The sequence below is a fragment of the Hemicordylus capensis genome, chromosome 3 (assembly GCF_027244095.1).
Source record: "Hemicordylus capensis ecotype Gifberg chromosome 3, rHemCap1.1.pri, whole genome shotgun sequence".
Lineage (NCBI taxonomy): Eukaryota > Metazoa > Chordata > Lepidosauria > Squamata > Cordylidae > Hemicordylus > Hemicordylus capensis.
The window spans coordinates 94,855,090-94,976,985 of NC_069659.1; the positions used below are offsets into that span (position 1 = coordinate 94,855,090).

Genomic DNA, 121,896 nt, shown 5'->3' on the forward strand with positions numbered 1-121,896 from the left:
AGAGAGCGAGAGCGGGGGGGGTAGAGAGAGAGGGAGAGAGAGGGAGAATCAGGATTGCAGTTGGAGGCGGGGTAAGGTTAAAGCTATTCTCCGCCTACTGTAGTCCCAATCCATGGGGAGCTAATCCAGCAACTATTTAACATTTTTTCCAAAATGCACATGCTTGCAAAGCACGCAGTTAGAATAACATGCAGTCCAACAACCCGGCAAGGCAATTCAATCTATGGTCCAAAACTACCAGCCACGGCTATGCCAGGGCTATCATTAGCATAATGATGTTGTGATTTTGTGCTCAGCCAGCAGCAATCAACAGCACAACAATAAGTGTAGAAGCAACAGCTAATGTAACAATAGCAACAGCCACGCCCACAGCATCCCTGATAATTCTGCTGCTACCCACCAATCACAATTTCACTCGGTGAGGACACACCCACACTACTCATGCAGGGAAGGTGCCAATCAACACACACTGATGGTAGGAAACTCCAGTGACATCTTTCTACTCTGAATATGAACATAAGAACATACCTGCTGTGCTGGATCATACTCAAGGCCTATTTAGTCCAGCATCCTCTTTCACACCAAATGCCTCTGGGAAGCCTGGAGGCAACAGCTGCAGCTTTCTCTCAACAGCTTTCTCTCTATCCACTCTCTTCATACCATGCATAATTTTATACACCTCTATCATGTCTCCACTCAGTCTTTTTTCCTAAACTAAAAAGCCCCAGGTGTTATAGCCTTGCTTCGTAAGGAAAGTGCTCTAAGCCCCTGATCATCTTTGTTGCCCTCTTCTGCACCTTCTCCAGATCTATAATGTCCTTTTTGAGATATGGTGACCAGAACTATGCAGAGTACTCCAAATGTGATCACACCATAGATTTGTATAAGGTCATTATGATGATATTAGAAGTTTTATTTTCAAACCCTTCCTAACGATCTCTAGCATGGTATTGGCCTTTTTCACAGCTGCCGCACATTGAGTCAACACTTTCAATGAGCTGTCCACCACGACCTCAAGATACCTGTCCTGGTCGGTCACCAACAGCTCAGACCCCATCAGTGTATATGTGAAGTTGGGGCTTTTTGCCCCAATATGCATCACTTTAAACTTGCTAACATTGAACTGCATTTGCCATTTTGTTTCCACTCCCCCAGTTTGGAAAGATCCTTTTGGAGCTCCTCCCAATCTGTTTTGGATTTCACTACCCTAAATAGTTTGGTGTCATCTGCAAATTTGGCCACCTTGCTGCTTAACCCTACTTCTAGATCATGTATGGATAAATTAAAAATCACTTGTCCCATTATAGATCCCTGGGGGGACCCCACTTCTTACTTACTTCCATTTAGAGAACTGTCCATTTATACCTACCCTGTTTCCTCTCCTTCAACCAGTTACCAATCCACACATAAACCTGTCCCCTTATCCCATGACTGCTAACTTTTCTCAAGAAAATTTGATGAGGAATTTTGTCAAAAGCTTTTTGAAAGTTGAAGTATATTCGTAGGGATAAGTTACATATTTTTGCAAGGAGTTCAGCAATTTCACATTTCCTCTCGGGTAGATGCCATCCGGCCCTAGCCAGACTGTCCCTCTCTCTTGTCCTCTCGCCACTCAGTGGGGGTTCCCCTGATGATGCCCAACCAGTCGTGGTGAAGTCCAGTTCTGGGTCCTCCAGGGCTGAGTCTGACTCCAAGGAAGGGTCTACTGCTGTGGAGAAGGAACACCCCTCAGCCTCAGCTGGGCCCTTCTGGCACGCAGGGTGGAAGTGGAAGGATGACAGTGGTGGGCAGCCAGTGGCCCCCATAGGTCTGCCGTCACCAAAACGGCCCATGCCAGAGCATCCAGGACATCAGAAGCCGCCCAGAGCAGCAATGTTTGGCAGCATTATGAAATCCCTCAAAATGCCCCAACTGCTGATTTCTGTATTCACTGTAAGGCACAGGTCAGTGAGGGAGGGACGGTAAGCATCTAGGGATGACCTTCATGTGGTGATACATGTGGTGACATCACCCAGATCTCTTTGCCTCCGCGTGAGCATGGCCTTCCTCACCATCTCATCCCCATGGATGTAGATACCCGGTGGAACTCCACCTTCCTCTTGTTCCAGTGCCTGTTGGAGCAGGAGGTGGCCCTCAATGACCTGGCAAAGAATGAGGCCTTGGGCATGTGCGACCTATCCAACTCAGAGTGGAAGCTCATGTCCAAGATGGTGTCAACACTCAAGCCATTTCTGTTTGCCACAAAGATAGAGTGTGCTGATACAACTCCTCTGAGCCAGGCCCTGCCCATGGCTATTCTCCTGGAAAAGCTGGTGGGTGAACGCTGGACCTCTCTGACCATACCAGAAGGGCATTCACTGGCTGGACGGCTGAGGGCCAGAGTAGTTGACAGGCTGGTTGGTGTGTTGGGTAACAGAGAGGAGTATGTCCTTGCTTGTCTCTGCGACCTGACCATCAAGGGCAATGATGTTTGTGTGGATGACTTGCTCAGGTGGAGGGACCTCCTGGTCGATAGGGTTAGAGAGGAGGAGTTCAGGAGGACCAGGAGGGTGGTGATGGTGTGCCCCCTGAGCATGCATGATCTACACCCAACAGCAGTGCAGGCAACCCTTCCTCTCCCCAGTCTAGAAGCATGGCATCCCAGGCAGCAGCGCCAATGCAGTAGGCAGTTCCTCCCACTAAATCAGCCCAGTGGTTCAAGCGGGTGTGTCTTGGAGCCTTGTCTGGTTTGCAGGAGGCTCGGCCTACCAGGCCCTCAGGTGCTGCGCAATGCGTTGCCCAGCACTTGGAGAAGCCTGTGGAGGAAGACCCAGAGATGGACCACACGCAGTTCTGGGCAATGCTCTGCCAAGTCTGGGCAGACCTGGCAGTGGCTGCTCTGTGTCTTCTCCTTCCCCCACCCCACCAGCATCCAGAGCGAGCGGGTGTTTTCACATGCTGGCAATGTGGTAACACCCGCTCAGTCCTGGTTGGACCCTGGCTTGGTGGAGCAGTTGGTGTTCAAGGTTAACCTCCCTCTGCTGGGCTACCTCAAGCTGGAAGTTGAGCTGGGCGAATGATTAGCCCATGGTTGACCCATGGTGTTGGTCACCTGCCTGGCAACAGCTTCTGCTCATCCTAACCTTCCCCCCTTCTTTCTTCAGCCATGTCATGTTGAGTGTTGTGACATGGCATCACAACACACCCACCCACTGGCATAACCCATGATGCTTGAACATCCCACTGATTCCACCTGGCCAGCAGTACAGGGTGTGTGTGTGTGTCATGGGCGCACACACAAACACTAGGCAGCTGTGCCAGTGCGGCACTGTGTATATTTGTAAATGTGTAGATTTGTAAATATGTAAATTTGTAAATCTGTAGATTTTTGAATGTGTACATAGGTGACTTGTCTTGGAGGAGAGGCAACAGGGGTCGGGAACTGTAAAAATGTGGATTTAAAAGAATGTAAATCTGCAAATGTGTAAAATTGTAAATATTTGAATACATAAAACTAGCTGCTGTTGTGTAGAAGTGTTGTGCAAATGTGTGTGCGTGTGTGTGCACGTGCATGTGTAGAGGTTTTTGTTCTGGGGGGGTGGAGACTAGAGGTTTCTTTCTTTTGTGTAGATAGTGTTTTGGAAGCTTTGGTTTGGGTAGATAGTTGATGTGTGTATAGGTGTTCTGTATAGATGGATGTGTGTATATACTTGTATATAATGTATTTGTGCAATGTGTATATAGGACCCGTTTTTATTTTCCCTCTTCAGTTTAGTTCTAGCACACACACACACCAAACATGTATGCACCACCAATGATGAGTCAGTGGTCTGGTGCCAACACATGCCAACACATGTCTGGGGTCTGTGTGGCCTCCAGCGTGGACCTGCCAGTATGAGGCAGATCTTCCTTGTAGGCACACCACATGCACGAATAGAGGAGCAGGAAAAAAATCTCAGGGTGTGTTATTTTAATTTCTCATTCAATGTGATGTGTTGTTGCCTAGCCCTCTTTCTTTGCAATGTGTGTGCCGGGTTGGTTTTGCTGCTTTGTGCCATAGTGTGTCTTGCTAGGTGTTTGTTTATATGTTAAGTATTTGTTTATATACAGGTGTTTGTTTGTGGCAGACAGTAGCAGTAGTAGTTGATGTTTGGTTTGGTTTATTTGGTTTTGCAGTTGTGTCTCTGTGCTTGTTTTTTGGTTTACAGCTTGGTGAATTTTTATTTGTGTCACTGCCTGTTGGATTGTGGCCTGCTAGGGTGGGTGGTAGGCACCCATGGGTGCCAACTACCACAGGAACCACATGGCAATTGGAGCCATTACTAAAAAGTTCTACATAGGGTATAATGGGGACTTGAACTGGCCTATTATTCCCTATGCAGAGCACCTAGGGGAACAAAATTGGGGTGTGTGGTAGGCACCCATGGGTGCCAACAACCACCAGAAGCCCAAAGCAATCTGACACTCCTGCGGTTTTAAATTATTTTTTGAAGATTTTTAATTTTTTTGCATTTTCCCCATAGGGAACAATGAGGATTTCCCATCTGCCCCTTGGGGGGGGGGGGTGCCTGGGCACCCCAAAGTGGGTATGGGGGCAAGGCACATTGTGCCACAACTATAGCCCCAAGCCTGTGGGGTTCATGGTTCTTTTAAAATAAAATTTTACAGAGTTTAGACTGCATTGAATGTCAATGCAATGAATAGGAATCCCTTCCCCATTCAGTAAAAAGAACAGTGTGTGAACTTAACTGCTGTGAACTCTGAGTTCACAGCAATTAAGGTCACACACTATTCTTTTTCTGAATGAGGAGAGGGATTCCTATTCATTGCATTGAAATTATGTCAAACAGGCTAAGATCATACACACACACACACACACACACACACACAAACCATGCACCCCCACCAGCTTGTGAGCTTTAGCGGAGAGTTGTGACACAATGTGGATTATGCCCAGTGCAATCAGGATCAGCATATAACTTGGAAATAAAATCCATTGAAGTCAATGGGCCCTATTGAAGATAAATGGGGGGGGAGGCAGTGTACATACAAATATACTAGTTAAAGAAGTTTATGGATCACACAGTGTTCTGCATGCCAGTTGCTTTAATGCCACCCAGCACCAGAATTCTGCATTATATTGCTGCATGTTCTTCACCAGTGAGGAAGTTATGCTTGCTTCCCCCCCTTACCCTGCCCTATAAATGAATTGAACTTGATACTGTTGGAAAAGACTTCCAAAAATTCACCACATGGGTGTTGCCAGTCAAGGATGTCTTGCTGATATGAAGGACTGACTTTAAGGAAATGGAAATATGCTGTCAACTGATGTGAGTGAGAGAAGTTGAGGGTGCTTTCATTCAGATAATGAGTGTGATCCAAAAATTCCACAAAACTATGTTCACATAGAAACTTTCCACTCCATTCTTGCCTATCAGAAGAGATACCTTAGAAATGCAACCATACTCACCTCGAACTACACCTATTGAGATCAGAGACTCTTACATTCATGCATGAACACCAATCACTTGGTCAATGTAGCAGAGGTGTTCCATCCAGGTAGGGCAGGGGAAGCAGAATATAAGCTGCAGGTGTGATTCATTTCCACTCTTCTTGCCCCAACCCACCCGCCTTGCTCTCCTTTTCATCGCCCCAAGGACACGGGCTGGCCATTCACCTGGTTCCTCATCCCAGTGAATGACCAGCTGATGTGCCTGGGGTTAACTCAGTAGCAGGATGAGAAGAATGGGGATGAAACACACCTGGAGCTCATTTTCTGTCCCAGCCCAACCTCACCCAGATGAGCTGCCATATTTGCATATGTTAATATGCCATCACAGATTTTATTTATTTAACACATTTGTATACCACCCAAACTGCAAGATCAAACACCATGGACAGCAGTTTCATACCACCTCAAACCAAAGAACTCAACTAAACCCAGGAGCAATCCTTTCATGAGGCAAGGTGAGATGTTTGCCTCAGGCAGCAGACTGTTGGAGTGCCAACCGGACAGCAAGACGCTCCCCACTGCCGCTGCCAGAGCAGCTCTTTGATCTGGCCCTTGTAAGCTTTGCAAGGAGGGAGAGGCTCACCTCCTGTCCTCACACTTCCTGAAGAGCGTGCAAGAAGCATGAGGAGAGAAGAAGAGGTTGCTGGCAACTTTTCCTCCTCCCTGTGCCACTTTCACCTCTTGCAAAAGCTGGTTTGGAAAGTGGGCTGGCTCCCACCGGGGCATGGACAAGGCAGCCTTTGGCACCTTGCCTCTGTGCGACAGTACTTTGAGCCACCTTGGTCTTCACCCAAATGCAGACACCAGCTCAGAGAGGGTTTTTCAGTTAATTAGAACGGAATTTGGAGCTAATATCTCTTTGTTGCCTTGAATCTGAACCAAAAAGGTGGTTCAGTCATGTCACTCAGCTTCAATTTATGTTTCTTTCCCTGTTTTATCTGGCTGTATACATTTTGTTTACTTACAAACCTTTAAATTAAAACAAAACAGCTACAAATTAATACTTCCCCCCTCAAGTTAAATAGTTATAATTGTATCCATATTATAGTTACACTGAAAACAGCATTGCTTGGTGTCATCCTGCAAGAAGTGCACTTAAACCCATTCAAAACATCTAAATCTAAACATCTAAAGTTGCTAAACCACTTTCAAACCTTAGAGTCTGAATCAGAAATGAACCAGAGAGTTTTAAAAATACCAATGAACCTGAAGGAGAACTGAACCGACATTTGTAATGGCTCAACTCCCTGCAGCCTCACACACAACACATTTCAGCCAAGTCTGCCAACATATTAATCTGGCTAGATGGACCAATAATTCGGTCTAAAGCAAGATCATATGTTCATAGGACAGTCAAGCAGGCACCCAAGAATAGCCCAAGTGGCTAGTGTCTGATAGACAAGAACCAATTGCTTCATTTATTGTCTATACAGCAAACTGATAAATGATATCAGTGTTCTTGTTTATGAATTCACATTTTCTATAGTATTCAATGAGCCCATTCTCACGACTGAGTGGGAGGGCTACTGGGCAGGCGGCGGGGAAGGCTGCTTAAACTTACCTTTCCCGCAGATGACCCCTCTTTGGTTGCACACACATCACATGCCCAGATGATACTCCACTGTCCAGGCAGTGCAGAGGGATGGAGGCCGGGACGCATTGTCCTGGCCCCTGGAAATCCCATAATGCACTGCATGAGGAAACAGGGCTAAGGGGATGCTTAACCTCATTTAAGAGGGGGGCTCCAGAGGTAGGTTTGCCACTGAGGCACCGCTGAGAGCCCTGGGGCTACTGGCAGTTCTTACGAGCAGCTAAGACCAGGCTTGGCTTTCTTAGCCTGGTCTTGGCTGTGCATGAGAACAGCCTCAGTGTCTTCACAGTACCTTAATTCGAAGGCTGGCCTATCCATGAGGTAGTTTGAAGAGGTCACCTCAGGTAGTGGACTGGAGGAAGCCCTCACCATCCACCTCAGCTGTCTGCCACTGGCACTGCTCCTTCTCTTTCCAAACTCTCTGGATTTAAAAGAGAAAAGGATAAGCAGCAGAAGACAAAGTATGGAAGAGAGGTGAGTAGTGGGCTAGAGTCTCCCAGGACAGAAAACCAATGTTCCAGCCCACCACATCCCTCCTCCACACTTCCGCTTCTGCTCCATTCCCCTCTTCCTTCTTAAATCCAAAGAGCATAAGAAGAGGGAAAGTAATGGTGGCAGCAGCTAATTACTCCTTGGGGTTATGACAGATATGGGGGTGGCATTTGGCAGGGAAGGGGAGGAGGTGGCAGCATTTGGTGTCCCTTTCCAGGCAGATCTTGGACTGGCCATGCTCAGTAACATGCCCTTGAAATCACACTTGTGATGCGGTTTTAATTAGGGTGTGTGCTTTTTAATTGTGAGGAAGCCACCTTGCTGGCAGGTCAAAATATGGGGTATACATATTTAAACTAAATAAATAGCCAGTGGTCCATGCATGCATGTGTGAGTGCACACAGACACACACACACCACTCACAACCCTAGCATTCCCTGGGCACTGTAACTGCCTTCAGTTCAGCTCTCCAAGCACATTTTTAAGGCACAGCAATAATCTCCTATTAAAAATAGAATATTAAATAACTTTGAAAGAGAGAAAATGTGCTTGCTACCATTTTATCAATATGTGACAGAGGCCAATGCAAATGAAATACCCAGACAACTCTCTTTTTAAAAAACCAATGTGTAATACAGATGGAGCCAGATTCTTGTCATTAGTCAGCTGTTTTTCAGACAGAATTCCCATTGACTTTAACAGAAGTCACTTCTTGTGTAAAAACTGACGAAAGTTTTCCAAGATATGACACAATCGCATTATTTTATTGAGCTTTGCGTTTGATGATTGTTTGTGACTGTAAATGTGAGACAGGCTCAGTTCTTTGCTGAGTAATGGTAATATCATATGTGAACCTTTCTCACAGAGTTCCAATATAATTATACCTAATGGAATATGTTTTGAATAATTCTCCTCTTAAATATTGAAACCAGCATGCTGCATTACAGTGACTGTTGAGCTGGTTATGAATGTTATGCTAAAATCTCTGCTCAGCCATGAATCCCCTGGACCGCCTTAGGCAAGTCTCTGCCTCTCAGTCGAAGTGCTTTATTTGCAAAACAGTTTTATTAGTGATGATCCTCAGAATTATTCTAAAGGTGAGCAAGATAAGGAGGACTGCAAATAACTTTTTCCAATGAGTGTCCAACCGCAGCTCTTGGGTGGTCAGGAATGTTGCCAACTTTCATACTTTTAGGCACTGTGGGCTAAACAGGGAGGTGCTAACCTATGCTAAATCCTATACTCCACCAGACTCTGGCTATGCCCCCAATAATGGTGTGATGTTATGCCAGCTCAGAGGTGGTATAAGTCAAAATGCACCTGCTGGAACAAGTTGAATCAAAAAATAAATCCACTGACACCCCCTTACATGCACACACAGCCTCCTGCTTGCTTGACCCACTTTACACTCAGTTACAGCACACCTTCCTAGTACATAGAAAGGCAAAATCTCAGATGAAAGAGCATGCAGTATGAGACTGTATCCTTCTGACCTCCTGCTGTACATTCAGAGTAACTTTGATGCTGGGAACTAATTCTTGTGCCTGCACTTGTCTTTTTTCTCAGTATGTTTGCAAGGGGATTATGGGAGGAGAGCAGGTCTTGTGGTCGCAAGCATGAATTGTCCCCTTTGCTAAGCAGGGTCCACCCTGGTTTGCATTTGAATGGGAGACTACATGTGCAAGTACTGTAATATATTTCCCTTCATGAATGGGCCCGCTCAGGGAAGAGCATCTGCATCCTTGCATGCAGAGGTTTTCCAGTTCCCTCCCTGGTATCTCCTGATAGGGATGAGAGAGATGCCTACCTCTCATTCAGAGAACTTGCATTTTGGACGGTATAGAAATGTAAATAAATAAATAAATAAATAAATAAATAAATAAATAAATAAAGCTAACCTTGGAGATGCTGCTGCCAGTCTGTGTAGACCAGGGCTGCTCAACTTCGGCCCTCCTGCAGATGTTAGCCTACAACTCCCATAATCCCTTGCTATCGGCCATTGTGGCTGGGCATTATGGAAGTTGTAGTCCAGAAACAGCTGGGGGGCCTAAATTGAGCAGGCCTGGGAGCTAGATGGACCAATGGTCTGACTTGGTAGAAGGCAGCTTCCAGTGTTCCTAATACAATAGTGTTAACAGCTGCTAAACCACTCTACATTATCACAAACATTTTTTACCTTCTAGAATGGACGTATCACTTCCTCCTCACAACAGTGCCTATGCCTTTCATTACTAGATTCTCCTGCTCACTCAGTTCTTTCAGTAATTGCCTTGGCCAATTACTCTTTACTTTTGCAGTCCTGAACCCAATTACATTCACTTAGCCCACTGAGTAAACATGGTTTGGCTGAATGGTAAGGGCACAGTTCTTTTGTTCAACTCAAACTCCCACTGCTTTGAACAGACCTGAGTACATCTTACATTAGGGAAGGCCATGACACAATTTGGATCAGCCACCACGATGACTATCTTTCCTTACCAAGCTCAGAGCGGATGGGAGAATGGTGTAAGAATGGTGTAAGGACAGAAGAACCCCTCTTTCCTTTTCCACACAACTTTAGCAAGGGTAAAAACAACCCTTGCTAAGGGTTCTTTCTATTGTACTAAGTGCCCACAGCAGATACTAGGTTCAGAAAAGAGAGGAGGATGGTATATTAGGAAGAGGCCTCTGACAGCTCTTCTTCAACTGGGGAAGACTCCTGCCTGAAACCTTGGAGAGCCACTGCCAGATAGTGTAAAAATACTGAGTTATAGTATTGTTGTTCAGGGAGAACTTTGATTCTTCGTCAACAAGGATGAAATTACTGTCAGAGGCCTCTTCTTAATAGACCAGCCTCCTCTCTTGTCTATCCCCAGTTTTGAAACTTATTTTGCTATAAAAGTTGAGAAGGTCTTTCCTTCCCCCACCCCAAGATCCCAGTCTATCAGTGCTTGGGGAAATTGATCCTCTCTTTCTTTTGGGCAGAAACTGATATAATATGGAAGATCCATGATTCTCCTGACTTTTCCTCCAATAAAAGCAGCCATGGGAGGCAGCTTCATTCTCGCTCAGAGCAATGGTACCATGGGAAGATTTCTCCAATCTATTTTCCAGATCTATTTAATAGGAAGCTGCCTTTTACTGGGTCAGACCATTAGTGTCCATCTAGCTCAGTATTGTTACACTGTCTGGCAGTGGCTCTCCAAGATTTCAGACAGGAGTCTCTCCCAGCCCTACCTGGAGATGCCAGGGATTGAAGCTGGGACCTTCTGCATGCAAAGCAGATGCTCTACTACTGGGCTACAGGTCCATCTGCAAAGTTGCTATGAGCCCTTCAACAGGAAACCTATAGGTAGGATACTGTTACCTGCATCAGCTGCTCTTTGGGAGCTCAAAACAGTTTCAAGGGGACAATTTAGATCAGGAAAATGGCATGGCGGAAAGGATTGAACTGCTGCTCTGATCAAAACTGGAGTTCCTTGCAGCTGCTTTAAAGTATTTTAAAAGTCTGATTCGATCACATATGTTCCTGCCCACATGGTCATCTACATTGTAAGTAGCTAACTCGGTTTATGGTTAAGAAGGTGATTAAAGGAAGCAATCATACCATATAAAGCATGAATAGTCACTTATATATATTGAGTTAAAACTATTTTGCACCACTGTAAAAAAACTGGAGAACACGACACCTAAAAAGCAGTTGTTCCTTTATCATGAATCACTTCTGTCCCTGGACAAAGGGGTGAGACACACCGATCAATAGGAAGAGGAGGAGGAATGATCACAGGCACATGAATGTGTTGAGAATCAGGACATGTAACCCATTTCCTGTTGAATGTCACTGGATGTGAGGTACCTTTTGATAATCTTCCCTTTAAACTCCTCATTTCTATTGCTGCTATGTTGCCAGTTTTGCCAGTCTATAACTTAACCAACTGAGTTATTTGCTAGCTTTTCGGAATAACAAAAAGTCTCCAGTAGTATTTGCATGGTTATTCTAGGCTCTTGTTGGGAAATATTGCTCTAGGAAAAGTTGCCTCTGAGTGGAAATGCCATGATTAAAAAGGTATACACGAAGAGGTCTCGACACTCCACCCAGCTTGGCATCTGATATCTTTCTGAAGAATGCATCACATTAATATAACACCAAGAATTACAAAACCACAATTACATCACTACATCTTCATTCAAAATGCACTCTATTGAGCTCATGATAAACTGCTACTTATTGTCATCTCAGTGTTTGCTGTGAAGAAGATGGAGAGATACGATAACATTTACAATGATACACCAATATTAAAAACCTACAAGGTTGTGATCTAATTAGCTACAATTTAGCCTTGGCTGGTTGAACCACAGTTCACTAGAGAGATAATGTAACAAATGCATAGTGGGCTTTTCTTTCTTTTTTAAACCTCTGAGAAGTAGAATTGTACTGATGTAGAGGAAAAAGCTTTATGTGCCTTAACATTCCACCTAATCAGGGCTCTCTTTAAGGGAGAACAAGGAGTGCTGGCTCTCCTGGCCCATGTTTAAGCGGACCCCATACTTAATGTCCCACGCAGGACATCAGGCATGTGCAGTCTGCACTATTTAAAGCCAAAAGAGCTGTGGTCAAGGAGGAAGACGCCAAGGGCAAGCTGGTTGGGTGAAGCATGACCCCAGGAGAGTGGAGAAGGCCAAAGGGGTCATAAAGGGGAGGGGAGGAGACAGCCAACAGGGATCTTATTTGATAGAGAGATACTACAAACTTGTTTAATGGGGAGCCCATGCAAAATATTGTCACCCCAGCCACATGAAAGCTAGAGATGATCCTGCACCTAATTTTTCCATGCTTCATGCTCACTACTTTATCCATCCTCTCCTCTCTGTCCATATTTCTGCTGTTTTCTAACTTTGGTCTTAAATCTTCTGATCAGGAGCTTTTAGAATAGTGGCCCACATGCAGTTGGTATTGCACAAATGTTAACAGTAACTATGGTAATAGTAGCTGTATTATTAGCAATAGAAGCAGCAGCAGCAGTAGCATATACCTAAAATGCTCTCATGCTTCCATTGGGTGATTACCCTAGAGCTAGATACATAAAAGTAACCAGACCTTTTTTATTTAGTGCTTGTACCCTCGACCTTTTGAGATTAATTGATCTAAACTCAATGAATGAGGAACATGTGAGTTACCAACTGCTTGCCAATTGTGCAGTTTTTGACATAAACCTAGTTTAAAAAATCATGGTCATTTTCTATGATGCATGCCAAAATAGTTTTATCCTTATGTACAGGACACCAATAGTTCATCTGGATGAAAAAGGAAATTAATTGAATCTGAATTATTACTATGGATTTACTGTTGATTATATTATATCAGTAACATCTTTGGTTGGCACATGCTTAATGCCTCTCATGTGCCTTGGATTAGTGTAGCTCATCAAACTGCACCTGTAACATTTGTAATTCACTTAAGCACCTTTCATGGCAAGCCATAAACAACCTCTCTTCACTTCCCCATCTTCTTTTTATATGTCACAAGAGATTTTGAAATATCAGCTAATAGAGCTGAAGAGAACTGCCAATATTACAACAGGGCAGCTACAACTGTAAAACACAGGGTTTATCATTTAAGAGGACAGGTCTATCAATGGCTACTAATGTTGATGGTTATAAACCGCTTCTAGGCTCAGAGGCAGGATGCCTCTGAATCCCCATTGCAGGGAAGCAACAACAGGAAAGGGGGCATGCCTTCATTTCTTGGCTGTGGGCTTCTCAGAGGCATCTGGTGGGCCACTGTGGGAAACATAATGCTAGACTAGATAGGCCTTGGGCCTGATCCAGCAAGGCTGTTCTTTCATTGTGCTGGGCATATCTATAATACAAATATCTGTATCAGTTTTATACCCTTTAATTGTCATAACTTTCCCGCAAAAATTCTGGAAATTGTAGTTTGTCGTAGTGCTGGAAATTTTCCATTAGAAATCCTATTCTTCCCAAAGACACACATCTATATTTCCAAGGGAATAAGAAATTACTGCTAAACAAGTTTTGGTTCATAATGCAGATGTGCCACTAGCATCCTAGGGTGATATTAATCAGGACACAAACCTTTAGCAAAGACTTTATCCCCCATTCCCCAACCCAGGAACGACAAGGATCCACACGCATATCCATTCCATTCCCCCCTGGAATTTAAGGTAGCCCCTGGATTTTGGCTCCTCCATCTGACTGCTAAATTCCACCTGGATTTACCTGGATTTCAAATGTGCCACCCAGTTTGTCCGGATTTTACTCTGGATCTGATCACATGGAAGGGAAGAGAACAGGGGCGTAACAAGGCTGGAGTGGGCCCAGAGACAAAATTTTAAAATGGGCCCCTCGCTGATACACACACACTTCACAATATATAGTCATGTGACTTGCCTCTGGGGGGCCCCTTGAGGCGTGGGGGCCCCCAGGCAGCCGCCTCCCCTTGCCTAATAGTAGTTACACCCCTAGAAGAGAAGGAGGGGAAAGAAAGGAAGGCTCTACTGCTTTGCCTCCTGCCATTGGCTCCACAGTTTCTCTGCAGTCATTCATTTGTTTTATTGTTCTAAACCACTTAGAGACTTGGGTAATGGCAGGCAGTATACAAATCTATCAAATAAATAAATAAATGCAAATTAGTTGCTGCATAATTTGCCGATTAGGCCACCTGGGTTTGAGAAGCTTGAATATAGCAATCCTATGCATAGCAGACTTGCTTGCAGTTGTCCAAGGGTCTTCCCACATCCTCTGATTTGCTCAAAGACCTGATCAGCTCTTCTGTTACCAATATCAAACATGGGAGAGGGGCAGTGACGCCAACCCTTTCCTCACATCTCAAATCAAGATACACTCTCTCCACAGCATTCCCATGCTCTCCTAAACTAGTAACACTATCAAAAACAGAGACTATATTAATATGGCATGACATCCTGGGTAAATTCATGCTGGCTCCTGTTAATCACCACTTTGTTTTCTAGGTGCTCACAGACAGACGGCCTAATAATCTGTTCTAGGTCTGGCCACAATCAGTGGGTTTTTAAAAAACAATTAGCTTATAATTATTTTATTATTGCTATAAGTGTAAATATTTATAATTTTACAATTACTTGTAAGGAATTGCAAAACAGGCAGACATGTTTAAAAAACAACAACAGAAAATGCTGATAGTAGGCTTATTTATGGACCAAAAAATGTCAGTTTGTCTAGGAATAAATTGTTTGGCCAGATGATGGTGGCTAAGGGTAGGGATGCCATTGCATTGCATCACCATTGGAGGATTCTCAGAAAAGTTTAAGGATTCCATCTAGAAATAAACATAAAAACCGTATGTCGGGATTATTAGTATTACTCCAATTACTCCCCCCCCGCCACCCCGCCACAATAACTATAGCAATGTTATTAACACAAATGCAACAGAAGAGCTTTGTGCCTTTGATATATTTACGTAGTCCATACACCCAGTTAATTGTTTATATCAATAGTCACTCAGTATAGAACCATGAGCTTTCCAGAGGTGCAACACACACTCTTCTCTGGATCACCATCCTTTGTTCACTTACTTTTAACAGTGCATCCAGACGACACCGTTGTCACATCACATGATTGCAGTCTAGTGTTTCCTGATTTCTCCTCTTCTGTTTTTTCAAATCCGATTTGGAGTGGTTTGAGTGTTTTCTGTTTTATTGGATTTTTTGGGTAACTAAATATATTACTTTGGTCCAGGGCATGGTCTGAGCACATGATAAAGCTACCTTGCTGTAGCTAAGTACTTCTATGTCTGGTCAGTGCCTGGATGCGTGACTATCTGGGAACCCTATGTATGTTGCCTGGAGTTCCATGAAGGAAGAAAAGTGAGAAATAGAGGTAATAAACCAACAAAGGCTGCAATGGTAAACACTTACTATTGAGTAAGCTCCACTGAACATAGTGGGATTTACTTCCAAGTATAGGACTGCACAGTAAAAGATAGTTTGAAAACTTGTTAGTATTTTTTCTCCTACTATGCCCCATATTTTCAAAACATAATACCACTAAAGTTTCTGTGGTGCAGAGGCTTCTTATAAAAGTCTGTGTGTGTGCTGTGTGTGTGTGTGTGAGAGAGAGAGAGAGGGGGGGAGGGGGCAAACTCCTAGCTTCCTTGGTATCTTTAAAACTTTCCTTTGATCACCATGGCTTTCCCTTTCCTGTACATTTTACAACCCATTAACTCTGCTATAGGACTTTCTTGCTTCCAAGCCTCACTTTCCACATTTGCCCTAAGCCTGCATATATATATAACAGTAGCTTTCAGTAGTGACTGAAATAGGCCAGTAGCTACTGGGTGTACTAGGACTGGCCCATCATACCACAGGAATGCTTTGACATCACAGCATTTTTAAAAGTGACATGGCATCCTGCAACACCGTCCAAGCCTGAATGGCTTGAGTAAAAATATGTATGTGCTACTTTCCATGGCCTTCACATTCCTCCTTAAAACCCACCTTTTATCTATGAGGCCTGCTTTAATTCCCACTCCAAGCTATAATATAACCCTATCCGGGCTATATTATACCATACCAGATGTTTTGTATGTTTTGTTTATTAAAACATTTCTCTTCTGCCTTTCCATCAGAGACCTTCAAGGGAGCTTAAGGGTACAAAAGTTAAAAACAATCACTTTAACAATATAACACATTTATATGGAAGTTTAAGTGTGTCACATTCTCCCACAGATACTAGCAGGCAGAAGTAATCTACACAACTAACCTTTTTCCAGGGCATGCCTGGGTGGAGCAGGAGTTGGCTGGTCAGTGGCTGGAAATCAGGGTCAGCAGTAGTCAGGTCTGGGAGTCCAGCAATCCCAGCAGCCTGGCAGATGACACAGTTGGTCTAGGTTTTAGGAGGGTGTGTGTGGCAAAACTAGGTTTCCTGGAGCCGGGAACAACAGCAATAATCACTGTGGAACCTGTAGCTTTACTATGCTGCAGTGTTGCTTAAGCGGAGGCCCACAGGTCTCCCTGAAGCCCCCCTGTCTGCAGCACCTCACCCCAGTCTTAGTTCCTCCTCCTTTAGGAGAGCCTTCCTCACAAGTGGCCCCTTTTTTCATGAGTTGTCTTTTCCCCTGGCCAAACCACTGAACTGCCAGTCTTGCGCTCCTCTGCTATTGCAACTCAAGCTGGACCTGACATTTATGCCTCTCTTGGGGCTCTGGGGGAGACAAAGAGGGTTCCCCTTGAGGGAGGTCATTGGCTGAACTCCCACTCCCTGTTTTCCTGGCCTCCTTGATCAAGGCCACCAGAGTGGAACTGGGTCCCTAGGGCCTGACAAGCATGAGGTTCTTAGGACCTGTTTTGGTCTCCTCTACTCCTTCCTGCCCTTGGTCACTAGTGAAGGACTCTTCAGGGGTGACCCTCTGAGTTGCCCAGGTCTCTGGAGCAGTGGTCTCGGGAATAACCTCTAGGGTTTGGCTACTTTAGGACCTAATCTCCAGGGCCTCCTCATCAGAGGCAATTCTGACCAAGTGCCTGGAACTACATTTGCACACTTTGATATCTTGGTACCTAGGTTTCTCGTTCCCATCCCTCTGTTGATTCCCCCATTGTCAATTTTGGATTGCAAGCTATTTGGAAGCAGGGACCTGTCTTTTGTTTGTTTATGTAGTTCTGTGAATCATCATGTACACACACAAGTTCAATATAAATAAATATCACTATATCTGGCTCGGAAAGTACATTCAAACCCTATTAATCTTGATTGTGCGGGAAGGGTCTCTCCAGCCTAGGAACAGAGCTCACCACCATGTTCTGTTATCTGGTACTGCTAGGTCCTTTGGGGATACCAGTGCAAATATGCAGTGCATCGATCAGTTCCTGCTCAAAGAGCTGTTTATTTGCAGGACATCCTGCTTTTTCTGTTTTGAAGAACTGTCAATTGAATGCACTGCAACACTTGAGTCTGGCAGTCAGCCCACATCCACCTACATAGGTTTTCTTAATAGCAAAAAAAAAGTAATTAAATGTGTTTGCATCACAAGAGATATTCCTTTCTTTCAGCTGGCTACTCGTTTTTTGCTTTAACAAACAAGAGATGAGCTGAGATACTGATGAGCTGAACTAGGATATTTTCTGAGAGGTTATGATGATAAGACAGGGAGTGGAGGAGACTGACTGGCTTCCAAAAGGCTTTGCTTCATTTCATATTTTAAAACAAATTAGTTTTGCATAATCTGTTGAAATAGCCCGTATTATTTAATGGTGAATAAAAGAGGCACTGCCTTCCTGTGCAACTAGCCTTGAGATAAACGTGAACCCGAAATATAAGACGAAGCCACTGATGGGTGATCTCTGTAAGTAGGGGCAACTATTTGGACAGCTGAGAAAGCAACATTGGATGTACATAGATTGGCTGACATGGTGAGGAACATTACTCAAGACAGAAGTCCCATTGACATTAAAAGGATGAATTAGGCAACAGATTACTCTGAGTACTTCTCCTCATCATGTAAGCTTTTGTTATTAAAGGTTAAAAGCACACTTTTAATCTGCAAAATGCTTCACTATCTGCTTCTCACTCATCACAACAACCTTCCTGAGTAAAGTTCTATTATTTCTATTTTACAACTGGGGCACTGAGGCGATGTGACAGAGACTTGTTCAAACCCATCTACAGAGTCCATGGGTGAGGTAGAATTTGAGCTGGAAGATCTTTTTACCCATGCAACTTAAATCACCTTCAAGCCTCTCTTTGCTCCTGGCTGCACCCATGAGCTGCAGGTTTAATATTACATTGCTCCATGTGAATGCATGCCAGGGGACAGTCAGGACAGCTCATGCATAAAAAAACAAGCACTGTGCAAACTGACCCTGACTCCAAGGATCTCCCAGTTCTTCAGAAGGACAACACCCACCACATCTAGCACAAAGATCTGAAGTTCTTTGTACAATGCAACTTCATTGTACAATTTCATTGTTCACAGAAGCTGGATGTCCCTTATGACAAGATGCTTTGTTACAGAACCTCTGTCCCTCCAGGGCTGGGGAGCGAGACTTAAAGGTGGAACGATTCAGAGGCTCACATTTAGCATCTTAATCCAATTAAACTGTATGCTACATTATATTCGAGAATAGATCCACATTTGTAATTTTATCTTTAGATGAAGTGCAGGTGAGGCCTGAGAAACAGAATACAGCATGGACAGCATCCAATACATTGCGCAACCAGATCATGCACCTAAGGGAAGCTCTGTATCTCTCGGACAGCAGTTCTAAGGCACATGGCAAACTACTTTAGAAACAAAAGAGGGTTTTCAAAAGCAGTTTGTGATATAGCACAGTGAGTCCACAAAATAAAAAAGGCAAAAATCCTACTCTGAACACCATAGCCCTTGGATACATCTGAGGTAACACCCTCTGGATCTCAGCCTTTACTTCCATCTTATTTCACACCCAGTGTAATTCCTTCTTAGCACACCTGGTTGCAATGGTCTACCAAAAACTGAGCATATCAGGACATTTCATATTCTCTTATTCTGCTCTAACTTTGAGCAAATCGTGGTGGTGGTGGTGGTGGTTCTTCTTCTTCTTCCTCTTCCTCTTCTTCAATATAGCAAAGCAAAGATCTCATTAAACTAACAAAGGCCATACTAAGGTATTACTTTAATCACATCACTGACCCTGGAGTGATTTGGTTTGGTTTTTGTATTGGGGAACACAATCTTGATCAATACCATGGTGGAGATAGGAAGGCTTTAACACTATTATACCCCTCGCCATGGACCTGACCCAGATTGTCCCTCTACACACACTGTTTCTTTTTGTGGGGAGCAAACAAACCAGAGCCAATTACGTGACTAAATCATACTGAGTTTGGCAAAAAGATAATAATAACTTTCAGAGTGGTAGCCGTGCTTATCTGCTAAGGTGTCACAAAACTCTAGACCAGGCCTGCTCAACTTCGGCCCTCCTGCAGATGTTGGCCTACAACTCCCATAATCTCTGGCTATTGGCCACTGTGGCTGGGAATTATGGGAGTTGTAGTCCAAAAACAGCTGGGGGGCCTAAGTTGAGCAGGCCTGCTCTAGACTGACTGAATAAGGGTCTGGATGTTCTGTTAAACTACACAAGTATTCCCAATGAGGGAGAAGAGGTGGAAACATTCCTAGGGGTAGGTACCATTTGTCTGCAGGGGTTGTTTTCATTTTGTTTGTGATCCTGAATAGGATGGCACACAATTGCACAAAATTCAGAAGCACAAGACTGTACAAAATTCAGGAGGACTTTGGAGTTTAAAAAGGGCCAGTCTGAGCACATCTCCAGACACTGGTTTTTCTATGCATGAACATGATTTTCTTCCCTTATCCAGACAGGTGCCTGTCTAATAGTGTCATCATTACATTTATGTTAATCTTCAGTGAGCAGTCATGGTCTCCAGCTTTAATACAGCATGGAAATAAGCCTGCTTATAGATACTAAAGGCTCCAGAAATCGTAAACGATAAGAACAAAGACTGCACTGTCACTGTAACTAGTTGTGACTAAGGCTACAATCCTATGCACATTTCCCTAAGAGCAAGAGAGGAAGTCTCATGGAATACATGGGATTTACTTCTCCGTGTGTGTGTGTGTGTGTGTGTGTGTGTGTGTGTGTGTATGTACAGAGAGAGAGAGAGAAAGAGAGAGAGAAACCAGCCAAACCAGTGACTAACAACTGAAGCCAGCCTAACCAGTGACTAAAAAGTTCCATTTCTTGCAGTGAGACTTGCATCCCAACCATGGGCATCCCTGGGACAAACAAATCCCACACCCCAGATCATAGCCAGATTAATGTGGAGCAGCAGATGCTTTTATTTATTTATTTATTTGATTTATATACTGCCCTTCCAAAATGGCTCAGGGTGGTTTACAACAGAATAAAAACTATTAAAACCAGCTAACAATTAAAATCAAAACTATAAAAACAGAATAAAACCAATTAAACGTTCAAACAGCTAAAAACCCTGGAAAACCAGGGCAAACATTTAAAACAGTTTACAGCTGTTTGAAAACCCTGGAAGGCCAGGCCAAACAGGCTTTCAGGCTCTCCTGAAAGACAGTAATGAACTCAAATTACGGATTTCTGCCAAGAGTGCATTCCATAGCCCAGGAGCAGCTACAGAGATGGCCAGCCCCTGAGTCGCCACCAGACGTGCTGGCTGTAACTGGAGATGGACCTCCTCAGATTACCTTAACGTGCAGTGGGGATCATGCAGAAGAAGGTGCACTCTAAGATAAGATATATGAATTTAATTTGCCCCTCCCTTGGAAAAATTCTCACAAACACCCATGATCCTAACACTACTCCGCAGTAAGTGAGTAGCTGAATTAATAAGACTTAGTCCTAATAAAGCATGTACATCTGCAAACTGACCTGGAAGTAAGTCCTATTTATTCAACGGGACTTGCTTCTGAAACATTCGTAGGATTGTGCTGCATGTCATTGCCAACATCAGCTGGATGAGAACCTCAGTTTTTAGTCTGCATACAATATTATCTATTTCATAATTTGTTGAATGCGCCATTTGTTTATTTTTACAATCCAGAATTAATCATTAAAATATAAGAATACCATAGAATAAGAACAAGCCTTTCAGCTATGGCTTCACAATGTTCACATGAACATTAGATGAACAAATGCCATGCAAATTCAACCCATAACCTACAAGAGCTTATCAAAGAGGCTGTGCCAGTTATGAAGACTTCATTGTGAAACAACAGAGTGTAGAACCCCTACTTTTCAAAGTAAAGCTGATCAAAAAATTCTGATGCTATTAAAAATCTTCATATTTTATTTATGTTTAAATTGTGAACATTTTTGTGAAATTAGTTACTGATCTCAGTGCAGCACTTAATGAACCTAAAGCAAGTTTCATGATAGTATATGGGTGGTTTTGTGGGTGAATGTATGAAGAAAGGATTTTTACAGAATGTGATTAATATCATAATCAGTATATCTCTATTGAATCATCAAGAGATGGGGGTTGGGGAGGATAAGAACATAGACAATACTAACAGCTCTGCTGGGTCAGGCCCAAGGCCCATGCAGTCCATCATCTTGTTTCACACACTGGCCCACCAGATGCTTCTGAGAAGCCCACAGGCAAGAGGTGAGGGCATGCCCTCTCTCTTGCTGTGGCTTCCCTGCAACTGGTATTTAGAGGCATTTTGCCTCTGAGGCTGGAGGTGGCCTATAGCCATCCAACTCATAGTCATTGATAAACCTGTCCTGCATGAATTTGTCTAAGCCCCCTTTTAAGCCAACCAAGCTAGTAGTCGTCACCATATCCCATGGCAGAGAATCCCATAGATCCATTATGTGCTGTGTGAAAAAGTATTTCCTTTTGTTGATCCTAAATTTCTTGGCCTTCAGTTTCATGAGATGACCCCTGGCTCTAGTGTTCTGAGAGAGGGAGAAAAATCTGTCTCTGTCTCTACTTTCTCTACTCCGTGCATAATTTTGTACACCTCATTCATGTCTCCCCATAGTCACCTCTTTTCCATACTAAATAGCCCCAGATGCTGTAGCCTTGCCTCATAAGGAAGGTGCTCCTGGGGGATAGGAGATCTCTAGCAAACATCTATCCCACAGGGATAGGACACAATGTAGAGATCTGGTGCCTTATTTCTCTCCTTATCCTCTGATGTCTATTGCCCACCCCAGGACATCAGGAGAAATGCTAAGTGGGTGGATAGCCTCTGCAGGAGATTGGAGGCTGTAAGATCAGTTACACCATTTTCAGGGGATCAGTGAGGGAGTCAACATCAGTGGTGGCCCAAGACAGTTTAGTGCCTGAAGGATGGTACCAAATACCACCCACCTCATTACTCATCCCTCATCCTCTCTGCCCTCACCTAGCTGCACAGTGATGGGAAAGTGTAGCATCCAGGCAGCTGGCAGGCCAATAACCACACCTCCTCCTCCTCCTCTGGTTAATTTCAAAAGGAAAAAAGGGCAGGGTACAGAGGAAAAGTGGAGGAGAAGAGAATGCTGCCCATCAAGCTGGGCTAAAGTCTCTCCTCTCCCCTGCTCCCCTCCCCTCCCCCTTTTTAGTAGGAACAAGAGTGGTTGCAACAGCAGAAGCACCAAGTGAGTGGTGAGGGAGGCCACAGCAGGAGAGAGGGCAATGCCTCAGCTCTTGCCTGTGGGCTTCCCAAGGGCATCTGGTGGGCCACTGTGGGAAACAAAATGTGGGGCTAGTCTGGCCTTGGGCCCCAGTTCCAGCAGGGCTGTTCTTATGTTCTTATGACACAGTGTACCTGCAACTAATCATGACTACCCAGCACACGTGCATGGCACAAACAATCTATGCAAAACAGTCTGTCGTGTGAATCAGTCTACATGCAGGTTTTAACAATAATTCCTAAAAGAAAGTGCAGCTCATGCAGGAATTTTGTAGTGCGTGAAGCAGATCTCAGTTACACCTGTGTTATCTGGTCATGGATATGGATATCCTGAGTACCTAATAGCAGTACGTGTCATGTCAAACATGTCCATTGCTCAGCTCTGGCATTAGGTTGTTGTGCACCCTGGACACTTATTGTGAGGTCACTGTGGCCACACCCTCCAAGCCTGGCCACAGGGAAGCTAAAGCTTAGGCTCCTCCTATATTAGGCTCCTATATTAGGCAACACCTTGAGTTCTCCCTCCAGATCAGCTTTGGGAGGTGGGGAGACCATTGGCAGCAATTCTGAATCCTCTCCCTCTCAGCAGCCAATAGCTTTCTCTCAAAGGCCCATGCATTATTGCAGGAATCTGGGAGAAAGCCCATTGTCTGGTAGAACAAGGAGGTGCTGCACAAGTTAGTATAGAGGGAGAGTTACAAGTTAATTTCTTATCACTAGACATGTGAATTGCACGGCAGCTCCTCCGCCATGCAGGTGTAGGCTAGATTCCAGGTGGACCCATGCCCAACTTGGCCCACCTGTGCCACCAGCATTGACAGTGCACACAGTGACCCATATGCACATAAGAACAGCCCTGCTGGATCAGGCCCAAGGCCCATCTAGTCCAGCATCCTGTTTCACACAGTGGCCCACCAGATGCCGCTGGAAGCCACAGACAGGAGTTGAGGGCATGCCCTCTCTCCTGCCATTACTCCCCTGCAACTGGTACTCAGAGGCATCCTGCCTTTGAGGCTGGAGGTGGCCCACAGCCCTCCGACTAGTAGCCATTGATAGACCTCTCCTCCATGAAGTCATCCAAACATTGCACAAGACAATGTGGTTGTATACCAGTGGCACAGCTGTATTTATATCTGATGCGCATATGCACATGGCCACATGGTCTGCAACTCTCTCTTGCTAGTCTGAGGTGAACATATTTAGCAAGCTACCTTGGGACAAAAGAGGCAACTCTAGAAAGCAAGTCACAACATAGGGCACCTCTTCATTATGCAGATGGCTTGTGGCAGCACTAGCACTGTGGTTAGCATTGTTCCCCTGTGCAGCAAAATATACAATAGTTCCTCCCTTAGCACACAAAAGAAAGGGGTGATATGGAGAGTGGAAGAAAAGAGCAACAGCAGCTGGCTTTGTGCAAGAGATCACCTCCTCCCAAGCATGTGGCATGTCCTGGCTTGCTTCATAAAGCCTGCTGAGTAGCTTGGCCATACGCTGCTCATATTCATCAAAGGGCACAGCACACCCAAAGGGAGTCAGGACACTAGGCTCTGTGTAAAAAGCCCAGCGATCATGCCAGCCCCCAGTTTCTTCCCTGCTGTGCCACCCCATGGTGGCAATAAAGGGGAGCAACTCTGGGGACATGTGAAGAAGCCATTGTTCCTTGGCACATGCACAGGCACATGCCAAGGCTTGCACAGTGTGCTGGACTGGGAGTGGAGACAGCTTGTCAGTACCACTCCCTGTGCCAAGGCTTGCCTCCTACACCCAGCACGTGGCACAGACACGGAGCTGCACCCAGCGCGGCCTGTAGCTGGTCTTTAGGGAATTGCCGGCGCTCTTATGCCATCGGTAGAGTGAAGTGATTTCAGATCGGCATATTACACAGGCATCTGGTGTGAAAGAATATTAGCAGGCCAAGTCACTTCTGAGGTATTCTGTGAGCACATGCATCATGAGGTTGTGCAAGATGTGGGCTGCGTGCACTTCTGATGCCCCACAATACCATGAACTGTGTGGTTTATATTCCACTCATCCTCTGCCTTTCTTCCACAGCCCACATTTGAGACTGAGGTAATTGTGAGCTCTAGGAACACAGAACATACATAAGAACAGCCCTGCTGGATCAGGCCCAAGGCCCATCGAATCCAACATCCTGTTTCACACAGTTGCCCACTAGATGCCGCTGGAAGTTGAGGGCATGCCCTCCCTCCTGCTGTTATTCCCCTGCCACTGGTCTTTTGGAGCTCCTCACAATCTGTTTTGGATTTCACTACCCCAAAGAGTTTGGTATCATCTGCAAATCTGGCCACCTCGCTGCTTACCCCTACTTCTAGATCATTTATGAATAAATTAAAAAGCAGTACAGTCCCAGTACATATCCCTGGGGAACCCCACTTCTTACTTCCCTCCATTGTGAAAATTCTCCATTTATACCCACCCTCTGTTTCTTGTCCTTCAACCAGTGGAAGCTGCCTTATACTGAATCAGACCATTGGTCCATCTAGCTCAGTATTGTCTACCCAGACCGGCAGCAGCTTCTCCAAGGTTGCAGGCAGGAGTCTTTCTCAGCCCTATCTTGGAGATGCCAGGGAAGGAACTTGGAACCTTCTGCATGCAAGCAGGCAGGTGCTCTTCCCAAAGCAGTCCTATCCCTTAAAGGGGTATATTTTACAGTGTTCACATGTAGTCTCCCATTCAAATGCAAACCAGGGCAGACCCTGCTTAGCAAAGGGGACAGTCCATGTGGCTTGCTACCACCACAATACCAGCTCTCTTGCTCTGCTGGTAGTATGGACATGAGCCATACAGTCTGCCCACAGGAGCAAATGTGCCATGCTGGCTCAGTAATTCTCCAGAAAAGAAAGGTTCCCCTTGGTTTTTCAAGAGAAACTTCCTGTACTTCCAACTTAGTGCTGCAGTGCCAAAAGGCAAGTGCAGGATTGCTCATGTACATAACGCGCCTGAAAAGCTTTGCCCAAAGTTGCCAGAACTTGCCCGGAAAAGGTCAATGGCTTCAGTGAGCCCTCTACCAACTGACTTCACACACTAGTTCTGTCTGTGGTACTTTGATACCTGGCATTTTGTAGCAAAGCTGAGCAGATGCCCACTTGCTAATGTGAGCATCCTCTCTTGTATTCCAGATGTATACCACAGTATGGCAGGAGGGAGATATTCTGTGTTATACTGGCTTTGCTGAGGAATCTCCTTCTCTTGGGGATGCTCCAAAGTCTGCAGAGTTGGCGCATCTTCCAGAAGCAATGGAAAATCTTCTTACCATTTTTATTTAGACTGGCTTTTAGCAACCTGGGTTACACTGGTATAAGGACAGAATTTCAATTTATGAGTATTTTTGTTTTGTTTAGATTTTAACTAGTTAAGTTTTATATATAGCTTTAATATGTGTGCCCCAACCCAGCAAAGAAGGTACACGTGCTGAAGCAGCTTCCACACAATTATCACATTACATTATTACATTTAGAAGCATGTGTACAAACTAGATGTGCATGTGCCTTGCAATATACAGTTGAAAATCAGGCTGCCTCTGAGCCATTATTTCCATTACCTGGCTGTAGAATCCAGAGGAAAGAGTTGTAGTGCACAAGGACAAGGCAGTGGAGTAGAATCGGGAATATATACAGTTTAATGAGACAGATATTCTTTACAGAGAGGCAAGTGCAGCCTGCCTTCTGTGCTCATGCTGCTGGCTGGGTTTGTTAGCCCCGCCTCTACTTCAAGACTGGAATACAAGTGACTAAAACACCATTCAAAAGCTGGCCTGGATCAAGGAATGGATTAACTAAGAACACCACATTGGCATGTTTGTCCATCCCGATTATTATGCAACATGGAAATGGCCATCTCCAACAGCAGGTTGGGGCTGCATAAGCATTCACGTAAAGGACCACATCTAGATCAGGGTCATGGATCCTTTCTTTCACTGAGCCTTTCTCTGCAATTGTGCACCCAAAGTAAATTTTAGAGAGAGTCCAAACTATATATTCCAGCAACTAGGAAAACTGACCAATAGTTCAATCCTAGACACTAGGATCCAATAGGTGCTGTGAGTTTAGTGTGACTTACACGCAAGTAAATAAACATATGATTGCAGCCTTGGCATTACAAGGTTAATAATAAGCTTAGTAAGAGTCCTACAAAGGCCTATTAACACATTATGTATGATACGTGTACAATCTGTAGCATGTGTATGTACAGATTCATATGCAAGTACAGTTCACACATTACGTTCAATGCATGTACAGTACATGCACAATTCAGTAGTACGATTCCTACCATACATTTGCACCATGCATTTCAGGGGACCTATACCCAGGTTCGCTTTTTAAAAGTATGCATGTACAGTCATTTACAGACAAACATGTACGTGTGCACACACTTACACATGTACAGTGTAATATCTGAGCCACTTTAGGAAGGGTGGTATAAACATCGAATAATTAAATAAAATGCCTGAATAATGCTTTACAATGGCTTATATTCTAACAGGAGAGTTTCAGACACTGATCTTCTTGTTGTTGTAAGTTAAATAATTGCATGTATTCATTTATTTTAAATGCTTAAAATCTTTACCAAAAAAAAAGCCTCTTTAAAATGCATAGGTTTACAATAATAAGCTGCAAGTATCTTAGAATAATCGCAGATGAGGATAAAGACCAAGGCAATGACTCTTTTATGGCATATTCTAGGGTGGAAGCAGACCCAAGACTGATCTAGGGAACACCACAGATTTAGTTTTAGATGCATGAATGTTATATTACTGTAGGAGTGCCATTCATGTCTTATATTAAATCAATTGGGTCATCTATCAAAGACTATTTCTCAGAGGGTGCCATAAGAGATCTTGAAGGAGGTTCATGCACAGAGAGGTTCATGTGGAAGCTTGCCATGGCACACAAAATCAAATTGCTGAACAAAGAGGGTGAAGCAAGAAGGCTTTTGTAACATGTTCAGGGAAAGTGTGCCAGCCCAGCAATCTGACTTAAAGCTGGAGTCTGTCTCAGAGATGATGCTAATCCATACCTACCCTTGCCTAGACCTATAGTCATGAGGTAGTCACAGCAAGGAGATGAATAAGAAACAAACAAATAAATCAGAGAGTTTATTCAACCAATTCTATTCACCGAAACATATTTTGATTTATTTATTAAAATGCTCCTTTAAAACTCTCAAAAGAAAGTTTCTTGTTCTATCATAGATATGTCCTTGAGCAAATCACGGGGTTAAACCCTATTCTTAATCTATGTTGAAGATCCATTTAAATCAGATGAACGTATATATGTGTCCAGGTCTGTGCTTTTAATGTTTCTATGGCTCTTTTTTTAGAATAGGGATTATAGAATTTATTTCCACTTTAGTTGTTCATTGAATGCTTAGAATTTAGGTCACTATATATTCCAGAAAAGTTGTTTTGTCATTCTGCACCAGCAAGAGAACACATCATAGCATCCTGACACTTGGAAAACTCACAGTGCAATGCTATGCATTCTTACTTGGAAGTAACTCCCACTGGGCAACATGATGCACAGCCCTTAGTCACTGGAAGGAGGGCTGCAGGTCATATAGCTTCCAGAAACATATTTATACAAGTAGAAAAGGCTTTTGGAGGGAGGGGAGGGATGCAAAAATCACTCCCCCCCACCCCTCCATATCTGTTCCACTGTGAAAGGAAGCCTTCAGCACAAGAACGTCAAAGAGCCAGCGTGGTGTAGTGGTTAGAGTGCTGGACTAGGACCGGGGAGACCCGAGTTCAAATCCCCATTCAGCCATGATACTTGCTGAGTGACTTCTCTCTTGGCCTAACCTACTTCACAGGGTTGTTGTGAGGATAAACTTAAGTATGTAGTACACCGCTTTGGGCTCCTTGGAGGTAGAGCGGGATATAAAATGTAAAATTAAAAATAATAATATAATAAAATAAATAAATAAAGACTCCTTGTGGAACCAAGAAGAGATAGAGGTCAGTGCATCATGTAGCCCACTATATTCAATGGGACTTACTCCTGAGTAAATGTGTTTAGCATTACAGCCAAGCCTTTATTGTGATGGGAGCTTTAGCAACAGCCTATTTCATCAGATACCAGAAGTGCTGGCTGGTTCCGCCAACGGGTTCTGGAAGTCGATACCGTAGAAACAAATTGGAGTATCTTTTACTGAAAACCTACTGTTTGTTAGTGCTGGAATATTATTCATTCATGCATTAATTCATTCATTCATCCGATTATTTATTTATTTATTCAAATATGTAAGGCATTGAGTTATACTGAATGCTTTTGAAGATTTCTGCACAGCTCAAAAGCTTGCATAGTTTTATATCCCCCATAGCTGGCAAAATCCATTGTAACCTATTTTACTTTTCTTAGAACGGTGTGTGAGTAGGATGTGCCTCTTGCCCACTTGGCTGCTCACAGTCCTGATCCACCTCAAATACAGCCAGATGTGCTTAAGGCCTAACTTAAACATACCTAACTCTATGCTGGGTTGTGTCCAGCCACACCTTATGGCACAAATGGAATTCTGAGCACGTTCATGTCTCATTTATCATTAGCCAAGGGTTGCAAGTCTTTTTGATGTTTTAATTGTCATCATGGACACAACTTGTGCTTTTAATGGTTGCACTGCAAACAGCATTCCCCACCCCCGTCCCAAAAGGTAGGTGGTGTGATGCATTTGCGTGTGCATCTCCCACTCTTCTCACTCCTTTACTGAAGCAGTCTTGCTTAATGGCAGCAAACAGTTTAGCAGAGATTATTGATCAAGCACTGCGGTGTTTCTTTAAAATAGCTGATGACAGGATGCAGCAGAGACATGAAACAAAATTAACCTCCCCATGTCAAGTCAAAATGCCACAAGAACAGAAGACGACCCAAAATGCTGACCAGACTCTTTTGAAAAGGGAGGATTGTTTTCTGTTACTCAGAATCATGTCAGTACAGGCTGGTGAATTACCAGCATTAGTTTGCCACCCAAGTCAAAGAGTTTGTGAGAGGAGAGACAAGGTGAGTCACTGTCTTTCATTCATGAAGGGAAGAGTGGCTTTGTGGTGAATGCTAAGGATCTGTGCGGCTCTGATCCTGCCTCAGCTACTGCTCCTTTGCCTGTGTAATCTTGGGCATGTTGCTTCCAGTACAATCACAGCTGCATGTGGTCATGAGGTTGGCTTGGAATACTGGAAAAGAATACATGGGCCATTGTTTTGCTTAAAAAACAAACTTTTCCATTTTGACGATTAATGAGTAAATCAAGTAATGATAAGGGCATCGGAATTCTCTCGCTGGATCACACAACAAATCCATTTACTCAGATGCCTCACTAGTAGGGTATGATGTGGGGAAAAGCAATCATCTGTTAGTTGCCTAGTCTCTGAGACTCAGCCTCCAGCTAGGGAAGCTCCATTTTTTATTATAATGGCTAACAGCCACAATCATGATTTATATGCAGAGTCTTGGCTGGTCTGCATTGTCAACTCCCTGCTGTTTCAGAGAGTTTTGTATGACCTTCAGAAAGTCATAAAAGGGCACGTGCACTCCTTCACTAGACCAGGTACTGCATGATATGCACAGAGGTGCATCTGCACTATGTTGAGCCTTGCTAAGTGAGGCTGCTAAGTGTGCACTACAAGCGCACATCAGCATCTGCTTTGCAATGCAGGCCTGCACCTTCATCCCCAACCATTGTTCCAGGCTGTGAACACATTGTTTTGCACATAAAGAATAATTGTATTCATCAATACAATTAAGCATAGTGCCTGTGGACGTTTGCAGGAAATAAATGCTATGATGATTGGAGAAGCAAATTAACGTGAGAGTGCCCAGGGGTTGAAGATCTTCTATATATCCAAGAGAGCCAAACACAGTTTTCCATTCATATGACAATTCTGACCAAAAGCATTATTTCAAGTGTTGGGATTTCAGGGGTTCCATCAGTTCTTAATTTTAAAAAGGCCCCATGTCCCTAAGGCAAAATATATTCAGAGAGTAACATGTGCTAGGCTGACTTTGGATTAAGGTGCAGCTGTTGGTCAGATATAGTTAAGAACAGTTTTATTTCATTTCTCTCTCCCTCGCAGAGGACAATATGCCAAACTGTACTCTCAAGGATCATATGCATTCCATAGTGCCGGCAGCCGTACCACAAGGTAAACATGTCTGTAGAGCACCTTTCAATATTTGTATTTTACAAATACAATTTACAGTTTCTTCCCTTAGCAACCATTATAATAATGTATGATGGAGTTTACCACACTTGCTATGAAGGACTGCTACACTTCTCAACCTTTTGGCCCTTTTGAAAATTATCAGGAAGAAGTGGATAGGCCTCCCAAAGCATTTAGCTATTTATTGACTCATCTCTGGGGCTCTGGTGAGAACAGGTGAGCTTCTATGAGCCAATCATATCATTACCTCATATCTCTGACCAGTGGGTGAGAAGTTACAGGGGTACAGTGCAATTTGGATTCTGGCTGCCTTTGGAATAGAGAGCACTCAAGGCTTATACTGTCTTTGTAATCGTTGGTTTATTTACAAATATGCAAAATGTGCATTCAGTGGAACTGGAATAGTGGAGCACTCCCAGAAGCCAGTAACAGCTTGCCTCAGTTCCCAAGAGCAAACCCTGCATGCCAGGGTGCTGCAGCTTTTCTGGTAGGCCCTTCCTCAAACACCCCATCTGTCTCTCTCTATGTCTCAACTAGCTTGCAAATGACGTTTCTTTATGAAGACTGCAAACCTGTTTTAATATCCTAGACAGGCGATGGCAAAAGAGACAGGCGACTGCAAACCTGTTGCAATATCCTATGTTAATGCAATATTACACCATAATATACAATGTGATATTACCACCACCATAAAAATGCTATATGAACATATGAAGCTGCCTTCTACTGAGTAAGACCATTGATCCATCCAGGTCACCATTGCCTACACACTGACTGACAGTGGCTTTCCAAGGGTTCAGATGTGGTCTCTCTACCTGGAGATGCCAGGAGATTGAACTTGGGGCCTTATGCATTCAGTGCTGGTGCTCTATGACCCTTCCCCAAAGGGAACTTTACTCAGTTCTCTCTTGGCTGGGGAAAGTTCCTGTTCTAAGGCTATACTTACTCGTGGACAAGGTCCACTAAATTAAGTAAACAGTCACAGGACTGGACTGCACAATTAATATATATTGCTTATTGTGGAATAGAACAGTACATAAACGCCATCAAGGCTGATATACGACTCAAATCTTTTGACAGTTCACTTCATTTGGCTGACTCTGAGTTAGACAGTGGCAGGAAATTCTAGAGTGCGATCGAAATGGTGCATGAGACTTTGTACAGGGATGTATTTCCATCAATGGACACAGCATATAAAAAAACAACCTATAGCTCGTTCTCGTGAGCCAACACCGGCTAAGAGTGAGCAAGCAGTATTGAAGGGATCTATGCCATGGAATGACAGGACTGTGGCCCTAATTGACACAAACACCACCCCAAACCAGCAATGATAATAATTCAAAGGGGTTGTCATCTAAATGATGTCTGGCCATTAGGAGTGGCTCTCATGTGGGAAGGCCGTCTGGGTAGAACACCAAATTAACTCCCTGCCACTGAAGAAACCTTTTGGGCTGGTGCACTTTGGCTGCTCCTGGACTATACCTGTTTTATGCTATAATTGAGGGTTGACTACAGTGCAGGGGGGGAGTTTCCCCCCATTCTTGGCATTCAGACCCTGCCTTTCTGTGAAAATATAATAACTTACAATAAAAACAAAAACTATACACAGTAGTAAGATTAAAGCTTGCTCTTTTTATCAAAAATGTCCATGTTGCTTGATGTGATGCAGTAAACCTCGTGGTGCACTATTTGTATTGCCTATCTACCTCACTTTCAAAGCCACTGCAGAGCTTGTATGCGTTCAGCCATGAGTAGAAAAACCACAATGCCCAAGCTTTGTTTACTATTGCTGCTGCTGATTTAGTGACTACAGTGGTTATGCAAGGCACTGTGCAGAACACAAAAGACAATGGCTGACATCCTAATGAGCCATTGGTGCCACACCAGTGCTTCTGAAGAGTTCCAGACTAATACTGCATAAGGGCTTGCATGGGGGATGGAAACGATGATGACCTCCCCTTCCCCAAGAAGCACACTGTGCAACCTGAAAATATGCCTCTGAAGGATGCATAATCCTCGGGGGCATATTTTTGGATGACACAGAGCACTTCTGGAGGGAGATTCCTGAACCTCCCCTCCCGCTGCATGAGCAGTGAAGCTGAGTTAGTTGAACTCTTCAGAAGCACAGGTGCTTTGTTGGTCTTCATGTCAGCCAACATACATTAGACAGCCAGCACGAGAAGAGACAGCCATGGACTAGCAGTAAGGACTGAGAGTGACATATCAAAAGGCAAGAGGGTAAGCCAAGCCAAGGTACCACAAGGCTAGAGTGATTTCCGAGTAGCTACATCAAAGGAATGGGCTTTGAGAAGACTTGTGTTGTGTACTGCCTTTTTAAAGGGCATAGGCAAGCCCAGGAGGTCTCAAGATGAGGCCTCCCATGGAGGAAACTAAGGAAAGTCCATGGAGAAGATGAAGGAAAGCATTTCAGTTTTGTAGCAGAAGTTTGTGTGAGCAGCTGGGTCTGTGTGATCTCTTCAGGGGCTTGAGCAATTGTAGGCCCAGACTAGAGAGAGTCAGTAAGTTGTGCTTGTTTCCCCCCGCCCCCATATCTAAATGTTACACACACATTGAGTTTTTCTAGTGAATTGTTAGCAATAAAAAGTGAAGTTGTTATAACAGGTCTGATGTGTACTAGTGTTCTTATATACCCAATAATTCAAAGGAGGAGGAGGTGGCAGCCTGAGAAAGAGAGGGAGCTCAAATCCCTGTTCAACCATGAAACTCACTGGATGACGCATTTATCTCTCAGCCTAACCTACCTCACAGGGTGTGGGGATAAACAGCAATGTACCCTTTGGAGGCTCCTTGGAGGAAGAATGGAACAGAAATATAAACATTAAAAAATTAGATTATATGAAATTAAAAAAATCTAGAGAGAAAGCAGGAAAACTAATCAGGAAGAATGGGTATGAATTGCCTGTTTCAATGAGTTGGAGAAGAGCTAGATTATTTTAGCTTGTACTAAAAATACCATTTATTATGGATAGATTTACATGGCAAACCCAGATAATCTTGGAAAGACAAGGAATTAAAGTGAACTAGCTGACCTGGCACAGAACATCTGTGCCCCTCGTTCTCACTGTCACTCTAGGAGAGGAGAGCTGGTCTTGTGGGAGCAAGCATGACTTGTCCCCTTAGCTAAGCAGGGTCTGCCCTAGTTGCATATGAATGGGAGACTTGATGTGTGAGCACTGTAAGATATTCCCCTTAAGGGATGGAGCCGCTCTGGTAAGAGCAGAAGTTTCCAAGTTCTCTCCCTGGCATCTCCAAGATAGGGCTGAGAGAGATTCCTAAATGCAACCTTGGAGAAGCCACTGCCAGTCTGTGTAGACAATACTGAGCTAAATGGACCTATGGTCTGATTCAGTATATGGCAGATTCCTATGTTCCCCCTCGCTTCAGCCCCAGTTTGCTGCCACCACCCCCTTCAGCCCCGGCCGCCACTTCCTCTCGGTAGCCAGCTGACCGGCCAGGCTGCCACTTCCTCTCACCGGGCGGCACTTCTTCTTGTCGTTTGGTGGCTGGCCTGGATGCTGCTTCGTTTCCTCTCAACAGCCAGCGGCTGGCACTGCCACTTCCTTTCACTGACCTCTCACATTCCTCTGCCCCTCCCCTCGCTCATGAAATCTCACGAGAGCTGCCACGCATGGGATTAACCACGGGTATGTCTTAGTGAAGTATATATATAGATGTGGTTTTCACAGCACCAATAACACTAAAACAACAATTAGTTAACTCCAGATTGTATGATAGGATATGTGATGCACTAGATTGTGAAATTTGTGAACAGGGGGAAGGAAATTGTGGAAAGAAGGGTGCAATATATAAAATTCAATGTTTAGGTTGCACTTCATTTTATATAGGAGAATCTGGTAGACCACTGAAAGTTATATATAGAGAATATCTAGCAGATATGAGATATAGTGCACAGAGAACAAAGCCCTGGTCAATGCATATAAGAAAAAAGCACAAAGGCAAAGTAGTGCCTACTAAAATTCCTATTTTGGGATCGAAAGGAATTTTGTAAAAAGGAAAATAACAGAAGCATTCTTAATAGAAAAGTTAAAATTCAGCAGTTAATGCTCGAGAAGCATTAGCAGATGCTATAAGATTCATTAGCCTGTGAGAAAAATCAGGCGTCTCCCCTCCCCACTTCCCTCATTATCTCTCCACCAGTCACAGAACAAAGTGTTATCTGGTTAAAGAATTTAACAACTGGGGAACAGAAGAGATCTTTTTCTGTGCTTGATTTTAAACTGATAATGGTGTGTACACTGAAACCTTTGTTAATTTATTTGTACCAACTTTTATAAAACGTTTGTGCAATAAAGGGTCTTTGTGAAGAGAACTGCCTTCTCTCAGCCTAACCTACTTCACAGGGTTGTTGTGAGGAGAAACTTAAGTATGTAGTACACCGCTCTGGTCTCCTTGGAGGAAGAGCAGGATATAAAATGTAAATAAATAAATAAATAAATAAATAAATCTGAAGTGATAATATCCATGCCCAGCACAGTACCTCCAGTGACTGTTGATGGTGTCTATCTTATGTTTTTGGTGGGGGCGGTTTAGATTGTGAGACCTTTGGGGACAGGGATCCATCTTATTTATTTATTATTTCTCTGGGTAAACTGCCCTGAGCCATTTTTGGAAGGGTGGTATAGAAATTGAACAAACAAACAAACAAACAAACAAACAAATAAATATGCACGTTGCATTGCCGACGTATCAACATACAAAATAAATAAATAAATAAATAAAATGCTGTTCTAAGCATTTGTTCCAGGGAACTATATGACAGAAAGCAAGGAAATATGGAAATGAAAGGGAAGACAAAAGGAACAGATAGTAAGGGTTGGGAGAGCTTTAGGAGTAAGTTGTAGTCCTTTAAATGTAACACACTAGACGGTGTGATGTCATGACTAGAATGTTTGGCAATGTGGTAAACACAGTTTCAAATCCATTCTTGGTTATAGGTTTGCCAAGTGACCAGGAAAAAAAAAAGAAACCAGAACAGCCTATGCCTTTAATTGTATCTTGATGTGCAGACATTGGCAAGCAACGCTTCCCACACATGGAGAAAACACGATATTTGCACATCAAACTGATGTTAATAATTACAGTGATGAATTAAAAAGTTAGTAAGCCCTACTCAGGCTCACTTGGTTACCTCGAGACTCTGTATCTCAGCTTTGCCCTCTTCACAGGATGGGTAGTGGGAGCCTAAATGCCACTTGTACACTCCTTGGAGAAAGGGCAGGACACCAGTAAATAACCACAACTATGAAATCTACCAAGAAACCATTGTTAAAGCAGTGTAAGCGGGTGTATTGGAGAAGCATTTCGCATTGACTGGAGAAGGACAGATATGACAGGAAGGACCATCAGTGATGGGGCACAGCAATGTTGGAGTAGGTCCTGCAATGGAAAGTGAAGATGGGCTCCTGCCCCCACCCCCTTCTCCAAAGAGACTAGGGAGAAAGCAAAGAGCAAGCTGTCACTCAGCTGATGTCTCCCTTCCCTTGGGGGCCCAGGAACATGTATGTCCCCCCCCCCCCATTCAATTGTGGCTATGCCCCTGATCAGTAAAGAGAAAATTGAAATCTACATAAGAGTGAGATTTTTAGAAACTGATGGATCTTGGAGATGTTGAAAAAGGAAGTATTAACAGGACTGGGTAACCCCAGCATAAAACAAGAGAAGATTGTGGAGGAATCAAATTCAGCTTTGAAGTTGCATAGCCTTCCTCATTAAGCTTAATTTAGTTCTTCCTCTAACTTTTCTTTATCCTCTTTCTTTATGTGTCAGGTCTCTTTTCTCTTGTGCAGAACCTAGTAATATTAAGCACCTTATCAATAAGGAAAACATATCTCCAATAGTAACAGAGAAGTGCTGAAGAGGAGAAAGAGAAACAAATCATGGCATTTTAATTCTCCCATGTGTTGGCAAGAAGGAAAGGATCACTTGCCTACTAGCTCATATCTTTTTTCACTTTTACAGAGAAATGTGCACCTTCCAAACAGGTCACAGGGATATGCCTGTGGATGTGTAGAGGGCGTAGCCAAGCAACCTGGGAAGTGTGGCATACAGTACAATTCTGGTTGCAAGCATGCCATAGATGGAAAGCAGGTAATAAAGTGCATGCAGAGCACATTATTCTCGATTAGCAAAGTAGATGAGCCAAGCCCATGCCCTCCAACATTTTGCAGATGAAAAGAGGGATAGTTCTGTGACAGCCATAAGGCTCTAGTGAACCTATACAGATCTTTCCAATAGAGCCTGAATGTCAGCTGCTATTTAAAGCAGTTTCAGATCAGATCAGCTTATGGTAAAAAATATTTGGTTATACCAAAACTTACTTATGGTAAACTCTGCTTGGCAAATTACTTATGTTTCCTAGCTTGACTATTTGAGATTAAGATAGCTAATGAACTGAAACTGCAGATGTCCCTAATTAACATCTCATGGCCTCCCATGACTTCACCTTGGTAGTCTCAGTTTAGCTAAGCTACTCACACTCTCTCAGCCACCCAATCCCACCCCCTCCACAATTTGCAATATGTGGAATAAAATGCTGACTTGCATTGTAGGGTTGTTGTAAAGATTGCAACTAGATAGAGCTCTGAACACGCTAAAAGCACTAAATAAGTGTTATGTATTATTTAAAACTGAGCTTCCTTAGATTAAAAGTGGTAATATGGAACATCTAGCTAGTCCTTGGTAACTGTTTCAAATGAATTTGTAACATATAATGAGATTTCGTTCCACTAATGTTCATTGGACTGCCATTGTATTTCAAAATCATTCCCACTGACTGTGTATCATCTCAAACATTTTAATCCCCATGACAGTCTAGATGTCTAGGCCCTTTGGAAGTAGTGGAATCTTCAAACAAAGAGTTTGATTGACTCAAGATCTGTCAACCCACCATTTCTATCAAGCACTTAAATCAAAGACAGATGTGCAACTCAGGGGGACGTGCCATCCATTTTAAAAACAGAAGCAAATGGAAAGATAACCTTTCCACAACAAAAGACTCCCTTAACAGATGAAGGAAGTGATGGTCAGGTTATGTCAACCTTTTAGAAGCTTAGGTTCCTGTGATAGTGACCAATTGCTTTGTTGATAAGATTTGTTTAAGAAGTTGAAGATTGAAATACAATAAAGATTTCTGAAAACACAGCTGTCTTTGAATCTTTGAATCAAATCACTCAGAGGAAACCAAATTATGGCACCTATCAATAGGTACTTTTAGTACCTATCTTGAGTACTGTTTGATCACTTGGCTAAACGTTTATTGTTATGTTTGGCATGTGCCCATTTCATAGCCTGGCCAATTTGATATATGCCACAAAATGGCACCAAAAATATGCAAAAGGCGGCACGGGGATAAAATATTGAAAAGGAAACTGTCTTATTTAAGGATACAATATAATGCCATGTAGTATGTATGCTTACTTGGAAGCAAGCCCCACTAAACTCAGTATAACTTACATTTCAAGTACACATACATTGGACTGTGCTGTAAACATTGCCATACGCCACAGACATCCTTAAAAATGTGGCTGCTCAGGGATGGGGGTGGGGGTATAAGTAACTGCTGCTTTCTGATCCTAGAGACCATGTACCCAATACATGAAAATCCAATCCATCCCCTCACAGAGTACTATCAAAAGCTAAATTCTAATACCTGTATACACTATCTAAATGTGTAGATATTTTATGATTTTAGATTGCGAGCCCTTTGGGGACAGGGAGCCATCTTATTTATTTATTATTTCTCTGTGTAAACTGCCCTGAACCATTTTTTTGAAGGGCAGTATAGAACTCTCTCTCTCTCTCTCCTCCTCAGCTTCTAAGATATCATAAAGCATGCTTCATGCACTTTAGAGTTTATTTTTATTTCCTTCAAAAGCAAAGAACTTTTTAAAGAAGTTCTTAGCTTGCTGTACTTTAAGCACTTCAGATGCAGAATTCTGTAGCTGGGCACCAAATTCCACATCCAATACTGTTTTTCATGCTTCTGCAGGGTAACTATGGAATGGCAATGGAGTTTTCTCTCCACCATCCTTATTGCTGCCCAGCAACATGCCTGTTATTTCAAGCTTCAGCTTCTCAGATGCAACAAATTATACCACATAGTTGAACTGCTGCCATGGAACAGCAAGTTTGGATCTGCTGTGTGTGCCATTATCTGCCCAAGCAGCTCTCTGTGTTATTATAGGCTTATTATTAGGTGTGTTTTTCCCTTCTCCGTTCTGCATAGTTACATTATAGCATAAATCCACAAACCTAGTACAGTTGATGACTGAACAAGGCTTTGTGTCCCCAAAACAATGGAATAGTTAACTATCAGCTATATGTTGCAACCAATTTTATCCCCTCAAAATTGGGGATACAAAGATTGCTATGCTTACATAAACCACTGACATGGTCCTTATTACACAAACTGAAATAGGACTCTGACATCTGCTTTGGAAGTTCTCTTCTTTGTTCTCAAGATCATATTAAAATGAAATTGACCAGTTTACTAAAATAATGCTTTGCACACACAAATGGAGGATGAAGATGGAGTCTATATATAAAAGTTTACTGAACCTTTTCTGAAGCTGTGGTCAAAGAAGCCCTTTCCAAATCAACAAACTGCAAATGATTACTTGTGTGGTAGGATATTTCAGTATGGAGGATTTGGAGACAATGTGTGAGTGTATGTACACATACCTACTTTATCACATTTGCAGCTCCTGTTACTGAACAAAGAGCTGTTGCACCACAGTCCATGTCCAGAATGAGTGCTCCATTTCCTGGTTATTAATTTTAATTTTTAATGAAAGCTAGTGGCTTACTGCATACCCCCCACCATACCCCACCAATGAATCAATAGTGTCTAGAAGAGTCTGTATTGCAGCTCAAAGCGGTAAACCATTTAACCATCTGGCAAACTTGATCCGAATTGCTGCCCCTTACTCCAACCATTGTCCCGCCCTCCTTCAGTAGCAAAGCTCTCTTGAAATTCTTCTGTTTATGTTCACAGAGGAGAGAAGAGTACGGACATGGAGGCACTTGTTTCCCAGCTTTGCATAACTCCAGTTACTTTATAACCCTATGAAGATACTTCAAGGTGCCACCTCATTTTCACACCACGAGAGGTGCACTGTTAGAATCGTACATAGGCAAAGAGGTGTATCTTTAAGACATAGCTAGAGATTATATGAATGGTAAATCCATATGAAGAGAATTTCCCTTTGCATACAAAATGATAGGTGGTCCTGAGATCACCAATGGTCAGCAGTCCTGTCTACAGGAAGAGATGCAATCCCTTTTACTGTGCCTTCTACAGTTGACACTGCAGAAACACTGAGACAGACCATTTTATTTGGACCAAATTCAGAGGTTTGTGAATAGATTCATCCAGATGCAGAGGGTCAGGTCGATGCAGATCCAATTTGACTCCAGAAGCATTGCACACCCCTAACACTGATTCTCATTTTCAGTTAATTGTCCTCCTTGATATACCATCAGCCTTTGTAACCCTGTTCACAGCTGATAGTTTTTAAAAAAACTGTGCTAATGGACAGCTATTAAAGTCTGTTCCTACAGGTTCCAGAACAAATGAACAGGCCTACCGTCTGAACATGCTCAAGTTTTTCTGTGGCAACAGAAAAGAATGTTGATTTACTGCTTACAGTGCCGAAGGCAAATCTCAACCCTTTCATTCATAACCCTTCTGCTGTTGCACAATCTTGACTCTGCATGACAGCTTTACCAGAAAAACAAGAATACCCACACCGAGTGGTCCGTGGAGATTAGGGGGTGCCTGAAGGAGCAAGTCAGGAACCAGTGCTAAGGCAAATTAGTGGGGGAAGCCTGTGGGAGATACGTGTTTCTGGTTTTAAGGTTCTCTTCTCCCATTATCAGAAAGACAAGTGGCCTATTGCTTCATGGCACAACATCCTCTCTTTTAAAGAAGTTTAGCCCTTCAAAATTTGACACCCCCCCACTATGTTTTTTCTACCATGGAACTTTATAAAATTAGGAACACACCCATTCATTAACCCTCCCACAGTCATTCCTTCATCAGCCTACAGAATGATGCCTCCTACCCTTGTGAATGCATTAGATATATTTCCATATAGGCAACCCTTTCCTCTTTGCTGAATGTCATTGGTGTTTTTCCCCCCACTACACAAACTGTTTGCATTGCCTCTCATATCTTTAAATCTGCTGAGTATACCCCATTCTTTCACCCAATTAGTAGGAAAACATGCTAATCACCTGGGCTCCAAGACAGTTCCACTTGGGAACCTCCCTTCCCAGATAGTCACTGGTCTCTTAACAATACCAGTGTTAGCCAATATATTTGCTAACAAGGCATGCCAGCATGAACTGAATTCACATCCTCAATATAACCTGTTTAGGCAGCTAATGACACAGCACCAGCCAGATGGATAGGGCAGGGTGCTTAGGGATGTCACCTGTCTTGGGATTTCAATATGAGAAGAGAACTAGGTCTGGGTGCCAGTTGGCAATAGCTGTTCTTTTATGAAGCCTTTTTATTGGCTGCTAGTATCTTTCCTTTGGCAGCCAGCAACACACAGAACAGTTGTGGAGTTATAAAATGCTTACTGAGGTTATGAGACTGTTGTATGGAAGTGCTGAGTTATGTGTAACACATGGCTGTTATTGTGAAAGATTGCCTAGAACAAAATATGTATAGGAAATTTAATCCTCCAGGATTGGCAGAATCTTAAAACTTAATTTCAATTTCAAAACAAGTGCTACAGCAGGCAAAAGATAAGGCAAGCAGTCATGTTTTGGGAAATACCAATTCCCCTTTCTTTTTAGTGTGTGTTGAAAGTTGCCTTTTAAAACAAGCAGCCTCAGCACAGATGGCCGCTTTCCACAGCCAATATTCTTGATTTGTCAGTAAGAAATACTGTTGCCATCTATTTGCCTACTGGCTGTCTTATCAACTTGGCATAAAATAGGCTTTCACAGAAGTGTTCTACCATTTCTAAGCCACACACACACAAAAACTTGAGAGCTGAGAAAGAGTTGAGAGGCAGTATTGTCCAATAAACATAACTGGATTTTGAACAAGATTCAAATGTGTTTCTTGGAGTCCAATGGGTGACTTTGAACCACACCTGTAAAGTGGGAATTGGACGCAGATAGGGGCTGTTGGTGGATGGGTGCATGCACATGTACATATATGTTGTAACCAAACAAGATCAAGATTGCAAAGTGCATTTGCCCATGGAATACAATAATGTCCTCCATTTGTAAAAAAAAAAAAAAATCCACGTTACAAGTAAAGCAGAACTATTTTATTGATAAAACAGGTCACACTTGAAAATAATGAACATTTAGAAAGGTGTATTAAAACATACCCAGATCTAAAGAGTTCAGTTTTCTGAAGTAGAAAAGGACATACAAATGGACTGAATACTATATACACAGTATATCTTTATATTAGTTAGCCAACACAGTTAGTTCAATTAGAAGGCACTGTACATGTGGTTCAATAATCTACACCATTTAAGACTGCTCTTCAGAAATTTCCAAACTGTTACATAGGAAATTTCCAGACTTGCATACACAGTTTACAAAAATCAGTCGTCCAGCTTTAACATACACACACACCTTGCACTTCAGTTCTCCCTCTCTCTCTCTCACACACACACACACACACACACACACACACACACACCTCTCTCTATCAACATCACACATATCCACAAGCAGTTGTATAACAGAAATGAATTTTTATGCAACACTCCCTTCAATTAACATTCAGATACTTGCAGATCTTATGGCAAGCACTAGCTCATCACAACCATGGAAAACTGATTGAGAAGAAGAAATGTGTGGCTCTGAAATCAGGATTTCTACGTTCTTTTTAAAGAATCTCTTGTGCATTCATGAAACAGATTTTGATAGTCATCCATACAATGACAACTACTCCAAGAATACATATTTCCCCCCAACAATTGCTAATTTTTGTATTGACTTGTGCACCATGGAAGCACACCGGGGAAAATAAAGTTTAAAAAATATTCTAGTGTGACATTCTAAGAAGTGTCTGAATGCACAAATGATTGAAATATTTGATATTGGACTCTAAATTGAAAGAGACAAGCATCCATTTAGCCTTTAACGAAGTTATTCCTCACACCATCTATCTCTAGGGCGAATGAAGTCCCTTTGTACCAAAGGAGAAGGGGAAGGATCTGTCCATCATCTTTACATATGGCTTGCTCAACACCACCTTATAGGAAAGTGTCCGACTGTGCTCAGGATCTTCTGGCTCCACACTCACTCGGCTCATTAGACTGCATGGCTTCGTCAACAAGTAGCTTCTGCTTGGATAGAATTTCATATTTGCCTGCAAATTTAAGCAGAGGCATATGCCACAGTAGCAGTCAGAGGAAACTCCCTTAAAGTTAAGCCCCCACAGCCTCAGTGGAAAGACGACAGACAAACAAGCAATATCTGTTCACCTATGTCTCACCAAGTAATGTGACGACAGCACTGTTTCCCATCTGCTTAGCCAGTTGCAGTGGGGTCTGAAAGGCAAAGCTCTTCATATCAGGAAGGGCACCATGCCTTAATAAAATCTCAACTGTGTGCGTGTGTCCCCCTTTTGCAGCCAGATGCAGAGCTACCAATCCTTCCTCATCAGGGTCATTTACATTTCCCAAACTGACAAGTTCCTCAACTACTTCATCATGTCCATTTTCAGCAGCAAGATGAAGTGCCGTCCTGCTGGAAGGACCCCTGGCCAGGATATCCGCGCCTTCTTCAATCAACAGCTTGGTCGTTGATAAGTGGCCATTGCGAGCTGCTAGGTGGAGTGCAGTATAGCCTTCTGCTGTTGCCGCTTCTACATCTGCACCTCGGTTGAGAAGCAGCCTTGAAGTACTGGTGTGGCCAGTTTCCGCAGCTACATGGAGAGCAGTGTGAAGGAACACATTTTTAATATTGATGTCTGACTGCAGCTCAACAAGGATACGAGCTACTCTATAATGCCCTCTCTGGGCTGCCAGGTGCAGAGGGGTTCTTCCATCCATTGTCTGCGCATTCACGTTGACACCAGGCTGCTTGGCTAGAAGCTTTACAATGGACAGGTGACCTTGCCAGGCAGCATAATGCAGAGGCACCCAGTCGTCCTTCCCTTTGACATCTGCATTAACTCCTTTTCTCAGGAAGATGCGTACAATGTTCTCTTGGCCATGCTGGCAGGCAATATGGATGGGAGCTCTTCCTTCAAAGTCAACTTCATTCAGCAAGGCATTCTTCTCAAGCAGTGTTCTTGTGCTCAACTCATCCCCGTTCTGGGCAGCAAAATGAAGTGCTGTCCACTGGTCCTCATCTTTAGCATTCACATTAATTTTCCTTGCCAGAAGCAGCTCAACAATACTTTTGTTCTTTTTCTCTATAGCCACATGGAGGGGTGTAGAACCCTTCTTGTTGGTCAGATTGGGGTTGGCGTTATATAGAAGGAGCCACTTGACGCATTCTTCTTGGCCTGCTTCAACAGCCAAATGCAGAAGGCTTGAATTCCCATCGAAAACAAGGTCAACATCCTGAGGCTGAAGGATCTTCATCAGTTTGCCAGTGTCTCCAGATGTGATCGCCTCAGCCAGCTTTCTTTTCTGGATATCTGTTATACCAGTATCTGGAGAAACAAAACGCAACAGCAAACTCCCATTACAATCCAACTTTTACTATTCGAACTGCTGCCAGACATTAGGCACACAAGAGCCTTGCTAGAGAAAAGCGTGGTAACCCCCTTCTCATCTTCACAATTTGACAGCTGAGCACAAAGTCAGAAGTGCAAGAAGTGCAGCTTTCCTCTCTTCCCTGCCACACCCCTACTCCCCCTGCCCCATTTTTGCACTTCAGCAGGTTTCTGCATGTCCCTATCCCATCTGGATTGTACCACCCATGTTGTGGGTTACCAGATTATCGGCTTGCTGCTTAGATTTTTAAATGACAATACTTTGTGTGAAATCCTCTTGAATTTCAAAAGAAACTCAAAAGCAATTGTTTGTCCATGTTGAAGACTCCAACACACATCCTCTTAAATCCTTAAGTGCAAATACTGTAAGTATTCTAGACTTCAGTACAAACATTTAGAGTCAGTTAAGCATTTGGCCATGTCATGTGCTCAAACTGTCTTGAAAAATTCATGTAGACGATGTAACATGATTGGACTTTTCAGCTATAACTTCACTTACCCAGTAGATAGTACTGGGATGCCGGTGGCTGGAAGAAGAAAAGTGTAACCCAGGTCATGCAATACATTCTCTACAGTACTGCATCCCTGGGAAAAGTCAGGATGGAGGAATCTAGACTGTGTGAACTCACCCCCAAGCGAGGGGTTTAAAGGTTTAAAGCCTAGACAGAATCCCTGATAGTTGATTCACTATCAACTAGATGGATAAACTAACAGGATGAAATCAGATAACCATTTTGGAGGCAGTGGCCAATTCAGCAAGAGTCTTGATTCAAGATCATGGCTTACCACCTCCTGGAAAGCCTCTGAAACATCAGATCACCCAGGAGGTGGTGAGCAACAATTGATAGGCACCTGCAACACATCAAAGCAATCACATAGCCAGAAATCATGCCAAGAAAATAGCTTTGTCAGATCAGTCACTGTTTGAGAGGATGTCTCTTAGCAAAGTTAGCTTTAATATGGGACATGAGTAACCACCACTTCTTCCCCCTCACTCCAGCCTCCCTCAGATTTGTCTGCCCAGTCTTGCTCCACACAACCATAACAGGCTTACCTGTTCCAGAATTCTCTCTCTCAAATGACAGCGACAGGGAACCTCGGGAAGAAAAGGCCGAATCCACAGAGGACACCCCTGAAAGCCTTTTGTCGCTGGAAGCAAGCCTAGATTCGGAAGCACTACGACTGAGCTCTTCAGGCTCTTCCGTCTGTGAAATTCCTGAATCCAGCTGGGACAACAACTCAGAGAGGCTATAATCCTTCACTGATGTGGGACCAGGCTCTTGCTCTAGCTGGGACAATACAGGCATCTCCTGGAAGAAAGGAAGGTGGAGAAAAGAACCCACATTTAAAATGTCATTCAAATATTATCTTCTTCCTGGCTAGCAGAAATATCCAGCACCCTTTGCTCTTCATATCCTGCTAAAATACATACCTTAGGGTAAGTTTCCCGAGTATTTTTAGTCTCTTGAACTATCATTTCCTTATTTTCATGTTCTGGTTTTTCACAAAGATCTTCTGTCTCAGAGGTGATCTCTTCAAAAGAAAAAGAAAAATTAAAGATAAAATTCATGCTGAACAGGGATGGCCAGCGAATACGTATGACATCTACAACAGTTGTGTACATATTTCACCCACAATAATGAGCAGATGGACAAGAGATTAGCTGCTTTGTCCAGGCATTAAGAAGGTGCTCAAGGATGAGTTGCTTTCCATCTGGAACATTGGTCAACCAGTCCTTTTACATAACACAACACCATTTTAAGAGGACAGGTTTGTGCCATAGTCCTTGGAATACGTTACCAAGATACAAAATATGAGAAGCCAGCTACTTCCCATCCTCACTGCTCCCACAATCTTCACTTCCTCTGTGCAAGTATTTAAATCTATGGACAATTTCTTCACTATAAATACCATATTATGTAACCATTAAACCTATTCAACTGGAATAAAGTATGCCAGTTATACAACTTAGCAGGATATGCAGCAGTTTTTCAGATTTTGTCATCAAGAACGAGGGAAGATCAGTAGTTGTGTACTGAGTGAAGAATCTGTACCTCTTCCCCCACACCCAGCAGCAACACAGGAATTTCTTCAAAAACCTCCACCCCAGCCCTTTTGGTTTATTCTTTTAGCAAAAATTGCCAATACTATTCAAGCAATCTCATCTGCAATAAATTAGGACTAAATATTTAAAAGTAAATGAAACAGAAAAGTTTTCTTGGTTGTCTGGACACTAATATACAGCATTAACCATATATTTAATAATTCTGTTTCACATTTAGGACTATACAGATTTGATCTTTTGATATATAGTTCAGCTTTTTAAGGCTAATCAAAGAGGATTCTCTGCTTATATTGCACTCCTACAAATGGCCTTCTACAACCTCAGCACAGCATCCTTCATTATTGGTACCTTGTGTTTCTTTTTATTGTGAGCCTTTTGGGGACAGGGAATTATCTTATTTATTATTTATTTACCTATGTAAACCACTTTGGAAGCTTTTCTCAATATATAAATATTTGTAATAGTAAAAAATAATATTACAGCTGGACACTGCTATTTCATGCCATTGACCACACATCAAGAAACAAGGCATCTAGGGCTTCATCTTGGATCAAAGCTATCACAGCTAGGCTATTTGAAAGTCCATCCCACACAGCTATTTGAGGCATTAGTTGGATCAATAAACATGACATCTCCATCTAATCATGAACAGGCATGTTCCCTGTAGGGAGGAAATCTGCCATATTGTTGCCTGCACTGAACAGTGGACTGCGTTTACTTTCTATTCATCATTTTACAAGATTTTGGTGGAGTTCCGCAAAGGATTAGTAGAGCCTTGAACACTGAAATGACTCACTAGATTGCCAACTAGTTGAACTCGAAGAAATGTTTACCTTGAAATGTTGGCCTCTTGTTAGGGTCATCTTGCCAGCACTTTTGCATCAGTTTGATCAAGTTATTGCATGCACGAGGTCTGGATTTGGAAACTGTGGGTAGTTCTGGGCGGTGGCCATTAACTACCTTCACCATAATATGTAGAATGTTATTTTCTTCTGCAAAGGAGAAGCACAAGATGATAAACTCCATGAGATGAAGGACTCTCACACCCCAATACAATGGATTAAGGCTCTCTTTGTACCATGAAATCTACACTTGTGCTGTCTTATGATGCCATTTGTTGACTTAAACACACAGAATAATATGCTCATCTCCAACAGAAGGCTGCACATGGAACATTCCAACTCTCAGCCTTCCCCCCAACCCCCAGTAAACAGGTTGGGTGGAACATAATAGTACTTCCTGGCTAGTACTAGTACTAATGGGGGACTCCACCATTTAGGTAAAGATGACTATGGGCTCAAGCACATTAAACAAAGTTTTCATTAATAATCAGAGGACTATTAATTAGAGGCATTTGATTTTGGAATGGAAAGGCACTACAAGCTTGAGAAATCCCACACACCACACTTCAGTTTTAGCCTTGAGAGCATGTAGAGGCACCCAGCTATATTTTCCTTGGTAGACTGTGGATGCGTTATCATGCTCAAGGTCCAATTAGTTACCCTTGGAGCACTGACAGGGGCAGAAGACATGTGGCCCGGCTTTCATCTCACATTCCTGCAAGCAACTTCTGCAGGCCACTTCTTTTTGCTTGTAGAGTATCAAAGTCTAAATTGCTTCACTGATTTTTTATTTTATTTTTTACAGGAGTGGTGACTATATTGCTAGCCCTAGCAACTTAGAAACCAGACTTGATGGATGATTAGTCCCTCCCATGTTTCACATTCTAGCTTTCAATGCAGAAGTGACAACTTGGACTGTTTCTCAGCCATCCTTGATAGGCGTGAACAATATATAAGCAGCTAATACAGATGTATGTTGCAATTATGAAGGCTGATCATACTGAAGGCAAGCCACATCATGATGGGAGAAAACAGAGGTGATTTGTTTGATACGTCTCACCGAAAGTAATATCTATGTAAACAAATCTTTATTTGCTTACCTGAAAAAGGCTTTTTCTGTGTCAGAACTCCCCAGATAACAATGGAAAAACTGTAACAGAAATATTTGTTCATGTTATTTTTTAAAAAAGCATTAGTATTTTACTTTTAAGATTATCTAATGTTAATCATGCCATGCCATCAGATATTCTAACATGACTTCTAAGCATAAGGTCAAGAATGTCTAAGAATAGGATCGATCACAATAGCTACTTTGCTGGACCCAAATCAAAACAGGCTCTATCTAGCTCAGGAATTCCCAACCTTGGATTTCCAGATATTGTTGGACTACATTTCCCATCATCTTCAATCCACTTTTAGCATTGTGGCTATGGATGATGGGAGCTCTAGTCTGGCAACATCTGGGGACCCATGATCCATTTCCCTATCACAGCTAATAGCTATAAATAGAATTGTCCTCCATGAACTTGTCCATTCTTTTAACGCCATCTAAGTCTAAAGCCGCCACAACATCATGTGGTTTGAATTCTATAAGTTAATTATGCATTGCATTCAGAATGATCTTCTCTTGTTTTTCCTGAACCTTAGCCAGTGGTGTAGTGCTGCAGGGACACAGTTCTGGTACTTTTCTCCCTCTAGGATCTCAGCAGAGAAGCAAAGCCCTTGGCTTTCTATATGGAAATAATGCGCTATTCCAACAATTTACCACTGTCTTATTGTCTTAGAAGCTGCCTTATACTACTATGAGTATTTATATACCACTCTTCAACAAAATTCTCAATTTTACAAGTCAGAACCTTGGTCATGCTAGCTCAGAACTGTCAACACTGATTGATAGTAGCTCTCTATGGTTTCAGGCAGGAGTCTTTCCCAGGCTTTCCTGAAGATGCTGCCAGGGACTGAACCTGAGACTGTCAGCATGCAAGTCTTATGGTGGACTAGTGTCAGGACATCCTAAAACAAATGACAAGGAATGCCCACTGAAATGCACTGGTTCCTTCCAGATGGTCATGTAATGCATCAAATTTCCAAATTCAATGACCATTTGGCCATTCTATTCCCTGTCATTCATTCTAGTACATTCCTTAGGGTCTACACAATCCTTGACTTTTTGTAATAAAGTCCCTCATATAGCATCTCCTATGTGAGAAGTGTGGCCATTAAGATGGGCATAGCCATGGGGAGTGGCTGCCAGGGTGGGTGTTGTTATGGTGGCTGTCATGGAGAGCACCTGCATTGCTGAATTTGCAACTGCATCACTGACTCTAGCCAATCATCTTCAGCAGGCAACACAATTTTGTGGATCACATCCATTGTGTTCCATAGTCTCCTACACTCTGCTACTTGCAACCAACAAAAAAGGCTCTATTAGCCAACTAACAGAGACCAACATATGTGGGAATCATTGGCCTTAAACATCTCAGCATGTTTCAAGTACAATGAAAGTACAATGTACAAGTACAATGAAAGCAGTGTTGAACTAGCAAGCTGCCAGTGATTATAAAAGGGTTCTTGTACACTGTGGCTGCCTTCAGACATAACGTGGTCCAATGGATCCGCAATTCTACACACACACACACACACACACACACACACACACACACACACACACCCCTCCTTTGTCTACATTCAGACATTTGGGAGAGCTGCCTCTCTGCAGTAAGTGAGACTGGAGAGAGGTGGGGAGCCTGCTGTGTGAGCTTCCTTCTTGACAGGAGGACAGCCTGCCCAGCCAACTGGGCTGGAGTGAGGGAGGAGCTTCCTCCCTCAACTTTGGTTCTGTGGGGCAGAACCTGCAGTCCCAGCGTTCAGATGTAATGCTGCAGAAATGGAGTTTGCAGTGGTGGGTCCTTTCCCATCACAAACTCCATTTTCCTGAATTTGGACATGCGGGTGAGGAAACCGGAGGTGAAGGGACCTCCAGTTTCCTGTTATGTCTGAATTTGGCTGTTAAGTGCCACCATCTTAACCTAGTTAACAATATTGCCTTTGGCTGGCCCTGAATAAACCAGAAGTGTTGTAACAGCATTGTGATACAATGCATGAACCCTGCTTTGAGTGCCTCTCATGTGCTTAATCTGTTAAGGTGTAACCTGGAAGATCTTAAGTTGGATGGCACCAAAGAAATTCAGAACAACGATCAACTAGATTCCAACCTTACTTCCCAAAGAATACAGAAATTCCTGCAATAATCAGCTTAGTTTACAACTAGAAGAACAAGGAGGAATTTAAACACACAAACAAATATATTATGGACCAAAACCATAGCATATCTCTTCAGCTGTACTGGTTTTTACACAGCTGGCCTAGTATACAGTTTTGTTATACAATTGCAACAAGATAGCTTAAGAGATAAGAGTAATCAATAGCTATTCTTAATTTGCCACAGAACCTGCAAGAGTTTAATGGAAGTTTGCTGCCAGGCTACTGGTAAGAGATACAGACCTGTAGACATCATGCTTGGTGTCAAAATATCTGTTCTTCTCTTTAATGCGCTCCGGAGGCAAGTATGCAATAGTGCCACAGAGTCCATCCATGCTGAGGTCATGAGAATGAGAAAGACCATTGCACTTGGCTAATCCAAAATCTGAAATCTGATACAAGAAGTCCATAAATTAAACATGCAGCTATTATTCTGGAGACTATTTAACTGGAACCTTTACTCTTTCACTACATTATTCTGTTATATTCCCAAATTACAGTTAACACCTGGCATTTGAAAATGTGAAGCTAATTAAAAAAAACCTGGAGGCTCCAGAATAGTTTTAAGGTGTCTTTTTATATACCTAAGCTAGTAAAAAACATGGCCAAGCAGATTTTAAGAACTGAATCAGCCTAGGAAAAGCAAAGATCAAACCAATGCTGTCCAAAGTTTTTTTGGTTTAGCTAATAAAAAATGGCATTTATATTTGACTTCCATGATAATACACACTCCTTTAGCCACTATTGGAGATGCCAGAAGGATTAATCACTACTAAGTGGACAGAGGCACCTTTTAAAGGAGTGGTTCACTTGAATTTAACAGGGAGAACAGCAACTGTTCCTGTTCAATCCATCATGAGATCTCTCCAGTGGCTATTGCTGGTATCTCCCTTATATTTCTTTTTAGACTTTGAGAGAGGGAATTCTTTTTGCTATGTAAACTACTTCTGAGAACTTTTTCTGCTGAAAGATGTATTACACCAGAGTATGTTATTTCATAATCTTCCCCAGGGCTTTCTACAACACTCAAGAGTGCAGGAAAAACTCACATGTGTCTCTCAAGGCTGCAGCCTTGGGACATAATCCAGACAAAGTTAGCACAAGTCAACTGGTTAACAGAATTAATGATTTAATGCATGAGATATCTCCATATAGCATGATGAAGGCAGCCTACAGATAGATACACCTGAATAATGAATGAATAAAGACTCCTCTCATTTTAAACACAATTGGACACATTCAGGGAAGGGACTATGAGTAACAGCAAACACTTAAAGAGTTTACACGGATGTGCTTTAATGTCAAAACACAATGCACCAATTTCCCTCCCCAACTGAATATAGAAGATTCCTAAGAGAGACTACCCAGCAGCCTCAGGGCTTTTAACATTCCATACTTCTAAGGTGACACTGAGTAAGAATGGGACTCATGTGCCACATCCTGAAAATTCCAGGTTTTTGCTAACCATTTAAGAACATACAGGTGAAACTCGGAAAATTAGAATATCGTGCAAAAGTCCATTAATTTCAGTAATGCAAATTAAAAGGTGAAACTGATATATGAGACAGACGCATTACATGCAAAGCGAGCTAAGTCAAGCCTTAATTTGTTATAATTGTGATGATCATGGCGTACAGCTCATGAAAACCCCAAATCCACAATCCCAGAAAATTAGAATATTACATGGAACCAAGAAGACAATAGAACAATATCGGACCTCTGAAAAGTATACAGTGTACTGTGCTTGACTGGCCAGCAAACTCGCCTGACCTGACCCCATAGAGAATCTATGGGGCATTGCCAAGAGAAGGATGAGAGACATGAGACCAAACAATGCAGAAGAGCTGAAGGCCGCTATTGAAGCATCCTGGTCTTCCATAACACCTCATCAGTGCCACAGGCTGATAGCATCCATGCCACACCGCATTGAGGCAGTAATTGCTGCAAAAGGGGCCCAAACCAAGTACTGAATACATATGCATGCTTATACTTTTCAGAGGTCCGATATTGTTCTATTCTACAATCCTTGTCTTCTTGGTTCCATGTAATATTCTAATTTTCTGGGATTGTGGATTTGGGGTTTTCATGAGCTGTACGCCATGATCATCACAATTATAACAAATTAAGGCTTGACTTATCTCGCTTTGCATGTAATGTGTCTGTCTCATATCAGTTTCACCTTTTAATTTGCATTACTGAAATTAATGGACTTTTGCACGATAGTCTAATTTTCCGAGTTTCACCTGTAGCACAGAAAGATCCCACTGCAGTTCCTTGCATCCCAGGGTGAGGGTGGGAGATATTTTGCTCTGGCTTGAGCATCACTAGATATGAAGTAAAAATTAACAACAGGAGGGAAGTTGGGAGAAATTTTTGGAAGCTTCTGGTTATGGGTTGGTTCAATGTCTAGTTACATAACCTGTCAGCCTTGAAAGCTCAAGACAGAAAACTTTAATAAGCACTACAAACCATTATTTGAAAGAGAATGTCGACAAGTTAATGAGAGAGAAATCATTCCAAAATATGACACACATTAACTTCAGTTTTGGTTGCTGTTAAGCAAGAGCTTCTGTAGTGACTAAAGTAGAAGCTGCTGTTCAAATCTCTGCTCAGCCATGATTTTGTGGCTTTAGGCACATCACTATTAGCCGAAGCTCTACCTTGCAGGACCCCAATCATTAAATTGCATGAGAAGCAGTACATCAGTATTATAACTGTTGCCATTGTGAGCTTCTTTACAAATCTGACACTGTACTGAAAATACACATTGGACTTTGAAAGATGAATTTGGAAGGGGAGGCAGGGAGGTAAGAACAAAAGAACCAAATGCACATTTAAGATCCAAATTTAGTCATGATTTTTGCTGCTGTTCTCACAGACTATTTGATGCCAAAGCTCTTAATTTAATTTTTGGATTGTAGTTATGTTTCTTGATTTTTGCTTGATAGTGGCAGAACTGGTTTGTTTGTTTTTTAAGCCCAAAAGATATCAGACCTGGACTATGCCCTGAAACCATTTGATAAGCTCACTAAAATGCAGAACTTGTGTACTGTACATAAGACTGTATTCAGACGAATGTACTAGCTTTATTGCAGAAATAACATGTGTCCTTGTCTAAACTTCAGTGCATGCATCTGGTTGCAGAAGGTATTCACTTTTCAATCACAAAGAAGGCATTAGGCAACTCAGCTATCCCAAGTTATACGCTTGTATTCTAAATTTCAAGCAACTCTTGCTTATCCATCAGAGAACAGCTAGAACTCGAGCTGAAGTTTCCATCACACCAAAATGCTCAGATAACTGACATGTATGCAGCTGTGCCTAGGAGGGTTACCAACACCTTAGTAAAAAGGCATATTTCAGAATGAGTTTTGTGGGTTTGAAATTGAAGTTTCTAATACTGTGAATGCAATACAGTCATATAGCTCCCGTTAAAATCAATGGGAACCATGCATCACACACAAATATAGCCATTAAAAGAAGGGTTTTTAATTAGCTTCTAAGAGTGGCCTTCTTCTAACAAGCGTATGCCTATGTCATGACATGGAGAAAAGCAGAGTCAAAAACAGTGACTCAGTGCCTGCTGGATTTCCATGTATTACAGCACACGAAAAATTCTTAAGTTTATTCCAAATGCAAGACAACATTTTGATGCATAGGATTTTGTGAGGATGCCGATAAGAAGCAAAAGCAGAACTGTGTTGAATAAATAAGTGATTGCTTGTCAGAAGCAAACACGGATCATGGTTTCAATTATCACTGTCTTATACCAGAAAAATCTCATTGGTCCATCCAGCCTCATGTTGTCTCTTCCGACTGGCAACAACTCTAAGGTCTCAGGCAAAGGCCCTTTTTAGCCTAACTATTGAAGATGCCAGAGAATGAATCTGTGATCTTCCACTCACAACACATGCACTAACATAGAGCTTTTCCATTTGTATACACACTTGGACAAGCCTTATCATTCCGGCTTTTTAAAAAAGCACAGACCAAAGCATACAACTTTCCATAATACTGCAAGCTTTTCGGTGATGCTACTATTAACACAAAACATCCACACAAATATCACAGATGGAATATAAAATATATTGGGTTCCAATAGTAAACAGTGGATTCCAAAAGAGATATGCATAACAAAGTGATTTAACTTTAAATTCTGCAGAAGCCCTGAGCAATTGCTCTAAGAGAGCTTGTTCCAGATCTAGCTATCACTTCAAGTTACATACTCTGTGCCTGCTCTCTCTGCCTGTATGGGAAGTGGGCTCACTCAAACTAGTTTTGAAAGCAATTTTTGAAATTGTGAGTTTCAAGAAGGGTTAGTGTCAGCCACTGAGTGAGAAGCATTCGGTGACCGACGCAAATCCTTTAGAGCCCTTTATTGGCCCAAGGGGTTCCACTGCTGTTACTCAGCATTTGTGATGTCAAAATACTCAAGTTGCTTTCAAAACCAGTTTGAATAGACCAACCTCCTCCTATTGACAACTCACCTTCAGAGCAAGCAATCTGGAGGAAGCTCTTCTAGAGCAAAAGCCCAGGACTACTGCAGTAATTAAAGTTGGATGACTAATTTTAAAATTTCATTGTGTTATGCATATTCCTCAAAATTGTTATTATTATTATTAACATTTTATATCCCGCTCTTCCTCCAAGGAGCTCAGAGCGGTGTACTACATACTTAGGTTTCTACTCACAACAACCCTGTGAAGCAGGTTAGGCTGAGAGAGAAGTGACTGGCCCAGAGTCACCCAGCAAGTACCATGGCTGAATGGGGATTTGAACTCGGGTCTTCCCGGTCCTAGTCCAGCATTCTCCTACCTTTTAGATGGTAAATACTCTCCTACATTTTAGATGTCTGAATCTAGCACAGCCACTTTGCACACTTTTAGGTAGGCTGTGATATTTGGGTGGTCACGTGTATATTAGCACAGTTTTAAAATCCTTGCTTTTACCCTCTGTACATCTTTAACGCTGCTGGTATGGAAACACTATAACATACTACACAGTAGGCAAGGATGGCCACTAAGAGGAGAAATGAAGCCAAAGATCTTAAGCAACCATGTGAGAGCAACTTGCAATTTTAAGATTAAATTGCACAGATGAGCGCACACGGGGATTTGAGCTTTTCACAGACATATTCTTTGAACCCCGAAAAGTAGTGGTCAGCAAGTTTGATTACTCCAAGCCTCCCTCTCTCCCTCTAATCATGTTATCAGATTTAGATAAGTGTTATTTGATTTGAAAAGCTCCTCATATCTCAGTTCCATTTTAGTCTTTGTATCTCGTTGAATTTCAAACCATGTCAAACTAGACTGGTATTCTGAAGATGCTTGCTGTAATCACTGTGCAACAAGCTTTCCATGCAAGAAACAGGTAGCTGAAAATGGATATTTTCAACTAACCTGGATTTCCCCAACTAAAGAGAGTTAATGGCTCTCAAAGTTGTGGCAGCTTTATAGGTGACAGATGCTAACAACTATGGAAGATACCAATTGGTGGCAGGGAAGAGAAGAGAGGATTGTTGTGTTCACTTCCACAAAGCCACTTCCACTTACTTACTTATTTAAACATTTTTATACAGCCCAAAACTTACATCTCCGGGCGCTTTACAACATCTCTGGCCGGTTTTACAACTTATGAAGTGGTGGGGGGGGGGGGGCGCGATTGTATATTCCCCCTCTCCAGCCCCTGGTGCCAGTTTTTGGAGTGAGAAATTAGCACAGCCAAACATAGTAGAAATGCTTTTGGATCCATGTCAAGACGTTTATTTTGTTGCTTTCCAGAAAATGCATAGAGTTTTCTTTAAACAATTATATTCGATTGGAAATTGTATCATACTTGACTGTCAAAGCAATTTGTAGACCACCCAGAGACAGAAGTTTGGGGCAGTCTACAAATTTGAAAAATAAAATGATAATATGCTATGAACTGGCAGTAGAGCTTACTGTTTAGCTTTTCTGTGGACTCCAAGCTTAGGGAGAAGCACGTTTACAGATTTGTAAAAGATTTCTATTTATTATACTCACAAGTCTGTTTATTGAGTTTCCAGCATTTCAGAACATTTTTCTACTGAACTTTGAAATTAAAATCATGTGAAGTTGGAAGTGAACCCTACAGAACAAAATAGTCCAGGAATCAAGTAGAGAACTGAGGTTTGTGCACTGGTTTGGCACCTCAGGGAGGGGAGCAGTGAGCAGGATATTTAAATAAGAGGAGAGCAGGTTCTTACCTGCTCTCTGCTGCCACATGCAGCTTCCTGCTGTGGTGGCGCTCATCCCAAGTACACACATGGCATCCACACATACATGGTTGCCATTTGTGTGATCAGCATGGACATCGCTTTTTTTAATTAACTTTTTAACAAGAAGAAGGCTACAGTTCTTAGTTAGTTGTAGAACTTGTTAAAGCAGGGATCATTAGTTACTGACTGAACTTGTACAATTTCACATTGTGCACAATCACTGATGAAAATTTATTTGAAGCCCCAAGGATGAACTTTTCATTTGTTATTTCAGTACCTCCATCTTTCATCTCATTGTGGAACAGAAGGCAAAAATTGAGGGCCAGATATCTGAAGCCTATAACGTACCTTGACATGATAATGGGCATCAAGCAATATATTAGCTGGCTTAAGGTCCAGGTGGAGCAGAGGTGGAGACATGCAGTGAAGGAAGTTCATGCCCACAGCAGTCTCATGGATGATTCGGAAGCGTAGCTCCCAGGGCAGTGGTTCCGAGGCCAGGAGCTTTTCCAGTGATCCCGTCTCCATGTATTCCATGACCAAGCCCACAGGCTCCTTGCAGATGCCATAAACTGGAAGGATGTAGCGGAATTTTGCCATTTCCATTTTCTTGGCTTCTTCCAAGAGTTCCATACGCTCCCTAGATTAAAACAGAATAGAACATAAGATTACTTTAGCTTCTCTCTACTAGTGGCCTTTTGGTCATTTGTTTGCTTTTACTTTTTTCATGGCAAGTTGTTCCATTCAACTGAAAATGTAGAACTTATTACTGTACGCACTTCACTTTCTATTCCACCAAGAGCACAAAGACTAATTGCCATTGGTTAACCATTGCCATTGCCATTGGTTAACCAAGCCAATACAGACCACCACAAGTCTACTCACCAGGGATAAGCCCTTAGGCCTCTAGTGAGAAGTCACTGTTGATTATGACACTGTTATGACACTGTTGATTATGACAAGCAGCTGCCCTTCCCCAGGTTCTCTGGCACATGTATAGGACTCTGGGGAAGGGAGCAACCATAAAGCTAACAGGCAACTTCAATTCTCAAAACACATCATTCACTGAAGATTTGACAACTGATTAACCCATTTAGAATGCTGACAATTTTCTACACTAGTAATTAAAATGGGTCTGCCCATAAGCAATAACCCTTTTGATTTTCCACATTTCAATATTGCAAGAACTGCAGTAAGTAAGGATGCCTTCTGAATTTGATCATATTTGCAAATGCAGTCATTCAAAACCAACTGCTTTAAAATGGAACCAAACTGAGGTTTAGATGAAACATGTAACTGCTGCTGAAAACTGCACCTGAACATGTTGTTCCGCTCTCCATAATATCAGGCATACCCTGTGCCTGATGTTCTGCATTTCCCTGTTCTCTGCCAGAGATCTAAGGTAGAGGAACAAAGAACATCAGGACAAAGGACAAGGTGGAAGAAGGAGCTATAAAATGTGCAGCTGCCATTTCAGAAGCAAACCCACATTTAATGTAATATCTAGGTTATCCCTTGCAAAGCTTCTACTGGAAATGACAGAAGTCAATTCAAACTGGCAGTGCTTCACACTTACATTGCAACAAGCAACTAAGTACCTGAATCATATAAATGGTCGAGTTTATTTTAAAGAGAAGTAAAAATGGTATTAGACCTAAGGAAAATAAGTGCACTCCCAAAGGCAGGGCCTGCTCTGTTTTACAAAGCCAAGATTTAGCTTCTAATGAACGGAATAGCTAAGTTATATATGTTGCATCTAGACAAACCATCCCTTAAGTGGGGTTTATATAAGACTAAAGGAGGAAATCACCACTGGATCAGCTTACAGTTATATATTATTTAGAAGGGATTAGTAAGTGTAACTAGAATACACATTGCAATTTTGACTCAAATAATCACCCTCTTCCCCAGTCAGCACAGAGGCACATAAAGGTTAGACATATTGAATATCATAAAACTCTCTTATTACAACCTTCGCAAAGAACATGAAATATGTAACATGGTATTGAATTTTATCTGCTCTATGATGAAAAAGTTAGAACACAGATCTCAAGTGAACTATGCCCTCCGTTGTCACTCCTTGGATTTCAGTGGGCCTCAAAGGTCTAAAAATCATCACAATTTGAATCCTGCCTTTCTACCAAGGAGCTCAAGATGGCACACATGAAGGTTATTCCTTTTTATCTTCACAACCACTCGCTCACTGAATTCAACTGAGTAAGGGAAGAGAGATTGTGCACATAATATGCATGTGCTAGTAAGTGTCATGGTCAGAGATTGGCCCTCCAATTTCAGGTGCCTACCATGCTAGCCAGTAGTTCAGCAGTTTGAGACTTCCAATGAGCCACTAGAATCTCCCTTTCCCATCGTTTGAATGTGACCGAGTCAACACAATAGCAGAAGAATGGGCAAGGCACACAAAACACACACAAGTCAAGCCAAGTTCCATATGCACCCTTCTAGGTTCGCTGAGAACTACAACAGAGAACTATGCTCCTCACAGGACACAAACACCTTCTGCTACCTGTTGATGCTCCCATACCTCCTACTAAACAATGTTCACCAGGTGCAGTGAAGCTTGTGCATTGCTGCAAGCTAGCAAGATGAGAAGACAGTTGTCATTATAACCTTTCTTGAAGGCAAGAACATAGAAGCTGCCATGTGCAACCCACACAGAAAAGCACTAAGCACCCAGAAGAGTCCTGGGAATTGTTGAATTTCCAGTGTTACTTGCCAGTGCTCAACAGCCTACCCACCAACATTCAACAAGGTGAGCGCAAGTAGATGTTCTGTACTTTAAGCAAACCAGTGGTTTGTAATATGGTCATATGAAAACAGCTTGTACAGAATCTGACTGCATGCTTCACCAAGGAATTTTTGAAATGGTCACTCAGCAGACACTAGTGAAATAGTGAGATCCAGCCCTCTAAATGAATCAGATAATACCATGCTAGCCAAACAGGTTCAGTGGGCAGGAAAGATCCACTACTGTGTACAAATTCAGTACACAGTAACAAGAGAACAGATACTGTACTACTTAAAATAAGAACAGTTGGAGGGGATGGTTTTACTCATGCCCTAGGAAAGAGCCTCCATTTGAAGCCAGTGGGAAATGAGTGAAATCAAAGCTTGCAAATTCAAATTAAACACAGTCATTAACTAGTTACTAGCACATCTAGACATAGAAGTCTGGGGCAGGAAAGTTGACTGCCAGAGCTGATGAGTCACACTAACAGGAATGAAAAGTCCCTTTTTAAAAACCTAGGAAAAATGTTCTGTTGGGTGTGAGAACAGATGGGGGGGTGTGCTCTTTCTGGTATCCACAATGACAGATATTGCTGCCCTAGAGCAAATATCCTTTGAGATAATTACCTCTCTTTGACATGAAGGAAAGGGAGTGCCAGTAAATGAATAGAACAGGCAGCTTTTGCCCCAAAGCATACAACTCATCAAGCTCCAGCTAGCTTGAGATACAAAAAGGGGGAAGATTTCTCTTGACACCAAGGTGCAATTACTGTGGCAATCAGCTACTGCCAGCCAGAGGTCCTATTTGGAGATACCAAGGACTGACCTGGGAACCTTTTCTATGCCAAGCAAGCCTCCTGGCAACTAATGCTGGTAGTTTGGGGCTTGAAATACTGACCTCCAGAATTTGAATTCCTGTGCTTGCCCAATGTTAGTAAGTAACAACAACAACAACATTTATATACCGCTTTTCAACAAAAAGGTTCCAAAGCGGTTTACATAGAGAAATAATCAATCAATCGATTGAATGGATCCCTGTCTCCAAAGGGCTCACAGTCTAAAAGTAGGTGGCTGGACATGGATACATGGTGTCAGGGTATGTCCTTTTCACATCAGCCTAGAGTGCCGATGCCAATCAGTGCAGATACCACTAAGCTAGATTGGCTAATGGTTTGAAGCAATAGAAGGCAGCTTCCTATGTAATCAACATTAAGGGGGGGAAATTATATATATATATATTTAATCACCCAGGGATAGGCAAGAATAGCTCTTGGCAAGACCATTCATGAGTGACTGGTGGTACATTAAGTGTGCATCTGCATGTGCAATACAAGAAGTTATCAGAAAAGCCTCCTCAGAAGAATTCGAAGGGATGCAGCAACCCTTCGAACCACGTTGAACCACTTTCCCTCTTATAAGCTTTATCATTTCCTTTGTTGGTTTTTGGGGGGCGACGGTCTTTGTCTCTTTCTGTATAACTACCTTTATTATAATGCCCAGAAGACTGTACTCTGCAGAGTGAGATATGCAAGAACTGGCTGAGCAAGCAGTACTGCTTTAAGAGCGTGTGTTTCTAGCATCTGCTTCTTGAGAGAAGCCAGTTAAAAGCTTTGTTATTACTCCAAAGAGAAAAAGATAATGACCTGACAGTAGTCAGTTAAAACAAAAGTGAACTTATGTACTTATTTAATCTTTTGAACAAGCTATATAAGGAGGACGACTTTAAAGTACAAGGCCTGGAGAGAGCTACTGAGAATTCCTCCAGTTTCATTTTCTAGTAGGAAAAGTTACAGCAGCTTTCCATAGTTCAACCTGATGAAGAGCCCTTGATCATTATGATACAGGACCGACTCTATCCCAGAAGTTTCTGTGTCTATGTTTGGGGGATGAGCAGTTTTGAAAATGTCAGACAATGGATTAAAAACCAAACATTGTTGGGGAAGCTACCATCCGGTTTTTACATGATGACTGTACCTTTCTTAGTAGCTGCATTCTCAAGTCAGTCAACTCACTTGCAAGATTTCCTGCCTCTTAGAAGCAAAGGAACTGAACCAGATAAAACTGAGCTCACTATCACTAGCTTTTAGTTTTAAAAACTTAATTTCTTAGGAATATGTCCCACAGCAATTCTCATAGGGTTAGAAGAAGGAGTGAGAAGCAATAGAGAACTTGTGTAGACAAGTATGGATGAGTACAGTGCAGCAACCACACATTCCATCATCCCTTTCATATAGTTAACAGCCTCTCCTTGAGGCCTATGTGGTTCTCTTTCATCTACAATAATATCTCAAACTATAAGCACTGGGCAACATCCAGACTAGTTAGTCATGACTAAACACCACTGAAATCAAGGAGACAAGATATTCATGACTAACTGAACTCCCATTAATTGTAAAGCGATTTCATGATGACTAACTTAACCACGATGTTGTCCACTGTTGGCCACATTTGACACACACTGTCCAGTTTGTGCCCCTCAGCTATCAAAGAGGCTTGTTCTGAAATTACAACTATAACATGTCAATCGTTACCAAGATCTGATATGAGCGAGAGACCATGTATGCTGCCTGGAACTCCTTGGAGTAAAGGGTGAGGTAATAAATAAGCGGGACCTGAACTGCAGGACAATGTTTTGTCATGGCAATGTGACCAGAGGCTTTTTGCAACACTTCTAAACATGGTGAAGTGGTCATTTGAATGCTCCAAGCTGTAGGGAAGTTAATAAAGTAAAGTAAATTTGTGCCGTTGAGAGTATCAACTCCTGGTGACTACAGAGCCCTGTGGTTTTCTTTGGTAGAATACAGGAGGGGTTTACCATTGCCTCCTCCCACGCAGTATGAGATGATGCCTTTAAGCATCTTCCTAGATCGCTGCTGCCCAATCTAGGTGTTTCCCATATTCTGGGAAACATACCAGCAGGAATTCAATCCGGCAACCTCTTGCTCCCTAGGCAAGTCATTTCTCCGCTGCACCATTAGGTGGCTAGGTAAGTTAGTAGTCGCCATTAACAGGCTTAAGTTACAGGCCCAGTTTAATTCACTTTGGGGAGAGAACGTAGGAAGCTGTGCTGTACTAGTCATCTTGCGAGCATGTTTTCTGAAATGGGAGGCCAGTGACACAAATTTAGTCTACTTGTGGGAATTTCACCTTCTAAATATGGTTAGGTTGTCTCTAAGGGTCACCAAATATTGCCTTTCAGATCAGGGCCTCCCCCCTCAAAAATGTAGGACACTTGGCCCAAGTGAACAAGACAGCCTCTTGGCTTAATGGCTTTTCCACATAACCATAAACTTGAAGCTAAATGTATGGGTAGAACAGACAAGCGTCAGAAACAAAGATGAGGAAAGAAGGGTTACAACTTCAGAAAAACAATAGTGAAGAACAGCTAGGAATAACTGCTATCCTAAAAGGGATACTAGAAACTGCGAGGTCTTCTCATTTCCTCTTTCAACTAGGAATATTTCATATTCTAAATTATTAGGTTGTCATAAGTTTAGAATATTTATATACTGCTTTTCAACAAATAAGTTCTCAATGGGGTTACATGAAAAAAGGAATGAGAAGATCCCTGTCCCAAAAGGGATCACAATGTAAAATGACAAAGGAGACACCAGCAACAGCCACTGGGCGGAACACTATGCTGGGATGAAGAGGGGCAGTTGCTCTCCCCCGCTCAACAAAAAGGCACTCACAACTTTAGAAAGTGCATCTTTGCCTAGTTAGCAGGTGAGTATTTTCTGTTTCTGTTAGGAATCACTGAAAGTGAGCTGATGATCGATTCTTCCTCTTTCATAGTTATTCTGTTTGAAGGTTTTGGAGTTTAATTCTTGCCTCATTCATTTCCAGGCATAGGAACCAGCTTCACTGTCTGAGGCAAATACTTTCTTCAGCTGCATTTCAAGCCCATTTTTCTTTCAGCTTCACACCTCAGACGACAAACAAGCATACCAGCAATCTAAACGGTGGTTCAGCCATTGATCTTGCCCCTCCCTTCACAGATGTTACTTCTAGTTCATATTCAGTTGAAAACCTTATGTGTTGCTATAACTTCACTGAAGCCTGTGTCCCCTTTTGCAAAATTGAGCTCAGACTTTGAAATGGTGATTTAACATGACACTGGCACTAGACAATTGACACTGTTCGTAGATTACTTTTGTTGCCAACTTGTAGAACCAGTTTCTTCAGTACTGAATTCTGGACACAGACTAAACGGACTGATGCCACTTTTGAATAGTTTTCACTGCTCTAAAAACATTACAATCAGTTTCACCCTCTTGGGTTCAGAAGTTACATTTATATGCCTTTTATATCTTGACCATCTCAAGATGTTTCAGAAGTTGTCAATACTACTGCAGCTATGACTTGACTTTTCACTCATTCATTACTTTACCAGCTGGTTCAGTACTATCACCAAAAGCAAACATTTTTTGCTTTTCTTGAAGACAGATCAAACTGAAAGATTATGTTTCCAGAAATTAGCTGTTTCTCGTCTATGCCACCTTAGATGTGAAGGAAAGGCTCTCCTGGCTATACATCCTGTCTTCTTTACTCTTAGTTCAAAGAGCTTAAGTTTTGTGTGTGTACAGAAATGCCAAGAAATAAAAAGATACATTGTAACCACAGGATTCTTTTTACAATGGCCCTCGATTCAGTTTGGTGAAAAACCATCCAGTTAATCATTTCAAGTATGTAATGACCTCTGGGATTGCACTCCTCTATCCCAAGTCTTCTATACCTGTATATAAACTGACCCTGTAATAGTTACCATTGTGTAATTCATGGATTACACAAACTTCTGCAAAACAGAATATAAAAATCTGTGACCTGAAGCCTTAGCGTTACTCAAGTGCACCCACAACACAGGAGTAGGATAAGGTGGCCCTATCCACCCCCCAGCACAGGACCTCCAGTGACTGTTGCTGGTGTCCATCATATGTTTCTTTTAGACTGTGAGCCCTTTGGGGACAGGGAGCCATCTTATTCATTATTTCTCTATGTAAATCGCCCTGAGCCATTTTTGGAAGGGTGGTACAGAAATAAAATCAAAACACCACTCTTTCAGAATTGAGCATCTCAGTAAGGGTATCTGCATATCAAGAAACATTACTTCTGTATTTATTTAAAACATTTCTATAACACCAAAAACTTGTGTCTCTAGGTGGTTTGCACATGGTTTCAAAATACAGGGACAAGAATAAAAATTAAGGCAAAATAACTAAGAATACAGATGTTTTAATACAATTTTAAAACTAGTTCTTATAGAACAGATACAAAGAAAGGTCACAGGCTATTGTTAAATCAGGATCTGGATATAATTCCAAGATACGTGTTTATATAAAAACCTACATCACCAAGTTTCTCTACCTTATGCAAGATGGCCTGTAAAAAATCTTGTTTTACAATCTCATTAAAAAGGTAATTCATGAACTTTATGAAGTACCCAACAAAGTACTTCATGAGACCCAGGTCAGCATAGCAAGAAGAAAGTGACACTTTTTATTTACAAAGTGCAGAACTGTCATAGCAATCTTTCCTAAATCTGGATTAACTGGTTGAAGGCCTAAGAATACAACAAAACAGTATGCAATTGTATTCACCCTCGACTATGGCTCAAAGGCAAATGGATCAAAGGAGAAAAATAAGACCATATAAAAGCATGTTCTAAAATACCTGGGGAAAGGGCCCTAGGAAAGCAATTTCACCAAAAGGGAAATAGGACCAACTTACTGAACACAGCTCAATGGGAGTGGGACAGACCTTCCTCTTTCCTAGTCCCAACCAAATGGTGGCACTGGCTACTAAGGGGCTGTTTTCTCCCAGGCCAGCCTTCACACCTCTCTAGGAAGGTCTGTTTCACTTACTACTAAAACAATGACTACACCCAGAGAAGTGTGTAAAAAAACCCCAAAACAAAAACCAAAATTATTATGCATTCGAATTCTTTAAACCACATAATGGAATAGTGCCTAGTCTAGGATAACTAAAGAAAAATTAAAGATAGAGTCATAGTATTTGTGCTGTCCCAGGGAGTGTGGCCTTCTGTAGCTGATGTGCTGTAATTTTATCGATGCCCAAGGTGTCAAGATGGTGTTCACATTCTTTTGGAACCGTACCAAGGGCACCAACAACTACTGGCACCACTGTTTTCTTTTTCCAGAGCCGCTCAATTTCAATCTGAAGGTCCCTGAATTTAGTTATTTTCTCCAATTGTTTTTCATCGACTCATCTATCCCCTGGGATTGCAGTATCAGTTATCAGAACACGATTCTTCTTGATGACTGTCAGATCCAGCGTATTGTGCACTAAATGCCTATCAGTTTGTATTCTAAAATCCCAAGGATTTTTGCCTCTTCATTTTCTGTGACCTTCTCAGTTGGATGATTCCAGCAATTCTTGCTTGCTGGCAATTTGTAATTCAAAGTTTCAGTGGGTCATCACAGCAACTTTATTATGTTCTTCCTTATTATATTATTACTTCACTAAGGCCCTTCAAATCCAATCCTACTAAATTTGTACAGCCTACAGGTGCCCCTGTGACTTTCTGTTATATTTTGAAGGTCCATAGCTCTCGGTGCAAAATGTTGATGTCAACCATTTGAGTGTACAAGATTTATTTTTAAATCAAAGGTGACTAATTTCCATAATAATGGCAAACCATGCTCCAGACACTATACCAAGCGGTACACATATCCTTCTGCTACCACTTTCTTTCCAGTGCTGCTGGTATTCTATCACCCTCACTCCTAATGTGATCTCTAAGTGGTTTTAGTTAGTGTGATTCAGCAGTGTACAACAGGAGACGGGAGAAAGCAGGCAGTAATACTGGTTGTACACTGCAATTCCCAAAAGCCTCATGCAGAACATAGTCAGCTAGATATTGTCTTCCTTTTAAAAAGCAATAATGTTGTATAAGTAGCCCATGGCAGCACTGCTCATGAAGTGGAAAAAAACCACACTTTCTTCACAGTGTGAATGGGACCTGTCCTCTGCTTGTTCAAAAGTCTGAACCCCCCCCCCCGCTTTTTTTTAAAGGGACAGTTTTGTTATTCCAGAATCACTACAACTAGTGAAAATAAAACATTTCTCAATTTTAACTAATATTTTGATCCCACTTTTTCTACCCATAGATGTTTCAAGGCAGCACTCAAGACGTAAACAAAGTCAAACACACGCAATTACAAGAAGGCGGGGGAGTTATCAAACACCATACCATTCCAGCACAGAACTCTCAAAATACCAGCAGCCAAACAGCTTAATTACAAAGCAACCCATCAAATGAAAAAGCCACATCTTAATCACACCAAAAGGAATCAAGATTGGGGCCTATGTACTGCTTCATTTCGGACATTGCAGTCTCAGTGGGCTTTATTTATGGATTTTCCTACCTTAACGGCAGTAAACACAGGATGGCTGGGTACAAGTTGTTTACAACAAAGAGACATTACAAACTTAAGTGCACGTTCAACATAATACAAAATGTTCCTCTTTGGCAAGTATTCTATTACAATACATTACTCAGTAGTTTTGTCCAAAATTTTCTATTGTTTCACTTGCTGATTCAACACAATTACGACATTTCTTAAACACATACAATTACCTATGTCATTTAAAAGCAGCAGTCAGGCAACCATGATACCAGCTTTAAGGTGTCACACTTGAACTCTCATTTGAACTGCAAAGTCACTTTAGCCACATTAGAGGACTATAGCAGTGCAACAAGCCCCTGGTTATGAACAGCTTTGTAATGTATATTCAACATACGTGATTTTGGAAACTTAACTTTGACAGTAGGGAGAGAACAGAAGCTTCACCTTACGTGGAGCAGTGAGGAAATGCTTAGCTAACAAGCAGAAGATTGCTGGTTCAAATCCCCACTGGTATTATATTTTGCAGTAGAGATATAGGAAGATGCTGAAAGGCATAATCTCATACTGTGTGGGAGGAGCCAATGGTAAACCCCTCCTGTATTCTACCAAAGGAAACCACAGGGCTCTGTGGGCAGAGTCGAAGTTGACTTGACGGCACATTTTACCTTTAGAGGACAGAAAGGAAAGTGTGAAGAGGCCAGGGTAGCACATGATAAATGTGAGCCAAAGTGGGGACATGCACAGTTGGGAATAAAACCTGGGCTTTGTGGAAGAACAAAGATTTTAAATAGACAGAAAGAAGTGTGCACAGCTGCAAGACACACCGCAATCATCTCCTGGAGTGCCTGTCAAAAGCACCATCACTTCTGGAAAAAGAATATATTTTATTTGTCCAACAGATTAACCACAAAAGTAGCCTTGCTCTCATAGTTGTTATCCAAAGTTCTAACCCACTAATCAGACAGCCTAAATAATGCATATTGGTTTTAATTAGACTGCTTGGGAGCAATATAGAGATCATTATAATAGTGAAGCAACCATTAAAGAACTCTATACACTGCAGAACATCAGGCACAACTCTGAAGGATTTCAGTCCTCTGAACACTGTTACCAGAAGAATAGTCACACACCAAGATGCATGGATTGTGGTTCCACACCCAGCATTGGGCTACACAATGCCATTTTCCTTCCTTCCTTCCAGAAAGAAGTTATGAATTTGCAAACTGCCTCCTGTAACCTGAAGGGGGAAAATGGATAAAGCGAGTTGGATGAAAGTTTCCCCAAAGAATAATAAACTAGCATGGGCTTCCCAGCTTTGAAAGAGCCTTCAAGATACAAGTTTCATCTATAGCTGAGTTGGCAAAACAGGAATCTGCCCGCCTCCCCCACCCAAGAAGCAGTAATGCATAATTAGGCATACCATGTAGGGCCCTCTCTATAGAACAATTTCTCAAATATGGGGAGATAACCACCAAGTTCACAAGAAAAAGGTCAGGACATTGACACAGCTGAACTCATGGGAGATGGTTACCAGGTGCTGAGAGTCTCCTCCCCCTTCCTTCAACATGGATAAATGATAAAGTAGTAAATGAAGACCCTCTCCTGACAGAGCTGAAAGCTGTAGATGCTTGCATGCAAACAATATCCATGGGAACCAAACCACTGGAACCCCCAGATGTGAATGTGTAACCATCAAGAGTTACAAAGTACCAGAGAGGACTCACTTGGACTGGAGTATCAACCACACAGATTAAACCAGTTACAGCAGGGATATCCTTAATACAAACATTCTGACAATCTGATGGATAAACCATGTGGTAACCCCCACTCTGTTGTACCTAGCATGGAAGTACTGTAATGTACCACAAGCACCATTTCTTTTAAATATTACAGTGGAAGGAGAAGATCCTGCTTTAATGCTGTGCTTCTGTTTGCAAATAAAACGTCAAATAAAAGCACCCCAAGTACTTCCTGCTTCGGCACTGTCTGTTTTGACCTCTGGAGTTGCAACGGGCAGAGTTTATTAGCACAAGCCAACACATGCCTGATTAAGGCAGGGCATGATGTGCTGGGAACTGTTCCCAGGCAAGAGTGCATAAGATGACATTTCAATTAAGCCAGCATGAAATTCTTACCAACAGCCTGCTTGAAGTGTTCAAGCCCCATCATCACCACTGCCGCCGCTGCCACCACCGGTCTGCACAGTATACTGCAGGCAATGGATAAGAGGCTGCTAAAATCATCCTCAACCTCTCTGTGCTTTTGGTATGGCAAAGGTCATCGGATTCCATGAAACAGGTTCAACAACTATATTTAATCACCATTTAATTCACCACAGTTATGTGAACCAGATGATAGATATGCTCAGAGTGGTCAGGGTCCAGAAAAGCCTAACTCTAAAATGCACAGATGCATGGCCTTTAGCCTTCATCTCTAGTGACACAGAAGTCCTATTCAGACATTTTATTTTATTTTTAAAAATAGGGTTGTACACAATTACAGCACCAAAAGTGGATCAGAAGCCCCAACTCAGCACATTAGTCACCCCACTCCACCACTGCTCACCGTTACAGCCCAGGCTGCCAGTCACAAAAATGCCCACCATAACTGTTAGGGTGTCTGCCTCTTCAGACAAGTGTTGCCATAATCACAAGCAGTGTGGCGGCGGGGGAGGATGACACACTGGGGCGGGACTTCTGGCCCTCTTTTGGTGCTGTACAGCCCTTTTATTTTAAAAATGTCTGAAAGACAACCCTTTTTCATTCTTTTTCAGAGCTGCTTGTTCCACCCAGCTTTACAAAAGAAGAAACCAAAAGCCTCTAATCCTTCACTTGCTTGGATAAAAAAAACCCCACTAACATCACAATGTATTCATTACTGAATCACATATTGTTCTTTCTAAATCTGAGATTAGCTTACTTCCTGCATCGAGGCATTTTTAGAAACAAAAATATTCATTGCACCCCTAAGCTGGGCCAGGCAGCAAGTACAAATGCAACTGCCATAATGGCTGTCACTGAAAGGATAAGCTAGCCCAAACTTCCTTAACTATCTGGTACTTTAACACTAATCAGTTCGGAATCCAAGACCTGTGCCTAAGTTACAGCAAAACACAGTTATCCCATATAGGCTATCCACATACGACTAGTAAGTAATATGATTCCTGTATCCTGCTACGAGCAATCTCCATCTGGACTGAACACACACACACTTTAGAACCAGAGGATTTCATTCTCCAAGAGAAACACTGTAGGTTCAGAAGCCAACCCTTCATGTTGTAATACAGAAATACTAAAGAAACCGAGGAAGGCTAAAATAAATATTGAAGAAGAGAAGCATGCAATTTTGTTTCCCATTCTCCTTTTGCAGTAAAGAAGATGCCCCTCTACAGGTTCATGTACCTAGCTCTTGCGATTTCCCCATCACTATTGTTTCAGTGGAAGATTTTGATTTCCTGACTACAGTAGCAAATTCTTAGAACCAACTATTTTATAAAAAGGGAGTCAAACCAGGCTAGAACCCAAAAAAGAAAATTCAGATAAATATTTTCAGTGCATAAGAAACAGACCCACGTCTAAAATATCTTGGTTGCCTTGGACCAGACTCAAACCCCTGAAGAGAAACACTGGTCCTGTTTGAAACAAGTGGTTCAGTAATCAAGTGCTTAGATTGCAGTTGCAAGCTTTATTCTTTTATTTTCTTGTTGTATTTTGTTTATAGCACTTTTAAAATTCAAAAATAAGAGTTGAATACAAGCTATTTCATTTGAAAAAAATATGTTTAGATATTGCATGCTACATAACTGACCTTGTTCTGTGTGAAATATCTCTATTAAAGCTAGTTTAATAACTCAAAGTATTTGAACCAGTTAGCATGTCACTTTCTACAGTAAAAAACAACACTGATTAACTGGAACTGGAACACAAAGTTTTAAATGGTTCAACTCTTTGTTTATAATACTAGTAGATCGTCACACCCAAGTATAAGCACCCACCAAGAAGACTCACCCAAGCACTATAGTAGTTATTAGCAGTAGCTTATTAACCACTGTGTTGCATGTGGTAGGTTTTTTCTATAACTAAAAAGGGCATGTTTATGGGATAGAAGTCAGAGGATGGCTTTTTAGTTATTAGAAATGCAACATTCTGCAGCAGTTTAACTGACGAGTTGCAGGAACAAAGAACCACAATGGATTCAACGTAGAGTTGGATAGGGATCTCTTGTGATTTGTATTCAGTGTCTCAGTTTGGCCTAACAAGTTCAAGAAAGATCCCCTTATCCCTCATGATTTTAATTCCTCCCACTGTCTTTGGGTCACTAGAAAGGATATCGACCGATGTGAATTTCATTGAGACATTTTGAAATTGTACCTGCAAAGATGGCCTAGGCAACAGAATACAAACCGTTTAGTTGCAAGGAACCTTTACACGTTCAACCATCTGATATATGACCCTTAAACTGTAGGGAATCTGAGATGAGATTTCAGATTCACTCTAAGTTCATGTGGAGTGACCACCTGGCTGTCACCACATACAACCCAACAACTCTAGAACACTCAATGATCTCTTGGGGCAGTACACTGCAGAGAAAGACCAATCAACAGTGTATTTATTGTATTGTGTGTACAATTATAGCTACGCCCCTGGTGTGTACCTTGTTCACCATTATCAATCTGAGGATAGAATGCCAGGATTCTGGTAGCTACCTACATCTTCAGGGATGGTTTCTTCCACACAGAATGTGTGTCATAATTGCACTTGAGGGGGGGATTCCCCCCCAAGTAATATTAGAAGGGAGAAAGTATTCCCCCCTGCAACATACAGCTCAACTCTTGAAGCTATTTGCTCTGCTTTTGTGCTAGTGGCACACCATGATTTGGATCATGTAGTTTAATCTGGGGGGCTTGGCAAATGGATGGGCTTAGCACATGCAGGGGGTTAGTCTAGATGACCTTTGTGATCACTTACAAGAGTGACTGTGACAACACATAAAACAGCAACACTAGTTACATACAGTATCCCAAATGTACTATCCCTTTAGCTCCACTTCTACTGGGTCATATTTTGGTCTGTAGATTGCTCATAACAATGAATACATAGCAAGTTGTGTGGAATAAGTTTACATTTTATACATTTTACTAAATACATTTTAGTAAAAATTCCATAACAGCACTTTACAGTTAGGTCTGAGTGATGTACACATTAGTAAATGTTAGCTCTAGTGTTTCTTAATGGATATCTAGGACATGGTATTCAGAAGAACATGACTATTGGTATCAGTGTTTGAAGGCAAGTTAGTCTTACAAAATATTGTTGCAGTTTTAGATCTAGAGAGTTTGTGATGCTTGAAGTCTTTCAGAAAGCACTCAAAGTCTGCAAAATAAATACCTAAAATAGAATTTGCACGAGGCAGCCATATCTGCCTCAATGTAGATATGTATAGTCTATTGTACAGACATATAAACATATGCGATATTCATCCACCAGGCTGCAGCAACCCAAACTGCAGAGAATCTCAGATATGTTTTATGCTGCACTGTAGGTTTATATGGGGTGTTAGCAATATATCCATGTTCCTCCTATGAGAATTGTATAGAAGTGTGAAGACAGTGGTCAACTTTATCTTTTTGATAGCAACAAAGTTGTCCCCAAATAATTAATTAGCCTAGGAGGCAGAATTTCAAATTAAAACAAGACCTTATAGGTCTTGCCTCAGAAGCCAAACAACTGCAATCTGCTGTCAAAAGCTGTTCAAGATATTATTTTTTTTAAAGGGAGTTTTCTCATTTAGTTCAAATGAGGGTTCATTCTGCAGACATGCGTATGCCCTAGTCAGCAAGTTCCAAACCTTAGAAACTTTGCTGATAGGTAACCCATCAGAGGTGCACCTAGGTAATTTTGGAGCCTGGACCTAAAAGCCTTTGGACACCCCTCCCCCCACCGTGTCGTGTCGCTGCAAGCTAAGCATCACTGAGTGATTGATTGACTGATTGACACACAGGTTCTTGAGGGCACAAGCCACACCACCCGGGTCAGACTAAAGGATTTGGAGGCCCCCAGAGCATGGGCGTAACTACCATTAGGCAAGGGGAGGCGGCTGCCTGGGGGGCCCCATGCCTCGAGGGGGCCCCCAAAGGCAAGTCAAATGTGAAGTGAGTGTGTGTGTGTATCAGCGAGGGGCCCATCTTAGAATTTTGTCTCTGGGCCCACTCCAGCCTCTTTATGCCCCTGCCCCAGAGGGTGTGGAGACCCTGGATTTCGGCCCTGAAGTTCAGGGGTAAAAGCACCTCTGAAATTGGCTACATGGAATAATACAGCACAAATTCTGGCAACCGAACGTTATGCAGAAGTAATCAAATCAAGAATACAAACTGACTCTGCTTCAGAAGGTATTTAGAAGCAGAGTGTGTGACGCCTGGCAAGCATGTTTGACGTCAGAAACAATATCAGCAGCAACATTATTCGCCACTAGGCTTGGTTTATTTAAAAGCGTCTTTTTCAAAAAAGGAAAAGGGGAAAATGAAGGTATTCCCAGCTATCCACTTCCTCTGCAAGCAGGTTCCATCCCAGAAACCCCACACAGGCCTCTCCCTTCTCCTCCAACAGTCCCTTAGCATGTCTCCACCTATCCCTTTGCAGAACAACCGGTCCTGCTTTCCACCGAACGGCTGAAGCAAGCACACCCCTGAAGGAAATGCCAGGCAGGAATCGTGCACGCAACGACAAGCCGAGCGCTGCGAGCGTCTCTTCCTATTGCCAACCCTCATTTCTGCTCAGAAATAAAAGCCTCCCTTTTATTGAGTGAGTGGATTACAAAGAGGCCATTACCGCAAATCTGCAAGCAGATTTGCCTGGCTTTGCAGAAGCTGCCTTGTAAGCACATGATACCACCCTATCATGAAAATAATCGTTTCACACATGAGGAAGAAGAACAGCCAGCTCCAGAGGCAGTCGCGCTGCACTGCCACCAGCCAGCTAATAATGGAGTTGCAAAGCTCAGGATCGTGGGAAGTAGCCGGTCGCGATGCCGCTTTCAAAGCATGCACGTTTTGCTTTAATTGAGCCGAACAGAGTTTCACAAGGAGACATCCAGCGGAATTATGGCATTTAATTAAGATAAATGCACGCCTTTCGCCGTTCTGCCCGATTCCATTCGCGTAAGTCAGGTGCTCAGGAAGAAGTTAACCCTTTACTTTCCCTAGAATGCGCAAAGCAAACAAGCACGAGGAAACGGTGTTTTGTCCAATCTTCCTCAGTGCCAAAGAGATGTCAGAGTGACTTTTAAACTAGGCTGTTAACCCCCAAAAACTTCATGGCTAGTAGACAAAACGTGTGCTGGATAAACTGCAGGCTAGCATCATACATCAAACCCGAGCATATCAAGCTGCGCCCGACTCTGAACTTATACAACACATAAAATATGCAATACTAAAAATCTAAGTCAAAAAAGGTTAACAAGCAGTAACTCAAAGCCCCATGACTCGAAGCCGCTGACAGCCCCTAGCATGCTTACTCGGAAATACAAGGAGGAGGGGGAAGGCGCGCGCTCGGTGGGGGGGGGGGGGAAGCTCTACGGTCCAGGCAGTAGTTTAAGAATTGCAGCCTAACTCTGTAAGAAGCTGCTCAGAAGTGGAGCGGATCCGTTTCAGAACCGGGTTAAAGCTTGCATCTCAAAACGCACGGAGGGCTGCAGTAACTAGGCTTTGACAACAGCTAAGCGACAATCCCCAGACTCCTTGCTGTGAAGGAGCAGCCCCTTGAAGGGAGCCATTCAAAAGGTTAAACGGCGTTCTAAAGGTTGCACTTTTAACGGCTTTGATGATCACAACGCCGCTTTCGTGTCGTTCCTTGGCATTGCACACTGGCGAATAATGATAAATATATTTATCGACATGGTCTCCAAGCTAAAGCTTGGAACCGCCCCCGCCCCCTCCCATCAGATCTCCTTCAGTGAAATCTCACTGCCAAGCGACAGGATTGCCAACTTGGGCGAAGACTCCAAGTTCTTTGCAGCGTCTGAAGTTCACATGCAGCATGGCAGGGAAAGCTTTCCCCGAGCGATCGCTCCAAGCAGACTCTGCGCCTCCTGCCCATGGCAGCTGCGCCACCTCCAGCATGGCAACCAGCCACGCTGCCCTCCTGACGCCCCGGCAGCGGCAGCAGCCCGCACTTACTTCTCGTCCACATGCAGGCTGGGCGAGCACTTGATAGCGAGCCATGTTTTCCAGTGTATGTGACGGACTTTGTAAACCTGCCCGAAGCCCCCGGAGCCGATCTTCTCCCAGCTCACGAACTCGCTGGAGTCAAAGGTTTTCAGCAGCCCCATGGCCCACGAGGAGCTGCCCTCCTTCTCCATGGGGCTCCCTTCTTCTTCCTCCTCCTCCCCAGTGTGACAGGATTGCGCTCGCCTGAGCCCCACACTAAACTCCCTGACTGCCTCTCCCTCCGCCTTCGCTGTTCTGTCTTTCCCCAGGTGACTCAAGGTGTACTCATTAACCGAGCCATTACATCACTTCCTGGCTTTTCCCCTTCTTGCCGCTCTGTCGGCGAGTGCAGTGCAACTCTACCCGAGCAGTCCCAATCAGAAGAAAGGGGATTGCAAAGCAGGGTGTTGTTTGAGCAGGACACCTGTTGCACAACTGCAAGCTGCAATGGAAGAAAACTGCAGGCTAGACTGGAATAAAGCGAAGGTTTCTCACCGAAGGCGGTGGCGGACACGATCCCTTTGCATTGCCCTAGAAGAGCCTGCCAAATGGGCATGCTATCTGCAGGCAGCAGCTTTTAATTCAAATGACTGTTCACCATCTAACAGACCTCCGACAAGAAGGACGTCCAGTTGCCAAGATCGGGGTTCAGAGCGGCGTTTTCTTTAAGCCGCTGTTCAACAAAACTTCCCAAGGGGTTTACACAGGAAAAACATATAAATACGCTGGCTCCCTGTCCCCAAAGGACTCGCAATCTAAAAAGAAGCTGTGGTGTGGCGAGGGTGGGTGGCAAATGGGTCCACTCCAGGGGCCACATCAGGAGGGAGTAGGGTTGCCAACATTTCATTGCCAGAATGAGGGACATAAGTTTGTGGGGTCTGGCGGGGGTGTGTGCGCGCGCTCGGGGCTGTATGCAGTGGTAATCAAGAGTGTATCATTGATGTATATGTAATTTAATTATATGCTATTGAATAAATGAGGAACAAATGCGGTCCCTATAGGGACCAACATTTCATCCCTGAAATGAGGGACATCCTGCATAATGAGGGACAACCCTGGAGGGGGGGGAAGGAGGCACAGCTGCCTCTCTTTTTCAGAGCTCCGTTTGCTGCTCCTCTCTCTCTCATCCTGCCCAGGCCCCAGTAGTAATGAGAGCCCTGCTGCCTGCAGGCTGGCCATTTGTCAGGTAAATAGGGGCCAACAGGATGGGAGAGAGAGGAGCAAACGGAGCACTACTGAGGAGGAGAGGCAGTTGTGCTGCCACCACCTCCAGCTCCTTAGGACAAGCCACTCCTGGGTCACATCCCCCCCCCCCCCGGAGACCCACCTAGCTGAACCACTTCCTGACAGGGAGGGTGATGGGTTGCACTTCCAGGTTTCAGCGCCAGTCATGCCCCAGCATCAGGACATCAATCAATCTGCAGCAAGTGTGGCTGGCTCTGGAGCCCTCCCCTCTCTTAGTCGGTGAGCAATTCCTTCACCAGCTGGTGCTTAAGGCAACGAAGCACCCAGCCAGCGAAGGCATTGCTCACCAACTGGGAGAGGGGCGGACAGTGGGCAGTATGGCCATGCTCCCTGTCAACATGTGGCGTGACTGGACTCAAGACCTGTCGGAAGCACCACCTGTAGCCCTCCCCAACAGAGAGGCAGCAGAGAGGCAAAGGCAGCAGGCTAAAGGCACTGACGGGCGGGGAGGGGCCTCTGCCAATGTTCCTACACCCCTGGCTGGAGGGATGCTATGCTGGGGTTGGACAGGCCCGTTGCCCTCCCCCTGCTAAGAGAACCATCTCTTTAGAAGAACATAGGAAGCTGCCATATACTGAGTCAGACCATTGGTCTATCTAGCTCAGTATTGTCTTCACAGACTGGCAGCGGCTTCTCCAAGGTTGCAGGCAGGAATCTTTCTCAGCCCTATCTTGGAGAAGCCAGGGAGGGAACTTGAAACCTTCTGCTCTTCCCAGAGTGGCTTCATCCCCTGAGGGGAATGTCTTGCAGTGCTCACACATCAAGTCTCCCATTCAGATGCAACCAGGGCAGACCCTGCTTAGCTATGGGGACAAGTCATGCTTGCTACCACAAGACCAGCTCTCTTCCCTTAGGAGGTATCACTGCTTAGTTAACAGGGGCCATTTCTTGCTCTCCACCTTACTTAGGACACAAATGTTCTGATTCGCAGTAGAGGCAGATCCATATAACAGCTGTTTTTTTAAAAAAATATTTTGAAGGGGAAACAGCCATGCTTCTCTGGCCCTTCACCTTGATGCAGTCTGTAACCTTTCTGCAGCATGCATGTTTAACTAAGGATGAAATCCTAGACGTGCTACTACTACAACAAATATTTATATACCACTTTTCAACAAAAGCTTCCAAAGCAGTTTACATATAGAGAGAAATAAATAAATAAGGATCCCTGTAGGGATGTGTATGGGACGGGGCAGGGGTGATTCGAAGGAGGGGGATGTTGGACTTTAAGGGTGGGGAGGGTGCACTTACCCCTCCCTCCGCTCCCCCCGCCCCGGCGCTCAGTTTTTGTAAAGTCCTTTGGGGCAGCAGCATACCTCCCTGCTGCCCTGTCCCCTCTTCGTCCAAAAGTGGCCAGAAGTACCTAGCAGGGAGGTACGCTACTGCCCCGAAGGACTTTACAAAAACTGAGCACCGGTGGCGGCAGGGGGGAGCAGAGAGAGGGGTAAGTGCACCCTCCCCCACCGTTAGAGTCCAAAACACCCCCCACCTTCGAACCTCCCATAAAAGGGCCTCCGAGCAGGTTTGTACACATCCCTAGATCCTTGTCCCCAAAGCACTCAATCTAAAAAGAAGCATAAGATGGACACCAGCAACAGCCACTGGAGGGGTGCTGAGCTGAAGTTGATTAGGGCCAGTTGCTCTCCCCATGCTCATTAAATAGAATAACTCTGTGGCCAAGTTTTGTTACATTGCATGTAAGTTGCATATTACTATTTTATGATGTCTTATTCTCTTTTTCCTTTTTGCTTGCGTTTTGTGCTGGTCATTGATCAAAATAAAAGCTGATTCTGATAGAATAACCAGTTTAAAAAGGTGCCTCTTTGCTCAGTTAGCTGGGGTAGGGCCTCTTTGCTCACTTAGACAGAAGTCCCATCGTGCTCCATGGTGCTTACTCCCTAGTAAGTGTGTTTAGTATTGCAATTTAAGTCTGCCTAAGATCTCCTCCATTGTGCCTAGGGAGCAAGAGGGCTGTCATTTTGAATCTCCACTGGTATGTTCCCCAGACTATGGGAAATACTTATATCGGGCAGCAGCAATATAGGAAGGTGCTTCATCTCATACTGTGCAGGAGGCGGCAATGGTAAACCCTTCCTCTGTTCTACCAAGAAAACCACATCGCTCTCTGGTCACCAGGAGTCAACACCAACTCGATGGCACAATCTTTCTTTTTTCAAACTATCATAGACTTGCCAAGTTCCCAGTTCCCTCCCTAGCATCTCCAAGATAGGACTAGAGAGAGAGAGAGAGAGAGAGAGTGAGTTGAGAGAGACTCCTGCCTGTAACATTGGAAAAGCTGCTGCCAGTCTGTGTACAATGCTGAGCTAGGTGGACCAAAGGTCTGACTCAGTATAAGGCAGCAACAAACAAACAAACAAACAAACAAACAAACAAACAAACAAACAACTTAGAAACATAAGATGGACACCAGCAACAGTCACTGGAGGTACTGTGTGGGGGTGGATAGGGCCAGTTACTCTCCCCTTGCTAAATAAAGATAAAAATAAAGATAAAAGGTGCCTCTGCCAAGTTAGCAGGGGAATAAAGTCATTGTCTCCCTTTAGTAGTTTATGTATGGATGGATTGGTTTTGACATTTCCTATGCCCAGCAATGTTTGATTCCTCAACTCCTTTCTTTTGGTTTGCTTAACATCCTGCCTGATTAAGAGTTGTGATGAACTAAAAAGCTTGCTGACTTATTTAGGAGCAAGCACATCTAGCCAGTCCTAAAAGTGGTATTATGCTATCTATTCAGGTGACACTATCAAGGGGGAACTGGAAGATCAATCCTGCGATCAAAGGCTCATTCCCAGCACATCAGTTATGAGATATGCACCATCAGGTGACATTAATGCTCCTTTACCATTCACAAAGGTCAAATCAGACTGTCTCTGTTTATGTATGCTTATTGTAACCATGTTTGCCCCACTCTTCAGCCAACAAGGCTCCCAGAGCAGCTTTTATAAAATTACTAAAACAGCAAATCATTAAAACAATGGAGGGAGGTTTTTTGTTTTTGCCTTGATGGCTTCTTCTGTTCCTCCTTTCACAAGGCAATTGGTGGTTCTACTGGTCTCCAAGAGATAAGAGCCAGCGTGGTGTAGTGGCTAGAGTGATGGACTAGGACCGGGGAGACCCAAGTTCAAATCCCCATTCAGCCATGATACTAGCTGGGTGACTCTGGGCCAGTCACTTCTCTCTCAGCCTAACCTACTTCACAGGGTTGTTGTGAGGAGAAACCTAAGTATGTAGTACACCACTCTGGGCTCTTTGGAGGAAGAGCAGGATATAAAATGTAAAAATAATAATAATAAATAATAATAAGGAAGGGGCTGTTCTTAGTTGAGCCGGCAGTAGCAGATACGGCAATGATGATGATGATGACACTTGCTCACAGGCTTCTTCTTCAGAGTCACATCAGGCAGAAACGCAGCAGCCTGGTTGGTCTCTGGGACATCTCAAAGAGACCATATTATACCTATATTAAAATAATTCACTTGCTGCCAATATGTTTCCAAGCACATTCAAAGTGCTGTTTATAACCCATAAAGCCCTAAACAACTCAGGCCTGGGGTATTTAAGGGAATGTCTTCTTCATTATGAGCCCCACCGCCCATTGAGATCACCCAGAGAGGTCTGTCGATCTATAGTTGCCACCAGTTCGTCTGGTGGCTACACAGGAACAGGCCTTCTCCATAGCCACCCTGAGGCTTTGGAATGCGCTCCTGCTGAAATGAGAACCTCCCCACCTCTGACTTTTAAGATGCATTCATTCGACCAAGATTTTTTAACTAGAATTGTGGTTTTAAATTGTTTTAATTTCTGTTTGTTGTAAACTGCCCAAAAACAGGTTTGGGGTGGTATACAAATATAATGAATGAATGAATGAATGAATAATACTCAGAAACTAGTGGGGCATGTCTAGGCTGGGCTGGGCAGTGTTGCCACACAGCAGTAGTGGTCTTACAAAATTTAAAAGGTAGAATCTCCTTCCTCACTGCCTGCCCCATCTCAACCAGAGCCAGCCGCTGTGTATGACTTGGGCGCCTCCTCCATTCAGTTAAAATTATATTCTGTAATGTAATATAATTTTATTTGACTGTGGAGGGAAAGCACCAATGTCATATTTCACCTAGAATCAATGAAATTGCCTTCAAATAAGAATCCTTAGGATGAGGGCCCAAACATCATCCACTTTGTTCTAAGCTTTTCTACTGCACACTGACCATATAGATTTATTTGCTTTACAAATAACTGCAATGTTTGCAATGTTATTCCTATTAATAAGAGCTTAATATCTTTATTTTGAAAGAGTTATGCTATTATCAAATGCTAAAGGGACAGTTGTAATGCAAAATCTCAAGATCTTCAATTTACCTCTAAATAAAAATAATGGACTTTTTAACAGATTCATAACATTAGATACAGAAACAGTTCTGCTAACTTCAGAACTCTCAGGTCCCATTACCTCAAGGCATGAGCTAAGTACATTCTTAAATACTTACCAGTGAAATAATGAGGACCTGATATTGTTTAACTTTGGCTGGCTCAAGCCCAATACATTAAAAAAGAAGCTTAGCATGATATATTCTATGCATACTATATGTAATTACAAAGACCTCTTCTGTCCATTATTTGTTCTTTTTGCTAATGCCCATTGTTTCATCATGTTTAGAAGATTAGAAGAAGGGTTTTCAATTGGGTTACGGGCAGTTTGCAGCTCCTCTGCACTCTTTTTCTTCTCCTGAAGATTCCTTGTTCATGAGAAACTACTATCTGGTGTGTGTGTTTTTAAAGAAGTACAGCTCTTTATTCCAATGCCATCTGGAATTAAAGAAGACTTCCCCTGGTAACACTTCATTTTCAAGGCCAGGGTTTAATGTTGTAACATCACAACACCATCATGCATTGCACCATTGAATCTCAAATATCCATCATCATCTTCTTTGTATCTAAAGCAAGCAAAATAGAAACAATTGAAAAGTTTACTGTATACTTCGCTGTACCCACCAGTAGTGACAGCAACCTCGTTGAGGGGCAGCTTCAGCAACTATTCTGGGAAGCCTTGCAAATTAAGGCCATATATTTGGGAAGCAGAAGTAAACTATGGCAAGAAAGGTTTCACCACAAAGGAAGTACAAATGGATAATATTAAATAGATACACTATAAGAATATGCTGGTCAAAGACTGAAATAAAGACTATGCTATGACTATAAGAATGTAAAAGTGTAATAGTATAAGTTAAATTACAAAAATTCAACAAGTGATCGCTAAGTACAAACAACTAATTGAGTCTACTTTCCACTTCTAATTTACATTTATATGACAAATGGGCAATAAAATACCCTTTTTGGGGTCTCTAGCACCTCCTCCCATATGCTGTAAATTTAGGTTGCATCTGACCATTAACACAAGAGTTACAAATGGGTATTGCCTATATTTTGAGTATACTTGAAATAAGGTGGTACAACAGCAAAAAATGCTCCTTTTGGGGGTCTTTTAGGACCCCTTCCCATGTACTTTGAATGCGGTTTGTATAAGACTGGAAATGCAAAAGTGATTAGAGGAGGTCACACAGATGGGGACACACACACAGACTGATTTCATAAGCCTTCTTCCCTTCGGAAAGTAGACTAAAAATAATGATATTACAATAGATTTAGACATGTATTTTTATCTATTTCTTAATATTTTATAAACCATCCTAAACCTTTGAAAATGGCAATATTTTCTACTATCTCATACTCTACTACATATTTTATCACATCAGTTGCTTTTATCCCATACTCTAGAAGTCTGTACCCTATCCAATATCCAGAGAGACACAGTATTCGAATACAGCATATCTGTTACATTCTACCTGTTCACACATTGCCTCAGCCTCCACATTATGGCTACAATGCCTTACACATATATGTGTACACATATAGCATAATTAGGCTTCAGAATTATTCTGAAGTTAATACTACTTCCTGATTTAGGGAGAGGACATAGCGCTCAGTACTTCCCCGAAAGTAAGACCTACGCCGAAAGTAAGACCTAGCAGTAATTTCTGATGTACCGCTAATTGCCCTAGTTCATTTTTTGGGGCTAAAATTAATATAAGACACTGTCTTATTTTTGGGGAAACACGGTAGTAGAACACAGGCTTTGTATACAAAAGGACCCACATCCAGTCCCTGCCACCTCCAAATCCCGTCTGAAACCCTGCAGAGCTCCTGTCAGTCAGTCAGTGAAGAGAACACTGAAGCTAGATGAATCAATAATCGGATTCAGTAGTTGTTGTTCTTTTATTGCAGCCATAGGCCAAACAGAATCTGATTCAGTATGAAGCAGCCACAGATGTTCATATGTTTAGAAGTAGGTTTCACATAAATTATAACTGCTAAATGTATTTTTCTCTTTAAATACAATGGCTGACATCAGGAGTGCAGCTATAATTAAAGAAGGGGCAGGGGGACTAATGTCCTTGCGCTTACGAGGGAGGCAGGTTCGGGGAAACAATCCACTCTTCATCTGCCCTCAGTGGCGGCCCGTGAACGCACCGCTGGGGGGGGGGGGGCGTCAGGAGACACCTTTAAGAGTAAATGAATTTGGTGCTTACCTCTGTTCCCGCTGCATCTGAATGCTGTTCAGCGAAGCAGCATGCCACCCAGCAGCCCCTGCGGCGGGGAATCACCTCCGCCACTCACCGGGCTTCCATGCAGCCGAGCCCCCACCAGCGGCCAGGTGAGTGGCGGAGGCGATTCCCCACCTCAGGGGCTGCTGGGTGGCACGCTGCTTTGCTGAACAGTGTTCAGGTGCGGCGGGAGAGGAGGTAAGCACCGAATTCATTTACCCTTAAAGGTGCCTCTCGTCACCACCCCCAGCGTCACGTTCACGGGCCGTCACTGTCTGCCCTTCTGCTTCCTGATTCCTTGGCAAGCTGCGGACTCCTGATCAGAGTGTGAGGAATGTGTGATATTATTTGCATAGGACCGAGAGAAAGGGCATGCTGAGGATGTTTTGTTTTCACCATGCCCATATAGTTCTTCTGTAGCAAAGGCACAGAGTGGGGGAGAGAGAAGAAAGTAGAAGTGGGGCAGGGGCCTCCCAGGGCCCATTTCAACCTTGCTATGCCCCTGATTGACATCCAGCAGCCCACTGGTAGTGCACAGACCAGGAAGATACACCTGCACAACAGAGAGCTTTCCTAGCTGAGCTAAGGCCCCATACAGCAGCGGGGAGTGAATGTTGATGATTTGCATTGGCTTCAAGTGCCCTGTGTCGCCCAAAAATGTGTCCATGGGGATCGTGCAGCAGTAGTGGGGAAGCTCTCCATTGCTCAGTGCATCTTCCTGGTGCACTATCAGTAATATAAATGTCTTTCAAATAACACCAGACTAACATACCGAAAGCGAGAATTACAGATGAATTTGTGCACCTTGCGAAGGTGGAGAGTCAACGTGTAACACCATGAAAAACACTTCTGGCAGATATGGCACCTGTATTTTAAAATGCCATTTTTCTGAAAGAAAAGGATTATATGAAGGTTACAGTTCTAGCCAATACTAAAAATGGGCATGGAAAAAGTTTAGAATATGGTATTTTGAGCACACGGATCTTACATGTCCACAAAACTTTACCTGCACTTTGTTCATAGAAAACCAATGATGAACACCATCATCTAGGTACATTACTAAAACATCTGGAAGTATATAGATCAGAGTTTGTAATGGCATCAAGGCCTGCTGTTAAATTACCACCCACATAAACAAACACTAACTAAACAGTAGGGATGTGCACAAATTGATTTCTTGTGATTCAATTCAAGATCGAATCAAATAAGCCAGATTTAATTCGAACTCAAATCTGATCAGATTTGATTCAAGTTGGATTAGATTCAATTATATTTGGATTGATTCAGGACACTTCTAAAGGCCCCATGGGCACCAGATTTGGGTGGTGGATAGGTTCCAATGGGTGCCACCTACCACCCAGATTTGAAGGAAGTGGGGTACTTGGTTAATTTTTAATGATTTTTTTTTAGTTTTTGCTAATTTTGTATATTCCTGCCATAGGAAATAATGGGGATTTGAAGTTGACCTATCGGTAACCCTAACATGGATCCCCAGCTTTAATTCTTTTAAAAAGCTAAACTCTAGCCCTTGTACAAGTGGAGTTATGGAGCAAAATGTGCGTTCACTATTTTTCAAGTGTTTGGATTCTTTGGTCATAGGAGGAACATAGGAAGCTGCCATATACTGAGTCAGACCATTGGTTTATCTAGCTCATTACTGTCTTCACAGACTGGCAGCGGTTTCTCCAAGGTTGCAGGCAGGAATCTCAGCCCTATCATGGAGAAGCCAGGGAGGGAACTTGAAACCTTCTGCTCTTCCCAGAGTGGCTCCATTCCCCTGAGGGGAATATCTTACAGTGCTCACACTTCTAGTGGTCTCCCATTCATATACAACCAGGGTGGACCCTGCTTAGCTAAGGGGACAAGGCATGCTTGCTACCACAAGACCAGCTCACCTCTCCTAGATTGTCAACTTCTCCTCATAATGAATCCCTATGAGGATTCATTATATGTCTTCATTTCTTCTGTTCATTTTGACTGTCATTGGAAAGTGCCAACTGCCATGTATGGACTACACTCCCCCCCCCGGGGTACTTAGTTTATTTTTTAGGATTTTTTGAAGTGTTTAAGATTCTTTGGTGTCTTCATTACACACCTTCATCTCTTTTGTTCATTTTGGCCCCACTGCTTTGTGGGTGGGGGTGGGGAATTCATGGCATTCCATGGGCCAACTACCCCACCAGCCCACAAGCCATTGGGGTACTCAGTTTATATTTTAGGAATTTTTGAGGTTTTTAGACTTTTTGGTGTGTAACAAATCCTCATAGGAATTCGTTATGAGGAAAAGTTATTAGACACCAAAGAGTCTAAACACTTGAAATTCCCAGAACATAAACTGAGTAGTACCCCACTGCCTTGCGGGTGGGAGGGGGGTGTAGTTGGCACATGTGTCAGTGTCCAAAGACAATCAAAACGAATAGAAGAAATGAAGGTGTGTAATGAATCCTCATAGGGATTCATTGATGAAAAGTTATTATACACCAAAGAATCCAATCACTTGAACAATAGTGGATGCACATTTTGCTCCACAACTCCTCTTATGGAGCTTAGCTTGATTTTAAAAAATGAAAGCTGGGAATTTGGGGAGAAATAATTGGAGGAATCTGAATCTCAAACTGATTTGAATCATATCTGGTGCGATTCAATTCGAGCTTGCATTTGGCCAGGAGTGTCTGGGCAGATTCGTTTTGAGCTCAAATCACCCGAATTGACCAGATTCATGTCAAATTTATTTGAATCTAAATCTATTCACACATCCCTACTAAACAGTTTTGGTTATGATGTAGAAACCTTTGTGACTTAATCTACACACTGGGAGCCCGTGTGCTGTTGTAGATAAAATGTTAGGCTAGGACTGAGAATTACACAGGTTCAGATTTCTGCTTACTAATGAAACTCATTAGGTGACTTTGAGCAAGTGATTTATCAGCCCTAAATCTGTGTCAGTACAAAATGGGAGCCTTTGCAAAGCTTAACCTGTTTCAGTACTGAGTGTGAACCTTTCCAGGGCATGGCTTGTGAGGACGATGGTTCAAGCCAGCCAGATTTAGGCACTTTCAACAGCAGAACTACAGTTTACTTTTGCAAAATATACATGCCAATACTTCTCTTTGTTGAGCATCTACAAATGCAGGTTGGGGAGTGAGGATTTGTAGGGGAAATTGACAGGTGGGAGTGGGCCTTCCTACACATACTGATTCTCCAGTGCAATCCCTCCCCTGCACACCACATTAATGTTCTGAGGCGAACACAATACTGGTGAACCTATGTTTGCCTCATAATGAATACAGTAGTTCTGCCCTGAGTCTCACTGAGTGGCAGAAAGCTAAGCACATGCTTAACTCTCCCAATGAAATACATAGGTTGGCAAATGGTAAACTCTGGCTGTGCCACACCCAGTACATGCAAGGGTAAACTGCTCAAAATATTACACAGTTTTAACTGGACTGCACAGTACAGAGCAGGAAGCAACAGGTGATATAGGGGGTTCATTCACAAAGAGGGTTTTTTTCTTACATTACAAGTACTACAATGGCCTACTGAGTCAGGTTTTTGAGAGTGGGAACAAACAATAGTATATACTTACTTTGCATATCTGTTTCCTTTAAGAGTATGAGCACTAATTTGAATCCATTTTAATGCTCCTTGATTTGGGTTCATATCCTCACTCAGGCCTGTAATTTTATACAAGCCCACAGTTGCAAAGATAGCCATTCTAATCAAAGCTCAGTTTATTTGATTAACGCTCACCTTGTGTATTCTCTTGTTGTGTTGTCTTAGGTTGTGCAAGGTCCGGGAAGTAAAAAGGCAGCCTTCCACCTCACAGCAGTACAAAGCCAAACTGTTGTGTGTTTCAACATGTTTATGAAGGTCACAAGTGCTCTTAAAACTGAAGAACACAAAAGAGGACACAAATGGCTTTTGTGGTTCAAACAATGACGACAAACTAAGAAGCATTGTCCCCTGAGGCTCAAGTGGGTTCTTATCCTGGCTTTGATAATTACAAGGTTGTAAGTGTACAAAGTCAGAAAAATGGGAAGGGAGGGGAGCTGTAGACCTTCAGATCTAGCCATTTAAAGGCTTGGTGTCAGAGCACACCCCATAGAAATAGGGAAGGGTCCTTGATAGATAAGGCAAAGAGCCACATGCTGATTTCACTCTGGATCAGTTTATAATCTGCACTCTGGATAAGTGCAGACTGGTGACCTTCCAGGGGACTGATAGAATGTTCAACACTTGTGATACAAAAAGAAATTTTCAGGAGCTAAGGCACAACTTTAATAGAGTTTTGCTTAAATGAGTTTTGATATAGTTGCTAAACTAAATCTTGACATAGTTATAGCCTTGGCTGATACATTCAGGTGTTGTAGAGCAGTTTGAGAAATTATGGGATCTTAAAAGGGTGGATAACTATGTGTAGGGAGATGTCTTCTTAGCTCTGTGAGCTGAGAGGGCCCTCTCTGGAGGGGTCATGTTCAGGGCAGAGCATGCTTCTGGGCATTCAGGAGGATAAATCATACCAGAAACCTCTGACAGCCAACTTTTATGTATTTCAGGATGGAGATGGGGCTCAAAATGGAGCCTGAGAGATTTGAGCCAATGTATCTAGTAAACCACAAGTGGGAAAATTCAGCCCTTCCCTTCCTAGGCTAACAGGGCCCAGTAGCAAAGGCAGCTCCAATGACAAAACCTTCAGTTTGGGAATTGTAGAGTTTTCAAAAAATCTGACACTGCAGTCTTTTGCACACTTTCTTGGGAGTAAGCTCCATTGACCTCCACAGCATTTACTTCTGAGTAAAAATATATAGAATCAGGCTGCACAGGTATATTAACAAGTGATTCTTAAGATTTTATTTTATAGTGCTTTTTAAAAGTGTTGTTAATGTAATGCAGAAAGTGGATGCTTCCATAGTAACCCTTCTTCTCCAGTATCGCCACTATTCATTCAGTCATTTATTTCAGAGAATCTAGAGCATAAGGTCGTTCAGATGGCCAAACTTACCCGGCCTGGGGAGGGCTGGAAAACCGGTGTAGCTCCTGGGCTTCCCAGTGCTGTGCTCACTGGCGTGTGAGTCCTCCGGGAGTGGTGAGCGTGAGGGGGGAATTAAGGCTGGGTTTTCCTGCATCCCACAATGCACCAAATGATGAGTGTGGTGCACTGTGGGATTTCCCCATAGAGGCCCACATGTTGAGGAGCATAATGCAGACAGTGCTGATCCACATGGGCTTGTAGCAAAGTGCCAGCAGTATTACTCTTTTGCGCAAGAGTAAAAATACTTAAAGCAGCCCATCTACATTCCGGAAGTGTGACTTAGATCAGAAACACATTGCTTGACTGTCAGCGAAGTATTACCATCAAAGTAGTGAATCCGGAGAGTTGGCACAGTACTTGAAATCCGTCAGCACTTCACTACAAGCCTTCAGCAGCACAGGCGGCCATGTTATGCTGTGCAACATGTGGGCCATAGTTTGGCTTTTTTGCGGGGGTCATCTCCATTTTGTCATCAACCAATGTAAAAGCCATTTTGAAAACCAATGCCTGTGCTCACTAATTTGGATTTTACATTTCATTTACAAACAGCACTGGATGTGCAGAAAAACACACCCAATGAGGAAAGAATGAAAGAGGTTGTGAACTTGCTCTTTTTGTGTTTCCTCATGTTCCAAGTGGGAGCTTGCCCCCATTCTCCACAGTAAGGTGCAGGAACTCCCATGCAATGAAACTCATCATAAGGGACACAGACAGACAACAAAAGGAAGATGAACTTGCATGGGTCACTGCAGGGGCGTAGCTAGGGGAGAGGGGGCCATGTTCATCCTTCTCTCTGGCGGCCCCCCAGAGTCAGGGAGATAAAACAGAAAATAGGGATTGGTGGAGCTGGAGGGCCCTCAGGAGCTGGGGGCTCTTGTTCTTTGAACCCTTTCGCTCAATTATAGCTACGCCCCTGGGTCACTGGATGCTTTTCTAGTTGTTTTCATTGATTGGCGGCATAAAAATGTAATAACTTAAATATATAAAATAAATGTCAGAAGCTGCTCTTAGTGGGACATGTGAAAAAGCTCTCTGTAATGAGATACAGAAACCATTGTTTCTCAATTAGCCAACTGTGTTAACCGTTTGCTACTATTGCCACAATATCTCTGCTTTTTCAAGAAGGGCAACTTTCTTGAAAAATAAAAAACTGAAGTGGAAAACCACAGAAGTTTCATTTCATTTATTTATACAGGCAAACCTTGTTATATGCGGAACCGCTATTCGTGGTTCCGCATATCTGCGGATGACAAATAGACCTGACTTCAATATCCACAGATATGAAAGGGTTAAAACCCACATATCCATGGTTCCTAGAAGGCGAGAAATGACCTCAGAGGTCATTTCTGAGCACCATTTTAGAAAACTGAGCCATTTTTGGCTCTTCTGCTTTTTAAAAAAGAAGTATTTTCCACAATTTGGGAGGGCATTCCTAAGCACATGGAGACCCCGCAGAGCATGGTACAGTAGATGCTTTCAATTATTTTCACCTTTTCTTGCTGTTTTTTTTAACCTTTCCCCCAATTCTTGAACCTAACTCCACATTTTTCATAGGCACAATGCCTCATTACTCATGGTAGTAGGTGGGGATCGGACACCCCCACTGTTCCCGCTATCAGGGATTCCCAGATGTTGTTCACTACAACTCCCATCACCCCCAGCTGCAGTGGCCTTTGGTTGAGGACTCTGGGAGTTGTAGTTAACAACATCTGGAAATACCTGTTAGAGAGAACACTGCACCCCACCCCCCGCCCGAGTAACAAGGTTTGCCTGTACTCTGCCTTTCTGCATAGAAATGCACTCCAGGCAGTATACATGCAAATAGAATATCAATATATTAATAAAAACTGACACCATAATGAGAAGAAAAGATGCATCAGTACTTCAATATGTCCACAGACAAAAGTAGACAATTTCATTGTGTTTTGAGCAAAACCAGTTTTTCAATGGCTACATTTTGGTCATTTTCAGTTTGGCAGGCAGCAGAGAAATACTTTATGATTTATATGATGCTGAAATGGAAGAGAATGATGAGGCAGGAACGCCTACTAAAGCCCCGCCTTGATCCACCATTTTGGAATGCACATCTAATCTTTCTTACCTTTTGCTACAAGTTTTACAACAAAAAGGGCGCTCATCAGAGTGCCGGAATCTGATATGCACTTTCAGAGATGAGATGCTGGTACATGACAAATCACAATAGGAACAAGCAACACGGAAAACTGGAGAAATAATCAGAGAATTTATCATCATCATCATCTGTTCTGTTTTTTTTCAAGACACTGTGCCACTATGCAATCACAGACATCCGTGCATCACTATTTTTAGCCAATCTAAAACTCTGTCACAGAGCACCTGAAGTTTAAAAAGAAAACATTCAACTCTTATCATGTGTAACTAAGGCCAGGTCTGCTCTAGTAGTTTATCATGGGTTGGTGCCTGACTTAGGGGATATCTACACTGTTAAGATGGACACTTTAATTCTATGAGGGTGGGGGTGGGGGAGAGTTAGAGATCCCTAACAAGGAATTATTAGTTCCCTCATTAAGGTACAATCAAAGGATTATTTGAAGATGCCATGGCTGGTATAAACTGGTATAAAAACTTCTGGAACTGAAATTCGAATTCAAATCTATTCAAACGAGATTCATGCAAATCCCTAATCTGAAATGGGTCCAGAGATCCGGCGTTGGCACGTCACTCACCTTCCCCACTGTAACTCACATTTACAGCATTCACCTCTTCAGATGAACATTGCTGTAAACATGAGTGGCACAGCAGGGAAGGTTGGTGACAGGCAGGGCTGGGACTTCTGGACTCAATTTAGACACTTGTACTCGTGTACAGCACCTTTTAGATAGCATCTGAATAGGGCTAAAGTCTGTGTATCATCAGTGATCAGAGAATCTTTAGGGAACTGGACCATGAAATGCCCCATAACATGCTCAGTTTGATATGTTTAGTTAACTATTCCTTATATCTCTTAGTGCTGTTACCCAAAATGCACAACTTCATATTAACTTTGCATGTGGTTATCAAAGTCCTGCTACTAACTGCACTTAAGTGGATACTGGAGATGCAGACAACAGTATGCTGTAACACTGGCATGAACACAACAATGCAATGCAAAGCAAACACTCATAAAGTCCAAACCAATCATTTATTGGCATTCTGTATCCCATGTTCTGGCATTCTGTATCCCAGAAAAACAACATAGAATAGCAGAACTCAACTCATTCTGTTTTTCTGTGATCGAAATATAGCTGCTATAACTCTCTTTCTGCTAGATATATCTAAAGCTATTTCTCTATATAGCTGAGGAGAAAGTATCTTTTATTTTAGGGAGTGTGACTCACCATGTATTCTCATATGACTTTGTAATAGTCTCTTGCTGGCAAAGTGTTTGCTACAGTTCTGACAAACAAACAGCTGTTCTGAAAGACAACAACAACATATCAGTGATACAATAGGTAGAGTTCACAATCAATCAGTCTTGATTGATGGACCATTTGGAATTATTACATTTTTTCCAGTGCTGTCAATGGTTCTGTGCATTTTCCATTGTTTCATTAGCAGAGAATTCATTTAACTTCCAAAAGGACATGAATCCTCTAAGGATCTGAGTTACATCCTTAGCATATCAAGCCTCGACAAGTCATTAACAAAAATTAAATTCTCCCAAGTATTTTAAGTGAGAAATACTAACCGAGAATATAGAATAGTTTTCTGCGGGTTAAACTAGATGGTGCAACTAAATGTGTCAATAAGAGGCATGTTCAAAACCAGAAGTGTCTCTTAACTGATTAAAAGCAAATGTATAGGGGGTGTGATTCTAATCAGGAATGCAACATGTGGGAAGGGGAAGATTTAGCCTTTTCTGTCACACAGTTTTTTTCCTGCTGAAAATCACTCCCTCAAACCTGCTATTTCCTGCCACTCCAAGGAGCTATTTTCTGTTCTTTCAAGATTTTTGCCCATAGGAAAGAGCTAATCTCCTCTTCCCCATGCAATCTGGTCCCAATCAGAATTGCCCCTTGGAACTTTTAGCCAATTAAAAAACATGTCCAGTTTTCAGCATGCCTCTTATTGGCATAATTAGCTGCCCATCTCATTTGGCCTTTGGTTTACATTTTGTGTAGCAAAAGTGAAAAGTGTTGTCAAAGATATGAAAACTGTTGAGATGAATTTTGTGTTATGTTTAGAAAGTGTCTGGAATTTTATAAGCATTTGTATGACTTCAGGAAATGAATGTCATAATCAAAGTCTGGCTTCCTAGCACTCATCATAAATTGCACAATGTTGACACCAGATATCACAAATGACTCTGCCAACCGCAGCATAAAGCAATCTGGCAAGTGAAGAGAGATTCTACTTGACCTAGACTTTAACTGCACCTTTTGCTCCCATTGGCTCAGTCTTTCATTTTATTCTCCATGCTTTAAGAAAGCAACTACATCTTAAAAAACAAAATGGCCATTGTATGTTTGGGACTTTTGCTTAGTTGTTGTGACGGGCATTTATTTGAAAACTAGTGGTTACTGATCATTTGAAAAATTAATGCTTATTGGTCATTTGTTTCTTATTAACAGAATCAAATAAGAAACTATGTGAGGTGTTGATACAAGCCATTCAGGTAGTTTTGCACATTTTACGTTGACTTGCAACTCCGAACAAAAAGAATGTTTAAAGCAAATTGATGTTATTACCCCCCCCCAAAAGCTATTATAAACCAATTTGCATTCAATGCCTGCTCTCTCATGTTTCTCCATCTCTTATGTATCCAACCCCTTAAATAAAATCCCTTCCATTCTCTGAAAGACAGAGGGTCTACTTACGATGCTCTGGAAGTTGTCTCCTGGAATGATCCAAAAAACTGGATTTACTGGAGAACATCTGTCCACAAGAAGGACAGGCAAGCACTTTCTCTCCAGTATGGGTTCTCAAGTGGTTCCACAGCTTATATCGCCCTTGAAATGTTCCTGTACAATCTAGAAGCATACAATCTGATTAGACTAGATCCGCAACACCTTCAAAAAGATTGCACTCGACATGGTGTTTCTAATCTAACATTATATCAAAGCTGTATTTTGACAAGGAAGATGTTCAAGACAGGTAAGCAGGTATTTTGGTGTGAGAGAGACATGCTACTTGTGTAAAAGAGATGAAATGTAGTGTCAGAATCACAGAGCTGGAAGGTTTTCCTAGGCCATTTAGTCCAGCCCACTGCTCCAAGCAGGAACTCCAGAGCTAGTGCATCCCCAACATATGGCTGCCCAGCCTTTGTTTGAAGACCTCCAGGGTGAGAGAGCCCACCACTCCTCTAGGCAATTAGTTCCATTGTTGAGCTGCTCTTCCTGTTAAAATGTTTCTCCTAATGTTCAACTGAAATCTACCCCACTAAAGCTGTTAGATCTAGTGCTGCCCTTCTGAGCAGCAGAGAACAAGCCTGCCCTCTTGTGCATGACAGTCCTTTGGGTATTTAAAAGGTAAAATGGTGTTGCCCAAGGCTCATTTCCAACATATATTTCTTGGATCCCAAATGACAAATCCATTTACTATTCGTGCATCCATGCAAAAGAGACTCAAATTCCAAAAGTGGCTGTTAAGCTAGTTTGGCCAGTCTCTGAAGAGAGTCTACATATATACCATCTGTATGCGCATCGGCTCTCTCCATGTGACTTGGGATGATGTAAAAACCTATTAGAATATTTGTTGTAAAATATTCAAAGTGCATATGTTACTGCAGTGAGAACTGTGAAAGTTTCCTCGCAGAAGAAGAAGGGTTGTTGTGAAAGAGAAACTCAAGTATGCAGTACACCACTCTGGGCTCCTTGGAGAAAGAGAGGGATATAAATGTAATAATAATAATAATAATAATAATGATGATGATGATGATGATGATGATGATAGAATTCAGCCATCCCAGGTCCTTGGGAAGGACTCGATGTCTGGATAAAACATACCAGTCAATAACACCTGTCTGACTGTGTAAACAAGAAATAATAATAAGCAATACCAGGGGATAGCAGAATAGAAGAAAAAGAAATAGAAAAAATCACAAAATACAAAGATCTACAAATTGAAAGGATGTGGCAGAAAAAGACCAAAATAATCCCAGTGGTCATTGGCGCCCTGGGTGCAGTTCCAAAAGACCTTGAAGAGCACCTCAACACCATAGGGGCCACAGAAATCACCATCAGCCAATTACAAAAAGCAGCTTTACTGGGAACAGCCTATATTCTGCGACGATATCTATAACAATTGACAATAAAATTCTGGCATCCCAGGTCCTTGGGAAGGACTCGATGTCTGGATAAAACAAACCAGTCAATAACACCTGTCTGACTGTGTAAACAATAATGTTCTTGTTTTTTAATGTGATAATTTTGTTAAAATCAATTTAAAATGCATATACAATCCTCTATAAGGTTATCAAATTTTCTCCAGCTGGATAGCTTTTGATATACTCTACAATATCAAAACAGTACTTCTCAAGACCCCTTCTCAATTCCTACAATACCTGGAATCTGAGAAAGGAATACTGATATTTCATAATGGCTGAGGATGAAGATCCTTTCTTAATCTGAGCTAATAGTTGAGAGTTCTGCAGAAATCTTTCTGAATGAAGGCTAGCAGCTTGGGGGACATGGAGAGACTGAATGCAGAAGATGAGGCAGTGGTGAAAAGAGGATAGAAGGCACCTTAGGCCTAGGGGGCAGGGGTGTCTCTCTGGATTTAATGTAAAGTAAAGTAAAGTGTAAGGTCACCTTAAGTGGCTCAGCAGGCAAATGCTTGACTAACAAGCAAAAGGTTGCCAGTTCAAATCCCTGCTGGTATGTTGCCCAGACTATGGGAAACACATATATTGGGCAGCAGTGATATAGGAAGATGCTGAAAGGTATCAACTCATACTGCGTGTGAGGAGGCAATGGTAAACCCCTCCTGCATTCTACCAAAGAAAACTGCAGGCAGGGCTCTGTGGTCACCAGGAGTTGAAATCCGACTTACCGGCACACTTTACTTTTAAAGTAAAGTGTGCTGTCAAGTCAGTGTTGACTCCTGGAGACCACAGAGCCCTGTGGTTGTCTTTTAGCCTGAACATATTTGGGATTACATATATTGCTTACTTCCATCTGATGCCCAACTTGCTTTGTTGGTGAATAAACCAAATAATACAAAGACACCATCTCTCCTCCAAAGAAAGCCGAACCCAGATAACACTGTGTCCCTGGAACTCCTCACTGCTCAAGGAAGTGGAAAATGCATGTTAACCATATATTAATAAATAGCTTTACCTTTCCAGTAACAACTAAAGGTTTTCTTGGAATTTCGAAGGCTTTCTTTCTCCGTGCAGTGTGCATGTATGGCAATATGCCTATAAAACCATTCTGGGTTATCGAAAGTAGCCTAAAAAGCAAAATGGAATCACGCAGACTGTAATTCAGCTTGGAAATCAAGTGAGCAGAACTAGGGCCACACTAGATGCAAGGGCTGCAGACCCATTGGTTTAAACCGAGGCCTGCTCCAACCATAAAGAAACCATTTAAACGAAAGCAGGGTGGGATTGAGTTCCAGAGCAAAAGGGTGTGCTAGTGAAGGTGCTAGCCCTGCTCCTATCCATGGCTTCCCTCTCCCCGCAGTCTGTCCCTCACCACCTCCTCACTTTTCAACTCAGCCAAGCTCCCATCCATATCAGCTCAGCTGGGAGAAAAGCACTTAGGGAGAGAAAGCACAGGCAAGTCAGCCACGGATGTGGGGAGGTGCAGCTACCCAGTCACACCCTTTGCTTTAAAAATCAGGACCCCACTCTTGCTTCTTACCAGCACTGAGGCTGTGTTCTGACTCCACAGCAGCCCCAGGGCACAGTAACGCTGCACATCATGTGGGTGAGCAGAAGCAGGAAATAATGGTGCCTATGTACACATTAAGAAACATCGCGGCCTGCTCTGTTCCCTTGTTTATTTAATTTCTTTTTTATATTAATAGAGTGTCATTTGTCCAAGGCAAGTCACAGCACAATATAAGCAGAGTAAAGAATTAAAAATTACATCCACCAAACACAGAAGAACTCAGGACAGTACTAAAACATGGATCCAAAGCCTACAGTCAAAGGAGTATTCCAGCTTGGAAAACACACACATAGCAGTCCCTTAATATCATATTTCAAAAGCATAGATCAGGACAGTTTTTAACAGTCTCTGAAATACCAGGGTGCTGCTGCTGAATGCCAGGTCTGTTGATGCTAAATCATCCCTTGTGGATGAGCATGCTGACCTGGTGTGTGTGACGGAGATGATTGGATTGGTTGGATGAGCTGGGTGGGGTTGGTAGCTCTCAGCTCTGTCCTCCAGGTTTCCTGATCATGCAGCAGCCCCACATGGACGGTTGGGGAGGGGGCACTGCAGTCATCTATCGTGAGACTTTTCCCATTTCCAGATGCCCAGTCAGGCAATCTCAGAATTTTGAGTGTTTGTCCTTGAGGGTGGGCCTCCGAGATAGGCTGGGGATTCTTCTGGTGTACCAACCACCCCACTGCACTTCAGTCTCCCTACCTGAGTAGGCGAGGGTGGTCTCAGAGGTGGCCTTGGGTTTTCCCAATTTTATTGTCTTGGGGGATTTCAATGCCCACATTGAGGACCCCCTAGTAGGAGCGGCTCAGGGTTTCATGGCCTCCATGGCAACCATGGGCCTATCTCAGCTGGTATCTGGCTCTACGGCAGGACATACTCTGGATCTGGTTTCTGCCAACCAGGGAATAAATGATCTGGAGGTGGGGGAGTTTGAGGTAGCTCCCTTGTCATAGACAGGTCACCATCTGGTGGGGTTTAATTTGACTGCTCCACCTGCCCTCTGCAGGAGTGGTGGACCGATTAGAATGGGCCACCCCTGGAGGCTTACAGATCCGCTTGGTTTCCAGATAGACTTTGAGGAGTTTCCAGTGACCAGAGCTGGTTACTCTGTCAAGGCCCTGGTGAATCTCTGGAATGGCGAGATAGCCTGGGCTGTTAACACAGTTGCTCCTAAACGCCCTCTCTGGCTTGGTGGAGCCCATTCTGCTCCTTGGTTTTCCTCAGAGCTTAGGGTGATGAAATAACTCGGGCGACAGCTGGAATGATGCTGGAGGAAGAGTCATGACAAATCTGACCGAAGACAGGCTAGAGCCCATTTTAGGGACTACTCCGTGGTGGGGGGAGGTGTGGTGAAGAAATCCTTTTTCTCCACCTCCATTGCACCTGCTCAGTGCAGACCAGCGGAGCTGATTCGTGTAGCAAAACATTGCTGCATACACCACCACCACCCCAGTAATGGAGGAGGAATCATCTACAGCCTGTTGTGATCAGTTTGCATGTCACTTTGCAGATCAAGTTGCTCGCATCCGTGCTGATTTAGACTCCAGAGTTTTGGCCGTCCCGGCAGATGTGCCTCAGGTACCATCTGGTCCTATTTTGTTGGATTATTTTTGGTTGGTGCAGCCTGAGGATGTGGACAAGATCTTGGGCAGTGTGCGGGCAACATCATATTTATGTATTTATTTATTACATTTTATATCCCGCTCTTCCTCCAAGGAGCCCAGAGAGGTGTACTACATACTTAAGTTTCTCCTCACAACAAACCTGTGAAGTAGGTTAGGCTGAGAGAGAAGTGACTGGCCCAGAGTCACCCAACAAGTATCATGGTTGAATGGGGATTTGAACACGGGTCTCCCTGGCCCTAGTCCAGCACTCTAACCACTACACCACGCTGGCTCTCATCATGAGCTCTTGACCCTTGCCCCTCATGGCTAATAAAAGCTGCCAGGGAGGATACGGGCCGATGGTTGGAGGTGATTATTAATGATTCATTAAGAGAGGGCAGGATGCCATCATGCCTCAAGGAGGCGAGCGATGGTGAGACCATTATTTTAAAAAGCCCTCCCTTGATCCCTCCAACCTGGATAACGATAGACCTGTCTCTAACCTTCCCTTTTTGGGCAAGGTGATAGAGCGTGTGATGGTGCCCCAGCTGCAGAGGGTCTTGGATGATATCGATTATCTGGACTCTTTTAAATCTAGCTTCCACTCCGGATACGGGACTGAAACTGTCTTGGTCGCTCTAGTGGATGACCTACGCCAGGAGCTAGACAGGGGGAGTCAGAAACCTGTTGGTTCTGCTGGACCTTTCAGCGGCATTCGATACCATTAACCATGGTATCCTTCTGGACCACCTCTCGAGTATGGGAATCAGAGGTACTGCTTTGGAGTGGCTCCAGTCTTTTCTGGGTGTGTGTGTGTGCAGAAGATGGTGCTGGGGGACTACTGCTTGGCTCCATGGCCATTGGCTTGTGGGGTCCCGCAGGGTTCGGTTTTGTCCTCTATGCTGTTTAACGTCTACATGAAACCGCTGGGAGAGGTAATCCGGGGACTTGGACTGAGTTGTCAGCAATATGCAGATGATACACAGCTCTATCTCTCCTTGTCACCTCATCCTAGGGAGGCAGTGGATATCCTGAATCGGGGGCTGGAGGCCGTGATGGGTTACATGTGGGCTAAAAAACTGAGACTGAATCCAGACAAGATGGAGGTAATGTTGGTCAGTCAGTAGAAGAGCCAATCGGGATGAGGAGATGGTTCTGGATGGGGCTGCACTCCCCTTGAAGGAGCAAGTAAGCAGCTTAGGGGTATTGCTGGACCTGGCTCTGCTTTTGGAAGCTCGAGTGGAGGCGGTGGCCAGAGCCAGGGGTGCCTTTGCACGGTTTCGGCTGGTGCGCCAGCTGCATCCCTTTCTTGAGAAGGCAGATCTGGCCACAGTTACCCATGCCTTAATCACAGCTGGATTACTGTAACACACTCTATATGGGGCTGCCCTTGAAGAATATTCAGAAACTGCAGCTAGGATTTTATTTAGGAGCTGCCCACTGGGATCACATCACGCCCATTTGAAAGAGCTGCACTGGCTACCAGTTTGTTTCTGGGTCCAATTCAAGGTGCTGGTTTTGACTTTTAAAGCCCTTAAAGATTTGGACCCTGGATACCCAAGGGACCACCTACTCCCAAGTCGTTCCTCAGGCTCCATCACAGTTTTTAGAAAGTGTGTTAAATCTTGACTTTTTACCCAGGCTTTTATATTATTGCCTCTACGGCTGCTTCTTTGTATTTTGTATGGTTATTTTATGCCTGTATTTTAAAATCTCTTTCATCATATTTATGTTTTTATATCTTAGCTTAATATTTTAATTGTCCCTCCCCCTCAGTCTTAATGCTACATCAATTTTAATCTCCGTAATACTGCAACACTTTCTTTATATTGCATTTACTGTATAGTATTACTGTTTTACAACTTGTGCTGGTCAACGACCGTAATAAAGATTATTATTATTATATTTTAATTGTGCATTTTTATAGTCTTGTTTTAATTTTTCTGTGTGAACTGCCTTGGGATTGTTTTAATGAAAGGTGGCATATAAATTTAACAATCAATCAATCAATCAATCAATCAATCAATAAATACAGCAGATATGTGGACTGGCACACTCCATTTCGGAGTAGATTCAAACCAAAGGCCATGTGTGTAAAGTCTCCAGAGGACTGCTGCACAGGCCAGCGGAGTTGTAGACTCAGGCTAAGTTTCAGTCTGCCCTATAGGAGACCTCAAAGAAAGCAGGGAGAGGAAGCAGGACAAGCTGGAGAGTCTCTAAAAATCACTTTTACTCGTGACAAGACTTTAACCGCGGTGGGACAGAGAGACAGCTTTCCCTGCCCTTCTCTGCCACAGTCCCTCCATTTCATGGCATTTTTCTGAACTAGTCTAGCCTGACAACCAAGCTGGGAATATATGGTTTACCTAATAAAATTCAGAGTAGAGGTTGGAACTTGAAAAGACATGCATGTGAAAACTGAACAAAGTGCCAGCTATATGCAAGGGGCGACGTCAGGAGAGAAACCAAAGCCATGTGTTAGTGTAATAGCTGAAACAAATTCAAACAGTCCAAAAAACCTGATTACCCATAAAAGTTAATTATAAGTTAACACGCAAATGAAATTGCTACCCTATCAAAGCAACTCCCATAAATGTTATTTTTGCGTTCTCTACAAAAGGGCTACTTGAACATGCACAGCCAAGGTGACTCCCGAACCTCTACTTAAAAATGTTAAGCTCTCTCATTATGACATTAATGGTTAAAATGAAGAAGACCTTGCAACACACATCTTCTGTTATAAGGCTTGTCTATAAGGCAAGACAATAGCACCTCACTATTTTTCCTCTTCATGTAGGCAAGCCCTAAAATGGAAAACGAATGTTGTAAAATGTTCAGAATTTGGAGATACTGAGATCCAAGAATGACGTTTCAGGGAAGTGACAAGTACTGATAAACACCTTTTCAATTATTTAAATCTGCACCTGATGAGTGAGAGCTGATTTGAAGTGCCTGCAGGAAGGGACCACTGAGTGAGTCAGACCTTTGGCAGTCACACTTTTTTCCCACAGAGGCTGCTTGGAAGCAGTCAAGAAAAATGCTCCTGTCTTTCAAGCAGATGTTTTGTTACAGATGGCTGAAGCTCCACATTGATCACAGCACTGTCTACTGGGTTTTACTGGCAGGGTATCATCTGACAGTGCCTAAGTGGATCCATATATTTAAGTTATGTTTACTGAAACTATTGTCTTCTCTTCATTAGGAAATGTAGAATTCTGCATGTTGGTGAACTAAAAAAGCCCCCTTAAAATTGATATATCCAGTATGTATATATTGATATATATATTGCTGAATCCAAGCAAGACGGAGGTGCTCATTGTAGGGGCGAGTTAGATCTCCCTGTGCTGGATGGGGTTACACTTCCCCGGAAGGAGCAGGTACGCAGCTTGGAGGTACTCCTGGATCCAGGCCTCACTCTGGTATCTCAGGTGGAAGCTGTATGCTGAATTTGATCACACTATGGTCGCTGTTCCCTAAAGGGTTGATGACACTGACATCACGCACCAGGTCCTGGGTGCCACTCAGGATTAAGTCCAAGGTTGCCTTCTCTCTGGTTGGTCCCAAGACCAACTGTTCTAGGGCACAGTCATTCAGTGTATCTAGAAATTTGACCTCTTTGTCAGTACCTGACTGTGAATTTACCTAGTCTATCCATGGGTAATTGAAATCACCATTATTATACCCCTGGCTCTCCTTGACGCCTCCCTGATTTCCTGCTGCAACTCCCAGTCACTGTCAGCGTTTTGATCCAGAGGGTTTTGATCCAGAGGGCGACAGCATGTCCCCAGTAGCACGTTTCCTTTCAGGCCTTGTATGACAAGGGTTTCTGTGGAGGACTCCAGTCCACCTAGATCTGTAAAAATATAGATTTAAAAGTCCCAATGGAGTGTTCCAACAAGACTCCTGAGCTTTTAGGAAAGTAGAACTTCCATATCCAAGGTAGAGAGTAAATAGTTCCATAAGTGGTTTCACTCCCATGGTATAGCACAGTGCAAGGAGGTGCTTTAACAACATGGAGTCCTGAGCCAGACACTTTTCAACCAATGGACAGTCTTCGTAAGTGGCAATAACTGTAATTAATAAAGCTCCTTGTATTTCCATGTGGTTATTTACAAACTGAGCATGTAATCTACTTCAAAACAGAGATGTTGCTATGAATATCCTCTCTCAGTGGTGACCTTATTTCAGTGGCTCTTTCAGTTCACCATTATAATCTTATTGAGACCCTATAAGGTTTTACATAGTCGTGGGAATTGTGCATGTTGAACATGAGAAAAGGAAAAGGAAATTCATGGGGATTTCCCCACTGGAACCCAGTATGAAAATGCTGAATTAGTCATTGCTGGATATTCTTCACCTTCTCCTCACATTGGGCATTAAGAAATACCTTGGCATTATTGTAAGACTTGCTCTTATTCCCACATCTGCCCCCAAGCAGGGATTAACAAGTGTGAGAAATTAGGTGATAGTCTTCTTGAGTGAAGTTTTGGGATTCTAGAAAGGGAGCACTCATGGAGCCTTATACTTTCCCCATATCTCCAGCTAGACCTCCCTATTCTGGGCCTTCACCAGTTCTCCTTCCCCTACCAAACCCTGTTCCCCATTACAACCAAACTGTTTGTCAGAGGATAATGTCACCTTATCTGTAGTAAAATCTATTCTATCTGCTTATCCTTGACAGAAATCCAAGGATGACAGTCATGGTCACTGAAGTAGCAAAGAATTTAAATTTCAGTCATCTTCTAAACTTTAGGAAAATAAAGTTATACCATAAAATACGATAAGACTACATATTCATACCTTTAGCAGGACTTGTGTTAGAAGATAAGAAAGTGGTGTTAGAAGATAAACAAGAAAACACTGGTACAGGTTGTACTTACATCACACTGCTCCCAAAAACAAGCAAGTATTTCTGTACTCTCTGGTATCTTGTTTTGGTCACGAGTATTCTTCTGGGAACACTCTGGCAAATCTTGATCAGAAGCCCTTAACTGAGCACCTATGAATTTTAGCTTGGTGTGATAACTATGAAAATTTACATGGCTTGCAATTTCCTTTGCATTTGTAGTGAGAAATTCACAACCTCGCCAATGGCACTGGAATTGAGCTAAACAAAGAAGAGAACAACAGTTTGACAGAATACTGCACAAATAAAAACCCTCCTAGTACAAGAGCAGTCAATGAATACTGACAAAGTTTCCATTTGCTAAAATGGAAAAAGAGAAGAATAAAGATATAAAGCCACAGAGAAATACCACAGAGAAATGTAAAGATTCTCTGTGAAATGATATTAACTTCACAGATAAACATAATAAAATGTATAAATCCTAAACACGTTTACTTGACAGTCACTCATTTATTTCACTAGGACTCACATCCAGGTAAATGTGCTTAGAAAGGCAGCCTCCAAAGAGGGCCTCTTGCATTCCATCTAGCAAGCTATTCTGTTTTGATAATTAGAAGTTTGTCCCTGTGGGGATCCTGTAAAGAGTGTGGGGGGTGGCATCAGAAAGAAAAGGGAGGAAAAGGAGAAGAAAAGTGGAGCTGTTTCTGGAATGAAGTCTTCATTAAATCCACACAATATTGTTTTGTGTTTACGAGGGAAGCAGTTACAAAGCAGGGCCCAAGACATTTTTGAATCTGAAGCAGAAAACCGAAGGGATGCCTCTCCCCTTCCGCATGGTGATAACAAAATAGATTATATACTGCTCATAAATGGTACTGTAAATTTGACTAAAGGTACCACAAGTAGATCATTTCATCCTGCAAGGCTTCCCTTCTTCTATATATCCATCCTGTAAACAAGTAGAACGTTCTTGATACACAGAATTATGACAGTCATTCTGTTGACTTCTCCATTTCTACATGAAACTAACGTACTTTTGAAACTAACGTATAGGGTGTCGATGCCTCCACAGGGCTTGGCACTACATGTACTTACAATAGCTGTTTGTCTGAATTACAGATTTCCGCCCCCTTAAGGCTCATAATAACTTTGAAGTCTGGTTTCCTTGATAGCCAGAGAAGATGCTAATTGCTGAAGTCTTTGTTTTGTATAAACTGACAATTAAATTATAAATCATTGATAGGACCTTTCTCCAGTCCTACAAAGTGTAGCGTCTTTATCTTATTAATCCTTGCTACTACAAAATTCTGATTCCTGTGTGCCAGATAAAGGAACAAAGACAGAGAGATAGTGAGTGGCCTTGAGTAAGATTAAGTCCTTCAGCTGGCATTTGAATCTGGGTCTTCTCAGGTCCACACTATTCAGAGGCTCAAGGGCAGGGTTACACAGTTTCAGCACTCCAGCTGTTGCTGGACCACAACTCTCATCATCTCCAGCCACAATGGTCAATGGTCAAGGATGATGGGAGTTGTAGTTCATGCTCTGCAAGAGAGCCGAAGTTGTGCAGCCCTATCCAAGGGCTACCACCTTAAAACTCCTGTGCTTTTCACAGCCTATGTGACAGACAGAAACTGAGTTTGTGTAGTTTTCCCCATCATTTTACGTCCATGCCAGAAAAAGCAGCATCTTTTTGCTTGCTATGCAGTTGTTGAAGACACAGGGGCCTTGTCAGGTTAAAAACAAAAAAGAGAAGTAGAAAATAATAATCTTCACTGGACCCAATTATCTAAATATCACAAGTATGGTAGGAAGAGAACATGGAGATTACCTGTTTCTTTCAGTAGGCAGCACATATATTCTTGTAAGTGTTCTGCAATATGATTACAAAGCTCCTCCATACATTTTCCGACAAAGAGGCATTCTTCCCATTCACATGGTAAGGCCATTTCAGGGGGCTTGAATTTCTTTCTAAACGCCATGGCCTAAGATCCCTGAAAGTACATAGTAGTTTCACAGATGATGTAACTGTTATAATTTGTCTCATTAAATCATGTCAAGTTATTTTGCTTTCCTATTATAATTCGCAGAAAAATCACTTCTGTCTCATGCCCAGTTATACTACTGTCATGTGTTTCCATCAGCTCTACTCTTGGTTCTACTCCATCCCCTTCTGGTTTATCTGAAGGGTTTGCACCTTAGTGGATTTTGCTTGCCAAACCAGACACCACCCAGTTCCTGTTGGCCCAGTCCACAGACACGAGGAGGAGTCTGTGTCTTAACTATTGGGCCTGACTACCTCTGTTGACTCCTCCTCCTACTGAAGCCTAACTGGAGCATAGCTGTTTTACTGACTCCTCTCAGAGGCGTTCTTACCCCTGGACTTTGGGGCTGAAGTCCAGGGCCTCCACACCCCCTGGGGGCCCCCAAATCCTCTTGAGTCTGTCCTGGGTGGTGTGGTTGTCGAGCCACCATCCTGCACTGCGCCAGGCAGCCAAGTGTGACTGTGACCTGCACCGGGTGTGACCTCTGCTTTAGAGACAGAGTGGGGACAGAAATATTTGTTTGTTTATTTATTTAGTGCAATTATATACCACCCTATAAAACATTAACATAATCAGAACAATTTAAAATACAATAAATACTCTAAAAACCGAAACTTTAAAACTATAACCTAAAAAGAAATATGTGGGATGGGAATAGGTTGAAAAGTTTCTGCTAATGCATATTTGCATAAAGATGCCTGTTATATATTCTTACATTCTTGTGAGCTGAGTTGCTGTTTGTGCCCACAAGAACCCATGTGTTAAAAATTCTGTGTTTTTCACAGTGTGTGTGTGTGTAAGGTGAATGATGCTTAACTTGCAGTGGGGTGGGGCCTCCAAAGGCCTTTAGGACCTGGCTCCAAAATTATTTATGTGCACCCCGCCCGCACACACACACACACACACACACTTATTATTACAGATATTTCTGTCCCATCTCTCCAGTACACTACTGCTCAGGGCAGCTCACAACATCAACAAAACACATATAATGTAAAATAAAACATTAAAAGAGTTAAACAAGTAAAAGACCAGACTAAAACCACATTTAAAATTACAAATTTTAAAAGTTTCAAATCAAAAGTTATTATTAGAAAGCTACAAACTGAGAACACACACACACACACCAGCTGAAAAAGGGAAAAAAAGATGTCTAAAGGCCTTAACTAAGCTAAGCAGCTCCTGAAGTTCCCCAAAAGGCCCCACTGCTGATTCCTCTGTGCCCTCCTATGGTGGCCATGGAGTGATTCAAATGCAAAGAAAAAAGTGTAACAGGTGATTTATAATAATGAAGTGATTTAAGAAGTTTCAATCACTTGTACATTTGTTCTATTGAGTGGTAACTTTTTTCTTTGCATTTTCATTAGCACCACTCTCCCCTTATATATATTTTTATGGAGTGATTCAAAGCTTTTGGAGAGCAGTTTACTGAGGATCCTGAAACCTAGAGGCTAGCTCTGAGCCTACCCACTTTTCTCTGTCTACCCACAAACACAGTCGAGTTCAAGCTACAAGATTTAGCAAAATTCAAGCTTACTGATAAGTCTTCCGTTTCTCCAGAAGGTACAATGGGTGGAGCTTCCTCTTCTGAACAAAGGAAGCAAGTAACACTCAAGAACACTGAGGATAGAGAACTATTTTTAAGATTTAAGCTGCTCTGAGCCTATGGGATAGAGTGGGGTTATAAAACCAACAAACAGATAAACATCCTGGGCTGGGCTCCAAATAAGCTCCTCCCTGATCTCAAACTTGGATACTCAAGTTGGAGAAATTCATGAGTAAACGTTGTTAACACTGTGAACATAACTAACTCACTTTTAAAAAGTCATTTTTGTATGTTTCTGCAAGATTCAATCAAAAACCAAACAGAAACAATGATAGGGGATATCTGAGACCACCTCTTATTATCTGCCTCTAGGAAAAGACTCATCACAGCAAGTCCAAGCCTTGCTATCTCATCGTCTTCCTCAGACAACCCAAGATCTGACCCTAGATACACACTGCTGCATCTGAGGTACAATTTGCTGCATCCCTTTTTGCCAGAAGTTGCTCCACCGTCAAAGCTTGGTGTTGTTAGCTACTCTGTTTGTAAACTCTAGTACATTTGCAGTATTTGTAAATTATTTATATATGTTAACTGATTGTATAACTGAGCTTTTCAAGCGCTGTTGTCTTGCTGCAACAATTTATTGCTAACCATAGCAGAGGCATTGCAGGGCCCCAGTGCTCAAAACTGTTTAGTAGGATCAAATGGTCATTTGAAAGATTAATTTTAGAGACTACGTAACCCATTAGAAGAAGCTAAATCAGTTGTTCTTTGAAAATCAGATTCTTTTAGATGTTGTAATAAGCACCAATGTAACCATGACAATATTTCTAATAGATTTTTGGTGTATACTTTTAAAATGCTGAATAATCCATTACCACCACCCCACTTATAATTTCTTCTACTATTATTGATACTTTGACTATGCTGCACTTTTAACAATGACTTACTCTGAAGGAAACTGTGCCTGGTTTCCAGTTGGGAACAGTTTGACCAAGCGTCCAAAAGTCCAGAAATGCCCTATGGATTTTGTTTGTTATAAGACAAAAAAAGTGTGATGTAAATTTCTTAACTCTTGTACCATAACCATGTATCAGTCAGTGATATTATTTTGAGGCAAAGTGGAACCTGGCTGTGGCATATAAGCAAGACAAGGAATATTGGCACCCTATGCATAATATTCAGATGAAGTGTTACAACTATGTAGACTTCAAAGAATTTATACTTCAAATAATGTGCAACCAAGGCTTAATCTGAGGCATGACTCAGCACCAAACATATAAAGCTACTTTATACTTATAAAGTAGGCCCATCTTGGTCCCTTGGCCCATCTTGATCAGTATTATCTATACTGACCAATAAGAGCTCTTTTGGATTTCATACATGGGTCTTTCTACTTAGACATGGTAGGGTTTGAACTCAGGACCTTCAGTAGCAAGTACCACTGAGCTACAACCCCCAGAAAGGAAGGATGGAAGGAAATACATAAATACATAAATGTTTATCTATAGCATGGCAAAGGCCATCTAGTGTGTTCCTGGCTGAGGTGAAATTTGAACCAGGGGCTTTCAGGCTCTCAGTTTCATGCTCATAAGACACAGCTTAAAAAAGAGTAGAAAAGTATATATATTTTCTTCACCACTGAGCTAGATCCTAAGGCTGTTCTCACGAGCAGCCTAACCCAGGATAGGGCAGCCCAGCCTGGATTAGGCTGCTTGTGTGCAGCACCAGGATTCACATGGATCCTGGTGCTGCCTGCCTGCCTAACCCCACTTTGAAGCCCAAGGTTAAGGGCATAAGCACGCCCTTAACCCTGGCACCAGGTCTGTGGTGTGCTTGGGCTGCTTGCAGCCCAAGCACCTGTCTCACCAGGGTATCCCCCAATGCACCACACTCATTGTGTGGTGCATTGTGGGATATCCAGAGTCCAGGACACGTCACCCCGGCCTCCAGAGATCTGCGCTGCTTACAGCAGCACGGATTGTGTGGGTGGGTAGCTCATGCGCCTAAGACAAGCAGGGTGATTGTTGCAGGGAACTTAGGTTGGACCTTGCCTTCCCCCCTGCTCGCCCTGATATTGGTCATGAGAACAAACTTACCGAGTCACAGCCTCTCTCCTTTTTACAAATTAAAGCCTGGATATGATGGTTCTGCACCTTATGTTGGGGTCACTTCACAAGTGAAAACTGTGTCCTACCCAGGTTTGGGAGTTCTGTGTGCTCCCAATTTTTGGTTGTGTGGGTGCAAACACAACCAAAGGTAGGAGGAGGGAGGAGTGATTATGTGAAAGCGAGGTAGGAGGGAAACTTGCATAGCTCTTCCTCCTACCTTGAATCCACACAATCACTTCTCCCTCCTCCTACCTAGTTGTTTGCACCCACACAACCGAAAATTGGGAGCACACGGAGCTCCTAACGCTGGGTAGGACACAGTTTTCGCTTGTGTGAATGACCTCATTGTCTTGTTCCAAGAACCAAAAATAAAGTATGCCAACTTCCTGACTGACTAGCAGTGCATTTTAGATCTTTCTCTCTCATCCTCACTGTGCATAAAGAGGGATTTTAATAGGGAGGGAAAGGTACTTAAAACTTGGCTGGGGAATTATTTCCTTACTCTGCTAAGCATCTCAATTAACTATTATAATTGTTTCTAAATGTTAGGCTTGAAGAAACCTCCTCCACACTCAAAACCAACCTCATCAAGGCTATACTCAAGCCTTTCATCTTCCCAAGGTGCAAAAATTGAGTACATACCATGCTATAACCTACGTCAGCAGCTGTGCATGAGATTTTAAAAGATGACCTCCTGTCCCTTTTGAATTGGCCATGGAAATGCCAATACTTGTTTTCTAAAGTTTAGCTGTACTTTCGTGGTGCATAAGCTCAGGACATTTTCTTGTATTTCAGAGCCAAGATTCAGGACTGAGGACTACTTAATACATGACTTTTCCCTTCAAACAAGTATGCTAGTGTACCAAAACAGCAGTATGTCTTGCAAGTGATCAGGAAAGGTCAAGTGTGCCATCAAGTCAGTGTCAATTCCTGGTGACCGCAGAACCCTGTGGTTGTCTTTTGGTAGAATACAGGAGGGGTTTACCATTGCCATCTCCCATGCAGCATGAAACGATGCCTTTCAGCATCTTCCTATATCACTGCTGCCCAATATAGGTGTTTCCCATAGTCTGGGAAACATAGTCTGGGAAACATACCAGCGGGGATTCGAACCGGCAACCTCTGGTTTGCTAATCAAGTCATTTCCCCACTGCGCAATTAGGTGGCTATACATGATCAGTAGTAGTAGTAATTTATTATGGTCCGTGACCAGTCAACATTCACACCAAAATACAAATCAGCATAGAACAAAACAAAATCAAAGCAGCAAAACTAAATAAGAAAACATAACTGTAAACAAAAATCTCAGCTACAGCTAACCAATTGCTCCCATCTCAGTTTACAGGCTGCTACACAGAATCTTGCTGTCCCCGCTGTAACAACTGTATGTTGAGCCGCCAAGAGATAGAAGATGTAATACTCTTCTGATCGACCTGGCCTATTTTTAAAGAATGGTTCAATCCATATAATACGAATGTCCCTATAGTATGCACAGTGTAAAAAATAACATGTAAACCGGACTCAATGTCACCCAAACCACATGGGCATAACCGGCTCCCTAGTGGTATCCCCTTAAATCTGGCATCCAAAACGGCAGAAGGCAAGGCATTAAACTGCACCAGCAAAAAAGCTCCCCTCTGATTTAAGGTGGTCAAGTGTGTGAGGTGTGCAGCTGGCTGAGGATAGTTTGACAACCCACCTAAAGTGTTACTGGTGATAACCAGACTTAAATCCAATTGCATCTCCATATCCACTACACACTATTTAATAATTTCTTTGGCAGCATCATGACCCAAAGCTAATAGATATTGCGGCAAAAAGCCATATCTGCCTAAATTATCATAAAGGCTCTTGCACCAAGGTGAGTGAAACTCATCTTTCAGAACCAAGGGGGCAAGGCCCTGGGGGCGGGCATATAATTTGAGCCAATAGTTAAATGTATGAAGCCACACCTGTGCCTCAACATCATGCACATGATCATGTGTGAGGACCATGCAAGTTGCTTTTACCTGCCCCCCTTTGACCACATCCCCCCCCCCAATGTTTGATGCATACACCCAAAGATCCTGAAAATGTTCATCCATCTCAGTGACTTTATATAAGTAAAAAGGTCTCTTGAGATCAAAGGAATGGTTTGCATGCATGCCTAAAATTACTCATAGGTGTCAAATATTTGCTGTACTTTACCATTGTTTATAAAGGGCTTTGGGTTATTCAAAGATGAAAGATGCTTTAGAAACAAGTTTCCAAATGGTTCAGATAATCCTTTTTATCTTCATCTCTGGGTAAGAAAGAAAGCAGTAGAGCTGCACAGAACTCCTGGAACTTCAGAAACGTATGCCTGATTTTCAAAGTAATCGTAGTTTAGCTAATTCAAGCATCATTATTTTCTTCTCTAGTTCTTTTTTTTAATTTTTATGTTCCTAGTTGACAATAAATAAATAAAAACAACAGTATCTTGGTGTCAAGATCCCAGGATATACTTTTGCTGAGCTCAAGAGCCCCTGGTGGCGCAGTAGTAAAACTGCGGCCCTGTAACCAGAAGGTTACAAGTTCGATCCTGACCAGGGGCTCAAGGTTGACTCAGCCTTCCATCCTTCCGAGGTCGGTAAAATGAGTACCCAGAATGTTGGGGGGCAATATGCTAAAAATCATTGTAAACCGCTTAGAGAGCTCCGGCTATAGAGCGGTATATAAATGTAAGTGCTATTGCTATTGCTATCGCTAAGGATACCCCACATCCAAATGAAACTGGTTGCTAGTCCCCAGTTTCTTCTATACCCTCACATCCCAAAAGATGATTACATTATCAGATCTGATCCCTGCTAACTGGACAAAGAGGCATCTTTTAAAGTAGTGGCTGTCATATATTTAGCAGGGAGGAAGCATTCTGCTCAGTCCAGCAGAGCATCCCTTCCCTTCCAGTGGCTATTGCTGATGTTTCATTGTGCTTCTTTTTAGATCATGAGCCCTTTGGGGACAGGAGACCACCTTTTTTATTATTTTTGCTATGTAACTTACTTTGTGATTGTTTTGCTTGAAGAGCAGTACATACATATTCTTAATACAGTAATGGCAATAAGAATAATAATATTAACCTGAAAATGCTGATCTCCTGTTGCAAGAGGCAGAGAAGCAAAGTCAGGTACAGGATGCAGAAGTGTTTCTTCTACAGCATTTTATGCTTATGCTTAGGTTGGATATGTGAGTGATGCCTATTCCTCTTGTGGATTGCCCTTGCTGGGGTTATGGTGATTAAAGTTGAATCATGTACTTAAATAAATAAATAAATAAATAAATCTGTTAAAAACAGTTTGTCAATGATGTGGTCAGACTGAAAAGAACAGCCAAGAGGGGAGGGAAAAATAAACATAATCTAGGCTTGTTTAAAATTGTTCCAGTAGCAACTCTACTATAGTTAAGTGTGCCTTTTTCAGGTTAAAAAGTCCAATTTTTATCCACATATTTGGATTAGAAGCTTTCCTGGGCGCTTTCTGCATAACACGCTGCAACAGTTTCGCAACATGTCTGCTAAGTGTGCTTCTGTACTGCCTGCAATCCAACATCGTTTGCAGTGAGGTGCCGTTCATATTTCTGATGCCCTATTTCGGGTTTTATTGCTGCGCTGCAGCACTACAACGTTTCATCTGTGTTGCAGGAAAGTAATAGTATTTTTCCGTAGTAGGTGGGTAACAATGATGTTGCCCTGGTGTAAGTGGTGTGGTGTGGACGGTTCATGGGGGGGGGGTGATCTGTCCATATCGCCCCTTCCTGCTTCAATTTTATTTGTCTCTTTTTATTTTATCTTTCATTTCTTTTTCGTCCCTTATCTTTTTCTCATTTTTACACTGTGTGAAGGGGGAGCGGCGGGCAGGTAGAGCCTTAAGAGCTGAGAGGATCTGCCCAGGCTTGCTTTGCTCACCTCTTTTCAGGGGTAAAGCAAGGAGGACAGCTGCCTTGGCTCCCCTGCTGCATCCCTCTTGTTCAAAATCCACCCAATCCCCTACTCCGCCTATGTTTAATAGGGGCTCTCTCTGCCATTTTGTTCGTTCATTTGTTTTGCAGGATCGCTTGTGCAAGGTGCAACGCTGCAATTAAATTCTCATTTTGGAGCAGTACTTATGTTTTTAAACGATGCTTTCCCTGACAGCTTTGTGCAAGGGAGAGGAGGTTTTTTTTTAAAAGACATCACATCATCCCCTCCACCTCCTCCACAACCTCATTGGCTCAAAATGGGGCAGGAGGAAGGAGCAGATAGCACGGTTCAAGGAAAATGTGGACACCCCCTGCCTGGAAACCATGTTGCAGTGGACAGCAATATGAACGGCCACCAGCCTACCACAAAGCATTGAACAACCCTTGACTCACAGTTTGAAACTGTTGCACCATTCTGTTGCACCTTGCAACACTTCTATTGGTGCAAAGCTCATAATCTGGAAAATGCCTGGTTTACAGAAATACAGTCATCTGCAAGTTTCCCATTATGTGGTAGTAATTTCTGCATCAGCAGAGCCATTTTTTATTTTTGTTTCTTTCCCCCACAATAAGTGTTCCAAGTGATATGATTATGTGAAGAAAAGTATTGTGAGAATTAGTGCTGCATGGTCATACTCTACAATGATTTCTATGACCATTGAGCCACTTCCACCATGGAAATCACTGCAGAGTTGATCTTGGTACTTCCAATTAATGTGATATTTGCATGAACATATTGCCATGGATGGAAAATAAATGACCAAAGCTGACTGTGTAAAGCAGCTTTTTGTTTCATTAGCATGGGAAAATTAAACACATTGAAGCCTACCACTGAAATAGCTTCTGATTAAAAAATCAAATTGTGTGCATTTAAAAATTCTCCTTTCTCTCTCATTTCCCTTTCCTCTGTTGTCTCTGCAACTGCTGAAAGGCAGATTGTAGGCTCCTTGGGGTAGATCTGTTTGTGTGTTTGCTATGGTACTCTGTGTATATTGCACACATAAGTAACAAATTGCCATTTTTAGCCTACTTTCCTTAAGAAAAGTAAGCTCATGAGATCACCCAGCTCTGTGTGTGTGTGTTTGTGTGTGTCCTTGTGTGTGTTCCCCCATGAACATCACAGTGCCTGGTCAAATATAAACCAAATTTGGTACAGTTGTGGGGACACATCGGGACATCTCAACTGCACAGGTGGTGATGATGTCATCCACTCTGGTTCAAGATAACAGATGCATAAATGTTTGAGATGCAAGTGCGCTAACTTGTGAACTGCCTAATCAATTTGAACCAAATTTGCTACAGTTGTAAGGACACATAGAGATGCTTCCATGGCATAGTTTGTAATTATGTCACTAACCCCAATTAAAGATGGTGGATGTGTGAATGTTTGAGGTGCATGTGGGCTAACCTGTGGACTGTCTAACTGATTTGAACCAAATTTGATATAGTTATAGTGAGTGATATACAGGAGGACTTCGTTAATCACGGGTCCAGCAGTCTTGGTTTCTCATATCCATGGTCTGGTAATTAGTACCTGACCTTGGTATATGCGGGGGGGGGGGGGAAGGAGGGGAAAGGGTTAAACCCGCATATCCATGGGTTTGGGGTGGCCAGAAATTATCTCGGTGGTCATTTCCGACTGCCGGAGAGATTGGAAGCCATTTCATGGCTCAAAAATGAGGCAAAAACTGTGATTTGGGGGCAATTTTTGGCACCATGGAAAACAGTAGGGCACGGTAAGGCACTTTGAGGGGACATTTGGGTGTGATTGGGGGGAAACAGGGCAAACCCCACCATTTTTGGCTGATTTTCAGCATCCGGAAACCTGACCCTCCCCCGATTCCCATTTCTGTAATGCCCCATTATTCTCAGATTTGCTTTCTGCGCCCCCCCCCCCAGAATGGAACCTCCACAAATAATGGGGCTCTCCTGTATAGGGACACCTCAACCACATAGTTTGTGATGTCATCCACCCCAATTAAAGATGGCGGATGCGTAAACGTTTGAGGTGCAAGTGGGCTAACCTGTGAGCCACCTAACTGATTTGAAACAACATTGCTAGAGCTGTAGGGACATGTAGTGACACTTCAAGGGCATAGTCTGTGATGATGCAGTCCACCCCGATTCAAGATGGTGGACACGTAAACATTTGAGGTGTAAGTGGGCTAGCTTGTGGATTAACCGATTTGAACCAAATTTGGTACAGTTGTAATGAGTAACACATAGCGACACCACAAAAATGACAGTTTGTAATAATGTCATCCCTACAATTCAAGATGAGGGATGCGTGAATATTTGAGTTGCAAGTGGGCTAACTTGTGAACCACCTAACTGATTTGAACCAAATTTGATACAGTTGTAGTGAGTGACACATAGGAACACCTCAACGGCATAGTTTGTGATGATCACATCCACCCCAGTTCAAGATGGCAGACATGTTAATGTTTGAGGCAGAAGCTGGCTAACTTGGGAAGGTGGTAATTATCAATGAAGATTCCAGTGAAAGGAAAGTAGGCAGATTAGTTCTTACCAGAACAACTTGTTCTGATTTTATTCACAGTTTATGCATATCACTTCCCTGCCACCGCCACCAAGCCCCCACCCCCCACATTAACTGAATAGAAAGATATACTCAAGACATGACCCAAAGCTACAAGACCTGAGGCTTCAAAAAATTTAACATGGTTGTTACAAGGGAAGTGTACTGCATGGCCTCCTATCTCAACCAAAACTTTGTTAGAAGCTTGTTAGAAGTGTTTGCAAACTAATCACTACAAGAATTAGCAATGAGAATTGCAGCTGTAGTACATTTCCACACAAAATGCTGAAATAAACATGGTAAAGAATAATGAGTTTTTCCACAAGCCACACAGCTCTTACTAGACAATAGGTATTCTTCCACTGTAGACACAGGACTTAACTAGTCTGAGAAATAATTCACCCTGAGCAGTCCCAATCTTTTGCATAGACAACCATAATGAGGTCATTCACACAATCAAAAACTGTGTTCTACCCGGGTTTAGGAGCTGTGTGTGCTCCCAATTTTTGGTTGTATGGAAACAAGGTTGAGGAAAATCTGGGTAGAAGTGATTGTGTGGAAGCAAGATAGGAGGAAAAGCTACCCAGGTTTTCATCCTACCTTGTTTCCACACAACTGAAAATTGGGAGCACACACAGCTCCCAAACCTGGGTAGAACACAGTTTTTGATTGTATGAATGACCTCGATGTGTGGATTAGGTGATCAGGTTTGTGGAGAGTAGCAATTATTGTGTTTGCAATGGTTCAAAAATGTGCTACCCTAACTAAACATAGGTTGGTTCTTATCTCTGATTTCTTGGTTAACATATTACAATTATCCACATAGCATCTGCAGGGAGAAATTTAAGACCACTCATATGGATGAGAATAGCATTATCTGAATCAGACAGCCCTGCTGCACCACCACCAACATAAAATAATAATAATAATAATAATAATAATAATAATAATAATAATATTGCTTTTATTCCTTTCATAGGACTAGCTGTGTTAGACATTTGCAGCAGAACAGCATACAGCTGAGATCTCTTAAAGACTAACAAATAAATAAATAAATATTATTTATATATATATATATAGAGAGAGAGAGAGAGAGAGATAGTTTGGTCTAATTTTCTTTAACTGTACCTCACTTCATTACATATCTTTTTGATTCTGGAAATTTTCAGTCTCTTAACCCATTCTCACTCAAATAACCACATAAGTAAGCTATGCCTGCAGGGAAACTAGAGCATGTTGAGATCTGTATGCACAGCATGGGAAAATAGCAGAATAGGGAGGAAAGATAAGATATATTTGCCCCCAGGAGCAAGTTTCCCATTCTTTCTTCTGGTTCTGCAAGTCCTACGAACTTGCATTAGTACATATGGACACAAGTTGATCATTGCTAATTGGGCTTGATTCCACCTTTTTCGTGCAGACAAGACTTTATTTGAAGCTTGGAGGGTTCAGGCTAAAATTAGCAGATCTTGACTTCATATGCCATAAAACAACAAAGTTAAATACTTCTTGCATGACTCATGCTGCCTTACATAGTGTTGTTTCCTCCATTCGTTCTACATAAGCAGATGGCTCTTAAAGCACAATAGTTTTCAGTGTTAACTAGATGCTTGCATTTGTCTAGATACTGTATTTGCCATGAAAATAGGAAGGGGGAAAGTCACTCAGGGCCGATTCTAGAAATGCTGGGGCCTTCTGCAAAATTAGGTCTGGGAGCCCCTATCTACAACTATTTTTCTTTAGGCTAAAGAGTGGGGAGGTTGTCGGCACCTTGATCCCTCAGCAGCTCTTCTGCCTCAGCTAAGTTGGCAACAATCTAGAACAAAAGAAAGAGAATCAACAACAGCCTTCAAACAAATGCCTCATTTTTATTTGCTTCATTTTCATTGCAGGGGTCATCCAATGAAGCTGCTTCGCAGGAGATTTAGGATGGAGAAAAGGAAGGACTTCACACTGTGTATCAATCTCAGGTATTCACTGTAACATACAGAAGGCCCTAGGTTCAGTTTCTAGCTGCAAGGTTCTCAGGAAGCAGAGCTGAGGAGAAAATTCAAGAGGTGCTGCCAGTCAGGCTAGTGTTTCTCAACCACTGGTCCCTGGACCGCTGCCGGTCCCCGAAGGGTTGAGTGCCGGTCCCTGACTGGGAGTCAACCCCACCCCCCCAAATTGAAATCAAGGCACTCACTTCCTCAATTTTGCACATGGTACGGAAGAGGAAGAGTATCACGGAGACATGGGACCCTTCTTGTGCCTTGCCTCCATGTGCTGCTGAGATCTTCCTACAGCTATCTTATTCCCTATCTTTACAGCTTCAAACTGTATGCAGTGCGGGGGCATGGAGGAAAAAGTATGGCAGTGGGCGCCACTTGAAGGGCTGCTGGTTCTTGCATGCTCATTGTTTGCAGCCAAAGGTTGGTTGATTGAAACCCAGCTGCCTGTTGTGGTCGAGGCGCCTTGAGAGGGAACGCTGTTTCTCTCTTGCATCAGTGGGGCTTGCTTGTATGTTGTTTTCATTGGCCCCATTTAGCTTTTGGATTTTTCTAATGGCCCAACATCCCCTCTCCATTGAGTAATCACAAGCACCTCCAGCCCCACCCTGCACATACTGAAGACATACTGGAGACAAATTTGTTCACCCAGGCTTTTAGATTCAGGGGTTCTCAACCTTGGGTACCCAGATGTTGGTGGACTTCTACTCCCATAATCTCCAGCCATAATGGCCAAATGCCATTGTTGTTGGGGGTTATGGGAGTTTAACTGAGGGACCCAAGGTTAAGAACCCCTAATATTCCATGTTTGCAAAAGATTCCAAATTTAATTATTTTAATGCTTATATTATTTTCATTCTAAACTGCCCAGAGATGCAAGTTTTGGGCAGTAGAGAAGTCTGATTGATAGATAGATAGACAGACAGACTTGAAACCCCTTTACTAACTGCTGGTCTGGGAAACGGCCCATGAAGAATGTAGCGGTCCTTGAAACTCTGCACGAAGAATTTAGCGGTCCTTGACTCCAAAAAGTTTGAGAAACACTGGGCTAGACAATACTGGGCTAGATGGGCCGAAGTCCTGGCTCAGAGCAAGGCAGCTTCCTATGTCCAAGGAAAACTTATGGGATAGAGCCTTTGCTTTCCGTGCAGAAAGTGCCAGGTCTTTCAGCTCTCCAGCTGGCATCATCCTTGGCTACCCCATGGTTCCTGCCTCTCCTCCTCTCTCAGTATCAGCGGAGGGCCAGCCTGTCTAAAATCCCATCTCAGAGAGTACAGCTTCTGAGTCTTTCTCTCCCCTTCCCTCCCTTCCTGTTGCTGTTCTTCAGACCCCAGGCTGGCATGATCCCCCCCCACCACCACAATGCTGTGGCCCCCTGCAGTTGCAGAATGCTTAAACTGGCCTTGAAGCCACTTCCTTCATGTATTGATAGAGCAGAGGCTAGCCAACATAAATCATGTTTAGTTAAGATATGCTTGGAAGTGTGTGGGCAAAATGGCTGTTGGAATCTCAGGGGTCAGGGTATATGTGTGTGTGTATTGAGAGAGTTCTAGTGGGCAGGGGGTGCCCTAAACCAGGCCTGCTCAATTTTGGCCCTCCTGCAGATATTGGCCTACAACTCCCAGAATCTCTGGCTATTGGCCACTGTGGCTGGGGATTATGGAAGTTGTAGTCCAAAAACAGCTAGGGGGCCCGTAAGTTGAGCAGCTCTGCCCTGAACAGATCTATGCCCTCCCCATGACTAAGGTTGTAGTCTTATGCAGTATTTACTTGAGAGTAAGCCCCAATGAACATAGTTGAACTTAACTTCTGTTCTGAGTAAACGTGAATTGGGATTGCAATGAAGAAACATGAATAAGGTTGCACAGGTATGCAGGGGTGTCCAACTGGTTGCACAGGTATACAGGAGTGTCAAACTGTCACCCTCCAACTGTTGTTGGCCTACAGCTCCCATCATCTCGTCACAGTGGCTAGTAGCCAGGGATGATGGGAGTTGTAGGCCAATGTCTTCAGGAGGGTTGCAGTTTGACACTAGGGATGTGCACGAACCTGTTTGGAGGCCTTTTTACAGGTCTCCAAACAGGTTTGAACACTGGCCAGTTTGAACGTTCAGTGGGAGTGGGGGGTAGGACTTTAACGGCGTTGGGAGGGTGCACTTACCCCTCCCCCCACTTCCCCCCCACCAGTGCTGGAGTTTTGTAAAATCCCTTCAGGGCAGCAGTATACCTCCCTGCCGCCCCTTCTCCTTTGCCGGAAGTAGCCAGAAGTACTGGGTGCGTGTGAGCACACCGATCGCACATGAGCCCATCTGCTGTGCGCGCGTGCCCAGTACTTCTGGCCCCTTCTGGCCGAAGAAGAAGGGGCAGCAGGGAGATATGCTGCTGTCCTGAAGGAATTTTACAAAACTCCAGCGCCAGTGGGAGAAAAGCGGGTGGAGGGGTAAGTGCACCCTCCCCTGCCCTTAAAGTCCTACCCTCCACCCTTTTGAGCCACCCCCACCCAGTTCCGTGCACATCCCTATCTGACAGGCCTAGCTCCTTCTGCAATGGCGAATCTGTCTAGGCCGTATTACTTCAGACTGCACATGAGGCCTCACATGACTGAATGTTCCTCCATACAAAATATGATTCCTGCACACAGAAAACTAGATGTCAGGGAGAAAACGAAGCTAGAAACGTTTTCTGTGTGTAAGGCTTTGGGGGAGATTGGGGTGTGAAGGAGGATTCAATAATGCAAAGTCCCACATCTAAATAAAGTGGTACAGCCTAGACGCTGATTTGCCATTTCATTTGGAACTTAGGCCTACATAATGCAAAATGGGATAAATCGCAACATTTATTTTTAAAACGATCAATAAAATTTGCTTATGTATATCACACACTTTTTGGATGAAGGATATGGGTTTATTGGAGAAGTCTGAGAGTGAGAGAAAGTGCAAAGTACATACAGCTAGTCTGCCTGTATCTTGAGGCTGACAGCTTGTTCTGTCCTTGTCTAGGGAACTGCAGAATCACTGGTCGGGTGATGTAACTTTCAGAGTCATGCTAGAGGCATGTGTAGGTTTGCCTACTCTCCAGAATTGGCCTGGAGTGTCCAAGAACTGGCATCCATTTCAAGGTGTTATTGAAAGCAATCCTGGAGATTTCAATGACTTGATACCGTTAAAAATACTGGGGTGTGGAGAGGAATGGGATTAAAGAAATAGCTTCTGTCAGAATTGGCAACCCTAGGCCAGTGTGATTGAGTAGTTAGTGTTCTGGACTAGACAGTGGAGATCTATGTTCACAAGGATATTCAATCATGGAACTCATTGGTTGACGTTGGGCCAGATAACATTTCTCAGCCTAATCTGACAGGACTGTTGCGACAAGGATAAAATTGAGGTGGGAGAATCTTGTATACTACCTGAGCTTTAGAAGGGGGATATAACAATATCACACATACATACACTTAGAAACTGTATACCATTATTAAAAAATAAAAATAATTGAAAACATAGAGTATGTTAATTGTCAAACATCTACAGTAGTTGTAAAAATACCAAATTATGAGGATCACCAGTATTCCAGAGTTTCTCAAACTTTGCAATGAGCTTCTCTCACAAGGTTAAAATTTTATCAGATTTCCTAAGTGCAGCCAACAGAAAACAAGAGCTGCTTGCTTGGCTTGTGGGCTCTCCCACAGATCCAGGGGGCAAGCAGATCAAAAGGAAAAGAAAGAGAATATAATTTGGGCCACACCATTCTTTAAGGTGCCTCAGGAAGAGCTCTGGGGAACCAAACAGCCTTGAGAAACACAGCTTTCTCTGTACTGAAGTGAATTGTGACTGGGAGGGGCACAACCTCTTGAATCAATCAAGACATAGATTGTCAGAAGTCAGGCTAGGACCTGTACCTCTCTGTCAATGCTCTACACCAGGGGTTCCCAAATACTGGACTACAATTAGAAGTAGGGATATGCACAGAATGGGATTTGTGTTACGTTCAGAGCTTGGAACAGAATGCAAATACTGGTTGAACCAGTTGTTCCAAAAGAACAAGCACTTCACTTGAAGGGCATTCTGTTTTTTTGGCTTGAAACATTCAAAATGCCCCATTACGAGCTCAAAATGTTCTGCACATCCCTAACTTGAAGGTCATTATGGTTAAAAATGATGGGATTTGTGATCCAACATCTGGGGATCCAAAATTGGGAACCCTTGCTCTACACCCTCTAGAATGGCTCGCTCAGATCTGTCCTTAGTAAGAACTATAAAACACAAGAGATAACATTGCACAGTGCTCCTTGATATTATCTTTTAGAGGTTTTAATGAAACATTTACACTGTGTTGAGGAATGTAGATTTTTTTTTGTCATGGTAAGCACAGAGAGGGTCACTCCTCAGGTCTTGTTCAAACATATAAACTCCCCTCTGCTGATAACCATTTATTTTCTTTGGGGGCAGGGGGATCAATACAGCTATAGCTATGGCACTTGAAAGGCGGAGAAGAGATTTACAAGTGAAGCTCAAACTTCTAAAGGTAGAATAGTGGTAGATGCCAAGCAAGAACAAGGATGCTGTATATCCTTGTCCTCATTGTGGAGATTCAAACACTGAGCAAGGAGGGAAGGAAATATGGATTGAAGGTAGGAGTTGAGAGAAACCTGAATACTAGGAATACAACCTTAAGTTTAACTCATTTTCTGGCAACGTGTTTTAACAATCTGAATACCTGTTAGTATGCTAGACTAGATGAATTTCTTCCCAACTAGCCTACCCACACAGAGCATCTGTGCGCTCTTTGGGGCCAGCTGCTCCCTCCTACCCCACACTCTCTTGCCCTCCTTCCCCCTCCCCTCCCTCCTGCCCCACACTCTCTTGCCCTCCCATCCCCCTCCCCTTCCTCCTGCCCCACTCTCTTGCCCGCCCTCCCCCTCCCTCCTGCCCCACACTTTCTTGCCCTCCCTCCCCTTCCCTCCTGCCCCACTTTCTCTTGCCCTCCCTCCAGCTCCCTGCCCTCCCCTCTCCCCCTTCCCCTCCCCCTGCTCCCTCTTCTCTTGCCCCCTCCTGCCCCACACTCTTGCTCCCTGCCCTCCCCTCTCCTCCCTCCCCTGCCCCCTCCCTGCTGCTTCCTCTCTCTTGCGCTCTCCCCCTCCTGCTCCCCTCTCTCATCTTCCCTCCCCTTCTG

General features: G+C 42.8%; 2 protein-coding genes and 2 long non-coding RNA genes across 18 annotated transcripts; 2 read left to right on the forward strand and 2 right to left on the reverse strand.

The window, feature by feature from the left end:
* Nucleotides 1-30,512: 30,512 nt before the first annotated feature.
* Nucleotides 30,513-38,033, forward strand: LOC128352266 (uncharacterized). Its single transcript, XR_008320294.1, has 3 exons — nt 30,513-30,853; nt 36,872-37,000; nt 37,723-38,033. It is a non-coding gene; the product is annotated as an uncharacterized LOC128352266 (long non-coding RNA).
* A 4,150-nt stretch (nt 38,034-42,183) lies between these two features.
* RIPK4 (receptor interacting serine/threonine kinase 4) lies at nt 42,184-75,621 on the reverse strand. Its single transcript, XM_053312692.1, has 9 exons — nt 75,304-75,621; nt 57,367-57,658; nt 51,024-51,172; nt 48,620-48,669; nt 47,511-47,669; nt 46,045-46,145; nt 45,667-45,922; nt 43,383-44,549; nt 42,184-43,256 (listed from the first exon to the last, which is right to left on the reverse strand). The coding sequence occupies exons 1-9, from the start codon at nt 75,483-75,485 to the stop codon at nt 43,165-43,167; spliced, it is 2,448 nt and encodes an 815-aa protein (XP_053168667.1). The 5' UTR covers nt 75,486-75,621; the 3' UTR covers nt 42,184-43,164.
* A 4,800-nt stretch (nt 75,622-80,421) lies between these two features.
* On the reverse strand, nt 80,422-121,554 carry LOC128349388 (histone H4 transcription factor-like). Of its 15 annotated transcripts, none has more exons than XM_053305582.1 (15): nt 120,623-121,554; nt 116,511-116,556; nt 111,325-111,499; nt 110,414-110,507; nt 107,066-107,135; nt 106,107-106,156; nt 104,356-104,518; nt 102,562-102,788; nt 95,523-95,634; nt 93,063-93,215; nt 91,584-91,661; nt 90,329-90,449; nt 86,946-87,084; nt 83,968-84,083; nt 80,422-81,527 (listed from the first exon to the last, which is right to left on the reverse strand). In XM_053305582.1, exons 7-15 carry the CDS (start codon nt 104,504-104,506, stop codon nt 81,452-81,454), a joined length of 1,173 nt encoding a protein of 390 aa, XP_053161557.1. In that variant the 5' UTR covers nt 104,507-104,518; nt 106,107-106,156; nt 107,066-107,135; nt 110,414-110,507; nt 111,325-111,499; nt 116,511-116,556; nt 120,623-121,554; the 3' UTR covers nt 80,422-81,451. The 15 variants fall into 15 exon arrangements, with proteins under 15 accessions (XP_053161557.1, XP_053161556.1, XP_053161555.1 ...); XM_053305581.1 differs by having other exon boundaries at nt 110,414-110,567; XM_053305580.1 differs by lacking the exon at nt 110,414-110,507.
* On the forward strand, nt 103,212-116,711 carry LOC128349393 (uncharacterized). The gene is made up of 3 exons (XR_008318791.1): nt 103,212-103,363; nt 106,488-106,583; nt 116,633-116,711. It is a non-coding gene; the product is annotated as an uncharacterized LOC128349393 (long non-coding RNA).
* Nucleotides 121,555-121,896: the final 342 nt, after the last annotated feature.

Excerpts from the sequence above, each read along its gene's own strand:
- RIPK4 (XM_053312692.1), bottom strand. The coding sequence starts at position 75,485 with ATGGAGAAGGAGGGCAGCTCCTCGTGGGCCATGGGGCTGCTGAAAACC. Across the intron at positions 51,173-57,366 it reads ATGCCCATTATCATGTCAAG|ATTTCAGATTTTGGATTAGC; the intron begins GTACGTTATAGG and ends TTCTTGTATCAG. Across the intron at positions 47,670-48,619 it reads ACAGAAAAAGCCTTTTTCAG|AAGAAAATAACATTCTACAT; the intron begins GTAAGCAAATAA and ends TCTCCTTTGCAG.
- LOC128349388 (XM_053305583.1), bottom strand. The coding sequence starts at position 104,506 with ATGGCGTTTAGAAAGAAATTCAAGCCCCCTGAAATGGCCTTACCATGT. Across the intron at positions 90,450-91,583 it reads AAGTCATATGAGAATACATG|TTTTCCGTGTTGCTTGTTCC; the intron begins GTGAGTCACACT and ends TTATTTCTCCAG. Across the intron at positions 84,084-86,945 it reads ACAACAAGAGAATACACAAG|AAAAATGGCATTTTAAAATA; the intron begins GTGAGCGTTAAT and ends CTTTTCTTTCAG.